Raw genomic sequence first — 144179 nt, forward strand, 5'->3', positions numbered from 1 at the left:
AGGGCGCTGTGGGTTGGCGCGCTGCCCCATCAACCCGCGACCCCAGTTCGAATCGCTGCCGCGGCGGACATCGGTGGCGGCGAGTGCCGCCTGAGCGAGTAGCCAACGTCCCCCCCCCCTCCCACGCACCCTTCACCGACCCAGCGCCAGCAACGACCGGCGTGGTGAAGTATGGTCAAACTACTCGCCGGCGACTGACGCGGCATGCGGGGAGAGGCCTTCATCTAGCAGTGGATTGGAGAGGAAGTGGAGGGGGGCTGTCGATTTGATTTGGACATCTGTGAACAAGAGCTTGAGAGCTTATCGGATTCCTCCAGTCTAAATGAATATTCAGATGTTGATGTCACGCTGTGTGAAGGGTTGGGGGGCCAGCATCACGAGGAAGGTGCCGTACCCCGGCTCGCCAGGAGAAGGCGGTACCGCAAGTGGACTAATCGTCAGCTGTGTCCATCTGTACGGGGATCGAGTGTTGCCCCCTCGCACAAGGCGCGGGTTTCCTCCGGGCCCTTCAGTTTCCTCCTGCCACGCGAATGATCACAAACACAACTCATCACTGAAAATAAAAACCCGACGCAGCAGCAGCAGCATGGCCCTCCTGAAAAGAGTAATTCGACTCAGTCGTGTGGTTGTCGTGGATAAATAAGTAAATAATTATAATAATTAAGTATTCGTGATTTTATTTGACAGTTAAAGTTCAAAGCCAGAGCTTCCTCCTCCACATCCTCCGCGCATCACCACCGTGGGAAGCGGCTTCGTCGGGAGCGGGGTGGGGGTTGGGAGTGGGTGGAGGGGCCTTAGGGGATCCAGGGTGTAGGGGGTAGGGGGGGTAGGGGGGTAGGGGTGGTAGGGGGGTAGGGTGTGGAGGATGCGGGATGTTGGGATGCGTTATAGCTATCAACCCATCGTCACGCACCCCCTCCCTGCTGTGCCACTCTGCCCCCCCTCACTGCTCGCCCCCCCCCCCCCTACTCGCTGCCCCCTCTCCCCGCTCCTCACCACTCACCACAATCAGACTCTACCCACCCCCCACCCCTCCCCCCTCCATCAACGTACCCCCCCCCCCCCACCTCCCCCACCACTTCCCTTGCACCAATTAACGAGCGAGAGAGCGCGCGCGCGAGCCCGGCGCTCAGCGTCCCGGGTTGCGCATGCGGCGTTGGGCGAGCGAGCGGAGAGGAGCAGGAGGAGGTTCAAGGAGAAGGGAGCTGGGGAAAGAGGAGAGAGAAAGAGAGGGTAGAGAGACAGAGAGAGGTTAGAGGGGACGAAAGAGAAAGCGAGCGAGAGAGAGACGGTCGGAGAGAGAAAGAGGCGAGTGTCCCGGAGAGAGAGATACGAGAGCAGAGAGCAGAGAGAGAGAGAGCGAGGAACGAGAGAAAGAGATCCTGTAACAAAGATGTTTAAGCTGAGTGAGCGAGCGCATCCGACTCACGGCTGCACCACGTAAATGCGCGCGCGCGCGTGTGTGTGTGTGTGTGCACGCGCGTGTGTGTGTGTATGTAGACACGTGTGTGCTGGTTTATCTCTGGACTTAGATGAGGAATGGGGGATTAGGCTGAGTTCATTGGGAGCCGGAGTGGAACTCAGAAGCTCGCGTCCGCCGGCTCAACTCCTGGGAGAAGACTCGTCTCCACGGGAGGCGCGAGCGATGCCGTGATAACCCTCGTGAGTTGACTGCCCCCACACCTCTCCACATCCTTGCCACCCTACGCCAATCTCTGTCCCCCTATCTTCATTTCCTGTCCCCCTATTCACATCCCTGTCCCCGTACCCCCATCCTTGTGCCCCCCATTCTCATCCCTGCACCCCCACTCGCTCCTTCCCTTCCACTGGGCACTCACTCAGCCTCCGTCACTAAGAACCACACTAATTTGTGGTACAATTCTCCATCAGGGAAGTCAGCCATCGAGAAATCAACATTCAGTCAAATAATCTACTGGTATAATTATTCATTAAAGAATCGACCATCGGGAAAATAAACCATCAGAACGAAATCATCAGAAAATAACCATCGATAAAATCAACAATTGGGAAAATCAATGATCAGGAAAACAGCTGTCGAGAAAATCAACCATCAGGAAAATCTACGATCGAGAAAAAATTTCCATCTGTAAAATCAACCATCGGGAAAATCAACCATCAAAAAAATCAACCATCGGGAAAATCAACCATTGGAAAAATCAAGCGTCATCAAAGTCATCCATCGGGAAAAGCAACCATCAGGAAAATCTACCATCTGGAAAATCAACCGTAAAAAATAAGCCATTGAGAAAATCAGCCTTCGGGAAAATCAACCATCAAGAAAATAAACATTGGAAATATCAATCATCAAGAAAATTAACCATCAGAAAAAACTGTCGGAAAATCAAGCATCGGGAAAATCAAGCATCAGAAAAATTCACTATCAGAAAAATTAACGATTGGTAAAATTTATTATCTGGAAAATTAACCATCAGAAAAAACTGTCGGAAAATCAACCATCGGAAAATCAATTATCAGCAACATCAACTATCAGAAAAATTTACCATTGGTAAAATTTATCATCTGAAAAATCAACCATCGGGAAAAATAACCATAAAAAACAACCATCGAGAAAATCAACCAACGGGAAAATCAACAATCAGAAAAAACAACCATCAGGACAATCAAGCATCAGAAAATCAACCATCGGGTAAAGCAAACTTGGTGAAAATCAGCAAATCAACCATCGGGAAAATCAAGCATTGTGAAAATATTTGAGAACGATGATGGGAGACACAAGAATTGCTAAATAGAGGCCTCGATTCGGCGTGCGCAGTGGGAAGGACGTGTTATATACACGTGCCATGTACACGAGTTTTGTATACGTGTTATGTACACGCGTTATATGACACGTGTCGTGTAGACGCGTTATGTACACGCGTTATGTAGGAATGTTGACCACCGGTCATCAGATAGACACCGATCTACTGCATCGCAGCAATCAGCCATCAGGACAACAACGTGAAACGATCAATCAGAACAATCAACCATCGGTAAAACTCCACACGTCCGTCATTAACGCTGTGCGGCCTGAAAAATAAATATATAATAGGCGACGTTTCAGGCGATGGCCCTTATTTAGAGCACACGAGGAAGGGTCATCGTACCTGACGTCGCCCATTATATATTTACTTTTAATTTGGAGACAACACACAAGTCGGGTGTTGTTGTTGACGAGTGGGTTGAGTTGTTGTTGTTGTTGTTGTTGTTTGTGCGCCACTGCCAACGCCGCCGGCAGCGCCACCCGTCAATCTGTGTCACCGGCAAGGGGGACGCTCGCACAAACTCCGGCACCAGGGAGAGTCACCCAGGAATAGTGCCGCTTCCTTTTCCTGCTCCATCACCGGATCGATGACCCCTCCATTCCCTGCCCACCCCCCTCTCCCCACACCACTCGCCGTGCCCCACTCCTCCTCTACCCCACAGAGTGTCTCCTGAGCCACTGAGCCACTGGGCCACGTGGTCACCAATCCCACCACGGGAACCCCACAACCACCGCGTGACGCCACCCCAACCCCCCGCCCCTTCTGCTGCCCCCCCCCCCCCCGCGTTCACTTCCCCCACTGACACCCTCGTTCCCACCCCTCCCCCCACCCAGTGATAACCGCTCCACCCCCCCCCCCCCACTTGACCCCTCGCTCCCCGCCCCCCGCCCCTCGTCTTCAAGGTGTCTCGCACCCCGAGTCAGGCGGTCCCAGAGTGCGCGCCGATGGCCGTGGTTCAAATCGACAGAAACCCACAGCGCCACTTCCAGCCTCCAGCGCCGCGCAGCCACCGGCCACGATTGGCCAACGTCTCAAATGTAGCGGCAGGACCCTCCTGCGAAGGCGTCTTCAGACTCGGCCACGTTCTCGTGCATGCCCACGGTACATTGCCCAGTTCCCCACGAGGGGAAGGCCTTCATCCAGCAGTGGATGGGCCACGGCGTACAATGTTAACGCTTCACGGTCTCCCTCCCCCCCCCACTGCTCGTCTCTCCTCTGTCCCGTGTCTTTCCCTTATCTCTCCATTTTCTCTCCATTGTCTCTCCTCCCTCCCTCCCTTGTCTCTGCACTCTCTCTTTCTCTCTCGTCTCTCCTCTCTGTCTCTCTCATTTGTCTCTCCCCCTATTTGACTTGTCTCTCCCCTCTCTCCACAGAGACGCACACAGAGCTGCTCTCACCAAAGATCACGCCAAAGACGAGGCCAGAAGGTGAGCGTCGTAGCCCGCTCTCTCTCTCTCTCTCTCACCACTCACCAGACACTGCAAATCAAAAGAAAAAGATCTCCCGTGTAGCCTTCACACACAGTTGAGGCAAGTGCTGTTAGCGAGCACCTTTGAAGGCCGTCAGGGCACACGAGGGGGTGGGTGGCCAGCACCACACCAGGTACTCATTTAAGGCTGAGTCGATCTAGTGGAGACCCAGAATCCGTTCAGATATTTGTCACTGGCGTTGGCCGTGAGCGGGTTCGTCACGCAGCGATCTAACCGCTACACCACCGTTCCTCATAACCCCTCACCACCACCATCACCACCACCGTCACCACCACCGTCATCATCACAGTCACCACCACCGTCATCACCACCACCGTCATGATGAAGCAGTCTCTGCCGTGCGGATCTCCGTATCCGCTCAGGACCACTCGCTCGCGTGTCGCTGGGGTTCACGAAGGAGACGCGGCCTCACGGCAAACCACGAGCACAGCGAGCAGGGCCATTCACGAGGCAAGACTCGGCACGTGCGCAAGCACCGCCAACAATGCCACCCGTAACAAGAGACTCCACGCGTTCGTTGATAACAGAACATCATCCACAGCCGGCCGACGCGCACGAATGGAGAATTAAAGACACCAGCCGCAGTCGTGCGCGATTGTGGCCATGCGACCCAAACGCATGGGCCATGTAGGACACACCTGAGGCACTGCACATGGAGATTACACAGAGACTCATAGAGATACATATAGACCCATACAGATACATAGAGACTCATAGAGATACATAGAGATACATACAGACGCATGGAGATACATACAGACCCATAGAGACACAACAACAACCGCCATTCGCCACTAAGTGGCGGTGACGTCACTATGACGCTTGTGCCAGGCCATGTGCACCTTGAGGCCACGTGAAGGGTCGAACGCCTGCTGGCAGGAGGTCACGGGGCAGACACAGGTGCCACGGGTCGACTGACTGAGATGACCGAGATGACTGGCTGATGCACCACATGTGCCCCCTACTGTGCCAATTTGCTGTGCTTTAGCCACCCGGCGCTCCGCTCGTTGTTGTGAGCGTCGCTCCTCCGCCCTCGGTTGTTGCTGGAGGGCGACTGCCTCCAACTGTCCAATAGCGTCCTTCACGAGCCTCCTCCACAGAGGCCGATCTTGACACCGCTGGTACCAGTCATCGGCAAGTCCACTCAGTTCCACGTCCTCCTGTACCACATCACACCATCTCTTCTCTAGCCCGTGCCGCGCCCGTTTAGCCGCCTCGATCCGGCCGAACAAAAGCTGTTTAGGCATGCGGTGGCTGGGCATGCGGGCTACATGACCCAGCCAACGCAGCCTTGCCTGCTGGAGGAGCTAACCGATGGGACTTTGCTCAGATCTTTCAAGGATTTGTGAGCTCCTCATACAATCCAACCTGGTTAAACCCAGGATGGATCGTAGGCAGGCCAGCCTAAATGTTTCCAACCGGCGAAGATGCTCCATTAGGGGGGGTCCACGTTTCGCAAGCGTAGAGAAAGGAGGGAATGACTGTGGCCGAGAAGACTTGAAGCTTCGTGCGGAGCGACAGACCAGGTAGCTTCCACACAGCGTTACGCAACCGATGAAAATATATTGCCGCTCGACTGATTCGGAGTGAGACCTCTGCTGTTAAACTGGAGCCGGTCATAAGCACACTGCCCAGGTATGGGAAACTCTCTACTCTCTCCACAACTGCCCCATCACCGATTGGGAGTTGTGGGGGTGGAGTGTCCGATGGTACAAAATACCCAGGCAGGTGCTCAGTTTTGGTGGGGCTGATGGTAAGGCCCCACCTCTTAGTGGCACCCTCCAGTCTCAGCATAGAGACACAGAGACTCATAGACATACATATAGAATTATAGACCCACAGAGACACATAGACTTATAGGGATACGTAGAGATACGTAGAAACTTATAGACTCATAGAGATATATAGAGACACATACAGACTCATAGAGATACATAAAGACACATACAGACTCATAGAAATACATTGAGATACATAGAGACGCATATAGATGCATATATATGGAGACTCATACATATATAGACACATATTGATACGTAGCGACTCATAGAGACCGTAGAGTAACCCCACTGTCGTCTGCGCTCCTTCGAAGGAAGAGGAACGGGGACATCGCGCTCATCGAAGGTGCGGAAAGAAGGTCCGTTGCCCGAAACGTCGCCTATTGTATATTACTGTTCCCCTTTGAATGCCGTGTTGTTATTCACGCGGCTGGACCTGTTGAGTTTGTCGTTGTTGTCGACTGTGGTTTGTGCACCGCTGCCAAAGTAGCAGCAGCAGCATCATCATCATCATCAGATGTACTTTGTGTATTTTAGCTCGGGTGGAGGAGGCAGCTCAAGGGCAGGGAGTTGAACCCGTCACAGACTCCTCTGTAGTTCGTCTTCGTCTTGTTGTCGCACGGCTGCTGATGTGGACGCAGAGCAAACAACTTACAGTTCCACATTCACGTGGTCGCGCCAGCAGGCAACCGCGTCAGGAGCCAAGCGGAGTAGTGAGTGCATCATCATCATCATCGTCGTCGCTGTGATGTATCCGTCTTCGTGTCTGTGGATCGGGGCATCGCTTCGGTCTCCGTCCGGGACGACCACAGTCGCACCGCCATACCACTGCAGAGGTTATTTATTTCGTTCACATTTGTGCTAGATCAAGAACTCTCCAGGATGCGACTGGAGAGTTATGTATAGTCACACACATTCATTTATTTTATCTCGATGAATGATGTGGCTACAGCTAGCTCACAAAGAGTTTAAATGTCTCACTTTGGTATTTTCCCGAACGCTGCTTAGGCTGGAATTGAGGCGGCATTATCGGTGTAAGGCACTACCACTAGAATGCAAGATACCCCTATCCAAAATAATAGTATTAATCCGATGTTATTGTACCCCATATTCCTACAATCCTATGAACCAGTATATATAAATAAAGTCTTTGTATTTACTCGCCGTTATGGAACGTGGCGTGGCTAAAATAAATCCGGGACAGTGTTCCGGAATAGTCCGGCTGCATTTATTTCGCGGATTTTCCTGTCGTGAGCTTCGACGATGATCATCTCTGTGGATAATCTCTCCGGCGGTTCATCGTTCCGAGTAGCCGTTTGTAAACTCAGCGACTATCACGCGCTCCAGGTCATCATTGCGCCCCAGTTGACCTCACCACCACTTCCACCACTTCCACCGTCATGCCAACTCACTCAATCGATTCCTTAGACGTCTTGATAATCGGTCATTTCTCGACGGATGATTTTCCCATTCGACTGATTTCCTGATGGTTGAAATACATTCCCCGATATATGTTATTCGTCTTGGTGCCTGCTTAACATCTCGGTGGTGAGATGTTTACTACCTCGCCTGATATGCAGGAGGTCATGGGTTCGATCTCGACTCTTAATCCTGTTGTATATTTGGGGTTTGCATTTCTCTCGCTCTCTCCGTGGTCGCGTGGATTTTTCTCCGGATCCTCCGGTTTTTCCCTCCACATTTAGAATCAACATCACGTTTTCAGAGTATATTTGGCTGCTGTAAATTTCCACACGTGATAATCCACTTTGTTGAGCTATCATTTGTGGCCAGGTCGCTTCTGAAAAATATCTGCATAGCTCAGTGGAGCCTTACCCGATCAAATAAAAATAGTAAAAAGTAAAATAGTAATACCCCGTGACAGCGTTTTCCTTATGATCAGTTGACTTATCTGCGATGATTTGTCCCGCTAGTTGGGATTCCGATGATGGATCGTTCATCGTCTGTAGGTGATTATTCTGATACGCGTCTGGCCGCGATTGGTGATATTCCAACCGGGTGATTTTGCCCCGAGGCGAAGATGAATCTCGTGATACGAGGGTGGAATTCTCAGCTGATGATGTTTTCCCATTGGAATATTTTTCCTAAAGGAAATCTGGCTGCGTGGATGCCCTGGTTAAATACGCTACTGGGTGAATGATTTTTGTTTTTCTCATTGTTAATATTCTTTAGGTGAGATGAATTATTATCTGGCGATGCTGCTGCTACGTTGACAGTGGTGCCCAAGCTCAATTAACAACAACAACAAATATAGAATAACTGACGTTTCGGGAAATAGCCCTTCTTCATGGCACATTTCATGCGCTCGATATATGATCCTTCGTAAGCACATGCTCCACAGCAGATTGTACGTGCTATGAAAAAGGCCCACTGCCCGTAACGTCGTATATCGTACACATGCATATATCGTTTGAGGCGACGGAGTTGTTGACTCTGAATGTGCCGAGATACAAGCAAAGAACATTGACGGACGAGTGGGCGAAACCCGACGTTGACCTTAGTCAAGGAGCTCCGAGTCTTGGAGTTGGAGGGTCACGGTAGGAGGGTAGAGGGGGCGCGGGGGAGCTGGAGGCGGGGGTGGGGGCGTGTGGGGGATGGTCCACGTGAGATGATTGAGGAATCCACGATGTTCGATCCCTTTGCGTGGGTGATAGCCAAGAGAGATCCGTGCCCCCCCCCTCTCTCCCGACAACAGCGAGGGGGTCGTATCGAGGTCCCGGTGGGGGTCTCACGTTCGTGATGATAAAAAAAAAACAGAGAGGGCACGGGGTGGATGTGGGGGTGGGGAGGTGGGTGGGTGGGGGTCCATTACCAGTTGCATCAAATTCCTGAAGTGAAACGCGCCATTGATTCACGCCGCCGATTTACATCTCAAACCAAGGCAGGCGAATGTCGCTTGAGATAGAGTTTGTCGTGTAACGCGACAGGGGGGGGGGGGGGGGTTGTGGGGTGGGGGGTCAGCGCCGTGACCCTCATGCGCGCGCGAGACGCGAGTGACCGGTCACGTGACGATTGTCACCTAAGCAGAGGCGATTCTATAAACATATCCCGTGTCGTGTTAGTTACACTATTTGATGTATTAATTTAATAACTAGCGAAAGATAATGCCCAACTATATTGTAAATACCTAGTATAGGTGCATATGTTTGGTTTATTATTATCATTAAACCTGTTTATTAAGACCGTTTAGTTTTTCCACGTGCGTATGAACAAAGACAAAGATCCCCCGCACAGCCTTAACAGACTGTTGGGGCAAGTGCGATTAGCGAGTAGCACCTATGGGGGCCGGCACGGCACACGAGGGGGTGGGTGGCCAGCCCCACGCCCGGACGCCTTCGTCTCCCCGGTGCTGATGTTTACACACCGAATAATGTACTCATTTTAGGCTGAGTCAACCTAAGTGAGGCCCAGAACTAGGTTCAGACATTCGTCATTTATATTGAACTGGGGTTTACGTGTTCGCACCGCAGTGTGCCAACTACTGCGCCACCGCTCCCCACCTGCATATTAACACACACACGCGCACAACTATAATGTCATTAACCTCATGGGTTGTTTGCAAGCAACTATTCATGAGGACATGTTCATCCCGTGCCGCTGCGCCGTACGTCATCCGCGCCCTCTCAGGGGTTTAGAGAGGGGACGACTCAGAAAGAGAACGAGGGGACGACTCAGAGCGAGAGAGGGAACGACTCAGAGAGAGAGAGGGGACCACTCAGAGAGAGAGAGAGGGGATGACTCAGAGCGAGAGAGGGGACGACTCAGAGAGAGGACGACTCAGAGAGAGAGAGAGGACGACTCAGAGCGAGAGAGGGAACGACTCAGAGAGAGGACGACTCAGAGAGAGAGAGGACGACTCAGAGCGAGGGAGGGGACGACGCACAGAGAGAGAGAGAGAGGGGACGACTCAGAGAGAGAGAGAGAGGGCGACTCCGAGGCGCCAGGAGGAGGCACCACAGACAATATGGGCAGCAGCGGCAGCCACGCCATCAGCCCTTGCCAAATTCCACCACCCCCAAGCTCTACGGTCCTCTATATATTACGATGTTATCAGCCAATGTATCTAGAATGTATGGGTGTTTAAACACGTGGGAGGAAACCGGAGCACCCAAAGAAAACCCACGCGTGCGTGCGAGGGGGCAACGCTGTATCCCACACAGCCGGAGTAGGTGGAGTCTCCTCGCCAGCCAGGAGTGCGGAAGCTCCTCGACGCCCACTGGAAGAAGCGAGTTCCACACAACATTCGTGCGGTGATCCACCAACACTCGCTGTTGCCTCCACAGTGCTGGGTCACAGGCAGCCACGAGAAAGCAGCGTAGCCACCACCACCACCACCACCACCGCCACCACCACCATCGCCATCACCACCGCCACCACCACCACCATCGCCACCACCACCGCCACCACCACCGCCACCACCACCACCATCACCACCACCGCTACCACCACCATCACCACCACCACCACCACCATCGCCACCACCACCGCCACCACCACCGCTACCACCACCGCCACCACCGCCGCCAACACCACCACCACCGCCACCACCGCCACCACCACCGCCACCACCGCCACCACCACCACCGCCACCACCGCCACCACCACCGCCAACACCACCAACACCACCGCCAACACCACCAACACCACCGCCACCACCACCACCGCCACCACCACCGCCACCACCACCACCGCCACCACCACCACCACCGCCACCACCACCGCCAACACCACCACCGCCACCACCACCACCGCCACCACCGCCACCACCACCACCACCGCCACCACCACCACCGCCACCACCACCGCCACCACCACCACCGCCACCACCACCACCACCACCGCCACCACCACCGCCACCACCACCGCCACCACCACCACCGCCACCACCACCACCGCCACCACCGCCACCACCGCCACCACCACCACCGCCACCACCACCGCCAACACCACCGCCACCACCGCCACCACCGCCACCACCACCGCCACCACCACCACCGCCACCACCACCACCGCCACCACCACCACCGCCACCACCGCCACCACCGCCACCACCACCACCACCGCCACCACCACCGCCAACACCACCGCCACCACCGCCACCACCGCCACCACCACCACCACCACCACCACCGCCACCACCACCGCCGCCACCACCACCACCACCGCCACCACCACCGCCACCACCACCACCACCACCACCACCACCGCCGCCACCACCACCACCACCGCCACCACCACCACCACCACCACCACCACCGCCACCACCGCCACCACCACCGCCACCACCACCGCCACCACCACCACCACCACCACCACCGCCACCACCACCGCCGCCACCACCACCACCACTACCCGGCGAGAAGGAAAGTAGCTGTCACCCTCTCGAAAGAAGTCTCATATTTAACAATATTTTTCAACATTATTAATACAGATGTTACGACGCCGCTGCTAATATCACTAAAGTTTAGTCATACCTCGATGTACGTGTTCCCCCTTCTACGTCGTTTCGCAAATGCGCCGTCACTTTATCATCAACACCGCTACCGAGTTTGCGGCGCCTCAACCCCACACTCACGTCGCTGACTGCAGCATCGTCCTCCCTTGTCTCGCTATCCGTCGCCTCTCAGCCATCGTCACCACCACCACCACCACCCACCCTGAACACGAACCGCTTTAAGTCGCACATTAAGAAATGTACTGTCGAGTACAATATATTATTTTGATGATTTTCATAGTGTACTGTCTTGTTGTGCCCTGTATAATTTGTGTTCAAGCTTACTGCTGTACACGAGTGCTGAGTGCAGTGCTCTTAGTAATGTAACGTAACGTTGCGGGTACGTCCAGAATGAAGATGCGCGCATTGACGCGGCGCGTCGCCGTTCAAGCTCCGCGGTCTCGGTTTTGCTGTCGCGGGGAGGAAACTAAACATCGCTTCGATTGACGTCGCTCCGATGTTCCTCGTCGCGCCTTTCCTTCAGGAACGCTATCCGCGACGTTAACCGGGGAGTGTGTCACTTGTGTAGGTGAGAGCGGAGAGGCAGATTTAACTCCATTGAAGGCAGGCGTTGGTGGGGGGGGGGGGGCTCCATCCAGCAGTGGAGTGACCCCGATGGTTGTGCCACCTCGCTGGCTCGTGAATGTCTCCGCACAGCGGGGGGCGCGCCTCAAGCGGGGCTCCTGGACAGCGCGGTCACGTGGCTCAATCCTCGACAGCGCGTGCACTCCCCTCCCACCCCCTACACCCCCAACCCCTACACCCCCTCCCCCTCCCCCCCTTCCACCCCCTCCACCACCACCCCCACCGCTTCCCCCTCCACCCCCTCTACCCCCACCCCCTGCACCCCCCCCCACACACTAACCCCGCCCTTTTGATCCCCCTCCACCCCCACTCTCACCCCGCCCCCACCCCCTCCTTATCAACCCCCTTACACCCCCGCCCCCCTAGCTGGGGTAGTAGTAGTATTAGTAGTAGTATTAATATTAGTAGTAGTATTATGAGTCGGCTACGTGGTTTCGAGGTCGCGACCACCAGGAGCAGGCTAGGGTTGGGGCGTGTCGGGAATTCAGGGGGTGGGGCGACAACAAAAGTGGATTCCAAAAGGGGGGCGGAGGTGGCGGTGGGGGGTGAGGATGCGGTGGGGGGGCGGTGGGGGCGGAGGTGGCGGTGGGGGTAGAGGGGGCGGTGGGGGGCGGTGGGGGGGCAGGAGGAGAGGGAGTGGGGGGGGGGTGAGAGGTGGGGTGATGGGGAGGATGCGAGGCCGTAACGTGGAGTGGGCGTTTAGGGATTTCATGGTTGGTCGAAGGTGGGGAGGAGTGACCGGAGAAAATCGAAGGGGGGGGGGCACGTGCGCAGGAAGATTGAGGGTGGAGAGGGGGGAGTGGGTGTCCTGAGGGTGGGGGGCTGCGGGGGAGGGGCGGGGTGGCGGTGGGGTCAGGGTGGGGGGGCGCTGCTGTGCTCATCGCCGTGCCCGCAGTCTCCGCGTGGCGGGCGGTGCAGCCATGGCTGAGCCGAGCATCTGGACATCAGAGACTCGCCCGCAGCCGAGTGTGCGTGCGTGTGTGCAGCGGTGGTGTGTAGAGCCGCGTGTGTGTAGAGCAGTGTGTGTGTGTGTAGAACGGTGTGTGTGTGTGTGTGTATAGTCGGTGTGTGTAAAGTCGGTGTGTGTACGTGTGTAGGGCAGTGTGTGTGTGTGGAGCGGTGTGCGTGTGTAGAGCCGCGTGTGTGTCGAACGGTGTGTGCGTGTAGAGCGGTGTGTGTATAGAACGATGTGTGTGTAGAGCGGTGTGTGTGTAGAGCGGTGTGTGTGTAGTGCCGTGCGTGTATAGTCGGTGTGTGTACGTGTGTAGGGCAGTGTGTGTGTGTGGAGCGGTGTGCGTGCGTGTGTAGAGTCGTGCGTGTGTAGAGCGGAGTGTGTGTATAGCGCGCTGCGCTACGAATCGGACCAACCGAGTTCGATTCCGGCTCACGGCTAATACCAGTGACAATTACTTGAACCGGTCCTGGGCCTCACCTAGTTCGACTCATTGGCAAATGAATACCTGGTGCAATGTGTAAACATCGCCACTGGGGAGACAAAGGCGGCCGGGCGTGGTTCTGGCCACCCACCCCCTCGTGCGCCATTTCTGCCCTCAAAGGGGCTCGCTAACAGCACTTGCCCCAACAGTCTGCTGAGGCTATACGGGGGCATCTTTATTTTTGTCTTTGTGTACCTGTGTTTGTCCCTCCACGTGCATCTGAATCTCTCTGTGTGCTAGACAGCTGCCTGCCGAGTGGCGCGCACAGCACACACACACAGTGACACACAGTGACACACACACAGACACACACACACACACCTGACACACACACACAGTGACACACACAGACACAGACACACACCACACACACACCTGACACACACACAGACACACACACGCGTACACACGCGTACACACCAACAGACACACACACACCTGACACACGCGTACACACACACAGTGACACACACAGTGACACACACAGACACACACACACACAGTGACACACACAGACACACACAGACACACACACATACACAGACACACACCTGACACACACACCTGACACACACACAGACACACACACACACCTGACACACGCGTACACACACACAGACACACACAGACACCTGACACACACACAGACACACACACACCTGACACACGCGTACACACACACACAACGCTGTCCCACGTCCGACCGCATATGAGTTAAATTAAAACGGCATAACAAGGCGACATTTGGGTAGAAATAGGTTACAGCCGCATACACATCGCGACTCCGCACCCACCCCCGCGTGTGCAGTGCAAGCCTTCACAGATGCTCGCAAGCAGCACTTGCCCCGACAGTTTGTTAAGGCTATCCGGGGGATCTTTGTCTTTGTATCTGTGTGTGTGTAGTGCGGGGTATGTGTGTTCGTGGGCAGAGCCGCGTGTGTGTGAGCGGAGCTGCGATTTGCCTGTGAGCGCGCTGCGAACCCGACCACGCGACTTATAGACTCCCGTTCACGATCAATATTCAGCGGCAAAATATTTGAACCGGTTCTGGACCTCCCCTAGGTCGACTCTGACTTAAATAAGTACCTGCGGCGGCGTGTAACCATCCGCACTTGGGAGACAAAGGCGGCCTTCAGTAAGTGTTCGCTAACCAGCGCTTGCCCTAACAGGCTGTCAAGGCTATACGGGGCATATTTGTACTGTGTGTGTTGGCGATGCTTGTCAAATTTGAGTGCGTGTGCGGGTATGTGAAGGACGCTTCGCCACGCTGGTGAGCACGAAGGAAGGTGGCGACTCTGGTGACGACGTCACTCTCGCCACTGCCGCGATCCGCTCGCCTCCGTCGGTCGGGAAATGTAACGCGAAGCTCGAACCACTGCGCCACCGCTCCCCCCCAGTTATCTCTCTCTCGCGCGCGCGCAATTCCGAATCCGCACGCAGCGCAAATATGAATTAGAACATTAAACAAACAAAACGTCTTGGCTGAGCGCTGAGAATAATTCATCCCGTGAATACGACTTTCCGGGTAAAGCAAATACACAGGAGAGGCGACAAGAGACGGAAGGGAGTAAGGATGTGAGAGTGTGGGGGGGTGTGGTGTGGTGGTGGTGGTGGGGGGGGGTCCGGGCTGTCGCGAGAGATAGGGAGAGACACAATGGAGATGATTGATGTGCCGGGTGGTATAATGAGCTGCTAACTGGGCAATCAACTCCCAGCGCTTTGTGTCGCGTAAGCGCGATTGCGAATAGCGCTGCGTGCACACGCTCACGCATACACACACACACCACACACACACATCACATACACACACACATCACATACACATCACATACAGACACATCAAATACACATCACATACAGACACATTACATACATCACATACACGCACACGCATACACACACACACACATCACATACACACATCACATACACATCACATACATACAGACACATCACATACACACATCACATACACACACATCACACACATCACATACACGCACACGCACACATACGCACACACGCTCACGCATACACACATCACATACACGCTCACGCATACACACACACATCACATACAGACACATCACATACACGCACACACGCACATGGACACACACGCACACATCACACACATCACATACACATCACATACACACACACATCACATACACATATCACATACACACACATCACATACACGCACACACGCACATGCACACACATCACACACACACATCACATACACGCACACACGTACACGCACACAAACTCACACACGCTCACGCATACACACACATCACGCACACGCACACACACACACATCACATACACACATCACATACACACGCACACACGCTCATGCATACATACACGCGCACACGCATACACACACACATCACATACACGCACACACGCACACACACGCACACACGCACACACGCACACATCACATACACGCACACAAACTCACACACGCTCACGCATACACACACACATCACATACACGCACACACGCACACACGCACACACACGCACACACGCACACATCACATACACGCACACAAACTCACACACGCTCACGCATACACACACACATCACATACACGCGCACACGCACACACACGCACACACGCTCACGCATACACACACACATCACATACACGCACACACAAACTCAAACACGCTCACGCCTATACATATACACACACGCACACACACACACGCACATCACACACACATTTGACACACGCGCACATACTCACACAAACGCACACACACACATACGTTCACCCACGGACTCGCGCAAGCACACACAAACAAGACAAAGATACCCCGTATAGCCTTAACGGACTTGGGGCAAGTGCAATTAGCGAGTAGCACCTATGGAGGCCGGCACGGCGCACGAGGGGGTGGGTGACCAGCACCACGCCCGACACACGCGGGGACACACACACACGCGGAAACACGCACGCCCACACACACACACACACGCTCACACACACACTCACACACGTGACAGTGTGTGAGCGTGCGTGTGAAGCGCCGTGACGGCCTTCAAGGGCGCTCGCTAACAGCACTTGCCCGTGCAGGCTCTGTTGGCTACACGGGGCGGGTAATCTTTGTTGTGTGTGGTGGGGATGTCGCGTGGCGTGGTTTGTGTGTGTTCGTCAGTTGGGTGTGTGTAGTGGGGAGCGGTGGTGCAGTGGTCCACCGGCTCGTCATCTGCGAGATGCGCCGACCAATACTGTTACCGTGGTGGCAATCACCCACCACGTGCCCCACTGTAGCCTGGTCTCGCCTTGCTGACGAAGGTTGCAAAAGCGGGAAATGTCATCGTCACGTGCGACTGGAGTTGACGTCGTCCTACCGCCCCCCATCCTCCTCCTGACGCCGAGGAGAAATGGGTGAGTTTCAAGACGGCGACTCGTGCAGCCGCTACGGCTGCATTGGGGACGCAATCCTCACCTGGCGAACGGAGGGGGTGTTCCAGCAAGCTGAAAGTCAGCGGCAGGCGCACTCGCACCGTCCACAACATCCCAGGTCCAAGAACGAGGAGGCTTACCGCTCGGGACCGCAAGGATGAGTGATGGTCGCGAGTTGCTAAGGAATGGAGTCCACGACCACCAATCACTCTTCAGATCCATCAAAAACGTAACTTGCGGGCGCCACACCTATTAGCGTCCTTAAGGAAAAGGAGGGGGATCCGATCCCCCGACCCCCCCAAGAAGAGGTTCCCACGTTTGCTGAGCATTCTTGTGAGGTCTTGGGGGAGGAGAAAGCCCTCAGCTCACACAACATCATCACAGGGCAAGGTGCGCTTGAACCCAGCTGGCTCTGCTGTGTCTCAAATATGTTAAGGGGGCAGCCGCTCCTTGTGAGTGGTTGGCTGATGTGCCATCTATTGTGGGAAGTGCGAAGGGCGATCCGGAGCGTGAAACCATGCGACGTGTCGGGGGTAGATGACCTCTCAATCGAACTGCTAAGGGAGGGTGGTGTTTGTGTACAGGCGGCCCGAAATAGCATCTCTACAACTCTCTGGTCGACATGACGGGTTCTGCAGGATTGGAATGATGGCCTGTGGTCCCCATCTTTAAAAGGATGGGATCGCACTCATTGCAACAACTTCCGGGGCATCTTCCTCCTCAGTGTGCCAAGAATGATTCACCAGCGCCTTGCAGGACATGCTGAAGAGAGGCTTGCGGGGCCCCAGTGTGGATTCAAACCGTGGCGGTCGTGCAGACGCCATTTTGTCTGTCCGTATGTTACAGCAGAGGTGTAGAGAATTTCAACATGACCTACATCTCTGCTTTATTGCCCTAGTCAAGGCCCATGATACCATTAATAGACCAGGGATCTGGCTTATTATTCGTGCTCTTTGGTCCAAAACCGTCTGCTCACAGTTGTAGGAGCCATTCCCTGTTCACCTTGGGGTGGTAAAGGGATGTCCTCTGTCCACTCCACTATTTAACATCTTCTTTGATCACGTACTTCTAGAAGTTTCCCATGGATGTATCTAGTATATACACATAATGCCCGGGTGCGGTCAATGGACAACGGTTGTTGTTGTGTATGCCCTGTGCTTATTCGTATGATGTGTGTCTCTGTGTGTGTTCTACATGTGTGTGGATGGTAGGAAGCTGTAGTGTAGCGGTTAGCACGCCGCTCTACGACACTGGCGATTCCCGCTCACAGCCAACACCAGTGACGATTATCTGAACCGGTCCTGGGCCTCCCCTAGGTCAACTCAGCCTCAAATTAGTACCTGGTGCGGTATGTAAACATCGCCACGAAGACGGCCGGGCGTGGTGCAGGCCACCCACCCCCTCGTGTGTCATGCCATGCCGGCCTTCGCTAACAACACTTGCCCCAGCAGTCTGGCAAGGCTATACGGGGGATCTTTGTCTTCGTATGAATGAGAGAGAGGGGGGAGAGAGAGGGGGGAGACCGGATAACAACATGACGGCCGCCTTGAGCGTGAGTGTCCGCTCAGATCAAACCTCCCTCCCTCGCTATCTCCCCCCCAACCCCCCTCGCAACCTCCCTGGCTTGACGCAAATTAATTTTGATGTGTGCAGTCCAGCGGTTGTGGGTGTGTTAATGAGCCTCCAGGCCTGTCTCTGGGGAGGGCAGGCATCACGGGGGGGGGGGGGGGGGGCACTGGGGTGGGGGTTAAAGGATGGAGGCGCGGGGTGGAGAGAGGACGAGAGCATTGTGGAGGTAGAGAGAGAGCGAGATGAGTCACGTGGCATGGGCTGCGGCAGGGGATACGTTAGCGGCAGGGGCCCAGTTCGGCGACGTTAATTATTGTACCGAACTGTCTATGCTCCAGCGTCTATTCGCTCGGATTTCCCCCAACCGTGGTGGTGAGGTATGATCAATAACCCACCACCGCCACCACCAAAACGATGCGCCCACCACGTGATCAACAATCCCCCGACACGACACCGCGACGGCGTCAGGGGGCACTCATCCAGCAGTGGAGCTTGTCAGATTTAGAATGCAGGTTTGTCCTCGCTTCATGCGGTAGTAGTAGCAGCAGATGCGTTCGGCAAAAGGCAAGGGCGAACAAAGAGAAATTGCACGGGGAGACAGCTGCCTGCCGAATAGCGCGCACAGTACACACACAGTACACACACAGAACACACACAGTACATAGACAGAACACACAGAGTACTAACACAGTACACCCACAGTACATACACAGCACACACGCAGTACATACACAGAACACACAGAGCACTAACACAGTACACCCACAGTTCATACACAGCACACACGCAGTACATACACAGAACACACAGAGTATTAACACAGTACACCCACAGTTCATACACAGAACACACACAGTACACGGTGCACACACAGTACACAGTACACCCACAGTACACACATAGTACACCCACAGTACAAAGTACACCCACAGTACATACACAGCACACACACAGTACATAGACAGAACACAGAGTACAAACACAGTACACATAGAACACACATAGTACATACACAGTACACACACAGTACACACACAGTACATACAGATTGTTGTATCTCTGTCTGTATCTCTGCGTATGTAGCGGTGTGTATGCATATATACGTGTGGATCTATGTGGGGATCGATTGGTGACCACCAGTAACGATTATCTGGCCCTCCGCTAGGCCGACTCAGCCTCAAATTAGTACCTGGTGCGGTGTGTAAATGTCATATCGACATTGGGATGACAAAGGCGGCCGGGCGTGGTTCTGGTGACCCCACCCCCTCATGCGCCGTATCAGCCTTTAAAGGTGCTGTCTAACAGCACTTGCCGCAACAGTCTGCTAAGGCTATACGGGGGACCTTTGTATTTGTACCTGTGTATATCTCTGTGTGCATAATCTGTGTGTGTGAGACAGCTGATTGCCGAGTAGCTCACGCAGTGCACCACTTCCGATCGCGTAGCCGCATGAGTTAAATTCAAACCGCATAATACAGGCGACATTTTCGGTAGAAATATGTTTTAGCCGCATACACCCCGCGAACCCGCGAATAGCGAGGGCGCGCTGTGTTATTCTCGATTATCGCGGTGTTCCTTGGTGTACACCAGCTCCCCTTTCAGATCAGGGGTGGGGAACGTCCGGCCCGCGGGCCGTACGAGGCCCGCAAAATCACTGGCCCTGCCAAGGCAACCGCAGGCGGGACTCGAAATTCAATAAATCTCGGAGCAAACCTGGAAAAGCAGTTTCGAGTAGCAACAACATCATCAATACCAGCTAACATCACACGCCTCGCCAAAGTGAAGCAGTTCCAGCCATCGCATTAGGGGCGAGTTAATTAAATGTTTGACCAAATATAACAAGGAGCAAATTTTTTAAGTTGATGATTTTGTATGGCCCTTAGCTGAAAAGAGGTTCCCCGCTCCTGTTTCAGATGCACGTCCAGTGCTGCCACCGATGCTGCCACTGATGCGTATGACAAATGCCGCATAGTAGGTGTGAGTGTGCGCTTGATTTATTTTTCGTAGTGCATTGAAAATTGCTGGACTCTCCGGGGAACGAACCAAATTAGCTTAAAATTGAGGGCCAATAGACTGATAGCCCCATTGATACGGAGCCAGCTTACCGCGAGCTCTAATCGCTGCTAATTGCCCGTGCCGGTAAAAGCACGTGGCCGTGATTCGTCTCACAATGCACATCAAATACAAAGATTCCCCCGGAAAGCTTAAACATACTTTATTGTTATTATTTTATTGGGGGCGGGGGGAGGGCAAGTGCTGTTAGCGAGCACCAGCTATTGAAGGCTGGCACGGCACACGCATTTCAGTTCCTCAATTAGTCCACCCTCGCGCGTCATCACCTGGTGACTGCAAAACCCGGGGTGGAGTTTGTCGACTCCCCAACCTGAAGCCACGAGGCGACACAGAAGCGTCTGGAAATCCACTCTCATCACAAAACCTCCACCAAAATACAAAGATCCACCTCCTCCCTCCCATCCCAAGTGGCCTTAACAGACTGTTGGGGCAAGTGCGGTGAGCAAGCACATATGAAGGCCGGCACGGTACGCGTGGGAGTGGGTGGCCAGCACCACGCCCCACCGCCTTTGTCTCCCGAGAAGCAGGCACTCATTTGGAGAAGTGAGTGTGCAAGGTTGACTCGATACGCGTAGGGGAGCGGTGGTGTAGTGGCGAGCGCACTACGATATGAACCCGGCGACCCGAGTTCATTTCCCGCTCACGGCCAACATCAGTGGCGAATATCCGAACTGGGCTTGGGCCTCTCTTAGGTCGACTCAGCATTAAATGAGTACTTGGTGCTGTGTCAAAACATGAGCACTCTGGAGACAAAGGCGGCCTGGCGTTTTTCTGGCCACCCACCCTCCCATGGGCCGTGCCGGATTTCAGGCACTCGCTTAACAGGCGCTTGTCCCGACAATCTGTTGAGGCTATTCGGGGGATCTTTGCGCATAAATATTCGAGCGTGTCACATATATGAGATCCTGCCTTGGGGCAAGATTGGCCCCAAGGAATTCCCTCGGAGCTCAGCGCAGGCTGAGAGACGCCGAGGGAAAAGCAACGCCGTCACGAGCCTAATCAGCAGCATCATCGGCAGCATCATCGGCAGCATCATCGGCGTCATCATCAGCAGCATCATCAGCAGCAGCATCATCGGCGTCATCATCAGTAGCATCATCATCAGCACCATCAGCAGCATCATCATCAGCAGCATCAGCAGCACCATCATCAGCAGCAGCATCAGCAGCATCATCGGCAGCATCATCGGCGTCATCATCAGCAGCATCATCAGCAGCATCATCAGCAGCATCATCAGCAGCATCATCGGCGTCATCATCAGTAGCATCATCATCAGCACCATCAGCAGCATCATCATCAGCAGCATCAGCAGCACCATCATCAGCAGCATCATCAGCAGCATCATTGGCGTCATCATCAGCAGCATTTGCAGGATCATGATTGTCATCAGTTATATGTAATATTTGTGGAGCGCCTTTGTTTAAAGGCGTGTCACGTGGTGTACGACGGTGTGGTTGCGGGTTATCGCCACGGTGGCGAGATGTTAACTACCTCGCCTGGTATACAGGAGGTCGTGGCTTTGATCCCGACCCCTTTATGTTGGGAGTTTTCCATGTGCTCCACATGTGTAAACATGTGTCGTGTGTAAACATGTCCTCCACATGTGTAAACATGCCTCGAGAGCGATTGGCTGCTGTAAATGTCCACGTGGTGAGAAGCCGCCGCTCCGTTGAGGAAACATTTGTGGCCGGGTCACTTCTGAAATAAGTAATATAAACAAAAAATGTAAACACGCTTTTTTGAAATGTACTCGTAATGGAAGAACTCCACGAATCCAGGAAGTGGCCCCCCGAAGCTTGCCATAACGCAAGGGACCGTGGCCAATAACAACCAACGTCAGTTTACCGAGAACAATTAGAGCCAAACCGAAACATAACATATAAAAAAGAATAATGTAATTTTTTTATGATAGAATATAGTATTATTATCAGTTTGACATAAGTTTACCAAGTTTGCAGTCGATACCACATTGGGAAGTGGGTTAAAATTGAGTTGCAAGATTTGAGGATACAAGGACAACAGACAGTGACAGAGTGAGTTAAATAAAAGTGTGTAATGAACCCATACAACTCAGTGGGTCTTACCTGGTAAATTTTGAAAGATTAGTTACATAGTTTTAAGAATTCCATCCTTAAAATGGTAACGGTTTTGCAGGGGAAAAAAACCGCCCAGCTTTCCATCGGCTTCAGCGTCACACTCCACAGGGGGTGGGGGCGGCAATTTACTCGGTTCACCAGTGGTGGTGGTGACGAGCTAATGGAATGGGTACGACTCTGATGCGGCCCATGGACTGACTTCACGCAGTCAAAACGCGCTGGGTCAACACAAAGACAACGCTACGCCCGTATAGCCTGAAGAGACTGTTGGGGCAAGTGCTGTTAGCGAGTAGCACCTATGAAGGCCGGCACGGAGAACGAGGGGGGTGAGTGGCCAACACCACGCACGACCGCCTTCGTATCCCCAGCGGCGATGTTTACACACCGCACCGGGTACTCATTTAAGACTGAGTCGACCTAGGAGAGGCCCAGAACCGGTTCACGCAGCCAACTCGTGTTGGCCGCGAGCGGGAATCGAACTCGGTCCGCCAGGTTCGTAGCGCAGCACGCTAACCACTGCGCCACCGCTCCCCACTTGTCAACACCCACAATTGACCGCGCGCAAACGGGTTCATAGGCGCGAGAGTAGACAATAATCCACGATCATCGTCATCGTACGCCATCGCGAATCATCATCATCATCATCACTTCATAGCAATGCAATTCGTAACGCGCAGAACATCTCAGATCAGTGTCACTTGAAATCCGGGATTAGGAAAGAATTGGAGCTGTTGAGGAAGAGGCTGGGCCTTTAATGACGAGGTGGGGCCTTGAACGAAAGGTGGCCACGGCTGTTAGAAGTCGCAGGAGACTGAACGGGGACGATAATGGGCGCCATTCACACGACGCAGGCTGCCGCGGAGAGAGCGCGGCACGCCAGTGGCCACAGAGAGTTATACGGTGAGTTGTAGTGCAGGGTGACAGGAGCTGTGGTGCAGGGTGACAGGAGCTGTAGTGCAGGGTGACAGGAGCTGTAGTGCAGGGTGACAGGAGCTGTGGTGCAGGGTGACAGGAGCTGTGGTGCAGGGTGACAGGAGCTGTGGTGCAGGGTGACAGAAGCTGTAGTGCAGGGTGACAGGAGCTGTAGTGCAGGGTGACAGGAGCTGTGGTGCAGGGTGACAGGGGCTGTGGTGCAGGGTGACAGGAGCTGTGGTGCAGGGTGACAGGAGCTGTAGTGACAGAAGCTGTAGTGCAGGGTGACAGGAGCTGTGGTGCAGGGTGACAGGAGCTGTGGTGCAGGGTGACAGGAGCTGTAGTGACAGAAGCTGTAGTGCAGGGTGACAGGAGCTGTAGTGCAGGGTGACAGGAGCTGTGGTGCAGGGTGACAGGAGCTGTAGTGCAGGGTGACAGGAGCTGTGGTGCAGGGTGACAGGGGCTGTGGTGCAGGGTGACAGGAGCTGTGGTGCAGGGTGACAGGAGCTGTAGTGACAGAAGCTGTAGTGCAGGGTGACAGGAGCTGTGGTGCAGGGTGACAGGAGCTGTAGTGACAGAAGCTGTAGTGCAGGGTGACAGGAGCTGTGGTGCAGGGTGACAGGAGCTGTGGTGCAGGGTGACAGGAGCTGTAGTGACAGAAGCTGTAGTGCAGGGTGACAGGGGCTGTGGTGCAGGGTGACAGGGGCTGTGGTGCAGGGTGACAGGAGCTGTGGTGCAGGGTGACAGGAGCTGTGGTGCAGGGTGACAGGAGCTGTGGTGCAGGGTGACAGGAGTTGTGGTGCAGGGTGACAGGAGCTGTGGTGCAGGGTGACAGGGGCTGTGGTGCAGGGTGACAGGAGCTGTGGTGCAGGGTGACAGGCGCTGTGGTGCAGGGTGACAGCAGCTGTGGTGCAGGGTGACAGGAGCTGTGGTGCAGGGTGACAGGAGCTGTAGTGCAGGGTGACAGGAGCTGTGGTGCAGGGTGACAGCAGCTGTAGTGCAGGGTGACAGGAGCTGTAGTGCAGGGTGACAGTGTGGTCGCATTGTTTTTGTATTTACATTCCGAAGTGTTCACGTGGGCGGGTTGGGTTGGGGGTCACAAGGGATCAAGAAAAATCGCCACCCCAGTCTCCGACCCAAACTCGCCCAGAGAATTAAAGGGACCCGGGATGACCCCCCCCGGCCCCCCCGTGTCCCCCTTCCTTCCCCGAGGAGTCGGCGCGCGCTCGCTCGCCCTCCCAGTTTCGGCTCCTCCTCCAAAACCCCGCGCCCCCCACTCCCCACCCCCCCTCGAGCGCGTCGCCTCGTGGAGGGAGCGCATCTGCCTGTCGAGTGTCGGGGCTCATCAATCACCGCGGCGGCGATAATTTAATTGTCAGCAGTCAGACGGCGCGCCAACACGCATCTATAAATACCACGCGGAGCGGCGACACGCGGCTCTCCTATCATCGCTCGCCACCACCAGCATCAACATCACCACCACCACCATCATCACCACCATCATCATCACCAACATCACCACCACCATCATCACCACCATCATCATCATCATCACCACCATCATCATCATCACCACCACCATCATTATCATCATTATCATCACCAGCACCACCATCAACATCACCACCACCACCATCATCACCACCATCATCATCACAGACAAATACAAAGATCACCCCTATAACCTGCACAGGGCAGTTGGGGTAAGTGCTGTTCGCGAGCACCTAAACTCTCAACTATTTTGGTTTGTGTCACCAGGTAGGGCCCACTGAGCTATGTAGCTCAGTGGCCATCACAAGTGAAAGGTCAGCGAAGTTCGTGGCTTGTCATCAGTGCGGGAATTCACAGCAGACAAATATTCTCAACGCGTGACCCGGAGAAAAATCGTCCACGCGACCACGGGGAGAGAAACACGCAAACGTCAAATATGCCGCAGTCAGGGTCGGGGTTGAACCCACGACCTCCTACATGCCAGGCGAGGGAGTTTACATCTCCTAGCCACCATGATGATGATGATCGAGAGACAATACGTAACACTCCAAATATACAGCAGGCGTCGTCAGGGTCGGGATTGAACCCACGACCTCCTCCTGCATGCCAGGCGAGGGAGTTAACATCTCCCAGCCACCGCGGGGCACAGGAGCCGCTGGCTGCGTGGGCAGCACCATGCCCCACCGACTCGCTAGAACACACCATCCCCACCACTGTTGATGATTGCACACCACAACATGCACTAGTTTAAGGCCGAGTCGATCTAGGGGAAGGGCCAGCGCCGGTTCGAGATATTCATCATCCCCCGTCGCGATGTTTACACATCGTACCAGGTACTTACTTATTTGAGGCTGAGTCGACCTAGGGGAGGCCCGGGACCGGTTCAGATAATCGTCACTGATGTTGGCCGTGAGTGGGAATCGAACTCGTGTCGCCAGGTTCACAGCGCAGCGCGCTAACCACTGCACTATCGCGAGTAACATGTGAGTAACACACACACGTGTGTATGTGTGTGTGAGTAACATGTGAGTAACACACACACGTGTGTATGTGTGTGCGTGAGTCACATGTGAGTAACACACACACGTGTGTATGTGTGTGTGTGTGTAACATGTGAGTAACACACACACGTGTGTATGTGTGTGTGTGTAACATGGGAGTAACACACACACGTGTGTATGTGCGTGCGTGAGTCACATGTGAGTAACACACACACGTGTGTATGTGTGTGTGTGTAACATGTGAGTAACACACACACGTGTGTATGTGTGTGTGTGTAACATGTGAGTAACACACACACGTGTGTATGTGTGTGTGTGTAACATGTGAGTAACACACACACGTGTGTATGTGTGTGCGTGCGTGAGTAACATGTGAGTAACACACACACGTGTGTATGTGTGTGTGTGAGTAACATGTGAGTAACACACACACGTGTGTATGTGTGTGCGTGAGTCACATGTGAGTAACACACACACGTGTGTATGTGTGTGTGTGTGTAACATGTGAGTAACACACACACGTGTGTATGTGTGTGCGTGAGTCACATGTGAGTAACACACACACGTGTGTATGTGTGTGTGTGTGTAACATGTGAGTAACACACACACGTGTGTATGTGCGTGCGTGAGTAACATGTGAGTAACACACACACGTGTGTATGTGCGTGCGTGAGTAACATGTGAGTAACACACACACGTGTGTATGTGTGTGCGTGAGTCACATGTGAGTAACACACACACGTGTGTATGTGTGTGTGTGTGTAACATGTGAGTAACACACACACGTGTGTATGTGTGTGTGAGTAACATGTGAGTAACACACACACGTGTGTATGTGTGTGTGTGTGTAACATGTGAGTAACACACACACGTGTGTATGTGTGTGTGTGTAACATGTGAGTAACACACACACGTGTGTATGTGTGTGCGTGAGTAACATGTGAGTAACACACACACGTGTGTATGTGTGTGTGAGTAACATGTGAGTAACACACACACGTGTGTATGTGTGTGCGTGAGTAACATGTGAATAACACACACACGTGTGTATGTGTGTGTGTAACATGTGAGTAACACACACACGTGTGTATGTGTGTGTGAGTAACATGTGAGTAACACACACACGTGTGTATGTGTGTGCGTGAGTCACATGTGAGTAACACACACACGTGTGTATGTGTGTGTGTGTAACATTTGAGTAACACACACACGTGTGTATGTGTGTGCGTGAGTAACATGTGAGTAACACACACACGTGTGTATGTGTGTGCGTGAGTAACATGTGAATAACACACACACGTGTGTATGTGTGTGTGTGTGTAACATGTGAGTAACACACACACGTGTGTATGTGCGTGCGTGAGTAACATGTGAGTAACACACACACGTGTGTATGTGTGTGCGTGAGTCACATGTGAGTAACACACACACGTGTGTATGTGTGTGTGTGTGTGTAACATGTGAGTAACACACACACGTGTGTATGTGTGTGTGTAACATGTGAGTAACACACACACGTGTGTATGTGCGTGCGTGAGTCACATGTGAGTAACACACACACGTGTGTATGTGTGTGTGTGAGTCACACGTGAGTAACACACACACGTGTGTATGTGTGTGTGTGTGTAACATGTGAGTAACACACACACGTGTGTATGTGTGTGTGTAACATGTGAGTAACACACACACGTGTGTATGTGCGTGCGTGAGTCACATGTGAGTAACACACACACGTGTGTATGTGTGTGTGTGAGTCACACGTGAGTAACACACACACGTGTGTATGTGTGTGTGTGTGTAACATGTGAGTAACACACACACGTGTGTATGTGTGTGTGTAACATGTGAGTAACACACACACGTGTGTATGTGTGTGTGTGTGTAACATGTGAGTAACACACACACGTGTGTATGTGTGTGCGTGAGTAACATGTGAGTAACACACACACGTGTGTATGTGTGTGCGTGAGTCACATGTGAGTAACACACACACGTGTGTATGTGTGTGCGTGAGTAACATGTGAGTAACACACACACGTGTGTATGTGTGTGCGTGAGTAACATGTGAGTAACACACACACGTGTGTATGTGTGTGTGTGAGTCACACGTGAGTTACTGCGGCAACCTGCGGCTCTTTTAGGACTGCCGCTTCGTGTCTTCATTCATTAAGAACCCCGCCACCGTCTCGTGTTGACCACGGTGCATTGCAGCTCTTGGAATATTGAGGGTTTTTTGTGTTTTAACCGAATTCTACGAAAAGTGTCTCTCCTTGTGAGTTGCGTTGCCGACCCATGGCCTGGGGCTGGTGGCGGAGTGGTTTGGACGCTGCGCTGTGAGCCCGGCCACCAGAGTTCGATTCCCGCTCACGGCCAACATCAGTGGCGATGATGTGAACCGGTCATGGGCCTCCCTTAGGTCGACTCAGCCTCAGATAAGTAAGCACCTGGTACGATGTGTAATCATCGCCACTGGGGAGGCAAAGGCGGCCGGGCGTGGTGCTGGAGAGCCCACACCCTTCAGAGGCGTTCACGAACAGCACTTGCCCCAACAGCCTGCGCAGGCTAACCGGGGGATCTTTGCACGTGACTGTGTGTATCCCGGGAAGAAGCTTCGATCCGAGTCTCAAGATTCGTTGGGCAGGAGCTGCTTGACCCGCTCGCTTTTGACCCCGCGCGAAGCCGACTTCGATCTCCGGTCCCGGCGCGGCACTCCGCTGGAGGGAGACGGCGGTGGCCGTGGGGAGGTCCACGGATGACGACGCCGTGGCAGGCGAGGAACGGAACGCGGCGTCCCAGAGGACGTCCACCACCTCCCCCTCCCTCCCTCCCCCCCTCGCTCCCCTCCTTCCCTCTCCCCCGGGAGATGGAGGCGACGAGTCGGCCTCGCGTGCGGGTGGCGAGGTGGACCCTTCACACCGCACGATCGTGAGAGACGGCGGGTGGTTGGATGTCTTCATCCAGCAGTGGATTGATTGTGGCTGATGATGATAACGATGATGATGGTGGTGTGTGTGTGTGCTCACCAAAGACACAAGACAAAGACCCCCCGTATAGTCTAATACGTGGTAGGCTCTTGCGACCAATATTTTTCGTATTAGAGGGTTTTGGGTTAGATCGCGATATTTAGCTCTCCGCCTGATGATGCTGGTTGTAAATACTGGCGAAACGTCGGACTCCAATTGCAACCGTTGTGGGTTTTCTCTCCAACACACCGCTCTGTTGAACTAGTAACGAATTGCCATGTTTTGTTTACGTGACAAACCTTACTGAAATTGGCTGTGTCGGGTGGTGGCGGGCTTGACGCCATCCCCCGTACAGCCCGAACACACTGTGTGGCAGCAAGTGCTGTTAGCGAGCACCTATTAAGGCCGGAACGGCACACACACACACACTACGACAACCACGCCAGCTGCTGCTGCTGCTGCTGATGATGATGATCAGCTCCAACCGCCAATGATTCGTCGGGGGTCGAATCGCGCGAGTCGCGACCCGAGACCCGGGATCTGGGATCTGGTCGAGCCGGGCTGATCTGGGATGCGACGCTGCAACTCGCCGTGTCACGCGCCATATCGGCCGGCATCTGGTTGGTCCCTGGGTCTCACATGATCTGTCTCGTGTGCTGTCACGCTCCGTCACTCACGCATCCCGAGCCCCCCCTCCCCGCCATCTGCACACGCGGCAGCCCCCCCACCCTCTACCCCTATACCCCCCCCCCCACCCTCTACCCCTATACCCCCCCTCCTCCTGCCGTCTTCCTCAACCCCGCCATGCACCCTTCCATCATTATATTCATTCCTCTCTCTCTTCCCTCCATTTCCTCATTCGGATCTTTCTCCCTTTATCCCTCTTCGTCCTCTTCGTCCTTCCTTCCATTCACCTCGTTCTCTCCCTCCCTTCGTTTCTCCTCCCTCCCCATCTCGCGCTCTCCTCCATCCAAGCCCCCTCTCTCTCATTCCATCGCTGCGACAGCCGTGACTCACGCACACCCCGCACACACACCCTTGATCAAAACCCCACACACACCCCACACACACCCCACACACACCCTGATCCACACTCTGCCCACCTCACCTGAACACGCACTCACACAGGAACAACAGCCGACATTTAGAATCAGAATATGTATTTATCCTGGAGGAATCCGATGAGCTATTAAGCTATTTTTCACAGATCTCCGGTAAGGGCGGGACAGACCGTCACAACAGCAAACAATGCGAAAACACGAAGTATAGGAAAGGTAAGCATAGGACTAAAAACAAATCCACGTCTATTTTACCAGCTAAGGCCCACTGAGCGATTCGCTTATTTTACAGAAGCGACCTGGCCACAAATGGCGTGAGGGTCGGGATGGAAAACTCGACCTCCGGCATACCAGGCGAGAGAGTTTACATCACGCCACCGATTGTGCCAGGCTACGTGCACTTCGAGGCCGTCAGTTGAAATGTGTAAGAGTCGCTGCTGGCAGGAGGTCACGGGATAGACTCAGGTGTTATGTGTTGACTGATGTCCCAGGCTAGGTGCAGGAGATTACGGGACAGACCCAGGTGTTATGGGTTGACTAGCTGAGATGACTGGCAGATGCACCACCTGTGCTCCCCACTGTGCCACGCTCGTTATTGCGTTCCCAATGACAAAGAGAAAGATCACCCGTGTAGCCTGAACAGACCGCTGGGGCAAGTGCTGTTAGCGAGCACCTATGACGGAGAGATCGGCCGCTTTTGTCTCCCGAGTGGCGATGTTTATACACCGCACCCGACTCACATACTCATGTGAGTCGGGAATCGAACTCTGGTGGTCGGGTTCGTAGCGCAGCGCGCAAACGACTACATTACCGCTCCCCACACACACGCACGTACACCTCATTCGAACGCAAACCCTGCAGTACACGCGCGCGAACGCCGCACCATTCAGACGAATACTCACACACGCACTCACCTGTACACGCGCATGAACGTACCCACATATACCAGCACATTCCCACAGAGCACACACAGCCACATATACCCACACGTACCCACACATACCCAGGGATACCAACGCGTACCCACAGAGCACGCACTCACATAGCGCACACGCCCACAGCTACCCACATACCCACATAAACCCACACATAGCCACAGAGCGAAGATAGTTACAGAATCCCACACACACCCACATATACCTACACATACCAACAGATTCCCACATACCCACACACACGCACCCAGCACACACAGACGCACACATTCACATCGCCACGCAAACTATTGCATCGCGCCCTCCACCCCTCACTCAACATCACCCCCCCATACACAAGCCCACAAGCCCCCCCCCCCCATACACACAAGCCCACAAGCCCCCCCCCCCATACACACAAGCCCCCCCCCATACACAAGCCCCCCCCCCGCCCGCACCCCGCCCCCTCCGCCAGCTGAGCTGTGACGCGTCGCTCATCATCAATCAACGCGGAGGCAGCGAGCGGCGTGCACACGGAGCCAGCGGTTTCAGCCGAGAGGAGCTGGCGGGGGGAGGGGTATGGGGGGGCGGGGGAGGCGGGGGGGCTCGGGGTAGCGGGCATGTGCGCGGTTTGCGGCAGTGGTTGACGTGGGTCCTGGGGGAGTCGCTGTCCAACTCTACCTCCTTATCGTTGCCTCGACGTCTCGGCGCAGTTACACCGCCTGCGCACTCGTACTGCGCGCCGTGGTGTCGGTGCGTGGGATGATGCGAAAGGTCGCTCCACTCGGGTTGCAGAGATTCGTGGAACGACTCGATCCCAAAGGCAATCCCGACCCTAAACTCGATTCGAAACACATCACCAAACCCAACCCTAAACTCAACCCCAATCACAACCCCAACCCTAAAGCGAACCCCAAACCCAATCCCAATCATCTCAAACCCAATCCCAATCCCATACAATCCGTGAAGAAGATATTTTTATAAATACAGATTCTGATACCCAACCGCAGAGCAATTGGAGCAATGGTCACGAATCAGGGTCAAGATTCGTTCGACGAATCGATCTCGTGTTGTTTCACCCGCACTCCCATCTCACTGGGGTTGGTGGGTCACGCAGTACGGCAGGGCGAGAACTCAATCTGTACCTTCTGCCACGCATGTGTCACGCATGTTCTGTCACGCGTGTTGTGTCACGTATGATCTGTTACACACGTTCTGTCACGCATGTTCTGTCACGCATGTTGTGTCACGTATGATCTGTCACGCATGGCCTGTCCCACGTTTCCCTCTCTCGCCCTTACCTTCTCTCGAGCGGTCGTCTCTCGGCTCGTTATAGTTTCCAGAGTTGGGTCAGAGCGGAAGTGACATTCGCACAATCATTTCTCACCTTCAACATTCCTGCGCGTGCGCTCCGAGTCGTAAGGCAGCGTGCTCCGATTAATCGACGCCGGCATCGATTAGTCGGCAACTCGCAACGGGAACCCCTCGGGTTGTTGGCCGGCACCAATCGTTACAAATCGGCAGCGTTGACAGGGAACGTTCATGCGTGGAATTAAATAAAAACTCAACACATTCGTCAACAACAACAACAACAAACACCTTGTGTGTGTGTGTAGACTTAAAATTTAACGTATCTAATGGTCGACGTTTCGGGCAATGCCCCTACTTTTTGTAGCAAACCAAATAATCTCACAAGCGCGTCGGAAACAATATACGGCGCCGAGTGGAAATGTTTGATGAGCTCACGCGGTGGACGTTGTTAAGAGGTATTATTGTTTAAAGTTGCGCATCTCAAACGATTTGAGCCCACGTGGGTCGAGCCGTGTGTGGGGTTGTTGTTCGTGCGAGAGATGACTTCCGTGTGCCGCACGGCGAGCAGTAGGGCCCGCAGTGCGCTTCCCCAAGAACTGGTGATGGGAGGTTGTTTAGTGCGGGTGTGCACGACGCGCAAAGGCTGTGTGTGTGTGACTGTTTTTACACATTTTCTGCGTGTGTGTTGTACGAAACTTACGGAGTTGCGTCTCCCCCCCCACCACTCCCACCGGCTCGCACCATTTGATTCACGTTGTGATGTGGAGTTGTTCTCGCCGTTGAGCCGCTTTGATGAGCGCGCAGTGGCACCCACTCACCCGCCCAGTGTGAGAGAAACACTGCGGAAAGGCGCATCACACAACTACTTCTGAATCACTTCGTTCGGCTGCTCATTTATCCACACCCGGAATGTTTAATGAGTTGTCAGAGCTGGATTAAAAGCGATGCAACTAACAGAATAATACTATTGTTTATTTTGTGCAGTCAACAGCGGTGATCAATCTAAGGCCATCACCTCTCTATACCCGTGAAATGTAGTTCAATACCTCGTTTCTGAAGTCTCAATTCGAGCCCGGGGCATCCGTGGGGCCAAACCCGCGTCTCTGACCCCTGGGGCAGCCGGCCTCCTCCGCGTGATGTTTACCGGGCAGCAGTGAGGGGGGGGGGGCTAAGGGGGGGGGGGGGGGCTACGCTGATGCACGTGACTGCTTGAGAGCCAGCGCTGGGGAGGCTGCGGCGAGGGTTGGTGGATCACGCACAGACGATGTGAGAACTCACGTCTTCCCGTGGGCACGAGGAGGAGCCGAACTCCCATCGCTCGCCACGAGAAGGCGGCGTAGCGAGAGTGGGGACCCCACGTGTTCCATCCCACGTGTTCCATCCCACGTGTTCCGTCTGTACGGGGATATAGTGTTCCCCCCTTTACAAAACAAGTGGAACCAAGCATGCGAATCTCGAGGAGGAGCCATATTCCTGGCTCGCCAGGAGAGGGCAAGTCCACTAATCGCCACCTGTTTCCATCTGTACGGGGATTGAGTATTGCTCCCTTTCGCGTGCGTGGTTTTTCTCCGGGTGCTCCGTTTCCTCCACACGTGTAATAATAAACAGAAATCATCATTAATTGGCTGAAAACGTCTTAAAGTATAATTTAAAGAGTCAAGTAGCAGCAGCAGGACCCTCCAAATCAAATATAATTTGACTCGGTAGTGTTGCCCTGCTGGATGGATAAATAAGTTGTTTTATTACGTGAGACGCGTACTCGCTGGCGACGTTCGCTGGAGGCCAAACTGCCCCGGTGCAACATCTGACTCGCGAAGGAAGATGACGATGATGCGATGGCTGCTGCTGATGATGACGACGCCGGCTCTCGTCTGCTCTGCCCTCGTCACGTCTCTCGCGCGGGCGTCAGTCCGTGACGAGGTCGGGTCACGGGTCGCTCGCCTCCGCGTGATTCCTGCACCCAACTCGCTGTGGGCCCCCACCCCTCCCCCCTACCCCACTACTCCAACCCTCACCCCTACCCCCACCTCCACCCCTACCCCCACCTCCACCCCTACCCCCACCCCTCCACCCTACCCCCACTCCTCCCCCCTACCCCCATCCCTACCTCCACCCCTACCCCCACCCTTCCCCCACATCTCCCCCTACCTTCTACCCCCACCCCACCCCACCCCTCCCCCCACCCCGACCCCCCGCCCCTCTCTCTACCCACACCCCTCCCCCCACCCCACCCCTCCCCCCACCCCTACCTTTACCCACACCCCTCCCACCATCCCCACCACTCCCCCCTACCCCCACCCCTCCCCCCTACCCCGCGAAATCACCCACACCGCCACCCCCACCCTTCCTCGTCCCCCGCTCTCCACCGCCATCTGCCGCACGAAGTCGCTGTGTGATTGACGCTGCGCTCGCGATAACAACCACAGTCAACCACAGTCCACCACAGTCAACCAGTCAACCACAGTCAACCAGTCAACCACAGTCAGCCACAGTCCACCAGTCAACCACAGTCCACCACAGTCAACCAGTCAACCAAAGTCAACCAGTCAACCACAGTCAACCACAGTCCACCACAGTCAACCAGTCAACTACAGTCAACCACAGTCAACCACAGTCAGACACAGTCAACCAAAGTCAACCAGTCCACCACAGTCAACCACAGTCAACCAGTCCACCACAGTCAACCACAGTCAACCAGTCAACCACAGTCAACCACAGTCAGACACAGTCAACCACAGTCAGACACAGTCAACCAAAGTCAACCAGTCCACCACAGTCAACCACAGTCAACCAGTCCACCACAGTTAACCACAGTCAACCAGTCCACCACAGTCAACCACAGTCAACCAGTCCACCACAGTCAACCACAGTCAACCAGTCCACCACAGTCAACCACAGTCAACCAGTCCACCACAGTCAACCACAGTCAACCAGTCCACCACAGTCAACCACAGTCAACCAGTCCACCACAGTCAACCACAGTCAACCAGTCCACCACAGTCAACCAAAGTCAACCAGTCCACCACAGTCAACCACAGTCCACCACAGTGAACCAGTCCACCACAGTCAACCGCAGTCCACCACAGTCAACCACAGTCAACCAAAGTCAACCAGTCCACCACAGTCAACCACAGTCCACCACAGTGAACCGCAATGCATCGCTGGTCTCGTCAAGGAGCGGAGACCACCACGTGATCTACGATCGACGTCGCAGCGGCTTCTGGCTGCTGCCATCGAACCAAGACGGCGGTCCCCGCATCGCGCGGCGCTTTCAGACACGCTTCTGTGGCCGTCTGGAACGCTCTTCCTTCCGATAATAGGAAGCCACTTGGAGCTATGCACTTTCAAATCATCATCGAGATTGACGAACGCATTTCTGTAGAACTGCTTTTTAGTGTTTAGTTTGTTGTCCTTCCCCCGCGCCGCCGATTTACATGGTCGGCTACGTACGGTGCGAAAGAAGTTCAACAAAGAGAAAGATCCCCCTCGTAGCCGAAACAGACTGTTGAGGCAAGTGCTGTTAGCAAGCAGCATCTCAAGTTCAAGTTCATTGATTAGGTATAGCCCTGTGAGCCATTCGGCTCTTGAATTGGGTGCAACCGCAACAAACAAAAAACAAAAACATGAACAAGAAAACATCTTCAAGTGACTATGTCACTATGTGAAACAGAAAATCCAAAGCTGACGTCACACAAGGGGGTGGGTGCCCTAACACCACGCCCGGCCGCCTTTGTCTTCCTAGTGGCGATGTTTATACATCGCACCAGGTACTCATTTGAGGCTGAGTCGACCTAGGGGAGGCCCAAGACCGCTTCAGATAATCGCCACTGGTGGGAATCGAACTCGGGGTCCAGGTTCGTGGCGCGGCGCTAACCGCCACACCACCGCTCCCCACTCACATAAATGTGACACCACCGATTAGCACCGTTGGCCTACGTACGGTGCGAAAGAAGTTCAGCACGTACATCCATACACGCACACATACGAGCCCCCCCCCCCCCTATCCCTAGCGCCATCGCCTCGACCTCACTTCCCCGCTGCGCTCCTCGCTCCCCCTCCACTGGGCTCCCCGCGCACGTTGCAGGCAGAGAGCCGCCGCGTCGGACCACCTCGCACCCCCCCCTCAACCCCCACCCACGGTGGTGTTCCTCTGACCCCCCACAATCCCCTGACCCCCACAATCCTCTGACCCCTACGATCGATCAACCGCCCGACCACCGTCCCACGCAGCCCGACACCGCCATCAAAGGGGACCCGCTCTGACGAAACATCGTCGTCGTCATCAACATCGTTGTCGCCGTCATCATCGTCGTCATCCTCGTCGTCGTCATCATCGTCATCATCATCATCGTCGTCATCATCATCGTTGTCATCATCATCGTCATCATCATCATCATCATCGTCGTCATCATCGTCGTCATGATCATCGTCATCATCATCGTCGTCATCATCGTCATCATCATCATCGTCGTCATCATCATCGTCGTCATCATCATCGTTGTCGTCATCATCGTTGTCGTCATCATCGTCGTCGTCTTCATTGTCGTCGTCATCATCATCGTCGTCATCATCGTCATCATCATCATCGTCGTCGTCATCATCATCGTCGTCATCATCATCATCGTTGTCGTCATCATCGTTGTCATCATCATCGTCATCATCATCATCATCATCGTCGTCATCATCATCGTTGTCATCATCATCGTCATCATCATCATCATCATCGTCGTCATCATCGTCGTCATGATCATCGTCATCATCATCGTCGTCATCATCGTCATCATCATCATCGTCGTCATCATCATCGTCGTCATCATCATCGTTGTCGTCATCATCGTCGTCGTCTTCATTGTCGTCGTCATCATCATCGTCGTCATCATCGTCATCATCATCATCGTCGTCGTCATCATCATCGTCGTCATCATCATCATCGTTGTCGTCATCATCATCGTCGTCATCATCGTCATCATCATCGTCGTCATTGAGGGTCTTCATCAGTGCGTCGCTAACAATGACATTCTGAAGATAACGCGTAGAAGGCTTTCACGACCAAATATTAATTCGTAATAAAGTGCAGCTTTTGTTGGGGTTAGATCGCGTAAATATAAATGTGTCGTTCACCCGCCACCACCCGACACAAAGGTTTACACGTGAACAAAACATGCCAATTAGCTACTGCTTAAGCATGCCGGTGCAATGGCAAGTACACCCAGAAGCTTTACAATTGAGTACGACGTTTCACTCGTGAATACAATTAGCAAATATCCTCACGGCGGTGACATCGCATTCGCAATTCTGGCAAATCGCCTGATGAAGCTGGTTGTAACCACCAGTGAAACGTCGTATTTTGTTGTAAATGTTGTGAATGTACTCGCCATCACAACGCTGGTGCTGAAGTCATCGTGTGATTGGCACGTTTTGTTCACGTGACAAACTTTTACCAATTGTCTGTGTCGGGTGGTGGTGAGTTAACGACATATTTATATTGACGTGATCTAACCCAAATATAAATGCCACTCTCAGTTGGGATGATCGTAGCATGAAACAAAAGTTAAAAGAGATTAATAGATGATGACGACTCCCCTTCCCCACATACCCCGACCAGCCCCGCCACCCTGCACCGCCGAACTCGTCGTCGTCGTCATCATCTATTCAACTCTTTTAACTTTTTTTTTTATTTTAACAGGTAAAGCCCCACTGAGCTGCACGGCTATTTTTCAGAGCCGACCTGAATATCACAAATTAAAGTTATACGAAGTGGCTGACGTCATCACCACCATCATCATCACCGCCACCACCACCGCCATCATCACCATCGCCATCACCACCACCGCCGCCCCGCCTGTGCGTTACGTAACGCACGATACGGCTCCAGACTAATTCCCTTCATCCAGATGAACCGTGACGTAGGCAGGAGCGAGTCTGGGCTGAGCTGAGTCGTGGCCGGTCAATGCCCCCTCTCCCCTACATCCCCACTCCCCCCACTCCCCCCACCCCCCCCCACACCCCCCCTCTCCCCCACACCCCCACTCCCCCACCTCCCCCACTCCCCCCACACCCCCTCTCCCCCACACCCCCACTCCCCCACCCCCCCACTTCCCCCACCCCCCCCCCACACCCCCCCCCCCACTCCCCCACAACGCCACACATCCCACACCCCCCACACCCCCCCCTCCCCCCCCCCCCACCCCCCCACCCCCCACACCCCCCCTCTCCCCCCACAACCCCCACTCCCCCACTCCCCCACACCCCCCACCCCCCCCCACTCCCCACACGCCCACACCCCCACTCCCCCACACATCCCACACCCCACACCCCCCTCCCCCACTCCCCCACACCCCCACCACACCCCCCCCTCCCCCCACACCACCCAGACACCCCACACCCCCACCCCGCACAAACCCCCCCACCCCCCAGCGTCGTCGCAGGAGTAGTGGGTGACGAGGGCGGGGGCTGGTTGATCCCCCACGGTGCAATACTCATACAGGGAGGGGGAGGAGGAGGAGCAGGGCAAGCCCCCCCCTGCACCACTGCCCCCCCCTCTGCACCCCCCCCCCCCTTCCAACATAAAGGGGGAAGAGAATTGGATTTTAATGAAAGGGGTTTCCAAGAGGAATGGACGATTTTCATTTCTTTGGACGTATCATGTTCCCTTTAAATATAAATGAGTTGATTTAGAAACGATACCGTTGTTTATGATTATTGAAGGCTGTGTTACTCAATAGCTACTTAATAGCGTTACTATCCATACGCCCACTTTTTAAAAAATGTGGTCATCAGAAAATATTTCTTGAATCCCGAATGAGGCCTCCGAGGTGTTAACGCGTGCAGCCTCCAACTCATATCATCCACTCTGCCTCTCCACGGGCTTTCGTGCTGCGAAGGGTACGAAGGGTAATTGCCCGAAACGTCGACTATGAGTTTGTTTTGGCGGGGTCTGTCCTGCTAAGTTGGGGAAGTTTGGCCTAAAATTCCGTTTCGCTGTTTGTATGACAGGAAGCCGAAACGAGGGGACAACGCTCCCGAATTCCGCACAGACGGGATCATGATCCCCCCCCCTCGCGGTGGCTAAGAGATGTTAACTTCCTCGCGAGGTATGCAGGAGGTCGTGGGTTCGATCCCGACTCTGATGCCCACTGTATATTTGGAGTTGGCGTGTCTCTTTCTCTCTCCACGTGGCCGCGTGTATTTTTCTCCGGTTCCTCCGGTCTTTCCTTCCACATCAGGCATTAAGAATAGTTGGTTGCTGCTATACATTTACACGTGATGGGTAAGCCACTTCGTTGAGCTATCACTTGTCATTGCCAGGTCGCTGTATACCAGGCGAGGTAGTCAACATCTCCTAGCCACCGTGATGATGATGAGAGACATCCAAACTCCAAATGTGCCGCAGGCGTCAGGGTCGGGACCGAACCCACGACCTCCTGTAAACCAGGCGAGGTAGTCAACATCTCCTAGCCACCGTGATGATGATGAGAGAGAGACATCCAAACTCCAAATGTGCCGCAGGCGTCAGGGTCGGGACCGAACCCACGACCTCCTGTGTACCAGGCGAGGTAGTCAACATCTCCTAGCCACCGTGATGATGAGAGAGACACCGCAAACTCCAAATGTACGGCAGGCGTCAAGGTCGGGATCGAACTCACGACCTCCTGTGTACCAGGCGAGGTAGTCAACATCTCCTAGCCACCGTGATGATGAGAGAGACACCGCAAACTCCAAATGTACGGCAGGCGTCAGGGTCGGGATCGAACTCACGACCTCCTGTGTACCAGGCGAGGTAGTCAACATCTCCTAGCCACCGTGATGATGAGAGAGACACCGCAAACTCCAAATGTACGGCAGGCGTCAGGGTCGGGATCGAACTCACGACCTCCTGTGTACCAGGCGAGGTAGTCAACATCTCCTAGCCACCGTGATGATGAGAGAGACACCGCAAACTCCAAATGTACGGCAGGCGTCAGGGTCGGGATCGAACTCACGACCTCCTGTGTACCAGGCGAGGTAGTCAACATCTCCTAGCCACCGTGATGATGAGAGAGACACCGCAAACTCCAAATGTACGGCAGGCGTCAGGGTCGGGATCGAACTCACGACCTCCTGTATACCAGGCACGACTTTACTCCGGTCGCTCGCCGCCGTTCAGTCACTTCCTCGTCACTCTCTGGCCGCTACTTGCCGCGGACAATTGATTTTCTCGTGAAATTTCGGCGCCTTTGTTTGACCAAACACCTCCGCCCACGAGGAGACGGGGCCGCCCTCTCTCGCTCCTCACACTCACGCCGCTCACAACGACCTCGCGCTGACTCCACCGTGGCATTCCCCTCCTCCCGTCGTCGTCTCTGTCCTTGCTTATCTCGTCAACGAACATAAACCATCTCACGCGAACTCCGATCGGCCTCTTCGCAGCGACGCATTTTGGCTGGACATCGAACGGCCGCTGCATCGCGTGGCGCTTTCAGATGCGCTTCTGCGGCCGTCTGGAACGCTCTTCCTTCCGATGTAAGGAAGCCACCGGGAGCTAAGCACTTTTAAATTAATATTGAAAACTCATTTCTAAAAAAAAAACTGCTTTTTGTGTTTAGTTTGTTGTCCTTCCGCCGCACATCCGATTAGCACGGTTGGCTACATAGGGTGCGTAAAACAATCAACATGATAGCCTCTTTCACCAAAGGTTCGGATCTCTCTCCCTGTCTTTCCATGAGCCGTGTCATTCTCATCGTGATCTTGACCTCCCTTCCACGTTGCTCTGTCCATGGTATTTACCCAGGAACTCTGCCTTCGATTCTCCTCCCAGTTGCATCCAGTTGTTCAAATCACTCATGCGACTTAAATCGCTGTCTCCCCCCCCCCCCCCCCTTTTGTACGTAGAATATCCCCAGTGAAACACACACTTATATTCAGCCTCTTGTTTTCTCATCACATGTCCAAGAATCCTAGCTTGGCCCTCTCCCTGACTCTCGTCGTACGCCCCCTGCGAGTCGTGATGCATCTTCCTATCACTCAGCATCTCCGTTTGTCCGTCAAATCGTTTTTTTGTTTCGTAAAAAATTCCCAAAAACCTCGTCACACGCACGAAACGCGTGAATTCCTGTCCGATGCACTATCAATAGAACGGTGCTGTTTGTCACGGGCCGCTCGGCGTCGATCGTCGTCTCAGGCCGTGTGCTCGCCAGCTGCGGTGGCACGCGAGGCCGCTGCCATCTCCCCCAACTTCTCGCCCTCTCGCTCCTCTCGCTTCTCTCCGGGAGCCGCGAGAATTCCCACGCGCGCCCCGCACTCGCAACACCGCCAGCCAATCCCGCCATCTCTCCTCCTCTCTCCCCCGCCACCCCCCCCCACACACCCTCCCCCCACACCCCCCCCCCACACACCCGCCCCCCTACGCCGGCACACACCCCGCGCGCTCACAGCTGCCGAGGTCTCACTCGGCGTCCCAGACTCTCGCGCTGCAGACGCGCGCAGATAACGCATTAGGCTCATTGCTCCCCTCCTCCTCCTCCCTCTCGCCTCCCTCTTCTCCACCCCCTACCCCCAACATCCCCACCTCCCCTCCCTCTCTCTCTCCCGATCGCACGCCTCTCTCTCCTTCCCCACCTCCCTCTCTCCGGAGCCCGCCCGCCCACCCACCCGCGCGCGCGCGTGTGTGTGTTTGCGCGCGTGCGTGTGTGTGTGTGGGTCTGCGCGCGTGCGTGTGTCTGCGCGCGTGTGTGTGTCTGCGCGCGTGCGTGTGTGTGTGTGTCTGCGCGCGTGCGTGTGTGTGTGTGTGTGTCTGCGCGCGTGCGTGTGTGTGTGTGTCTGCGCGCGCGTGTGTGTGTAAACCTCGCGAGTCCGGGGGAGGAGGAGAAGGAGGTGGTGGGAGGTGCGCTCAGGTGACCGATAGCGCGACTCGCATAGAGAGACTCAGTCTCGCTCCCTCCGTGCCCCTCGCTCCGTTCTTCTTCGTCTCCTCCCGCCTCTTCGGTCCCTGTCGCCCTTTCGGCGCGGACGTCACCTGCCGCTCTCGAGGAATATTTCGCGGCCCCCCGCTTTGCCAACGCTGGCAGCTCCGTCCGGGTGATTGGGAGGCGAGGGGGGGGGGGTCTGGGGAGGCCCGGGGACCCCGTCGCTACTCTCCCGGCCCGCTGCCGGAGCCCGCGAGCGAGGATCCCGCGTGGCGACTCCCGGAAGCTCTCGGCGGCTGCGGGGCTGAGATGAGCGGCGAGGAGACGCGAGGGGAGGCGACGCGGTGAGACGCGGGGTGAGACAGGGCGTGAGTGCGGTGTCTCTGTCTGCGTGTCTGTGGCTGTCTGCGTGTCTGTGGCTGTCTGCGTGTCTGTGGCTGTCTGCGTGTCTGTGTCTCTGTCTGCGTGTCTGTGTCTCTGTCTGCGTGTCTGTGGCTGTCTGCGTGTCTGTGGCTGTCTGCGTGTCTGTGTCTGTCTGCGTGTCTGTGGCTGTCTGCGTGTCTGTGGCTGTCTGCGTGTCTGTGTCTGTCTGCGTGTCTGTGTCTCTGTCTGCGTGTCTGTGGCTGTCTGCGTGTCTGTGTCTGTCTGCGTGTCTGTGTCTGTCTGGGTGTCTGTGTCTGTCTGCGTGTCTGTGTCTGTCTGCGTGTCTGTGGCTGTCTGGGTGTCTGTGTCTGTCTGCGTGTGTGTTGTGGGGGGTGTAGCGGTTCGCGCGCTGGCGCTACGAACCCGGCGATTTCCGCTAATGACCAATAACAGTGGCGAATATTTCAACCGGTCGTGGGCCTCCCCTAGGTCGACTCAGCCTCAAATGAGTACTTGGTGTGGTGTGTAGGCATCGCCACTCGGGAGATAAAGGCAGCCGGGTGTGGTGTTGGCTACCCACCCCCTCGTGTGCCGTGCCGGCCTTCATAGGAGCTCGATTACAGCCCTTGTCCTAACAGTATATTAATGGTTGACTTAAAGCTTTCCTGACTGCAGGAATTCATATTCTTCATGGTACATTAAAGGCTCTACGGAGAATCTTTGTTTCGTGGTAGAATGTGTTTGTTGATGTGTGTGCCTGCCATCGTGTGTGGCGTAGCGGTTCGCGTGCTGCGCTGCGAACCCGGCGACCCGCGTTCAGGCGCAGCTCGCAATCAACAACAGCGACGAACATTTGCATTAGCCCTGGGCTTCCACGTGTGTTGACTCAGCACTACATAAGTGCATGGCGCTGATGGGGAGACAAAGGCGGCCGGGCGTGGTGCTGTCCATCCACCTCCTCTTGTGCCGTGCCGGCTTTCATAGGTGTTCGCTCACAGCACTTGTCCCAAGAGTCTGTGAAGGCTGTACGGGGGATATTTGTCTTTGTATGTATGTGCGCCTGTTTTGTGCGTCTTCGGGCGTGAGCGTGTGGACCTGTGTCAATATGGTGGGGAGCTGCGCTACGAACCTGGCGACCAGAGTTCGATTCCCGCTCACGGCAAACACCAGTGACGATTATCTGAACTGGTCCTGGGCCTCCCCTAGGTCGATTCAGCCTCAAATGAGTACCTGGTGTGATGTGTAAACATCGCCACTAGGAATACAAAGGCGGCCGGGCGTTATGTTAGGCCACCCACCCCCTCGTGTGCCGTGCCGGCTTCTATAGGTGCTCGCTAATAGCACTTGCCCCTACAGTCTGTTAAGGCTATACGGGGGATTTTTGTCTTTTATCTTTGTATGTCAATATGGGTATGAATATATGGGTGAATATATGGCTGTAGGTGTGATTGGGGCTATGTGAGCGCGCGTGAGTGTGTGTGTGTGTTCGTGTGTGTGTGTGCTCGTGTGTGTGTGTGTTCGTGTGTGCGTGTGCTCGTGTGTGTGTGTGTCCGTGTGTGCGCTCAAGTGTTTGAGTATGCGTGTGTGCACGAGCGCGCGCGTTTGCGTGCGTCTGACCGTGTGTGTGTGTGTTCGTGTGTGCGTGTGCTCGTGTGTGCGTGTGTTCGTGTGTGCGTGTGCTCATGTGTGTGTGTTCGTGTGTGCGTGTGCTCGTGTGTGCGTGTGTTCGTGTGTGCGTGTGCACGTGTGTGCGTGTGCACGTGTGTGTGTGTGTTCGTGTGTGTGAGCATGTGTGTCTGTATTTGTGTGTGCGAGTGAGTGTGTCTCTGTGTGTAAATGTATGTGCGAGTGTGTATGTGCGAATCCGTGTGTGTGTCCGTTTTGAATTCGTGTGTCTGCGTCTCCGCGTCCGAGTGGGTCGCGGTAGCGCAGTGCTTCTCCGAATGAGCGACGGCACTAGCGGTGACCCGAGTTCGAGTCTTGCTCACGACCGGTATTGGTGACCGGTCCCGGGCCTCCAGTAGGTCGACTCAGCCGCAATGAGTATCTGTATCCATGCGTATGCGTCCGTCAATCCATCACTCCAAAGACAAATATAAAGATCTCCCATATAGCCTTTACACACTTTTGGGATAAGTGCTGTTAGCGAGCACCTATGGAAGCCGGAACGGCACACGAGGGGGTGGGTGGCCAACACCACGCCCGACCGCCTTTGTATCCCCAGTGGCGATGTCTACACACGATACCAGGTACTCATTTGAGGCCGGGTCGACCTAGGGGAGGCCCAGGACCGGTTGGTTCAGACAATCGTCACCGGTGTTGTTGGCCGTGAGCGACAATTGAACTCGGGTCGCCGGGTTCGTAGCGCAGCGCAGCGCTAACCGCTACACTACCGCTCCCCACAACCCATCACTGGCGAACCAACATCCCTCGCTGTGTCGGGCCGCGGGTCTCGGTTGTCCGTCTCACCTGCGCAGGTAAGACGCAGGTAAGACGCAGGCAGGACGCAGGTGAGACGCAGGTAAGACGCAGGTAAGACGCAGGCAGGACGCAGGTAAGACGCAGGTAAGACGCAGGTAAGACGCAGGCAGGACGCAGGTGAGACGCAGGTAAGACGCAGGTAAGACGCAGGTAAGACGCAGGCAGGACGCAGGTGAGACGCAGGTAAGACGCAGGTAAGACGCAGGTAAGACGCAGGCAGGACGCAGGTGTTTGTTCGTGCGCGTGACGCGGGGAGCGGTGGCGCAGTGCTACGCGCAACTGTGAGCAAAAAAACTGCCAGTTAGCACCTCCTACACTTGACCTTCCCGAGACCGACTCGGCGTGGAGTTGAGCGCCGTCCACGTCGTATGAACAGTGGGGAGGCAAAGACGGCCGGGAATTGATTGCGTTGTCTGTGCGTCCGTGTGTTCGGAGCGGTGGCGCAATGGTTAGCGCGTTGCGCTACAAACCCGGCGACCCGAGTTCAATTCCCGCTCACGGCCAACACCGGTGTCGATTATCTGAACCGGCCCTAGGCCTCCCCTAGGTCGACTCGGCCTCAACAGTTTAGCTGGTGCGGTGCGTAAACATCGCCACTGGGGAGACAGTGGCGGCCGGGGTGCGGTGTCAGCCACCCACTACCCTCATGTGCCGGGCTACTCGCTTGCAGCACTTTCCCCAACAGGCTGCGTGGGCTACTCGGGGGATCTTTGCCTTGGTTGTGTGCATGCTCCAGTCTGATGCTGAAGTCACTGCCATCGCATTCCAGTTCCTCAATGAATCCACCCGCGCGCGTCATCACCCGAGGACTGTAAACCCCGGGGTGGAGTTGTAGACTCCTCAGCCTGACGCCACGAGGCGACACAGAAGCGTCGGGAAATCTACCCTCGTCACAAAACCACCACCTCCATCATTACCATCAACTGCAACAACAGCAAACAACAACAATGACAACAGCCGCCAACAACAACAGCCGCTGAGTGGCGGGACGTCACCACGGCGCCTGTGCCAGGCTAGGTGCACTTTGAAGCCTTGTAAAGTGACAGGCGGTCACGGGACAGATCCAGGTGCCGGGGGTCGACTGAGATGACTGGCAGACGCACCACCTGTGCTCCTGTGCCAACAACTGCACCACTACCACCACCATATTCTCCACCACCAAAGTCACCATCACCATCACCACCACATTCTTCAACAACTTCCTCCACCACGACCAACAACAAAGTCAACAACATCGTGTTCCCGTGAGCGTCACGCAGAGGTCACGCGGAGGTCACCGCGAATGGCAGAGGTCACCGCGAGCAGAGAAGTGAGGACGTGGGGGGGGGTCGTAGAGGGGGGTCGTTCCTCGCCCCCACCCCATCCCCCAATTCCCCCCGTCTGTTCTACGGAGTGGGGGGGGGGGGCATACATTTAAATCCCCCCAACAAAAAGTAGTCCCTGCATGGTCCCCCCGTTGGCAACGCTTGACATGGGTCACGTAGCCGAACGCGTTCCTCTGACGTGACAATCACCAGCAGCGCGGTGAAGCGAGGTCAGACGAGCCCCTGCGACGCGCACGGACACCCCCGTCCCGGCCGGCAGCGGGTGGACTGTGAGTCGGACTGTGAGTCGGGCTGTGAGTCGGGCTGCGCGGGGCACGATGCGTCCATCGGGGCCACTCGCCTGGTTGGGTGAGAAGGCTCGCAGACGTATACGGAGGATAACGCACGCGATTACGCGGCGCCGCAGACTTTCGTTGTCACCGTGGAGGGATGATCGCGAGCGGACTTCGTTTTGTTCATTGTGTGGTGCACAACGCCGCTGACGACGGTTTCAGGGTGGTGCTCTTCACTCATTTTGGGAGTGGTGGGGGCGCACCCTTTGGCCGACAAGACATCAGCAGCGTGCGCGTGCCGCCACAGACATTTGAAGCCATCGTTGGGGTTTGGCAGCAGCACGATGATGGGGAACGCTGACACGAGCTGCGTGCTGAAGGCCGCCAGCGACTCGCGGGCCTTGCAATGAAGAAGACTGATTCGGGGTGATGCATCTGATCGTTTTGCGTCCAACGAGGAGCACTGCTGCTGCGTTGGCAGCGGTGCGCAAGCAACAACAAACATCAACAACAACAAACTGGACAGAGTCATTAATAACAACACCATGTGCGTTTGTGTGTGTGGCCTTAAAATAGAACAAAAAACCACGCATGTAGTAGGCGACGTTTCGGGTGCTGACCCTCCTTCGCTGCACGTAAACGGGTGTCTAACAGAGTGATTGACTCGTGACAACTGCCAGTCGGCCAGTGTTGGTTCAAGCAAAGCCTGACTCGGATTGCGTCGAATCGTCGCTGCCGAAATAATGCGGACCCAGAAGGCCGTGGTGGCTGATGGGATGTTACTTACGTTTATTTGCACATGTTAGGGACGAGTATGTGAAGGAGGGCGGATTGCTTGCTAATTTATTGTCCTTCCATTCCAATCCTCCCTCCCCCGCCCGCCGCTCCCCCGCGATGCCCACTCAGCCCCCCCCCACCTCATGCCTCGGCATTTATTTCAGCGGGAGATAGTGGGGGAGGAGGTAGCGGGCGTGTGGTGGAGGGGCGTGGGGGTGGTGGAGGCGGGTGGTGTGGTGGTGGTGGTGGCGAAGCAGTGCGTGCGTTTCGCGTGGTGAATGCAAAGCGGCCTTGGAATCGTCGTCATCATCATCAGCGCCGCCACAAACATCGCGGCGGCTGTGATGGTGCTGGCGCTCAGCGCCGGGACGCATTCCTTGCATATTAATGAGCGGGATTGGGGGGGGGGGGGTGCGAGGAGTGCCGGTGGGGGGGGGGGGGGGGTACGGCTCGTACAAAGACAAAGATCCCCCGTATAGCCATTAACAGATTGTTGGGGCAAGTGTTGCTAGCGAGCACCTGTGAAGGTTCGGCACGGCGTGCGCTGCATCACGCGTCGGCCGCCTTTGTCTCCCCAGTGGCGATGTTTACGCACCGCACCAGGTACTCATTTTGAGGCTGAGCCTACCTAGAGGAGGCCCAGGACCGAGTCTGATATACTCGCCACCGATGTTGGCTGCGAGCGGTAATGGAACTCGGGTCGCGGGCCTCGGAGTGCAGCGCGCCGCCCCGTGACACGTGGGGGGAGGGGGGAGGGAGGCAGGGGGGGTCCTGTGACGGAGTGGCAGCCAGAGCAGAGCACACGCGCCCGCCAGGACCCCCACCGGGGAGATGGAGCGGTGGTGGTGGGGGGCGGGGGGGGGGGCAGAGGGTGGACTTGGATCCAGCAGTGGACAGCCCGTGGCCCGTGCCCAGCTGGGCCAGCGCTGTGGCCCTGCTGGCGCCGCGCTGGAGATCTCAGGCGGGGTCAGCTGCCTCCTACCATCTACGGAATCCAAGAAGCCGGATTCAAGGGGGGGGGCGGTGTGGGGGGGGGCGATGAGAGTGAGATGGGTTGGACATGGAGTGCGAGTGGGGGTGAAGGAAGTTGTAGGGGGTGGGGGGGGGTGCTGATTTGTAGGGGAGGGTGGCGGAAGGAGTCGCGATGCGTCAGATTGTTTGCTTGGGGTGTGGGTGGGTGGGTGGTCGTGATGGGAGGTGAGGAGATGCGGGGATATCGAGGGGGTTGTGGAGGGTGGGGTCACGGGAGTCTATTGGGGGTGGGTGGGTGGTGTTGGTGATGGGGTTTAGATGGGGTGGAGTGGGGGGGGGGAATTGAGGGTGGGGGGTTTGTGGGGGAGGGGAGGGGTGGGTGGGGGTGTCCGTGGGAGCGCGGGGATCCGCGCCGCAGATGGTGCCCCCGCATCTGTGCGCGTTCACACGTGACGCACCGCGCGCGCGCGTCACGTGTTGTCGAGCGGTGCGTGACGATTCGTCGACGGTTTTATCATTCATCATCATCATTATTTAGCGTCATAATTTTTCATCATCATTCTTCATCATCATTCTTCATCATTATTTATGATCATATTTATCATCATTATTTGTCATCATTATTTATAAAAAATAATTCTTATTATTCCAATGGGTTGTCCAGGAAAGCCTCACTCTGACTCTCAATGGGGTCGTGCCAAGTTTCTCGCGGCAGGGAGCGATGCACGATCTTGGTGCGGCGTGGGGTCCCGTTCGAGCCGACTCTCGTCGAATTGTTCTTTCAAATCACCGTGATGCCGCCACACAATGGCTTACCCTCGCAACAACTCCACCCCCGTACAGATGGGAGCAGGTGCAGATTAGGTTCACATTTGATGGCGAGCCAGGGACCGGCTCCTCTTCGACATCCACCGACGGGAACGCAGTTGGAACAGATGGAGATTAGTCCACACACTTGGCTCTTCCGCCTTCTCCCGGCGAGCCAAGGCACGGCTCCTCCTCGCGGGGAGGGAGTTTCACAACACCGGCTCTCTGTGTGATCCACCAACCCTCGCTGCGCACTCCACGGTGCTGAGTTACAGGCCTCGCGCACTGCGTCCACTGCCACCGCCCGGGCTAAAGTTGATCCTCTGTCAAATTTGAAGTGGTCTCTTCATCTCCCCATTAAGCACTGGTTGCACTCCTACAATTGATACAGAATCAGAGTTTTTAGACTGCAGCAGCAGCAGCAACAGCAGCAGGAGGAGGAGGAATCAGATGAGCCGTGAAGCTCTTCTGTCACCGATCTCCAGTGCGTGCGGGTCACCGAGAAACGCGCTTCACTCTGAACTTAAATCGGACTTGCCGATCCAATTTCAATTAAGGGGTTCGTTTCCCAAGTCGGGCCTATTATCTGGCAAAGCACGAATTGCTTTATGTAAAGTACATGTTAATAATGTGCTAATTGTATGGTAATTATATGGTAATTTAAGTTGAGTGTATGTTCATTATTTGTGAATTCTTCAGCCGTTCATATCCTGGACGTGATTCAAACTTCTCAGTGTTCTCAAGGTACCGCGGTATGAAGTTTGGATGTCCTCTACCTTGCCGTAGATACTGCCAGTCTGCTGTGGGGTTCACAAAGGGGCCATCGACAAGACGCGGGCAAAGAAGGCGAGGGGATTGTCAGTCATCGGCATATGAGGAAAGGTCTCTGTGTGAGTCTATGGGTCTCTGTGTGAGTTTATGGGTCTCTGTGTGAGTCTGTGGGTCTCTGTGTGAGTCTATGGGTCTCTGTGTGAGTCTATGAGTCTCTGTGTGAGTGTATGGGTCTCTGTGTGAGTCTGTGGGTCTCTGTGTGAGTCTATGGGTATCTGTGCAAGTCTATGGGTCTATGTGTGAGTATATGCGTCTCTGTGTGAGTCTATGGGTCTCTGTGTGAGTCTATGGGTCTCTGTGTGAGTGTATGGGGCTCTGTGTGAGTCTATGAGTCTCTGTGTGAGTCTATGGGTCTCTGTGCGAGTCTATGGGTCTCTGTGTGAGTCTATGGGTCTCTGCGCGAGTCTATAGGTCTCTGTGTGAGTCTATGGGTCTCTATGTGAGTCTATGGGTCTCTGTGTGAGTCTATGGACCTCTATGTGAGTCTATGGGTCTCTGTGTGAGTCTATGGGTATCTGTTTGAGTATATTGGTCTTTGTGTGAGTATATTGGTCTCTGTATGAGTATGTGGGTCTCTGTGTGAGTCTGTGGGTCTCTGTGTGAGTCTATGGACCTCTGTGTGAGTCTGTGGGTCTCTGTGTGAGTCTATGGGCCTCTGTGTGAGTTTATGGATATTTGTGTGAGTCTGTGGGTCTCTGTGTGAGTCTATGCATCTCGGTGTGAGTCTATGTATCTCTGTGTGAATCTATGGGTCTCTGTGCAAGTCTATGGGTCTCTGTGTGAGTATATGAACCTCAATGTGAGTCTATGGGTCTCTGTGTGAGTCTGTGGGTATCTGTGTGAGTATATTGGTCTCTGTGGGAGTCTATGGGTCTCTGTGTGAGTGTATAGGTCTCTGTGTGAGTCTGTGGGTCTCTGTGTGAGTCTATGGGTCTCTGTGTGAGTCTGTGGGTCTCTTTGCGAGTCTATGAGTCTCTGTGCGAGTCCATGGTTCTCTGTGTGAGTCTGGGTCTCTGTGTGAATCTATGGGTCTCTGTGCAAGTCTATGGGTCTCTGTGTGAGTATATGAACCTCAATGTGAGTCTATGGGTCTCTGTGTGAGTCTGTGGGTATCTGTGTGAGTATATTGGTCTCTGTGGGAGTCTATGGGTCTCTGAGTGAGTGTATAGGTCTCTGTGTGAGTCTGTGGGTCTCTTTGCGAGTCTATGAGTCTATGTGCGAGTCCATGGGTCTCTCTGTGAGTCTATTGGTCTCTGTGTGAGTCTATGGGTCTCTGTGTAAGTCTATTGACCTCTGTGTGAGTATGTGGGTCTCTGTGTGAGTCTATGGGTCTCTTTGTGAGTCTATGGACCTCCCTGTGAGTCTGTGGGTCTCTATGTGAGTCTATGGACCTCTGTGTGCGTCTGTGGGTCTCTGTGTGAGTCTATGGGTCTCTGTGTGAGTCTATGGGTCTCTGTGCGAGTCTATGGGTCTCTGTGTGAGTCTATGGGTCTCTGCGCGAGTCTACGGGTCTCTGTGTAAGTCTATGGGTCTTCGTGTGAGTCTATGGGCCTCTGTGTGAGTATATTGGTTTTTGTGTGAGTATATGGGTCGCTTTGCGAGTCTATGAGTCTCTGTGTGAGTCTATGGGTCTCTGTGTGAGTCTATGGGTCTCTGTGTGAATTTATGGGTCTCTGTGTGAGTCTATGGGTCTCTCGTGTGCCATTCTGGCTTTAATGGGGTGCTCACTAACAGTACTTGCCACAAAAGGATCATATGGGGGATTTCTACGGCTCTGTGAGTCTATATGGAGTTCTGTATTAGCCGATGGCTCTCTGTGTGAGTCCCCGTGTGAGTATATGTGTTTCTCTGAGTATGTGGGTCTCTGTGTGAGTTTATGTGTTTCTCTGAGTTGGTGGGTCTCTGTGTGAGTGTACGAAATTGTTTGTGACTGCTTCCCTCATTGCCATCTCGACTCTGTTATTGGCGTCACGGTTATGAGGTAGAGAGGTCATTCGCATCTCTCTCATAGCACTACTTCTGAAATCTGGATCACACATTCAGAGAGAAATAGTCGTCATCTGACGATTCATTTTGCAGTCATTCGTGACCGAGCTGAGACGGCGAATAAGCACTCCACCAACTCACCACACCATCAACTCACCACACCATCAACTCACCACACCATCAACTCACAACACCATCAACTCACCACACCATCAACTCACCACACCACCAACTCACCACACCACCAACTCACCACACCACCAACTCATCACACCACCAACTCACCACACCACCAACTCATCACACCACCAACTCACCACACCATGAACTAACCACACCACAAACTCACCACACCACCAACTCACCACACCACCAACTCACCACACCACAAACTCACCACACCACCAACTCACCACACCACCAACTCACCACACCACCAACTCATCACACCACCAACTCACCACACCACCAACTCATCACACCACCAACTCATCACACCACCAACTCACCACACCACCAACTCATCACACCACCAACTCACCACACCACCAACTCATCACACCACCAACTCACCACACCATCAACTCACCACACCACCAACTCACCACACCACCAACTCACCACACCACAAACTCACCACACCACCAACTCACCACACCACCAACTCACCACACCACAAACTCACTGCACCGCTAACTCACCACACCACCAACTCACCACACCACCAACTCACCACACCACCAACTCACCACACCACAAACTCACTGCACCGCTAACTCACCACACCACCAACTCACCACACCACCAACTCACCACACCACCAACTCACCACACCGTGAACTCACCACACCACCAACTCACCACACCACCAACTCACCACACCGCTAACTCACCACACCACCAACTCACCACACCACCAACTCACCACACCACCAACTCACCACACCACCAACTCACCACACCACCAACTCACCACACCACCAACTCACCACACCACCAACTCACCACACCACCAACTCATCACACCACCAACTCACCACACTACCAACTCACCACACCACCAACTCACCACACCACCAACTCACCACACCACCAACTCACCACACCACCAACTCACCACACCACCAACTCACCACACCACCAACTCACCACACCACCAACTCACCACACCACCAACTCACCACACCACCAACTCACCACACCACCAACTCATCACACCACCAACTCACCACACTACCAACTCACCACACCACCAACTCACCACACCACCAACTCACCACACCACCAACTCACCACACCGTGAACTCACCACACCACCAACTCACCACACCACCAACTCACCACCCCAACAACTCATCACACCACCAACTCACCACACTACCAACTCACCACACCACCAACTCACCACACCATCAACTCACCACACCACCAACTCACCACACCACCAACTCACCACACCACCAACTCACCACACAGCGAACTCCCCAAACCACCAACTCACCACACCAACAACTAACCACACCACCAACTCACCACACTACCAACTCACCACACCACCAACTCACCACACCACCAACTCACCACACCACCAACTTACCACACCACTAACTCACCACCCCAACAACTCACTACAACACCAACTCCCCACACTACCAACTCACCACACCATCAACTCACCACACCACCAACTCACCACACCACCAACTCACCACACCACCAACTCACCACACCACCAACTCACCATACCACCAACTCACCACACCACCAACTCACCACACCACCAACTCACCACACTACCAACTCACCACACCACCAATTCACCACACCACCAACTCACCACACCACCAACTCACCACACCACCAACTCACCACACCACCAACTCACCACACATACCAACTCACCACACCACCAACTCACCACACTACCAACTCACCACACCATCAACTCACCACACCACCAACTCACCACACCACCAACTCACCACACCACCAACTCACCACACCACCAACTCACCACACCACCAACTCACCACACCACCAACTCACCACACTACCAACTCACCACACCACCAACTCACCACACCACCAACTCACCACGCCACCAACTCACCACACCACCAACTCACCACACCACCAACTCACCACACCACCAACTCACCACACTACCAACTCACCACACCATCAACTCACCAAACCACCAACTCACCACACCACCAACTCACCACACCACCAACTCACCACACCACCAACTCACCACAACACAAACTCACCACACCACGAACTCACTTCACCACCAACTCACCACACCACCAACTCACCACACCATCAACTCACCACACCACCAACTCACCACACCACCAACTCACCACACCACCAACTCACCACACCACCAACTCACCACACTACCAACTCACCACACCACCAACTCACCACACCACCAACTCACCACACCGCCAACTCACCACACCACCAACTCACCACACCACCAACTCACCACACCGCCAACTCACCACACCACCAACTCACCACACTACCAACTCACCACACCACCAACTCACCACACCACCAACTCACCACACCACCAACTCACCACAACACCAACTCACCACACTACCAACTCACCACACCATCAACTCACCACACCACCAACTCACCACACCACCAACTCACCACACCACCAACTCACCACACCGTGAACTCACCACACCACCAACTCACCACACCACCAACTCACCACCCCAACAACTCATCACACCACCAACTCACCACACTACCAACTCACCACACCACCAACTCACCACACCACCAACTTACCACACCACTAACTCACCACACCAACAACTCACCACACCACCAACTCCCCACACTACCAACTCACCACACCACCAACTCACCACACCACCAACTCACCACACCACCAACTCACCACACCACCAACTCACCATACCACCAACTCACCACACCACCAACTCACCACACCACCAACTCACCACACCACCAACTCACCACACTACCAACTCACCACACCACCAACTCACCACACCACCAAGTCACCACACCACCAACTCACCACACCACCAACTCACCACACCACCAACTCACCACACCACCAACTCACCACACATACCAACTCACCACACCACCAACTCACCACACTACCAACTCACCACACCATCAACTCACCACACCACCAACTCACCACACCACCAACTCCCCACACCATCAACTCACCACACCATCAACTCACCACACCACCAACTCACCACACCACCAACTCACCACACCACCAACTCACCACACTACCAACTCACCACACCACCAACTCACCACACCACCAACTCACCACACCGCCAACTCACCACACCACCAACTCACCACACCACCAACTCACCACACCGCCAACTCACCACACCACCAACTCACCACACTACCAACTCACCACACCACCAACTCACCACACCACCAACTCACCACACCATCAACTCACCACACCACCAAATCACCACCCCAACAACTCATCACACCACCAACTCACCACACCACCAACTCACCACACCACCAACTCACCACACCACCAACTCACCACCCCAACAACTCATCACACCACCAACTCACCACACTACCAACTCACCACACCACCAACTCACCACACCATCAACTCACCACACCACCAACTCACCACACCACCAACTCACCACACCACCAACTCACCACACAGCGAACTCCCCAAACCACCAACTCACCACACCAACAACTAACCACACCACCAACTCACCACACTACCAACTCACCAAACCACCAACTCACCACACCACCAACTCACCACACCACCAACTTACCACACCACTAACTCACCACACCAACAACTCACCACACCACCAACTCCCCACACTACCAACTCACCACACCACCAACTCACCACACCACCAACTCACCACACCACCAACTCACCACACCACCAACTCACCATACCACCAACTCACCACACCACCAACTCACCACACCACTAACTCACCACACCACCAACTCACCACACTACCAACTCACCACACCACCAACTCACCACACCACCAACTCACCACACCACCAACTCACCACACCACCAACTCACCACACCACCAACTCACCACACCACCAACTCACCACACATACCAACTCACCACACCACCAACTCACCACACTACCAACTCACCACACCATCAACTCACCACACCACCAACTCACCACACCACCAACTCACCACACCACCAACTCACCACACCACCAACTCACCACACCACCAACTCACCACACCACCAACTCACCACACTACCAACTCACCACACCATCAACTCACCACACCACCAACTCACCACACCACCAACTCACCACACCACCAACTCACCACACCACCAACTCACCACACCACAAACTCACCACACCACGAACTCACTTCACCACCAACTCACCACACCACCAACTCACCACACCATCAACTCACCACACCATCAACTCACCACACCACCAACTCACCACACCACCAACTCACCACACCACCAACTCACCACACCACCAACTCACCACACTACCAACTCACCACACCACCAACTCACCACACCACCAACTCACCACACCGCCAACTCACCACACCACCAACTCACCACACCACCAACTCACCACACCGCCAACTCACCACACCACCAACTCACCACACCGCCAACTCACCACACCACCAACTCACCACACCACCAACTCACCACACCACCAACTCACCACACCACCAACTCACCACACCACCAACTCACCACACCATCAACTCACCACACCACCAACTCACCACACCACCAACTCACCACACCACCAACTCACCACACCACCAACTCACCACACCATCAACTCACCACACCATCAACTCACCACACCACCAACTCACCACACCACCAACTCACCACACCACCAACTCACCACCCCAACAACTCATCACACCACCAACTCACCACACTACCAACTCACCACACCACCAACTCACCACACCATCAACTCACCACACCACCAACTCACCACACCACCAACTCACCACACCACCAACTCACCACACAGCGAACTCCCCAAACCACCAACTCACCACACCAACAACTAACCACACCACCAACTCACCACACTACCAACTCACCAAACCACCAACTCACCACACCACCAACTCACCACACCACCAACTTACCACACCACTAACTCACCACACCAACAACTCACCACACCACCAACTCCCCACACTACCAACTCACCACACCACCAACTCACCACACCACCAACTCACCACACCACCAACTCACCACACCACCAACTCACCATACCACCAACTCACCACACCACCAACTCACCACACCACCAACTCACCACACCACCAACTCACCACACTACCAACTCACCACACCACCAACTCACCACACCACCAACTCACCACACCACCAACTCACCACACCACCAACTCACCACACCACCAACTCACCACACCACTAACTCACCACACATACCAACTCACCACACCACCAACTCACCACACTACCAACTCACCACACCATCAACTCACCACACCACCAACTCACCACACCACCAACTCACCACACCACCAACTCACCACACCACCATCTCACCACACCACCAACTCACCACACCACCAACTCACCACACTACCAACTCACCACACCATCAACTCACCACACCACCAACTCACCACACCACCAACTCACCACACCACCAACTCACCACACCACCAACTCACCACACCACAAACTCACCACACCACGAACTCACTTCACCACCAACTCACCACACCACCAACTCACCACACCATCAACTCACCACACCATCAACTCACCACACCACCAACTCACCACACCACCAACTCACCACACCACCAACTCACCACACCACCAACTCACCACACTACCAACTCACCACACCACCAACTCACCACACCACCAACTCACCACACCGCCAACTCACCACACCACCAACTCACCACACCACCAACTCACCACACCGCCAACTCACCACACCACCAACTCACCACACCACCAACTCACCACACCACCAACTCACCACACCACCAACTCACCACACCACCAACTCACCACACCATCAACTCACCACACCACCAACTCACCACACCACCAACTCACCACACCACCAACTCACCACACCACCAACTCACCACACCATCAACTTACCACACCATCAACTCACCACACCACCAACTCACCACACCACCAACTCACCACACCACCAACTCACCACACCACCAACTCACCACACCACCAACTCACCACACCACCAACTTACCACACCACCAACTCACCACACCACCAACTCACCACACCATCAACTCACCACACCACCAACTCACCACACCACCAACTCACCACACCACCAACTCACCACACTACCAACTCACCACACCACCAACTCACCACACCACCAAGTCACCACACCACCAACTCACCACACCACCAACTCACCACACCACCAACTTACCACACCACCAACTCACCACACATACCAACTCACCACACCACCAACTCACCACACTACCAACTCACCACACCATCAACTCACCACACCACCAACTCACCACACCACCAACTCACCACACCATCAACTCACCACACCATCAACTCACCACACCACCAACTCACCACACCACCAACTCACCACACCACCAACTCACCACACTACCAACTCACCACACCACCAACTCACCACACCACCAACTCACCACACCATCAACTCACCACACCACCAACTCACCACCCCAACAACTCATCACACCACCAACTCACCACACCACCAACTCACCACACCATCAACTCACCACACCACCAACTCACCACCCCAACAATTCATCACACCACCAACTCACCACACCACCAACTCACCACACCACCAACTCACCACACCACCAACTCACCACCCCAACAACTCATCACACCACCAACTCACCACACTACCAACTCACCACACCACCAACTCACCACACCATCAACTCACCACACCACCAACTCACCACACCACCAACTCACCACACCACCAACTCACCACACAGCGAACTCCCCAAACCACCAACTCACCACACCAACAACTAACCACACCACCAACTCACCACACTACCAACTCACCACACCACCAACTCACCACACCACCAACTCACCACACCACCAACTTACCACACCACTAACTCACCACACCAACAACTCACCACACCACCAACTCCCCACACTACCAACTCACCACACCACCAACTCACCACACCACCAACTCACCACACCACCAACTCACCACACCACCAACTCACCATACCACCAACTCACCACACCACCAACTCACCACACCACCAACTCACCACACCACCAACTCACCACACTACCAACTCACCACACCACCAACTCACCACACCACCAACTCACCACACCACCAACTCACCACACCACCAACTCACCACACCACCAACTCACCACACCACCAACTCACCACACATACCAACTCACCACACCACCAACTCACCACACTACCAACTCACCACACCATCAACTCACCACACCACCAACTCACCACACCACCAACTCACCACACCACCAACTCACCACACCACCAACTCACCACACCACCAACTCACCACACCACCAACTCACCACACCACCAACTCACCACACCACCAACTCACCACACTACCAACTCACCACACCATCAACTCACCACACCACCAACTCACCACACCACCAACTCACCACACCACCAACTCACCACACCACCAACTCACCACACCACAACTCACCACACCACGAACTCACTTCACCACCAACTCACCACACCACCAACTCACCACACCATCAACTCACCACACCATCAACTCACCACACCACCAACTCACCACACCACCAACTCACCACACCACCAACTCACCACACCACCAACTCACCACACTACCAACTCACCACACCACCAACTCACCACACCACCAACTCACCACACCGCCAACTCACCACACCACCAACTCACCACACCACCAACTCACCACACCGCCAACTCACCACACCACCAACTCACCACACCACCAACTCACCACACCACCAACTCACCACACCACCAACTCACCACACCACCATCTCACCACACCATCAACTCACCACACCACCAACTCACCACACCACCAACTCACCACACCACCAACTCACCACACCACCAACTCACCACACCATCAACTCACCACACCATCAACTCACCACACCACCAACTCACCACACCACCAACTCACCACACCACCAACTCACCACACCACCAACTCACCACAACCACCAACTCACCACACCACCAACTCACCACACCACCAACTCACCACACCACCAACTCACCACACCACCAACTCACCAGACCACCAACTCACCACACCACCAACTTACCACACCACCAACTCACCACACCACCAACTCACCACACCGCCAACTCACCACACCACCAACTCACCACACCACCAACTCACCACACCACCAACTCACCACACCACCAACTTACCACACCACCAACTCACCACACCACCAACTCACCACACCACCAACTCACCACACCACCAACTCACCACACCACCAACTCACCACACCACCAACTCAGTGTCTCCGTGTCTCGGGTGTTCATCGTCTGCGTGTCTCAGGAGAGCAGCGTCTCAGTGGTTCACATTGTCGTGGCTGAGCGACTCGGGGGTTCACCGTCTCAGCTTCCCAGCGACCTCTTTACGCGTCTGGACTGGACACTCGTGCGCTGAGACTCTGAGAATTCGCCTTCCGTGTGTGTCTATATAGCAATACAAGGATGATTGCGTCTACTGTCTATTCGATTCTCCGAACCATCCACGTTTGTCATCGACGTACGTGTCCCCCTCCCCTCCCTCTGTGGGTCTGATGTCAGCCTTGTAAAGTGTCTGGGACACGCTGTTAGTCCATCAGTTCAGGTTATTGTGATGTCCGCTGTGTCTGAGACACGCTGTTAGTCCATCAGTTCAGTTTATTGTGATGTGCGCTGTGTCTGCCGCTGTTAGTCCATCAGTTCTGTTCAGTTTATTGTGATGTACGCTGTGGGTCAAGAAGCTCTTCAATCGAGGTTCATCGACAAAACAACACCACTCTTCCGCTCCACCACCACCACCACCACCACCTCCACACTCTCACATTGTCTCTGTGTAACACGAATAATATGCAGAGCCCTTTGCCAATCCACTGCTGGATGAAGACCTCCCCAAGTGGCGTGTCTGGCGGGGGCAGTTCGATCATACTTCACCACGCTGGTCGGTGTGGGTTGGTGTTCGACGAGTCGTGGGTGGTTGGGGTGGAGGTGGGGGGCGAGAAGCACCGGTGCAGGTACCCCTCGCCACTGACGTTAGTCGTGGCCCGGAATCACAGCCAGGTCGTGCGGTGCGCAGCGCAGTTCGGGACGTGGCCGACACCCCCAGAGGAGATGTCCGAATATCCACGGAGTCACCCCCTTGTCAGCCTCAGCCTGGAGTCACCCACGCTGCCAGCCAGTCACCCCCTTGTCAACCTGGCGTCACCCACGCTGCCAGCTAGTCACCCCCTTGTCAACCTGGCGTCACCAACGCTGCCAGCTAGTCACCCCCTTGTCAACCTGGCGTCACCCACCCTGCCAGCTAGTCACCGCCTCGTCAACCTCGTGATTTCCACCCGCGTTCTCTCGCCGAGTCCAGCTTCTCCGGGTGTGTGATCCAGTGCTTGGGGGGGTTGTTGGTGGGTTGGTGGATCACGTCGAGATGTGTTCAGTGTTCACGCACCTCAACTGCAGCTGAGAGCGTTGACGCTTGAGCTCTGTCTGTCTCTCTGCGGAAGCCTCGCGTGGACACGTCTTGAGACCCCGGGAGACTGCCCTTAATCCTGACTGCCCCTTACCTCGCTGCCCTTCACTTGAGTGTCCGTTACCATAATCTCCCTGACCTCTCAGTTCATAACCTCGCCACCGCCCCCCCCCCCCTCGTTACCTCCCTCTCCTCTCACCTCGCTACCCCCTTACCACGCTGCCCCTTACACCCCCCCTGCCACCCCCCCAACGCCCACGCGGCTCGCTCCGCGCGGCTCGCGTCGAGCAGCGAGTTCACGCGAAGGCGACCGAGGAAGAGCGAATTCCGTCGAGCGGCCGAGCGAGGGGAGGCGGCGCGCCGCAGCGACCCGCTAATCCGCGCCGCGTGCGCGCCGCAGATAGAGCCGCGGCGGCGGCGGCGCCCCACGCGCCCCACACGCGCTCCGCTCCTGCCGCTGCTGCCCCCCGCGAGGGGAGGGGGGAGGGGTTGGAGGTGCACGGGGGGAGGGCGCGCGCGCGGGGGGAGGGGAGGTTGCGCGCAGAGGCTGGCGGGGGCGATAAGACGCGCAGTGTCTGTTTGACGGACGGCGCGAGGCGGTGTGTGTGTAAGAGTATGTGTGTGTCTGTGTGTGTCTACGTGTGTGTGTGTCTGTGTGTGTAGACGCGTGTGTGTGTGTAAGAGTATGTGTCTACGTGTGTGTGTGTAAGAGTATGTGTCTACGTGTGTGTGTGTCTGTGTGTGTAGACGCGTGTGTGTGTGTAAGAGTATGTGTCTACGTGTGTGTGTGTAAGAGTATGTGTCTACGTGTGTGTGTGTCTGTGTGTGTAGACGCGTGTGTGTGTGTAAGAGTATGTGTCTACGTGTGTGTGTGTAAGAGTATGTGTCTACGTGTGTGTGTGTAAGAGTATGTGTCTACGTGTGTGTGTGTAAGAGTATGTGTCTACGTGTGTGTGTGTCTGTGTGTGTAGACGCGTGTGTGTGTGTAAGAGTATGTGTCTACGTGTGTGTGTGTAAGAGTATGTGTCTACGTGTGTGTGTGTCTGTGTGTGTAGACGCGTGTGTGTGTGTAAGAGTATGTGTCTACGTGTGTGTGTGTAAGAGTATGTGTCTACGTGTGTGTGTGTCTGTGTGTGTAGACGCGTGTGTGTGTGTAAGAGTATGTGTCTACGTGTGTGTGTGTAAGAGTATGTGTCTACGTGTGTGTGTGTCTGTGTGTGTAGACGCGTGTGTGTGTGTAAGAGTATGTGTCTACGTGTGTGTGTGTAAGAGTATGTGTCTACGTGTGTGTGTGTAAGAGTATGTGTCTACGTGTGTGTGTGTAAGAGTATGTGTCTACGTGTGTGTGTGTAAGAGTATGTGTCTACGTGTGTGTGTGTAAGAGTATGTGTCTACGTGTGTGTGTGTAAGAGTATGTGTCTACGTGTGTGTGTGTCTGTGTGTGTGGGCGCGTGTGTGTGTAAGAGTATGTGTCTACGTGTGTGTGTGTCTGTGTGTGTAGACGCGTGTGTGTGTGTAAGAGTATGTGTCTACGTGTGTGTGTCTGTGTGTGTAGACGCGTGTGTGTGTGTAAGAGTATGTGTCTACGTGTGTGTGTGTCTGTGTGTGTAGACGCGTGTGTGTGTGTAAGAGTATGTGTCTACGTGTGTGTGTGTCTGTGTGTGTAGACGCGTGTGTGTGTAAGAGTATGTGTCTACGTGTGTGTGTGTCTGTGTGTGTAGACGCGTGTGTGTGTGTAAGAGTATGTGTCTAAGTGTGTGTGTCTGTGTGTGTAGACGCGTGTGTGTGTAAGAGTATGTGTCTACGTGTGTGTGTGTCTGTGTGTGTAGACGCGTGTGTGTGTGTAAGAGTATGTGTCTAAGTGTGTGTGTCTGTGTGTGTAGACGCGTGTGTGTGTGTAAGAGTATGTGTCTACGTGTGTGTGTGTCTGTGTGTGTAGACGCGTGTGTGTGTGTAAGAGTATGTGTCTACGTGTGTGTGTGTCTGTGTGTGTAGACGCGTGTGTGTGTGTAAGAGTATGTGTCTACGTGTGTGTGTGGAGGTGTGTGGAAGCATTTGTGTGCGTTTGTGCATGTCTTTGGTAGTGTAGCGGTTAGCGCGCTGCGCTACGAACCTGGCTAACACTAGTGACGATTATCTCAACCCGGGTCTGGGCCTCCCCTAGGTCGACTCAGCCTCAAATGAGTACTTGGGACGGGGTGTAAATATCAGCGCTGGGGAGACAAAGGTGTCTGGGTCTGGTGCTGCCACACACTACCTCGCCGTGCAGACTCTGATAGGTGCTTGTCAATAGAACTTGCCCCAACACTCTTTAAAGGCTCCACGGGTGATCTTTGTCTTTGCGTCACAAAATAAATAAGCAGACAATGTCTCAATAAGACAAAGTTTCAATGTCTGCTCATCGAACATAAATCATAACTGACCCTGCTGATGAGACTGATCCAGAGTTGTGACTTGTCTTGAATGACTACCGCAGAAATGATGCATTCGAAGAAACTGGAAGTGGCCGTGCCACCGATGGAATTTGTAAATAAATAATTAGATTGTTTTTTTTTCCATTCACGTAGAGCCCATTTCGTAATCTAGAAACTATAGCAATGATCCCTGAAATAGACTTCTGGTTACGTATTCTGCTGTCGTCTATGTCGCTCTCGTTCACTCTGCGTGTGCCTTGAGTCGCGGCGAGATTCCAATTCGCGATTCCCGTCTTAAAGGTCGCAACTAGCTGCCACTCCTCCCACGGCAGCGATCTCGCAGGTCAACTCCGCGCCGAGCTCTCTGATCCGCGGACCGACCGCCCTCCGGCCAGACAGCAAAACTTGTCTTTGTTTTTCTCACGGAGTCATGACACGGAGTGCTTTTACAGATAGCAACGTCATTCATGCAAAGTTGCATCACACAACGCGCGGAGACTCGCACAGGCTGACGATGTGCTCGGCCAATCCATGGTGAGCGCTCTTGACACGTGTGGCAAGAAGCCGGAGCAGGCTGAGAATCCCCATGAGTGCTAGGGGGCAACGCTCTATCCCCGTACAGATGGAAACCGGTGGAAATGAGTCCATGCGGTCTGTATCGCCTTCTCCTGGCGAGCCAGGGTACGGCTCCTCCACCACCTTCAACGGGAAGAGGTTTTCACAGAATCATCTCTGTGTGGTCCACCAACCCTCTTAAGAAGCTCCCAATTCTGAAGAAGCTACCGGACAATCCACATTACGACCCGAGAGACGGAACGTGATTGCGAATGTCTTAAACTCTGCCGAGAGGTCGACTTGACGCCCACGTTGAGGCAGCTGCTCTGTTCGCGGCATGGCTGTGTTGAGAATTCGTCTTCCGCGTGGCTCTGTATATTAATACACGGATGATTACGTCAACTCTGTATTCAATTTTCCAATACATCCCCATCGAATATCGACACACGCGTTCTCCTCCCTCCCTCTATGGGTCCGATGACAGCCTATAGATTCCATTTAAAGGTGTTGGGTCATACTGTTAGTCAATAGAGCCTATGCATTTTATGGGTCATATGTAAGTTCATGTAAGTATACGGACCATATGCAAGTGTATGGATTTTTTATGTTATTTGTATGTCTATGTGTCCTGTGTAAATCTATGGGAATGTGCAAGTCTGTAGGTCCTATAAAGTCTATAGGTCCTGTGTAAGTCGTTGGTTCCAATATAAGTTAACTGTTAAATCTCCCTGTCCTCCTCCCTGCACCGTCATCCCAGCCGAGGCAACCTGCGGACAGGGCCAACTGAGAGTTGTTGAGCTAAGCCGGAAACAAGAAAAATAACGGTGACAGTACAGATGCAGTGGTGGTGATGGTACCGATGCATTTATTCGATCATTAATTGAAGGGATTCCCAAACTCCAGCCATCGCGACCCATCCTGCTTCGTCTTTCCACGTTTTACAAATTTACTTCCCGCCCCCCCCCCCTCCTATTCAAATACAAGTGAACTCGTCCCACGCTGCACGCGCCTGATGCTTGTTAAACACGTCCCACGTGACGTGCTAAGCAATCCACGCTGTCTGCGTCACGCGTATGCTCACGTGCGCCATGTGTGTAGACACACACACACGCTGAGCACGTGTGCATGTAGACGCGGAACACGTGTACATATACATCATGTACACAGACGTGCTCCATGTGTACACACGCACACTGAGATCTCATCGGCTCCATTGACGCGGACAGCGTCAATCTCTGACCGCGTGACACGTGACGTGTGTAACAATCATCGGGCGCGCGCAGCGCGGAACGAATGGGGGGTGGGGGAGGATTACATTGGTACACGCGGAAAGACGGAGCGTGGTAGTCGTGGTGATTGTAGTGGTGGTGATTGTAGTGGTGTGATTGCAGTGGTGGTGATGGTAGTGGTGGAGGTGGTGATTGCAGTGGTGGTGATGGTAGTGGTGGAGGTGGTGATGGTAGTGGTGGTGATGGTAGTGGTGGTGATTGTAGTGGTGGTGATTGTAGTGGTGGTGATGCTAGTGGTGGAGGTGGTGATGGTAGTGGTGGTGATGGTAGTGGTGGTGATTGTAGTGGTGGTGATGGTAGTGGTGGTGATGGTAGTGGTGGTGATGGTAGTGGTGGTGATTGTAGTGGTGGTGATGGTAGTGGTGGTGATGGTAGTGGTGGTGATGCTAGTGGTGGTGATGGTAGTGGTGGTGATGGTAGTGGTGGTGATGCTAGTGGTGGTGATGGTAATGGTGGTGATGCTAGTGGTGGTGATGGTAGTGGTGGTGATGGTAGTGGTGGTGATGCTAGTGGTGGTGATGGTAATGGTGGTGATTGTAGTGGTGGTGATGGTAGTGGTGGTGATGCTAGTGGTGGTGATTGTAGTGGTGGTGATGGTAGTGGTGGTGATGGTAGTGGTGGTGATTGTAGTGGTGGTGATTGTAGTGGTGGTGATGGCGGTGGGCCGCGAGGATTGGAGTTGGGGGAACTCTGCCTTCGTGTCTACAGCAGGCGTCGTGCGCTCACGCCGCCGCGCGTCGCGGGTGAGGCCACGAGCTGCTGCTGCTGCAGCTGCTGCTGCCGCTGCTGCCCGTGATGCCGCTGCTGCTGCTGCTGCTGCTCGCGGCCGAAGCAGCTGCGGGGCGAGCTGGAGGTGCCCCGCGCTGAGGCTGCCCAGCCCTCTCGGTGTCCGTGCGTCGAGGCGACGCGGGGGCGATGCGCGCCTCTTTGAGCCGAGCGGGGGCCACGGTGGCCATGCTGCTGCACGTGGCGGCCTGGACTCCGGCAATGTGGGAGGCAGCGGCCAGGGTTGGTGGATCACGCACGCTGTCGTGTGGGCGCGGAGGAGGTGCCGTGCCCCCCTAACTCGCCCACGTGTTCCGTCTCTACGGGGACTGAGTGTGTCCCCCGCTACAAGACGAGTGTATGCCGACGTGCTCGTCTGGCATCCCCGCATCGCTGCTTCAAGTCCTTCCAACTACCCCCACAGCTCCCCTCTGCCCCCCTTTTCAACCAAAACACCCCCCCCCCCTCTCTCTTTCCCACACTCCACCGCCCTCCCACCCCTGCGTGCCCTGCAGCTAGGCGGTCCCGGCGGCACGGAGCAGCATGCCCGACTCCCCGGCGGAGGTGAGGACGCCGGGCCGGGGCAGCCTCACGCCGCCCGCCATGCCCCCACCGGGAAGCCAGGGCAGCGCCCGGGCCGCCACCTTCACCCCCACGGCCAGTACGGGTCACACGCGCACACGCGCACACACACACACACGTGCACACACACGCACACACACACACACACGCACACACACGCACACACACACGCACACACACACACACACACGCACACACACACACACGCACACACACACACACACGCGCACACACACACACATACACGCGCGCACACACACACGCACACACACACACACACGCACACACACACACACACGCGCACACACACACACACGCACACACACGCACACACACGCACACACACACGCACACACACGCACACACACGCACACACACACACACACGCACACACACACACACACGCACACACACACACACACGCGCACACACACACACACACGCGCACATACACACACACACACACGCGCACACACACACACACACGCACACACACACACACACGCACACACGCGCACACACACACACACACGCGCACACACACACACGCACACACACACACACGCACACACACACACACGCGCACACACACACACACACACACGCGCACACACACACACACACGCGCACACACACACACACACGGGCACACACACACGCACACACACACACACGGGCACACACACACGGGCACACACACACGCGCACACACACACACACGCGCACACACACACGGGCACACACACACACGCGCACACACACACGCACACACACACACGGGCACACACACACACGCACACATACACGCACACACACTCGGGCACACACACGCACACACACGGGCACACACGCACACATACACGCACACACACTCGGGCACACACACACACACATGCGCGCGCGCACACATGCGCGCACACACACATGCACACACACACACACACACGCGCGCGCACACACGGGCACACACACACGCGCGCACACGCACACACACAGGCGCACACACACACGCACGGGCACACACACACGCGCGCACACACACGCACACACACACGCCCACACACGCGCACACACGCACACACATGCACACACACGCACACACACACACATACACGCGCGCACACGCACGCACACACGCGCACACACACGCATACGCACACACGAGCACACACGCACACCCACACAAGTACATATCTCCCTATAGCCTTCAAAAGACTGTTGGGGCAAGTGCTGTTAGCGAGCACCTATAAAAGCCGGCGCGGCACACGGGATGGGTGGGTGGCCAACACCACGCCCGGCCGCCTTTGCCTCCCCATCGGCGATGTTTACACACCACACCAAGTACTCATTTTACGCTGAGTTGACCTAAGGGAGGCCCATGACCGGTTCACATAATCGTCACTGGTGTTGGCCGTGAGCGGGAATCGAACTCGGTCGCCGGATTCGTAGCGCAGAGCGCTAACCGCTCCACCACCGCTCCTCAGTACGGTTCACCCACAAAGACATACGTACACACGCACACACACACACATATACGTACAAAGGCAAAGAACTCCTGTATAGCCTTTAACAGACTGTTTGGGGGCAAGTGCCGTTAGCGAGTAGCAGCTTATATGCAGGCCGATAGCGCGTGTGCACGTGCGCGCACACGTACGAACGTTTACGCGTCAGAATTGTGCTAACTTTACACGCAAAACACCCAAAGCAATGTTCGCACAAATTGTGCAATGATTTTATGCGGTAGGGAAAAGAACTCGTCATCGACAGTGCCTTCATTTCCTTTTAATACGCGAACGCACGACAACATTCACGCCGAGGTAATGATTCTCATACATAGTCGATGGCATTAATAACCGAGCCCTTTACGCATAACCGTGCGTTGATTTTCTTACGCATTAACGTAGTTGCGTGCGTGTTGTCTTTGAGCATTGGTACATAACCCCGTGTACATTGTATACCGCATATGTACATTGTACTCATGCAGGCGATGCGTTGGCTATAAATAACGCGATATTAACTTATGATTCGAAATGTTTTCTTTCGTATGTTTCGTGCAAATTGCGCATTAAATGTGTCGCATAAAACGATGGCGAGGCACGTAAATAACAAATTAAAATGTTAATGCATTAACGCCGCGAATGAATGTACTCATTAGGGCGTGTATTAAGCGTACCGCATAAAACACAACGCATTTATTTAACCTGGAACCATTTCATTAATTGTAGCAAATAAGCAGTGCTCTCGTATTTACGCATACACACAATATTCGAGTTTAATTCGTGCATTAATTATTGATTCTCCCTCTCTGTCTCTCTGAGAGCCGTCTCCTCTCTCAAACGCATTGGCCTCCTTCCCTCCACGCAGCTCATATTTACTCAATTATTTGTTAGTATATTGGGAAGTTTAGTGTATGGGCAATGTTAATCTTTGGGCAATGTTAATCCATGAGAAATGTTAGTTTACAAACAGTGTTAGTCTACCGGCAATATTAATATACGGGCAGTGTTAGTCAATGGGCAATGTTAGTCTACGGGCAGTGTTAGTCTTTGGGCAGTGTTAGTCTATGGCCAGTGTTAGGATATGGGCAGTGTTAGTCTATGGGCAGTGTTAGTCTATGGTCCGTGTTAGGACATGGGCAGTGTTAGTCCATGGGCAGTGTTAGTCTATGGGCAATGTTAGTCTATGTGCAGTGTTAGTCCATGGGCAGTGTTAGTCTATGGGCAGTGTTAGTCTATGGGCAGTGTTAGTCTATGGGCAGTGTTAGTCCATGGGCAGTGTTAGTCTATGGGCAGTGTTAGTCTATGGGCAGTGTTAGTCTATGGGCAGTGTTAGTCTATGGGCAGTGTTAGTCTATGGGCAGTTTTAGTCTATGGGCAGTGTTAGTCTATGGGCAGTTTTAGTCTATGGGCAGTGTTAGTCTATGGGCAGTGTTAGTCTATGAGCAGTGTTAGTCTATGGGCAGTGTTAGTCTATGGGCAATGTTAGTCTATGGGCAGTGTTAGTCCATGGGCATTGTTAGTCTATGGGCAGTGTTAGTCCATGGGCATTGTTAGTCTATGGGCAATGTTAGTCTATGTGCAGTGTTAGTCCATGGGCAGTGTTAGTCTATGGGTAGTGTTAGTCTATGGGCAGTGTTAGTCTATGGTCCGTGTTAGTCTATGGGCAGTGTTAGTCCATGGGCAGTGTTAGTCTATGGGCAGTGTTAGTCTATGGGCAGTGTTAGTCCATGGGCATTGTTAGTCTATGGGCAGTGTTAGTCTATGGGCAGTGTTAGTCTATGGGCAGTGTTAGTCTATGGGCAGTTTTAGTCTATGGGCAGTTTTAGTCTATGGGCAGTGTTAGTCTATGGGCAGTGTTAGTCTATGAGCAGTGTTAGTCTATGGGCAGTGTTAGTCTATGGGCAGTGTTAGTCTATGGGCAGTGTTAGTGTATGGGCAGTGTTAGTCTATGGGCAGTGTTAGTGTATGGGCAGTGTTAGTCTATGGGTAGTGTTAGTCTATGGGCAGTGTTAGTCTATGGGCAGTGTTAGTCTATGGGCAGTGTTAGTCTATGGGGAGTGTTAGTCTATGGGCAGTGTTAGTCTATGGTAAGTGTTAGTCTATGGGCAGTGTTAGTCTATGGGCAGTGTTAGTCTATGGGCAGTGTTAGTCTATGGGCAGTGTTAGTCCATGGGCAGTGTTAGTCTATGTGCAGTGTTAGTCTATGGGCAGTGTTAGTCTATGGGCAGTGTTAGTCTATGGGCAGTGTTAGTGTATGGGCAGTGTTAGTCTATGGGCAGTGTTAGTGTATGGGCAGTGTTAGTCTATGGGCAGTGTTAGTCTATGGGCAGTGTTAGTCCATGGGCAGTGTTAGTCTATGGGCAGTGTTAGTCTATGGGCAGTGTTAGTCTATTGGCAGTGTTAGTCTATGGGCAGTGTTAGTCTATGGGCAGTGTTAGTCTATGGGCAGTGTTAGTCTATGGGCAGTGTTAGTGTATGGGCAGTGTTAGTCTATGGGCAGTGTTAGTCTATGGGCAGTGTTAGTCTATGGGCAATGTTAGTCTATGGGCAGTGTTAGTCTATGGGCAATGTTAGTCTATGGGCAGTGTTAGTCTATGGGCAGTGTTAGTCCATGGGCATTGTTAGTCTATGGGCAGTGTTAGTCCATGGGCAGTGTTAGTCTATGGGCAATGTTAGTCTATGTGCAGTGTTAGTCCATGGGCAGTGTTAGTCTATGGGTAGTGTTAGTCTATGGGCAGTGTTAGTCTATGGTCCGTGTTAGTCCATGGGCAGTGTTAGTCTATGGGCAGTGTTAGTCTATGGGCAGTGTTAGTCCATGGGCATTGTTAGTCTATGGGCAGTGTTAGTCTATGGGCAGTGTTAGTCTATGGGCAGTGTTAGTCTATGGGCAGTTTTAGTCTATGGGCAGTTTTAGTCTATGGGCAGTGTTAGTCTATGAGCAGTGTTAGTCTATGAGCAGTGTTAGTCTATGGGCAGTGTTAGTCTATGGGCAGTGTTAGTCTACGGGCAGTGTTAGTCTATGGGCAGTGTTAGTGTATGGGCAGTGTTAGTCTATGGGCAGTGTTAGTCTATGGGCAGTGTTAGTCTATGGGCAGTGTTAGTCTATGGGCAGTGTTAGTCTATGGGCAGTGTTAGTTTATGGGCAGTGTTAGTCCATGGGCAGTGTTAGTCTATGTGCAGTGTTAGTCTATGGGCAGTGTTAGTCTATGGTAAGTGTTAGTCTATGGGCAGTGTTAGTCTATGGGCAGTGTTAGTCTATGGGCAGTGTTAGTCTATGGGCAGTGTTAGTCTATGGGCAGTGTTAGTCCATGGGCAGTGTTAGTCCATGGGCAGTGTTAGTCTATGTGCAGTGTTAGTCTATGGGCAGTGTTAGTCTATTGGCAGTGTTAGTCTATGGGCAGTGTTAGTCTATGGGCAGTGTTAGTCTATGGGCAGTGTTAGTGTATGGGCAGTGTTAGTATATGGGTAGTGTTAGTCTATGGGCAGTGTTAGTCTATGGGCAGTGTTAGTCTATGGGCAGTGTTAGTCCATGGGCAGTGTTAGTCTATGGGCAGTGTTAGTCTATGGGCAGTGTTAGTCTATGGGCAGTGTTAGTGTATGGGCAGTGTTAGTCTATGGGTAGTGTTAGTCTATGGGCAGTGTTAGTGTATGGGCAGTGTTAGTCTATGGGCAGTGTTAGTGTATGGGCAGTGTTAGTGTATGGGCAGTGTTAGTCTATGGGCAGTGTTAGTCTATGGGCAGTGTTAGTCTATGGGCAGTGTTAGTGTATGGGCAGTGTTAGTCTATGGGTAGTGTTAGTCTATGGGCAGTGTTAGTCTATGGGCAGTGTTAGTCTATGGGCAGTGTTAGTGTATCTCTCACTACGATCCACGTCCGTTTTCAAAGACGTTGTCGACAGTCGCCCTCCCTCCGTGAAGACCGATTGAATTCAAGATCTTTCCACGCGACCACTCCCAGTTGCACTGGACGTGCAGACTAGTGATGCACCTCACGTCTCCGTCTCGTGGTTATTGCTCCGGTGGTCGCTCCCGGTCGACCGGCACTCGCATTCAAGTGTCGAGTCGGCCGTGCATCGTCAATTCTCTGCGTTCACGCGTGTCACGTTGCATGCTAAAATGACGCACGACCACGACGCGTTGTACGTGCGTATGTCGAATTTCTTTCGCACCGCGCATGGCCAACGCTGCTAATCGCCGCGCTTCACACGAGGGTATTTGATGCGTCTCATTTTAAGCACAAGGAACGGTGCGTTTACGCGAAGCTCAGTCAAGTCATCTTTACGCGTATACATCTCATCCAATTGTGTGGCAACATTGCAATCAATATATAAAAAGAAAATCTACATGTTGTTTATTTTACCAGCTAAGGCCCACGAGGCTGTGTAGCTCTTTCACAGGAGCGACCTGGCCGCAGATGAGATGGCTCAACGAAGTAGTGGCGAATCGCGTGGACATTTATTGCAGCCAAATACTCGACACGCGTGGTGATGTTCATTCTAAACGTGGAGGGGAAAACCGGAGGACCCGGAGAAAAGTCCACGCGACCTCAGCGAGAGAGAGAGAGACACGCAAACTCCACATACACAGCAGCAGCAGCAGCAGGCGTCACGGGTCGGGATCGAACCCACGACCTCCTGCATACCAGGTGCTGGCGAACGCCGTTGGTAGATGGTGTGAAACAGCACCTCGGCCCGTGTGGGTGAACACTCGGCCTGTGTGGGTGAACACTCGGCCCGTGTGGGTGACGTGTGGGTGAACACTCGGCCCGTGTGGGTGAACACTCGGCCCGTGTGGGTGAACACTCGGCCCGTGTGGGTGAACACTCGGCCGCCACCGCTGCTGGAGCTGGTCACCGGCCCGGTCGCCCTTGAACAAGAGGCGCCCGTCGCTGCACACACCGATCGGGGGGGGGGGGGGTCTCTAACTCTCGCGCCTCCGAATCTGACTCTGCGTTAGCGTCCGTCACGCGTCGAGCCGCGACGCGTGAACAGCCCGATCACACTTTGTGCTCGTTAATTCTCGCCAAGGTCCGGTGCCGTTCACGCGCGAGGGTCCCCCTCGCCCCCCCCCGCAGCCCCCCCCCCCTCGCCCCCCCCCCCCACCGCAGCCCCCCCCGCAGCCCCCCCCCCCGCAGCCCCCCCCCCGCACTCGCGGTCTCACGTCGGACGACATCGGCACGAAGGCGCCGCGCTCCGCGTCCCCGCCACGGAGACGGACACAAGTGCGACTCGAAGTGGCCTCGGCCCGGCCTCCCGCTGTGCACACATCATGGTGTGTGCACACGCGGGGTGGGTGGGTGGGGGGTGAGGGATGGGGACGACCGATTTTGTGGGGGGGGGGGCGCGGGGGGGGGGTGGAGCGCTCCCCTGTCGCGCGCACCGGAGAGGAGCCGAGCTGCTGCCGAGTCGAGCGTGGGGCGCGAAGGGGCGGGGAAGTGTGGGGGGGGGGTCGCAGTACAGACGCGGCGCGGGTATAGAGGCATGTTGAACATTACACGCATTGTCTGTGAGCAGACACGAGCGAGCGAGAGAGCGAGAGGCAGGGAGAGGGGGGGTGTGCACGGGCAGGGAGAGATAGAGATCAGATCCATGCTGTAGATTAATCTCCCGGGACCAGCTGCTGACGTTTCCTCCCACGGCTGAGTTAAGCAGAGCCCCCCCCCATCTCCCCCGCCCCCCACTCTCCCCCCTCCCCCCAACTCCCACCTCCCCCTCCACCCCCAGACGTGCCGACGTAAATCCTCTCTGACAGCCCCATCTGGCTGCGCGCTCCGCGTTGGGATTATTCACCCCCCGCACCCCCCCCCACCCCCCCTACTCCCCCCCCCCGAATCCCTCCCACCCAACCCCTCGGCTTCCTCCCTCTCAATCCCCCCCCCCCCCGCTAATCCCGCGAGATCCACACCAACAGGTAAAGCTCCATTTAGCTCTCACTGGGGCGCGGGAGCCGTCGTCACGGCGCCTCTCAGCCCCGCCAGCCACCTCGGGTCGCGGTGGGGAGGAGGAGGCAGAGTGGGGAGGTGGGACAGGGGGACAGGGGGAGGAGGTGGATGGGGGGGACGTTGACTGGGGAAGAGGAGTGGGGACTGGTAGGTGGGAGGTAAGGGGGTGAGAAATGGAGAGGCCGGGGGGGGGGGGGCTGGGTTCTGTGTGGGGGGGGGGCACAGGCAGGTACACAGACTGACGCGTCATGGCGAGAGCGCGTCACAAATGTCAGCGGCACGTGATCCGCACGGCGTCATCCTCCTCCCCACGCCACTGGACGTGCCAACTCTGTCTGCCCACACCCCCCCCGCCTCCCCCCCGCCCGCCCCCCGCGGCCCCCCCCCTCCCCCCGCCTCGCCCCCCCCGCCTCCCCCCGCAGTGCTTAACGGCACCAGCAGCAGCCACTCCCCGTCTGCCGGCTCGCTTGGGGGGTCCCCCTCATCCCCACCGACCGGATACCATGGCAGCAGTGGAGGTGGCGGAGGAGGAGGAGGTGGGGGAGGAGGAAACGGAGGTGGAGGAGGAGGCGGCGGCGGTGGAGGAGGAAGTGGAGGAGGAGGCGGTGGGGGGAGCGGCGCGGGGGGCCCTGCCCCCCTGCTGGGACAGCCCCCCGCGCTCCCGGCGGCGTGCGGGGCGCGTCAGCTCAGCAAGTTGAAGCATTTCCTGGCCACGTTGCAGCAGTTCAGCTGCGACATCTCCCCGGAGATCGGCGAGCGCGTGCGCGTGCTCGTACTGGGGCTGGTGGTGAGATACCCCCCCCCGCCGCACCCCACCATCTCCACACTGCCGCCCCCCACACCCCCCCCACCCCCAATGATGCCCCCCACAATCGGCCACCCCTCCCCCACCGCTGCCGCCCCCACTGCTGCCCCCCACAATTCCCCCACCTGCCCACTGCCGCCTTTTCTTGTACTAACCCGGTCCTAGGCCTCCCCTAGCTGTCTCATCAACTGGGAACGCACGTGGTGGTATCTCGTCACCAGTGAGATGTAGTTCCTAGTTGGACACACGTGGTGAGTGACATCTCGTCATCAGTGAGATGCAGGGTCCCAGTTGGACACACGTGGTGAGTGACATCTCGTCACCAGTGAGATGTAGGTCCCAGTTGGACACACGTGGTGAGTGACATCTCGTCATCAGTGAGATGCAGGGTCCCAGTTGGACACACGTGGTGAGTGACATCTCGTCACCAGTGAGATGTAGGGTACAAGTTGGACGCATGCGGTCTTATCTCGTTGCTGGTCTTGGTGACATTTGGTGACCAGTCGTGGTGATGTCCGTGCAGAACTCCACGCTGAGTATCGAGGACTTCCACGGGAAGCTGCAGGAGGCCACCAACTTCCCGCTGCGCCCCTTCGTCATCCCCTTCCTCAAGGTGAGTGGGTGAGTGTGGGAGGGGGTGAGTGGGTGAGTGGGTGAGTGTGGGAGGGGGTGAGTGGGTGAGTGTGGGAGGGGGTGAGTGGGTGAGTGGGTGAGTGTGGGAGAGGGTGAGTGGGTGAGTGTGGGAGTGTGTGAGTGTGGGAGGGGGTGAGTGGGTGAGTGTGGGAGGGGGTGAGTGGGTGAGTGTGGGAGGGGGTGAGTGTGGGAGTGGGTGAGTGTGTGAGTGGGTGAGTGGGTGAGTGGGTGAGTAGGTGAGTGTGGGAGTGGGTGAGTCGGTGAGTGGGTGAGTGAGTGAGTGAGTGTGTGAGTGGGTGAGTGGGTGAGTGAGTGAGTGGGTGAGTGTGTGAGTGGGTGAGTGTGTGAGTGAGTGAGTGGGTGAGTGGGTGAGTGTGTGAGTGGGTGAGTGTGGGAGTGGGTGAGTGTGGGAGTGGGTGAGTGTGTGAGTGGGTGAGTGGGTGAATGGGTGAGATTGTGAGTGGGTGAGTGTGTGTGTGAGTGTGGGAGTGTGGGAGTGGGTGAGTGTGTGAGTGGGTGAGTGTGTGTGTGAGTGGGGGAGTGTGGGAGTGAGTGAGTGTGTGAGTCGGTGAGTGGGTGAGTGGGTGAGTAGGTAAGTGTGAGAGTGGGTGAGTAGGTGAGTGGGTGAGTGTGGGAGTGGGTGAGTGTGGGAGTGGGTGAGTGTGTAAGTGGGTGAGTGTGTGAGTGAGTGAGTGAGTGAGTGAGTGAGTGAGTGAGTGGGTGAGTGTGTGAGTGGGTGAGTGGGTGGGTGAATGTGGGAGTGGGTGAGTGTGGAAGTGGGTGAGTGTGTGAGTGGGCGAGTGGGTGAGTGGGTGTGTGAGTGTGGGAGTGGGTGAGTGTGTGAGTGATTGAGTGTGTGTGTGTGAGTGGGTGAGTGTGTGAGTGTGGGAGTGGGTGAGTGTGTGAGTGTGTGAGTGGGTGAGTGGGTGAGTAGGTAAGTGGGTGAGTGAGTGAGTGAGTGTGGGAGTGGGTGAGTGGGTGAGTGGGTGAGTGAGAGTGTGTGAGTGGGTGAGTGTGGGAGTGTGTGAGTGGGTGAGTATGTGAGTGGGTGAGTGTGTGAGTGGGTGAGCGGGTGAGTGTGAGAGTGGGTGAGTGTGGGAGTTTGTGAGTGGGTGAGTGTGTGAGTAGGTGAGTGTGGGTGAGTGTGGGAGTGGGTGAGTATGTGAGTGTGTGAGTGGGTGAGTGGGTGAGTGTGGAAGTGTGTGAGTTGTGAGTGTGGGAGTGGGTGAGTGTGTGAGTGGGTGAGTGGGTAAGTGTGGGAGTGGTTGAGTGTGTGAGTGTGTGAGTGTGGGAGTGGGTGAGTGGGTGAGTGTGTGAGTGGGTGAGTGTGTGAGTGGGTGAGTGTGTGAGTGAGTGAGTGGGTGAGTGAGTGAGTGAGTGGGTGAGTGTGTGAGTGGGTGAGTGGGTGAGTGTGTGAGTGTGTGAGTGGGTGAGTGTGTAAGTGAGTGAGTGAGTGGGTGAGTGTGTGAGTGGGTGAGTGGGTGAGTGTGTGAGTGGGTGAGTGAGTGAGTGGGTGAGTGTGTGAGTGGGTGAGTGGGTGAGTGTGTGAGTGGGTTAGTGTGTGAGTGGGTGAGTGTGTGAGTGGGTGAGTGGGTGAGTGGGTGAGTGAGTGAGTGAGTGGGTGAGTGAGTGGGTGAGTGTGTGAGTGGGTGAGTGTGTGAGTGGGTGAGTGTGTGAGTGGGTGAGTGTGGGAGTGAGTGAGTGGGTGAGTGAGTGAGTGAGTGGGTGAGTGTGTGAGTGGGTGAGTGTGTGAGTGGGTGAGTGGGTGAGTGAGTGAGTGGGTGAGTGAGTGGGTGAGTGTGTGAGTGGGTGAGTGTGTGAGTGGGTGAGTGTGGGAGTGAGTGAGTGGGTGAGTGAGTGAGTGAGTGGGTGAGTGTGTTAGTGGTTGAGTGTGGGAGTGAGTGAGTGGGTGAGTATGTGAGTGGGTGAGTGGGTGAGTGTGGGAGAGGGTGAGTGGGTGAGTGTGAGAGTGGGTGAGTGTGGGAGGGGGTGAGTGGGTGAGTGGGTGAGTGTGGGAGGGGGTGAGTGGGTGAGTGTGGGAGGGGGTGAGTGTGGGAGTGGGTGAGTGTGTGAGTGGGTGAGTGGGTGAGTGGGTGAGTAGGTGAGTGTGGGAGTGGGTGAGTCGGTGAGTGGGTGAGTGAGTGAGTGAGTGAGTGTGTGAGTGGGTGAGTGTGTGAGTGAGTGAGTGGGTGAGTGTGTGAGTGGGTGAGTGTGTGAGTGAGTGAGTGGGTGAGTGGGTGAGTGTGTGAGTGGGTGAGTGTGGGAGTGGGTGAGTGTGGGAGTGGGTGAGTGTGTGAGTGGGTGAGTGGGTGAATGGGTGAGATTGTGAGTGGGTGAGTGTGTGTGTGAGTGTGGGAGTGTGGGAGTGGGTGAGTGTGTGAGTGGGTGAGTGTGTGTGTGAGTGGGGGAGTGTGGGAGTGAGTGAGTGTGTGAGTCGGTGAGTGGGTGAGTGGGTGAGTAGGTAAGTGTGAGAGTGGGTGAGTAGGTGAGTGGGTGAGTGTGGGAGTGGGTGAGTGTGGGAGTGGGTGAGTGTGTAAGTGGGTGAGTGTGTGAGTGAGTGAGTGAGTGGGTGAGTGTGTGAGTGGGTGAGTGGGTGGGTGAATGTGGGAGTGGGTGAGTGTGGAAGTGGGTGAGTGTGTGAGTGGGCGAGTGGGTGAGTGGGTGTGTGAGTGTGGGAGTGGGTGAGTGTGTGAGTGATTGAGTGTGTGTGTGTGAGTGGGTGAGTGTGTGAGTGTGTGAGTGGGTGAGTGGGTGAGTAGGTAAGTGGGTGAGTGAGTGAGTGAGTGAGTGTGGGAGTGGGTGAGTGGGTGAGTGGGTGAGTGGGTGAGTGAGAGTGTGTGAGTGGGTGAGTGTGGGAGTGTGTGAGTGGGTGAGTATGTGAGTGGGTGAGTGAGTGAGTGTGGGAGTGGGTGAGTGAGTGAGTGGGTGAGTGTGTGAGTGGGTGAGTGGGTGAGTGTGTGAGTGGGTTAGTGTGTGAGTGGGTGAGTGTGTGAGTGGGTGAGTGGGTGAGTGGGTGAGTGAGTGAGTGAGTGGGTGAGTGAGTGGGTGAGTGTGTGAGTGAGTGGGTGAGTGAGTGAGTGAGTGGGTGAGTGTGTGAGTGGGTGAGTGTGTGAGTGGGTGAGTGGGTGAGTGAGTGAGTGGGTGAGTGAGTGGGTGAGTGTGTGAGTGGGTGAGTATGTGAGTGGGTGAGTGTGGGAGTGAGTGAGTGGGTGAGTGAGTGAGTGAGTGGGTGAGTGTGTTAGTGGTTGAGTGTGGGAGTGAGTGAGTGGGTGAGTATGTGAGTGGGTGAGTGTGGGAGAGGGTGAGTGGGTGAGTGTGAGAGTGGGTGAGTGTGGGAGGGGGTGAGTGGGTGAGTGTGGGAGGGGGTGAGTGGGTGAGTGTGGGAGGGGGTGAGTGTGGGAGTGGGTGAGTGTGTGAGTGGGTGAGTGGGTGAGTGGGTGAGTAGGTGAGTGTGGGAGTGGGTGAGTCGGTGAGTGGGTGAGTGAGTGAGTGAGTGAGTGTGTGAGTGGGTGAGTGTGTGAGTGAGTGAGTGGGTGAGTGTGTGAGTGGGTGAGTGTGTGAGTGAGTGAGTGGGTGAGTGGGTGAGTGTGTGAGTGGGTGAGTGTGGGAGTGGGTGATTGTGGGAGTGGGTGAGTGTGTGAGTGGGTGAGTGGGTGAATGGGTGAGATTGTGAGTGGGTGAGTGTGTGTGTGAGTGTGGGAGTGTGGGAGTGGGTGAGTGTGTGAGTGGGTGAGTGTGTGTGTGAGTGGGGGAGTGTGGGAGTGAGTGAGTGTGTGAGTCGGTGAGTGGGTGAGTGGGTGAGTAGGTAAGTGTGAGAGTGGGTGAGTAGGTGAGTGGGTGAGTGTGGGAGTGGGTGAGTGTGGGAGTGGGTGAGTGTGTAAGTGGGTGAGTGTGTGAGTGAGTGAGTGAGTGGGTGAGTGTGTGAGTGGGTGAGTGGGTGGGTGAATGTGGGAGTGGGTGAGTGTGGAAGTGGGTGAGTGTGTGAGTGGGCGAGTGGGTGAGTGGGTGTGTGAGTGTGGGAGTGGGTGAGTGTGTGAGTGATTGAGTGTGTGTGTGTGAGTGGGTGAGTGTGTGAGTGTGTGAGTGGGTGAGTGGGTGAGTAGGTAAGTGGGTGAGTGAGTGAGTGAGTGAGTGTGGGAGTGGGTGAGTGGGTGAGTGGGTGAGTGGGTGAGTGAGAGTGTGTGAGTGGGTGAGTGTGGGAGTGTGTGAGTGGGTGAGTATGTGAGTGGGTGAGTGAGTGAGTGTGGGAGTGGGTGAGTGAGTGAGTGGGTGAGTGAGTGTGGGAGTGTGTGAGTGTGAGAGTGGATGAGTGTGGGTGAGTGGGTGAGTGTGTGAGTGGGTGAGTGAGTGGGTGAGTGGGTGAGTGGGTGAGTGTGGGAGTGTGTGAGTGTGAGAGTGTGTGAGTGAGTGAGTGAGTGAGTGAGTGAGTGAGTGTGAGTGTGAGAGTGGGTGAGTGGGTGAGTGTGGGAGTGGGTGAGTGGGTGAGTGGGTGAGTGTGTGAGTGGGTGAGTGGGTGAGTGTGGGAGTGTGTGAGTGGGTGAGTGGGTGAGTGTGTGATTGGGTGAGTGAGTGTGATAGTGGGTGAGTGGGTGAGTGAGTGAGTGAGTGGGTGAGTGTGGATGAGTGAGTGAGTGTGTGAGTGGGTGAGTGTGTGAGTGGGTGAGTGAGTGAGTGAGTGAGTGGGTGAGTGGGTGAGTGTGGGAGTGTGTGAGTGGGTGAGTGGATGAGTGTGTGAGTGTGTGAGTGGGTGAGTGAGTGAGTGTGGGAGTGGGAGAGTGAGTGAGTGGGTGAGTGTGGGTGAATGAGTGAGTGGGTGAGTGTGTGTGTGAGTGAGTGAGTGAGTGTGGGAGGGGGTGAGTGGGTGAGTGTGAGTGGGTGAGTGTGTGAGTGGGTGAGCGGGTGAGTGTGAGAGTGGGTGAGTGTGGGAGTTTGTGAGTGGGTGAGTGTGTGAGTAGGTGAGTGTGGGTGAGTGTGGGAGTGGGTGAGTATGTGAGTGTGTGAGTGGGTGAGTGGGTGAGTGTGGAAGTGTGTGAGTTGTGAGTGTGGGAGTGGGTGAGTGTGTGAGTGGGTGAGTGGGTGAGTGTGGGAGTGGTTGAGTGTGTGAGTGTGTGAGTGTGGGAGTGGGTGAGTGGGTGAGTGTGTGAGTGTGTGAGTGTGTGAGTGGGTGAGTGTGGGAGTGGGTGAGTGGGTGAGTGTGTGAGTGGGTGAGTGTGTGAGTGGGTGAGTGTGTGAGTGAGTGGGTGAGTGAGTGAGTGAGTGGGTGAGTGTGTGAGTGGGTGAGTGGGTGAGTGTGTGAGTGTGTGAGTGGGTGAGTGTGTAAGTGAGTGAGTGAGTGAGTGGGTGAGTGTGTGAGTGGGTGAGTGGGTGAGTGTGTGAGTGGGTGAGTGAGTGGGTGAGTGTGTGAGTGGGTGAGTGGGTGAGTGTGTGAGTGGGTTAGTGTGTGAGTGGGTGAGTGGGTGAGTGAGTGAGTGAGTGGGTGAGTGAGTGGGTGAGTGTGTGAGTGGGTGAGTGTGTGAGTGGGTGAGTGTGTGAGTGGGTGAGTGTGGGAGTGAGTGAGTGGGTGAGTGAGTGAGTGAGTGAGTGGGTGAGTGTGTGAGTGGGTGAGTGTGTGAGTGGGTGAGTGGGTGAGTGGGTGAGTGAGTGAGTGGGTGAGTGAGTGGGTGAGTGTGTGAGTGGGTGAGTGTGTGAGTGGGTGAGTGTGTGAGTGGGTGAGTGTGGGAGTGAGTGAGTGGGTGAGTGAGTGAGTGAGTGGGTGAGTGTGTTAGTGGGTGAGTGTGGGAGTGATTGAGTGGGTGAGTATGTGAGTGGGTGAGTGGGTGAGTGTGTGAAAGGGTGAGTGTGTGAGTGTGGGAGTGGGTGAGTGGGTGAGTGTGTGAGTGTGTGAGTGTGTGAGTGGGTGAGTGTGGGAGTGGGTGAGTGGGTGAGTGTGTGAGTGTGTGAGTGGGTGAGTGTGTGAGTGAGTGGGTGAGTGAGTGAGTGAGTGGGTGAGTGTGTGAGTGGGTGAGTGTGTGAGTGGGTGAGTGAGTGAGTGGGTGAGTGTGTGCGTGGGTGAGTGGGTGAGTGTGTGAGTGGGTGAGTGTGTGAGTGGGTGAGTGTGTGAGTGGGTGAGTGGGTGAGTGAGTTAGTGGGTGAGTGAGTGAGTGGGTGAGTGTGTGCGTGGGTGAGTGGGTGAGTGTGTGAGTGGGTGAGTGTGTGAGTGGGTGAGTGTGTGAGTGGGTGAGTGGGTGAGTGAGTTAGTGGGTGAGTGAGTGGGTGAGTGTGTGAGTGGGTGAGTGTGTGAGTGGGTGAGTGTGGGAGTGAGTGAGTGGGTGAGTGAGTGAGTGGGTGAGTGTGTGTGTGAGTGGGTGAGTGTGTGAGTGGGTGAGTGGGTGAGCGGGTGAGTGGGTGAGTGAGTGAGTGGGTGAGTGAGTGCGTGAGTGGGTGAGTGTGTGAGTGGGTGAGTGTGTGAGTGGGTGAGTGTGGGAGTGAGTGAGTGGGTGAGTGAGTGAGTGAGTGGGTGAGTGTGTTAGTGGGTGAGTGTGGGAGTGAGTGAGTGGGTGAGTATGTGAGTGGGTGAGTGTGTGAGTGGGTGAGTGTGTGAGTGGGTGAGTGGGTGAGTGTGTGAGTGGGTGTGTGGGTTGAGTGTGTGAGTGGGTGAGTGTGTGAGTGGGTGAGTAGGTGAGTGTGGGAGTGTGTGAGTCGGTGAGTGTGTGAGTGGGTGAGTGTGGGAGTGGGTGAGTGTGTGAGTGTGGGTGAGTGTGGGAGTGGGTGAGTGTGTGAGTGGGTGAGTGGGTGAGTGTGGAAGTGTGTGAGTGTGTGAGTGTCGGAGTGGGTGAGTGGGTGAGTGGGTGAGTTTGGGAGTGGGTGAGTGGGTGAGTGGGTGAGTGTGTGAGTGGGTGAGTGTGGGAGTGAGTGAGTGAGTGAGTGGGCGAGTGTGTGAGTGGGTGAGTGTGTGAGTGGGTGAGTTTGGGAGTGGGTGAGTGGGTGAGTGGGTGAGTGTGTGAGTGGGTGAGTGTGGGAGTGAGTGAGTGAGTGAGTGGGCGAGTGTGTGAGTGGGTGAGTGTGTGAGTGGGTGAGTGTGGGAGTGGGTGAGTGGGTGTGTGGGTTGAGTGTACGTAGTCGGTGGGGAGTGGTAGTGTAGCGATTAGTGCGATGCACTACGAACCCGGCCACCCGAGTTGGATTCCTGTCCATGGCCAACATCGGTCACGATTTTCTGAACCGGTCCTGGGTCTCCCCTAGGTTGATTCAGCCTCAAATGATAACCTGGTACGTTGCATAAAAATAGCCACTAGGGAGACATTGGCCACCCACCCCCTGGCGTGCCATCCCGGCCTTCACGCCACTTGCCTCAAAAGTATGTTAAGGCTATACGGGAGATATTTGTCTTTGTGTCGCCGTACACGCACACATGCTGTGCGAATTTAACGTGAACTATTCTTTGGTTCTTTCGGTGAAGACAGAAAAATAATAAAAATTATGAATAAAAAATAAACATTAATGTAGACTGTAGCCTGGCTCTTAATCGGAGTGAGTGTACTGGCAGTCTATAGTGTAGACTGAAGCCTGGTTTTTAAGTTGGGTGAGCGTACTGGCATTCTATAATATAGACTGTCGCAATGGTTATTAAACTGAGTGAGTGTACTAGCAGTTTATAATGTAGACTTATTCTTGGTTATTTCAGGAATAAAAAATATAATTAAAAACATTATAGACTGCCAGTACACTCACCGAGGTTAAGAACCAGGCTAGAGTCTACATTAATGGTTTTTATTATTTATTTTATTTTAAACATTTCTACGCGACAATAACCGATTGAACCAAAGAATATGAATTCCTGCAGTCACGAAAGTTTTAACGTAAACTAATCAAGCCGTTGGAGGTCCGCGCATCGACCCAATTCCCCTTGCCTGTCTCACCCATGCCCACCCGTGCCAACCATGCCCACCCGTGCCAACCATGCCCACCCGTCCCCCCCCCCCCCCACGTGACCCCCCAGGCGAACCTGCCGCTCCTGCAGCGCGAACTGCTGCACTGCGCGCGCCTGGCCAAGCTGCCCCCCGCCCAGTACCTCTCCACTCACCAGCACCTCCTGCTCGAGCTGGGGGGCCTGGTCGGTGCCGGGGTGGGGGGCGCCCCCCAACTCCCGCCGATGCCGCCCGCTCACCCGACCCTGTCGTCCGTGGCGACCCCCAACGGGGGGCCCTGCACCCCGGCGGGGACTCCCTCGCTCGCCTCGCCCTTCGACTCCCCCGACCTCCTCCTGGAGCTCAACGAGAGCGGCAAGCGGAGGGGCGGCGAGCACAGGTGGGTGGGCGGCGAGAAACGCAGTATCGTTTGAGGCTGAGTCGACCTAGGGGAGGCTCAGGACCAATTTGCGTTAATCGCTACACCACTGCCCCCCCCCTTCCCGACATACACAGACACACGCTACAACTAAAATGGCAGTAAGGTCATCACATCGCTGGCAACCGGCACCCCTGAGGCCACGTGTGGAAGGCCTGTCGGCCAGTGGTCACGGGACAGACCCAGGTACCATGGGTCGACTGAATGAGATGACTGGCAGATGCTCCACCTGTGCTCCCTACTGTGCCAACTTGCTGTGCTTTAGCCGCACGGTACTCCGCTAATTGTTGTGAGCGTCGCTCCTCCGCCCTCCGTTGTTGTTGGAGGGCGACTGCCTCCAACTGCCCAGCAGCGGCCTTCACGAGCCTCCTCCACAGAGGCCGATCTTGACACCGCTGGTACCAGTCATCGGCAAGTCCATTCAGCTCCACGTCCTCCTGTACCACATCACTCCATCTCTTCTCTAGCCCGCGCCGCACCCGTTTAGCCCCCTCTACCCGGCTAAACAGAAGCTGTTTGGGCATGCGGTGGCTGGGCATCGGGCTACATGACCCAGCCAATGCAGCATCGCCTGCCGGAGGAGCTCGCCGATGGGACTGTGTCCAGATTTTTCAAGGATCCGTGAGCGTCTCACACAATTCAGTGTGGTTAAACCCAAGATTGGCCATAGGTAGGCTAGCCCAAATGTTTCAAACCAACGCAGATGTTCCTACAAAGCGGTACACGCGTTGCAAGGATAGAGAATGAAGGGCATAGCCGTGGCAGCGCAGACTCGGAGCTTTGTGTGGAGTGACAGACCAAGTATCTTACACACAGCAGCGTTGCGCAGTTGATGAAAATCGCGTGTATTGCCACTCTGGTCATGAGCACACTTCCCACGTACGTGAACGTCTACGCTCTCTCCAATACTGCCCCATCACTCACGGGGAGTGGAGGGGGTGGAGCATTCGATGACATAAAATACCGAGGCAGGTGCTTCGTTCTTTTGTGGCGCTGATGGTAAGGCCCCATCTCTTAGTGGCACGCTCCAGGATCAGGAGTAGCGTCTCTGATTCATTCTCAGAGTGAGCAGAAATCAATAGATCATCAGCACGTGTAACGCGCTCGGCCAACATGGAGCCATCCCTTGAACGCACCCGGGCACACAAGCAATTCAATATCTACACACACGCATGGGTCAATAGTTACATAGGTGCATAGGTTCATAGGTGCATAGGTGCATTCACCCATGCCGTTCGGATACTCGGTAGCCACGCCACCAAAAGGAGATACGCACTCCCCATGTACACACACACCGTGTACACACACACCGTGTACACACACACCGTGTACACACACACTCCACGTGTACACACACACCGTGTACACACACACTCCGTGTGTATACACACACACTCTCCCCGTGTACACACACACACCGTGTACACACACACCGTGTACACACACACCGTGTACACACACACTCCACGTGTACACACACTCCGTGTACACACACACTCCACGTGTACACACACTCTCCCCGTGTACACACACACACCGTGTACACACACACACACACACTCCCCATGTACACCCCCCCCCCACCCCGTGTACACACACACTCCGTGTGTATACACACACACTCTCCCCGTGTACACACACACTGTGTACACACACACACACCGTGTACACACACACACGGTGTACACACACTGTGTACACACACACACCGTGTACACACCGTGTACACACACACCGTGTACACACACACCGTGTACACACACACCGTGCGCTCGTCTCTGCGGACCGCACCCCCCCCTGCCCCGTGCCCCCCCCTCCCCCTCCCCCCAACACCTCCATCCCCGCCGCGTGCGCTCTTAATGGCGTGCAGTTTTAATGAGGCAGCTTTAATGACTTCACCAATCTGTGAAACGCGCCAGATGTGATCGCATTTTAATGTCTCGTGGCAAAGGCACTTTGAGCTTCAGATCCATCTTTCATGCAGCTTTGGGCGTCTCCCCTCCCCTCCCACCCCGGAGTGTGTGTGTGTGTGCAAGCGAAAGTGTGTGTCTGTGTGTGTGTGTAAGCGAAGGTGTGTGTCTTTGTGTGTGTCTATGTGTGTGTCTGTGTGTGTGTCTGTGTGTGTGCAAGTGAAGGTGTGTGTCTGTGTGTGTGTCTGTGTTTGTGTCTGAGGTGCTCGCTAACAGCACTTGCCCCTACATTATGTTAAGACTACACGGGGGGTCTTTGTCTTTATCTTTGTATCTGTGTGTGTGCAAGCGTAGGTGTGTGTCTGTGTGTGTCTGTGTGTGTGTGCAAGCGAAGGTGTGTGTCTGTGTGTGTGTCTGTGTGTGTGTGTGTGCAAGCGAAGGTGTGTGTCTGTGTGTGTGTCTGTGTGTGTGCGTGCAAGCGAAGGTATGTGTCTGTGTGTGTGTGTGTCTGTGTGTGTGTGCAAGCGAAGGGGTGTGTCTGTGTGTGTGTGCAAGCGAAGGTGTGTGTCTGTGTGTGTGTCTGTGTGTGTCTGTGTGTCTGTGTGTGTGTGCAAGCGAAGGTGTGTGTCTGTGTGTGTGTGTCTGTGTGTGTGTGCAAGCGAAGGTGTGTGTCTGTGTGTGTGTCTGTGTGTGTGTCTGTGTGTGTGTGCAAGCGAAGGTGTGTGTCTGTGTGTGTGTGTCTGTGTGTGTGCAAGCGAAGGTGTGTGTCTGTGTGTGTGTCTGTGTGTGTGCAAGCGAAGGTGTGTGTGTGCAAGCGAAGGTGTGTGTCTGTGTGTGTGTGTGTGTGCAAGCGAAGGTGTGTGTCTGTGTGTGTGTCTGTATGTGTGCAAGCGAAGGTGTGTGTATGCAAGCGAAGGTGTGTGTCTGTGTGTGTGTGTGTGTGCAAGCGAAGGTGTGTGTTTGTGTGTGTGTGTGCGCGCGAAGGTGTGTGTCTGTGTGTGTCTCTGTGTGTCTGTGTGTGTGTGTCTGTGTGTGTGTCTGTGTGTGTGTCTGTGTGTGTGTGTTGTATACGGGGAGCGGTAGTGTAGTGGTTAGCGCGCTGCGCTATGAACACAGCGTCCCCAGTTCTTTTCCCACTCACGGCCAAAACCGGTGACGATGATTTGAGCCGGTCCTGGACATCCACTAGGTCGACTCGGCCTCAAATGAGTACCTGGTGCGGTGCGTAAACATCGCCACTGGAGAGACAAAGGCTGCCGGGCATGGTGCTGGCCACCCACCCCCTCGTGTGTCGTGTCGGGGTTCATAGGTGCTCGCTAACAGCACTTGCCCCAACAGTCTAGTAGAGGCTATACGTTGCCTTTGAATGTGGGGAGCGGTGGCGCAGTGGTTAGCGCTGCACTGCGCTTGCGAAAAAATCCACCAATCCCCAAGTTTGATACCCGCCCACAGCCAATTTCGGTGACGAGTATCTGAACCGGTCCTGAGTCTCCCCAAGGTCGACTCAGCCTCAAATTAGTATGTGTGTTGAACTGCTGTCGCAACGTACGTGGGCTCCCGATGTGCGGGGGAAGGACGGCCTGGTGCGGTGTGTACACATCGCCACTGGGGAGACAAAGGCGGTCGGGCGTGGGGCTGGCCACCCACCCCCCTCGAATGCCGTTTCGGGCCCTCATATGTGCTCGCTAACAGCACTTGCCCCAACAGCCTGCGTAAGGCTACACGGGGCTCTTTGTCTTTTTTGTGTGTTTTGTTGTACACGTACGAATATCAACTTGTCCATCTCGCATTATTTAGTCCTCGTTTATAAACATGTTCACATCATGTTAGTAATATAGGTGTGCAATTATGCACGACTATAATTATTGTAATGGGAAGGCGCACTTTCTACTCCAGTTGGAGGTGCCTTACGCAGATAAATCCGACTGATCTCAAGCCAGCCGAGCAGCGTTTCGGGAAATATCGAGCGGGAAGTGAAAGCCCGCATGTGAGCGTGTGTACGTTTGGAGCGGTTAGCGCTGCGCTACGAACCCGGCGACCCGAGTTCGATTCCCCCTCACTGCCAACACCAGTGACGATTATCTGAACCGGTCCTGGGCCTCCCATACGCCTCCAATGAGCACCTGGTGCGGTGCGTAAACATCGCCACTGGGGAGACAAAGGCGGTCGGGCGTGGTGCTGGCCATCTACCCCCTCGTGTGCCGTTCCGGCCTTAATAGGTGCTCGCTAACAGCACTTGCCCCAATAGTCTGGTAAGGCAATACGGGGAATCTTTGTCTTTTGTGAGAGTTCACGTCGATTGAACTCCACATCCTTCTGTACCACGTCAGTCCGCCTCTTCTCTCGCCCGCGCCGAGCCCGTGTACCCCCATCTATCAAGGCGCTTCTGTTTGACCGGATGGATGAGGCTTAACGCGCGAAGCACAGACGAGAGACGCGACGGACTGATGTGGTTCAGAAGAACGTGGAGGTGGTTGGACTTGCCCGTGAATGGTACCAGCGGGGTCAACATCGGCTTCTGTGGAGGAGGTTCGTGAAGGACGCTGATGAGGAGTTGAGGCAATCGCCCTCCAGCAACAACGGAGGGCGGAGGGGCGATGTTCACAACAACGAGCAGAGCGCTGGGCGGATAAAACGCAGAAAGTTGGCAAAGTGGGGAGTACAGTTGGTGCATCTGCCAGTCATCTCAGTCAGTCACCCATGGCACCTGGGTCTGTTTCGTGACCTCCTGCAAGTAGGCCTTCGACACTTCACATGTGACCTCAAAGTGCACCTAGTCTGGCACAAACGCCTCGAGATAAGTGCTGTTCACGATCGCCTATGAAGGTCAACACAACACATTGGATAGGTGACCAAGACCACGCCCGGCCGCCTTTGTCTTCTCAGTGCCGAGTCGACCTATAGGTGGCACAGGAGCGATTCAGAAATTGGAACAAAAGCTGAAAAGTGCGTAAAACAAGCGTGGAGAGATGCACGCTGTGAATGCGCATGGAGAGGAAGAGAGAGAGAGGAACACGTGGGTGACAGAACCGATTCAGGTCACAGGCATCCAACGCCGAGGTTACTGGCATCCGAGCGGACGTACGGGGGTGTCGTGATGAGTGATGGTGTCGTGATGAGTGATGGTGTCGTGATGGGTGATGGTGTCGCGATGAGTGATGGTGTCGTGATGAGTGATGGTGTCGTGATGAGTGATGGTGTCGTGATGGGTGATGGTGTCGTGATGAGTGATGGGGTCGTAATGGGTGATGGTGTCGTGATGAGTGATGGTGTCGTGATGGGTGATGGTGTCGTGATGAGTGATGGGGTCGTGATGGGTGATGGTGTCGTGATGAGTGATGGGGTCGTGATGGGTGATGGTGTCGTGATGAGTGATGGTGTCGTGATGGGTGATGGTGTCGTGATGGGTGATGGTGTCGTGATGAGTGATGGTGTCGTGATGAGTGATGGTGTCGTGATGGGTGATGGTGTCGTGATGGGTGATGGTGTCGTGATGAGTGATGGGGTCGTGATGGGTGATGATGTCGTGATGGGTGATGGTGTCGTGATGAGTGATGGGGTCGTGATGGGTGATGGTGTCGTGATGAGTGATGGTGTCGTGATGGGTGATGGTGTCGTGATGGGTGATGGTGTCGTGATGAGTGATGGTGTCGTGATGAGTGATGGTGTCGTGATGGGTGATGGTGTCGTGATGGGTGATGGTGTCGTGATGGGTGATGGTGTCGTGATGAGTGATGGTGTCGTGATGGGTGATGGTGTCGTGATGAGTGATGGGGTCGTGATGGGTGATGGTGTCGTGATGAGTGATGGGGTCGTGATGGGTGATGGTGTCGTGATGAGTGATGGTGTCGTGATGGGTGATGGTGTCGTGATGGGTGATGGTGTCGTGATGAGTGATGGTGTCGTGATGAGTGATGGTGTCGTGATGGGTGATGGTATCGTGATGGGTGATGGTGTCGTGATGAGTGATGGGGTCGTGATGGGTGATGGTGTCGTGATGGGTGATGGTGTCGTGATGAGTGATGGGGTCGTGATGGGTGATGGTGTCGTGATGAGTGATGGTGTCGTGATGGGTGATGGTGTCGTGATGGGTGATGGCGTCGTGATGAGTGATGGTGTCGTGATGAGTGATGGTGTCGTGATGAGTGATGGTGTCGTGATAAGTGATGGTGTCGTGATGAGTGATGGTGTTGTGATGAGTGATGGTGTCGTGATGAGTGATGGTGTCGTGATGAGTGATGGTGTCGTGATGGGTGATGGTGTCGTGATGAGTGATGGTGTCGTGATGGGTGATGGAGTCGTGATGAGTGATGGTGTCGTGATGGGTGATGGTGTCGTGATGAGTGATGGTGTCGTGATGGGTGATGGTGTCGTGATGGGTGATGGTGTCGTGATGAGTGATGGTGTCGTGATGAGTGATGGTGTCATGATGGGTGATGGTGTCGTGATGGGTGATGGTGTCGTGATGGGTGATGGTGCCGTGATGAGTGATGGTGTCGTGATGGGTGATGGTGCCGTGATGAGTGATGGTGTCGTGATGAGTGATGGTGTCGTGATGAGTGATGGTGTCGTGATGGGTGATGGTGTCGTGATGGGTGATGGTGTCGTGATGAGTGATGGTGTCGTGATGGGTGATGGTGTCGTGATGGGTGATGGTGTCGTGATGAGTGATGGTGTCGTGATGGGTGATGGTGTCGCGATGAGTGATGGTGTCGTGATGAGTGATGGTGTCGTGATGAGTGATGGTGTCGTGATGGGTGATGGTGTCGTGATGAGTGATGGGGTCGTAATGGGTGATGGTGTCGTGATGAGTGATGGTGTCGTGATGGGTGATGGTGTCGTGATGAGTGATGGGGTCATGATGGGTGATGGTGTCGTGATGAGTGATGGGGTCGTGATGGGTGATGGTGTCGTGATGAGTGATGGTGTCGTGATGGGTGATGGTGTCGTGATGGGTGATGGTGTCGTGATGAGTGATGGTGTCGTGATGAGTGATGGTGTCGTGATGGGTGATGGTGTCGTGATGGGTGATGGTGTCGTGATGAGTGATGGGGTCGTGATGGGTGATGATGTCGTGATGGGTGATGGTGTCGTGATGAGTGATGGGGTCGTGATGGGTGATGGTGTCGTGATGAGTGATGGTGTCGTGATGGGTGATGGTGTCGTGATGGGTGATGGTGTCGTGATGAGTGATGGTGTCGTGATGAGTGATGGTGTCGTGATGGGTGATGGTGTCGTGATGGGTGATGGTGTCGTGATGGGTGATGGTGTCGTGATGAGTGATGGTGTCGTGATGGGTGATGGTGTCGTGATGAGTGATGGTGTCGTGATGGGTGATGGTGTCGTGATGGGTGATGGTGTCGTGATGAGTGATGGTGTCGTGATGGGTGATGGTGTCGCGATGAGTGATGGTGTCGTGATGAGTGATGGTGTCGTGATGAGTGATGGTGTCGTGATGGGTGATGGTGTCGTGATGAGTGATGGGGTCGTAATGGGTGATGGTGTCGTGATGAGTGATGGTGTCGTGATGGGTGATGGTGTCGTGATGAGTGATGGGGTCATGATGGGTGATGGTGTCGTGATGAGTGATGGGGTCGTGATGGGTGATGGTGTCGTGATGAGTGATGGTGTCGTGATGGGTGATGGTGTCGTGATGGGTGATGGTGTCGTGATGAGTGATGGTGTCGTGATGAGTGATGGTGTCGTGATGGGTGATGGTGTCGTGATGGGTGATGGTGTCGTGATGAGTGATGGGGTCGTGATGGGTGATGATGTCGTGATGGGTGATGGTGTCGTGATGAGTGATGGGGTCGTGATGGGTGATGGTGTCGTGATGAGTGATGGTGTCGTGATGGGTGATGGTGTCGTGATGGGTGATGGTGTCGTGATGAGTGATGGTGTCGTGATGAGTGATGGTGTCGTGATGGGTGATGGTGTCGTGATGGGTGATGGTGTCGTGATGGGTGATGGTGTCGTGATGAGTGATGGTGTCGTGATGGGTGATGGTGTCGTGATGAGTGATGGGGTCGTGATGGGTGATGGTGTCGTGATGAGTGATGGGGTCGTGATGGGTGATGGTGTCGTGATGAGTGATGGTGTCGTGATGGGTGATGGTGTCGTGATGGGTGATGGTGTCGTGATGAGTGATGGTGTCGTGATGAGTGATGGTGTCGTGATGGGTGATGGTATCGTGATGGGTGATGGTGTCGTGATGAGTGATGGGGTCGTGATGGGTGATGGTGTCGTGATGGGTGATGGTGTCGTGATGAGTGATGGGGTCGTGATGGGTGATGGTGTCGTGATGAGTGATGGTGTCGTGATGGGTGATGGTGTCGTGATGGGTGATGGCGTCGTGATGAGTGATGGTGTCGTGATGAGTGATGGTGTCGTGATGAGTGATGGTGTCGTGATGGGTGATGGTGTCGTGATGAGTGATGGGGTCGTGATGGGTGATGGTGTCGTAATGAGTGATGGTGTCGTGATGGGTGATGGTGTCGTGATGGGTGATGGTGTCGTGATGAGTGATGGTGTCGTGATGAGTGATGGTGTCGTGATGGGTGATGGTGTCGTGATGGGTGATGGTGTCGTGATGAGTGATGGGGTCGTGATGGGTGATGGTGTCGTGATGAGTGATGGGGTCGTAATGGGTGATGGTGTCGTGATGAGTGATGGTGTCATGATGGGTGATGGTGTCGTGATGAGTGATGGGGTCATGATGGGTGATGGTGTCGTGATGAGTGATGGGGTCGTGATGGGTGATGGTGTCGTGATGAGTGATGGTGTCGTGATGGGTGATGGTGTCGTGATGGGTGATGGTGTCGTGATGAGTGATGGTGTCGTGATGAGTGATGGTGTCGTGATGGGTGATGGTGTCGTGATGGGTGATGGTGTCGTGATGAGTGATGGGGTCGTGATGGGTGATGATGTCGTGATGGGTGATGGTGTCGTGATGAGTGATGGGGTCGTGATGGGTGATGGTGTCGTGATGAGTGATGGTGTCGTGATGGGTGATGGTGTCGTGATGGGTGATGGTGTCGTGATGAGTGATGGTGTCGTGATGAGTGATGGTGTCGTGATGGGTGATGGTGTCGTGATGGGTGATGGTGTCGTGATGGGTGATGGTGTCGTGATGAGTGATGGTGTCGTGATGGGTGATGGTGTCGTGATGAGTGATGGGGTCGTGATGGGTGATGGTGTCGTGATGAGTGATGGGGTCGTGATGGGTGATGGTGTCGTGATGAGTGATGGTGTCGTGATGGGTGATGGTGTCGTGATGGGTGATGGTGTCGTGATGAGTGATGGTGTCGTGATGAGTGATGGTGTCGTGATGGGTGATGGTATCGTGATGGGTGATGGTGTCGTGATGAGTGATGGGGTCGTGATGGGTGATGGTGTCGTGATGGGTGATGGTGTCGTGATGAGTGATGGGGTCGTGATGGGTGATGGTGTCGTGATGAGTGATGGTGTCGTGATGGGTGATGGTGTCGTGATGGGTGATGGCGTCGTGATGAGTGATGGTGTCGTGATTGGTGATGGTGTCGTGATGAGTGATGGTGTCGTGATGGGTGATGGTGTCGTAATGAGTGATGGTGTCGTGATGGGTGATGGTGTCGTGATGGGTGATGGTTTCGTGATGAGTGATGGTGTCGTGATGAGTGATGGTGTCGTGATGGGTGATGGTGTCGTGATGGGTGATGGTGTCGTGATGAGTGATGGGGTCGTGATGGGTGATGATGTCGTGATGGGTGATGGTGTCGTGATGAGTGATGGGGTCGTGATGGGTGATGGTGTCGTGATGAGTGATGGTGTCGTGATGGGTGATGGTGTCGTGATGAGTGATGGTGTCGTGATGAGTGATGGTGTCGTGATGGGTGATGGTGTCGTGATGGGTGATGGTGTCGTGATGGGTGATGGTGTCGTGATGGGTGATGGTGTCGTGATGGGTGATGGTGTCGTGATGAGTGATGGGGTCGTGATGGGTGATGGTGTCGTGATGAGTGATGGGGTCGTGATGGGTGATGGTGTCGTGATGAGTGATGGTGTCGTGATGGGTGATGGTGTCGTGATGGGTGATGGTGTCGTGATGAGTGATGGTGTCGTGATGAGTGATGGTGTCGTGATGGGTGATGGTATCGTTATGGGTGATGGTGTCGTGATGAGTGATGGGGTCGTGATGGGTGATGGTGTCGTGATGGGTGATGGTGTCGTGATGAGTGATGGGGTCGTGATGGGTGATGGTGTCGTGATGAGTGATGGTGTCGTGATGGGTGATGGTGTCGTGATGGGTGATGGCGTCGTGATGAGTGATGGTGTCGTGATGAGTGATGGTGTCGTGATGGGTGATGGTGTCGTGATGGGTGATGGTGTCGTGATGGGTGATGGTGTCGTGATGAGTGATGGTGTCGTGATGAGTGATGGTGTCGTGATAAGTGATGGTGTCGTGATGAGTGATGGTGTTGTGATGAGTGATGGTGTCGTGATGAGTGATGGTGTCGTGATGAGTGATGGTGTCGTGATGGGTGATGGTGTCGTGATGAGTGATGGTGTCGTGATGGGTGATGGTGTCGTGATGAGTGATGGTGTCGTGATGAGTGATGGTGTCGTGATGGGTGATGGTGTCGTGATGAGTGATGGTGTCGTGATGAGTGATGGTGTCGTGATGGGTGATGGTGTCGTGATGAGTGATGGTGTCGTGATGAGTGATGGTGTCGTGATGGGTGATGGTGTCGTGATGGGTGATGGTGTCGTGATGGGTGATGGTGCCGTGATGAGTGATGGTGTCGTGATGGTTGATGGTGCCGTGATGAGTGATGGTGTCGTGATGAGTGATGGTGTCGTGATGAGTGATGGTGTCGTGATGGGTGATGGTGTCGTGATGGGTGATGGTGTCGTGATGAGTGATGGTGTCGTGATGGGTGATGGTGTCGTGATGGGTGATGGTGTCGTGATGGGTGATGTTGTCGTGATAAGTGATGGTGTCGTGATGAGTGATGGTGTCGTGATGAGTGACGGTGTCGTGATGAGTGATGGTGTCGTGATGGGTGATGGTGTCGTGATGGGTGATGGTGTCGTGATGAGTGATGGTGTCGTGATGGGTGATGGTGTCGTGATGAGTGATGGTGTCGTGATGGGTGATGGTGTCGTGATGGGTGATGGTGTCGTGATGGGTGATGGTGCCGTGATGAGTGATGGTGTCGTGATGGGTGATGGTGCCGTGATGAGTGATGGTGTCGTGATGGGTGATGGTGTTGTGATGGGTGATGGTGTCGTGATGGGTGATGGTGTCGTGATGAGTGATGGTGTCGTGATGAGTGATGGTGTCGTGATGGGTGATGGTGCCGTGATGAGTGATGGTGTCGTGATGAGTGATGGTGTCGTGATGAGTGATGGTGCCGTGATGAGTGATGGTGCCGTGATGAGTGATGGTGTCGTGATGAGTGATGGTGTCGTGATGAGTGATGGTGTCGTGATGGGTGATGGTGTCGTGATGAGTGATGGTGCTGTGATGAGTGATGGTGTCGTGATGAGTGATGGTGTCGTGATGAGTGATGGTGCCGTGATGGGGGATGGTGTCGTGATGAGTGATGGTGTCGTGATGGGTGATGGTGTCGTGATGAGTGATGGTGTCGTGATGAGTGATGGTGTCGTGATGAGTGATGGTGTCGTGATGAGTGATGGTGTCATGATGAGTGATGGTGTCGTGATGAGTGATGGTGTCGTGATGAGTGATGGTGTCGTGATGAGTGATGGTGCCGTGATGGGTGATGGTGTCGTGATGAGTGATGGTGTTGTCATGGGTGATGGTGTCGTGATAGGTGATGGTGTCGTGATGAGTGATGGTGTCGTGATGAGTGATGGTGTCGTGATGAGTGATGGTGTCGTGATGAGTGATGGTGTCATGATGAGTGATGGTGTCGTGATGGGTGATGGTGTCGTGATGGGTGATGGTGTCGTGATGAGTGATGGTGTCGTGATGGGTGATGTTGTCGTGATGGGTGATGGTGTCGTGATGGGTGATGTTGTCGTGATGGGTGATGGTGTCGTGATGGGTGATGGTGTCGTGATGAGTGATGGTGTTGTGATGAGTGATGGTGTCGTGATGAGTGATGGTGTCGTGATGAGTGATGGTGTCGTGATGGGTGATGGTGTCGTGATGGGTGATGGTGTCGTGATGGGTGATGGTGCCGTGATGAGTGATGGTGTCGTGATGAGTGATGGTGTTGTGATGAGTGATGGTGTCGTGATGGGTGATGGTGTCGTGATGAGTGATGGTGTCGTGATGGGTGATGGTGTCGTGATGGGTGATGGTGTCGTGATGGGTGATGGTGCCGTGATGAGTGATGGTGTCGTGATGGGTGATGGTGCCGTGATGAGTGATGGTGTCGTGATGGGTGATGGTGTTGTGATGGGTGATGGTGTCGTGATGGGTGATGGTGTCGTGATGAGTGATGGTGTCGTGATGAGTGATGGTGTCGTGATGGGTGATGGTGCCGTGATGAGTGATGGTGTCGTGATGAGTGATGGTGTCGTGATGAGTGATGGTGCCGTGATGAGTGATGGTGTCGTGATGAGTGATGGTGTCGTGATGAGTGATGGTGTCGTGATGGGTGATGGTGTCGTGATGAGTGATGGTGCTGTGATGAGTGATGGTGTCGTGATGAGTGATGGTGTCGTGATGAGTGATGGTGCCGTGATGGGGGATGGTGTCGTGATGAGTGATGGTGTCGTGATGGGTGATGGTGTCGTGATGAGTGATGGTGTCGTGATGAGTGATGGTGTCGTGATGAGTGATGGTGTCGTGATGAGTGATGGTGTCATGATGAGTGATGGTGTCGTGATGAGTGATGGTGTCGTGATGAGTGATGGTGTCGTGATGAGTGATGGTGCCGTGATGGGTGATGGTGTCGTGATGAGTGATGGTGTTGTCATGGGTGATGGTGTCGTGATAGGTGATGGTGTCGTGATGAGTGATGGTGTCGTGATGAGTGATGGTGTCGTGATGAGTGATGGTGTCGTGATGAGTGATGGTGTCATGATGAGTGATGGTGTCGTGATGGGTGATGGTGTCGTGATGGGTGATGGTGTCGTGATGAGTGATGGTGTCGTGATGGGTGATGTTGTCGTGATGGGTGATGGTGTCGTGATGGGTGATGTTGTCGTGATGGGTGATGGTGTCGTGATGGGTGATGGTGTCGTGATGAGTGATGGTGTTGTGATGAGTGATGGTGTCGTGATGAGTGATGGTGTCGTGATGAGTGATGGTGTCGTGATGGGTGATGGTGTCGTGATGAGTGATGGTGTCGTGATGAGTGATGGTGTCGTGATGAGTGATGGTGTCGTGATGGGTGATGGTGTCGTGATGGGTGATGGTGTCGTGATGAGTGATGGTGTCGTGATGAGTGATGGTGTCGTGATGGGTGATGGTGTCGTGATGAGTGATGGTGTCGTGATGAGTGATGGTGTCGTGATGGGTCATGGTGTCGTGATGAGTGATGGTGTCGTGATGAGTGATGGTGTCGTGATGAGTGATGGTGTCGTGATGAGTGATGGTGTCGTGATGGGTGATGGTGTCGTGATGGGTGATGGTGTCGTGATGAGTGATGGTGTCGTGATGAGTGATGGTGTCGTGATGGGTGATGGTATCGTGATGGGTGATGGTGTCGTGATGAGTGATGGGGTCGTGATAAGTGATGGTGTCGTGATGGGTGATGGTGTCGTGATGAGTGATGGGGTCGTGATGGGTGATGGTGTCGTGATGAGTGATGGTGTCGTGATGGGTGATGGTGTCGTGATGGGTGATGGCGTCGTGATGAGTGATGGTGTCGTGATGAGTGATGGTGTCGTGATGAGTGATGGTGTCGTGATGGGTGATGGTGTCGTGATGAGTGATGGGGTCGTGATGGGTGATGGTGTCGTAATGAGTGATGGTGTCGTGATGGGTGATGGTGTCGTGATGGGTGATGGTTTCGTGATGAGTGATGGTGTCGTGATGAGTGATGGTGTCGTGATGGGTGATGGTGTCGTGATGGGTGATGGTGTCGTGATGAGTGATGGGGTCGTGATGGGTGATGATGTCGTGATGGGTGATGGTGTCGTGATGAGTGATGGGGTCGTGATGGGTGATGGTGTCGTGATGAGTGATGGTGTCGTGATGGGTGATGGTGTCGTGATGAGTGATGGTGTCGTGATGAGTGATGGTGTCGTGATGGGTGATGGTGTCGTGATGGGTGATGGTGTCGTGATGGGTGATGGTGTCGTGATGGGTGATGGTGTCGTGATGGGTGATGGTGTCGTGATGAGTGATGGGGTCGTGATGGGTGATGGTGTCGTGATGAGTGATGGGGTCGTGATGGGTGATGGTGTCGTGATGAGTGATGGTGTCGTGATGGGTGATGGTGTCGTGATGGGTGATGGTGTCGTGATGAGTGATGGTGTCGTGATGAGTGATGGTGTCGTGATGGGTGATGGTATCGTGATGGGTGATGGTGTCGTGATGAGTGATGGGGTCGTGATGGGTGATGGTGTCGTGATGGGTGATGGTGTCGTGATGAGTGATGGGGTCGTGATGGGTGATGGTGTCGTGATGAGTGATAGTGTCGTGATGGGTGATGGTGTCGTGATGGGTGATGGCGTCGTGATGAGTGATGGTGTCGTGATGAGTGATGGTGTCGTGATGGGTGATGGTGTCGTGATGGGTGATGGTGTCGTGATGGGTGATGGTGTCGTGATGAGTGATGGTGTCGTGATGAGTGATGGTGTCGTGATAAGTGATGGTGTCGTGATGAGTGATGGTGTTGTGATGAGTGATGGTGTCGTGATGAGTGATGGTGTCGTGATGAGTGATGGTGTCGTGATGGGTGATGGTGTCGTGATGAGTGATGGTGTCGTGATGGGTGATGGTGTCGTGATGAGTGATGGTGTCGTGATGGGTGATGGTGTCGTGATGAGTGATGGTGTCGTGATGGGTGATGGTGTCGTGATGAGTGATGGTGTCGTGATGAGTGATGGTGTCGTGATGGGTGATGGTGTCGTGATGAGTGATGGTGTCGTGATGAGTGATGGTGTCGTGATGGGTGATGGTGTCGTGATGGGTGATGGTGTCGTGATGGGTGATGGTGCCGTGATGAGTGATGGTGTCGTGATGGTTGATGGTGCCGTGATGAGTGATGGTGTCGTGATGAGTGATGGTGTCGTGATGAGTGATGGTGTCGTGATGGGTGATGGTGTCGTGATGGGTGATGGTGTCGTGATGAGTGATGGTGTCGTGATGGGTGATGGTGTCGTGATGGGTGATGGTGTCGTGATGGGTGATGTTGTCGTGATAAGTGATGGTGTCGTGATGAGTGATGGTGTCGTGATGAGTGACGGTGTCGTGATGAGTGATGGTGTCATGATGGGTGATGGTGTCGTGATGGGTGATGGTGTCGTGATGAGTGATGGTGTCGTGATGGGTGATGGTGTCGTGATGAGTGATGGTGTCGTGATGGGTGATGGTGTCGTGATGGGTGATGGTGTCGTGATGGGTGATGGTGCCGTGATGAGTGATGGTGTCGTGATGGGTGATGGTGCCGTGATGAGTGATGGTGTCGTGATGGGTGATGGTGTTGTGATGGGTGATGGTGTCGTGATGGGTGATGGTGTCGTGATGAGTGATGGTGTCGTGATGAGTGATGGTGTCGTGATGGGTGATGGTGTCGTGATGGGTGATGGTCTCGTGATGGGTGATGGTGCCGTGATGAGTGATGGTGTCGTGATGGGTGATGGTGCCGTGATGAGTGATGGTGTCGTGATGGGTGATGGTGTTGTGATGAGTGATGGTGCCGTGATGAGTGATGGTGTCCTGATGGGTGATGGTGCCGTGATGAGTGATGGTGTCGTGATGGGTGATGGTGTCGTGATGAGTGATGGTGTCGTGATGAGTGATGGTGTCGTGATGAGTGATGGTGCCGTGATGAGTGATGGTGTCGTGATGAGTGATGGTGTCGTGATGAGTGATGGTGTCGTGATGGGTGATGGTGTCGTGATGAGTGATGGTGCTGTGATGAGTGATGGTGTCGTGATGAGTGATGGTGTCGTGATGAGTGATGGTGCCGTGATGGGGGATGGTGTCGTGATGAGTGATGGTGTCGTGATGGGTGATGGTGTCGTGATGAGTGATGGTGTCGTGATGAGTGATGGTGTCGTGATGAGTGATGGTGTCGTGATGAGTGATGGTGTCATGATGAGTGATGGTGTCGTGATGAGTGATGGTGTCGTGATGAGCGATGGTGTCGTGATGAGTGATGGTGCCGTGATGGGTGATGGTGTCGTGATGAGTGATGGTGTCGTGATTGGTGATGGTGTCGTGATGAGTGATGGTGTCGTGATGAGTGATGGTGTCGTGATGGGTGATGGTGTCGTGATGGGTGATGGTGTCGTGATGGGTGATGGTGTCATGATGAGTGATGGTGTCGTGATGAGTGATGGTGTCGTGATGGGTGATGGTGTCGTGATGGGTGATGGTGTCGTGATGGGTGATGGTGTCGTGATGAGTGATGGTGTCGTGATGAGTGATGGTGTTGTGATGAGTGATGGTGTCGTGATGGGTGATGGTGTCGTGATGGGTGATGGTGTCGTGATGAGTGATGGTGTCGTGATGAGTGATGGTGTAGTGATGAGTGATGGTGTCGTGATGGGTGATGGTGTCGTGATGAGTGATGGTGTCGTGATGGGTGATGGTGTCGTGATGAGTGATGGTGTCGTGATGAGTGATGGTGTCGTGATGAGTGATGGTGTCGTGATGAGTGATGGTGTCGTGATGAGTGATGGTGTCGTGATGAGTGATGGTGTCTTGATGAGTGATGGTGTCGTGATGAGTGATGGTGTTGTCATGGGTGATGGTGTCGTGATAGGTGATGGTGTCGTGATGAGTGATGGTGTCGTGATGAGTGATGGTGTCGTGATGAGTGATGGTGTCGTGATGAGTGATGGTGTCATGATGAGTGATGGTGTCGTGATGGGTGATGGTGTCGTGATGGGTGATGGTGTCGTGATGAGTGATGGTGTCGTGATGGGTGATGTTGTCGTGATGGGTGATGGTGTCGTGATGGGTGATGTTGTCGTGATGGGTGATGGTGTCGTGATGGGTGATGGTGTCGTGATGAGTGATGGTGTTGTGATGAGTGATGGTGTCGTGATGAGTGATGGTGTCGTGATGAGTGATGGTGTCGTGATGGGTGATGGTGTCGTGATGAGTGATGGTGTCGTGATGAGTGATGGTGTCGTGATGAGTGATGGTGTCGTGATGGGTGATGGTGTCGTGATGGGTGATGGTGTCGTGATGAGTGATGGTGTCGTGATGAGTGATGGTGTCGTGATGGGTGATGGTGTCGTGATGAGTGATGGTGTCGTGATGAGTGATGGTGTCGTGATGGGTCATGGTGTCGTGATGAGTGATGGTGTCGTGATGAGTGATGGTGTCGTGATGAGTGATGGTGTCGTGATGGGTGATGGTGTCGTGATGAGTGATGGTGTCGTGATGAGTGATGGTGTCGTGATGAGTGATGGTGTCGTGATGAGTGATGGTGTCGTGATGAGTGATGGTGTAGTGATGAGTGATGGTGTCGTGATGGGTGATGGTGTCGTGATCGGTGATGGTGTCGTGATGGGTGATGGTGTCGTGATGGGTGATGGTGTCGTGATGGGTGATGGTGTCGTGATGGGTGATGGTGTCATGATGAGTGATGGTGTCGTGATGAGTGATGGTGTCGTGATGAGTGATGGTGTCGTGATGAGTGATGGTGTCGTGATGGGTGATGGTGTCGTGATGAGTGATGGTGTCGTGATCAGTGATGGTGTCCTGATGAGTGATGGTGTCGTGATGAGTGATGGTGTCGTGATGGGTGATGGTGTCGTGATGGGTGATGGTGTCGTGATGAGTGATGGTGTCCTGATGAGTGATGGTGTCGTGATGAGTGATGGTGTCGTGATGGGTGATGGTGTCGTGATGAGTGATGGTGTCGTGATGAGTGATGGTGTCGTGATGAGTGATGGTGTCGTGATGAGTGATGGTGTCGTGATGGGTGATGGTGTCGTGATGAGTGATGGTGTCGTGATGAGTGATGGTGTCGTGATGGGTGATGGTGTCGTGATGGGTGATGGTGTCGTGATGAGTGATGGTGTCGTGATAAGTGATGGTGTCGTGATGGGTGATGGTGTCGTGATGAGTAATGGTGTCGTGATGGGTGATGGTGTCGTCATGAGTGATGGTGTCGTGATGGGTGATGGTGTCGTGATGGGTGATGGTGTCGTGATGAGTGATGGTGTCGTGATGGGTGATGGTGTCGTGATGGGTGATGGTGTCGTGATGAGTGATGGTGTCGTAATGGGTGATGGTGTCGTGATGAGTGATGGTGTCGTGATGGGTGATGGTGTCGTGATGAGTGATGGTGTCGTGATGGGTGATGGGTGATGGTGTCGTGATGAGTGATGGTGTCGTGATGGGTGATGGGTGATGGTGTCGTGATGGGTGATGGTGTCGTGATGGGTGATGGTGTCGTGATGAGTGATGGTGTCGTGATGGGTGATGGTGTCGTGATGAGTGATGGTGTCGTGATGAGTGATGGTGTCGTGATGGGTGATGGTGTCGTGATGAGTGATGGTGTCGTGATGAGTGATGGTGTCGTGATGGGTGATGGTGTCGTGATGAGTGATGGTGTCGTGATGAGTGATGGTGTCGTGATGGGTGATGGTGTCGTGATGAGTGATGGTGTCGTGATGGGTGATGGTGTCGTGATGGGTGATGGTGTCGTGATGGGTCATGGTGTCGTGATGGGTGATGGTGTCGTGATGAGTGATGGTGTCGTGATGGGTGATGGTGTCGTGATGTGTGATGGTGTCGTGATGGGTGATGGTGTCGTGATGAGTGATGGTGTCGTGATGGGTGATGGGTGATGGTGTCGTGATGAGTGATGGGTGATGGTGTCGTGATGAGTTATGGTGTCGTGATGGGTGATGGGTGATGGTGTCGTGATGGGTGATGGTGTCGTGATGGGTGATGGGTGATGGTGTCGTGATGGGTGATGGTGTCGTGATGAGTGATGGTGTCGTGATGAGTGATGGTGTCGTGATGAGTGATGGTGTCGTGATGAGTGATGGTGTCGTGATGAGTGATGGTGTCGTGATGGGTGATGGTGTCGTGATGAGTGATGGTGTCGTGATGAGTGATGGTGTCGTGATGAGTGATGGTGTCGTGATGAGTGATGGTGTCGTGATGAGTGATGGTGTCGTGATGGGTGATGGTGTCGTGATGGGTGATGGTGTCTCACCCGAGTTCGATTCCCGGCCGCGGCTAATGTCAGTGGCAGAACATCTGAACGGGTCGCCGGGTCTCCCCCGACGTCGACTCAGAGCTCAATGAGTGACCTGGTGTTGGGGGGAGACAAAGGCGGCCAGGCGCGGTGATGGCCAATACCGCCAGTCGTGTACCGGGCTTGCCTTCATAGATGCTCGCCATTGGCATTTGTCCTAATGGTTTGTTGAAGGCTACCTGGGGGATCTTTGTACTTGTGTGTGTACCTCGTCTCTGTAATATGTGCAGGGCTGAATGGACACGCATGCTCTGCTTGAGGAGCGGCGGTGTTGCGCTTTGAACCCACTTCGATTCCCGCTCGCGACCACCAACACCGGTGACGATTATCTGAACCGATCCTGGGCCTCCCCTAGGTCGACTCGGCCTCAAATGAGTACCTGGTGCGGTGTGTAAACATCGCCATCATCGTAGGCGCTCGCTAACAGAGCTTGCCCCCAACAACAGCCCCGCTAAAGGTTTGTGTACGGGGGATCTTTGCTCTTGTTTGATCGTCCTTGTGTGCACGCGTGAGTATTGGCGTCGCTCTCCATGCATTCGAGCAACATTCCTGAGCCACAGAGGCGCCAGGGCCTGCACACGTCATGGCGGCCAGCAACGAGCAGCACTAACGCGTGTGCGCTAGCTCGGCAGCACTACGACACGTTCCGTTGCTTTGAGCGAGGAGGAAGCTCTGCGTATTTACACCGTGGGGGATTGCGGTCGAGAAGTGGACGGGCAGGCAATCCCAACGTGCATGCGTTGTGTATCTGCGTATGCAGTCGATGAGAGTGGGGTGTATGTGTGTGTAGTAGTGGGGAGCGGTGGTGTAGCGGATAGCGCGCTCCGCTATGAAAATGGCGATCCGAGTTCGATTACCGCTTACGGGCAACACCAGTGACGAATAGCAGAACCGGTCCTTGGCCCTCCCCTAGGTCGACTCAGCCTAAAACGAGTACCTGGTGCGGTGTGTTAACATCATTAGGCAGAGAAAGGCGGCCCGGGCGTGATGCTAGCCACCCACCCCCTCGTGTGCCGTGCCCTGCCTTCAGAGGTGCTCGCTAACAGCGCTTGCTCCAAAATTCTGTTAAGGCTATACGGGGGATCTTTGTCTTTGCCTTTTTTGTAGTAGTAGGTGTGTGTGTATATAGTAGGTGTGTGAGTGTGTGTAGTATAATAGTGTAGTAGGTGTGTGTGTAGTAGTAGGAGTGTGTGTATGTGTGCAGTAGGTGTGTGTGTGTGGTTGTAGGATTGTGTGTGTGCAGTAGGTGTGTGTGTAGTAGTAGGAGTGTGTGTATGTGTGCAGTAGGTGTGTGTGTGTGGTTGTAGGATTGTGTGTGTGCAGTAGGTGTGTGTGTAGTAGTAGGAGTGTGTGTATGTGTGCAGTAGGTGTGTGTGTGTGGTTGTAGGATTGTGTGTGTGCAGTAGGTGTGTGTGTAGTAGTAGGAGTGTGTGTATGTGTGAAGTAGGTATTCATGTGTGTGGTAGTAGGATTGTGTGCGTGTAGTAGTAGGTGTGTGTGTGTAGTAGTAGGAGTGTTTGTATGTGTGCAGTAGGTGTGTGTGTGTGTGGTAGTAGGATTGTGTGTGTGTGTGTGTGTAGCAGTAGGATTGTGTGTATGTGTGTAGTAGGTGTGTGTGTGTGTGGTATTAGGATTGTGTGTGTGTGTGCAGTAGGTGTGTGTGTGTGTGGTAGTAGGATTGTGTGTATGTGTGCAGTAGGTGTGTGTGTGTGCAGTAGGTGAGTGTGAGTAGGTGTGTGTGTGTAGCAGTAGGAGTGTGAGTAGGTGTATGTGTGGTAGTAGGATTGTGTGTGTGTGTAGTAGGTGTGTGTATGCGTGTAGTAGGTGTGTGTGTGTGTGGTAGTAGGATTGTGTGTGTGTGTGCAGTAGGTGTGTGTGTGTGTGGTAGTAGGATTGTGTGTGTGTGTGCAGTAGGTGTGTGTGTGTGCAGTAGGTGAGTGTGAGTAGGTGTGTGTGTAGCAGTAGGAGTGTGAGTAGGTGTATGTGTGGTAGTAGGATTGTGTGTGTGTAGTAGGTGTGTGTGTGTATGTGTGTAGTAGGTGTGTGTGTGTGGTAGTAGGATTGTGTGTGTGTGTCGCGTCCCACTGAGAGCCATTAGCTGGCAGCAGAGCCAAATTGAGATCGCCGAGGTGGAACCACGCCAACTGTGCCGCGCTCTCAAACCTCCCCCTCCCGCCGCCGCGCGCCCCGCACTAAACAGCAATTCCTGCGGAGCAATCTGTGAAATACGGGACTCCCGGGGCGCGGGGAAGGCGGGGAGGAGAGATGGAGGGGAGAGAGAGAGGGGGGGGGTAGAACGAGAGGCTGACTACGCGCGCAACTTTTCCAGGGCGTCGAGCTGAGTGGCATCGCGGTTGGCACCGAGGGGGTGGGGGGAGCGGTTCATTATTTCCGGGACGGAGTTGCCGCCTTGCGCGTGTCGTGTGTGAAGCCCTCCTCCACCCGACCGCAGCCGATGGGTGAGGGTTGGCCCGGGATCGAGCGTGCCGATCTGTTTGTACTGCGGCGCTCCACTTGGCGTGCAAGTGGAGCGCGATCCACAAACGACAGACATCGCCGTGGTGTGTAGCGATTCGGTTGGAGCGTTGTAAACTCAGCTGCGCCGTACGCATTGATTGCTTGAAACGTCTGAGTCCGGGCGAGGGGGTGGAGGAGTGGGTGGGGGGGGTCACAGGGTAGTCACGTGGGGTACACGGTGGGGGGGGGGGGCAGCAGAGGGCAGCGCAGAAGTAGAATAGAGCACGGGGTCCTCGACTTACGAACATAACTAGTTCCCGGGGAGCGTTCGTAAGTCGAACTGTTCGTAAGTCGGAGCACAGTAAGATACCGCGCGTTGCTGGACTGTGCTTCTATGCTCCTCCGCGCGCAGTCTGTGCCGCCCACCTTGGCCGATGCCCGCTTGGTGGTGTGCGGTCGAACGACATCTGTAATGTGTTTTTAGAAGTATTTAATGATGTACCTGTCTATCTATCTCGGAGAGCCACACTGAGACCTCGGACTATTATTCACGATAGTCCTGCTGCTACATTGGGTTTTTATTTGTAAGATGTGTTCAGCTCATTAATCCTGAGCTATGTGTATTATTATTATACAAGTAGGAAGGAAACCAGAACAGCCAGAGAAAACCCACGCGTGCGAGGTGACAACGCTCTATCCCCGCACAAATGGAGACGGGTGGCGATTAGTCCACCTGCTGTGTTGATTTCTTCTGGCGAGCATTGCACTCCCTGATCGCCCACGGGAAGGGAGTTTCACAACATCTTTGTGTGATCCACCAACCTTCCTCGCTGCTGCCTCCACAGCGCTGGCTCACAGACCACGTGCACCGGGGTTGCCACCACTACCCGGCTGGAAACCTTGGGACACTCTGACCTGGTGACCTTTGGACTCTGACCTGGTGATTCTGACCTGGTGACCTTGACGAAGCCAACTCGCTTGAAAATCACGGCGTTGCTGTGAAATATCCGCTTATGCTGGGCGTGACTGGGTGTCTTGATAAAGTGCTGGGTGTCTTGATGAAGTGCTGGGTGTCTTGATGAAGTGCAGGGTGTCGTGATGAGTGCCAATTGTCATACGTGCTGGGTGTCGTGATGAGCGCTGGGTGTCCTCGGTGCAGGGTGCCGCGTGAGCGAGCGCCGGCCTTTTTTTCCTGCGGGGTTGTCGGAACAAATGTTCTGGATGTCGTGACCTGCGGCTGTCACGAGCGAGTGCCGGGGCGCTGCCCGCCCGCAGGGTCACCGCTGGGCACTCTATCCGCCGTCCCTTCCTTCCACGCTGCCATCCTTCCTGCAGGGTGCGAGAGAACGGCTCTCTCGACCGGGACTCGCTGGGACCCCCCGCGAAGCGCGGGTGCACGGCGAGCCCCGCGCAGCGCTACAGCCCCGGACAGCAGCAGCAGCAGCAGGCCATCAACGGACTCCCTCCTCCATCGCTGCCCCACGGGGGGCCCATGTCCCTGGGCCCTCAGGCCACGCCGCCTCCGGCCCCTCCCCCGGCGACCACCGCGGTGGGCGGGTCCCACTACGCGCACGGCGGCGGCGGCGGCGGAGCAGCCTCCGGGTCGCACCCCCCTCCGCCGCGCCTGCTGGAGGGGGTCCACGGCGTCTCGTCGCACCTCTACCGGGAGGGGGCCCCCCCCTCCTCCTACCGGGGGGACGTGCACGACCTCCGCGACAGACACCGGTCACTCGGTACGCGTGGCGCACGCATTCGTGGGTGGGCGGGCGGGTTGACGGATGGACAGAGAGATGGATGGACACGTGGATGGTTGGACACGTGGATGGTTGGGTGGACAGAGAGATGGATGGACACGTGGATGGTTGGACACGTGGATGGTTGGGTGGACAGAGAGATGGATGGACACGTGGATGGTTGGACAAATATATGGACGGGTGGATAGATGGATGAACAGGTGGATGGACAAATCTATGAATTGGATGGAAGGACATATGAATGGATGTATGGACGGGGAGAAGCGTGGATGGGCAGATGAATGCATGTATGTTGAACTTCTTTTGCACGGTACGTAGACAACCCTGGTAATCGTTGGTGCAGGGAAGGACAACAAACTAAACACAAAAAGCAGTTCTTAAGAAATGAGTTGTCAATGTAGATTTGAATTTGCTGACACATAGCTGGATGGATGTATAGATTACTGCACGAATATCTGGACATGCAGAGGGATGTGCATCTACTGTATGTGGATGGATGAGCGGACGAGTAGATGGATGGATGGGTAGACAGACGAAGAGACCCCAATCCAAAAATCCAATACATTTTTGAAAAATGTGTCGTCTGTGTGTGATTTATAGTGTCTGATGTAAGGTGTGGTTCACGGTGTGGTGTATGCTGTGGTGTATGTGTGGGGTGTGATGTGGTGTATATGTGTGGTGTAACGCGTGGTGTATGGTGTGGTGTATGTGGTATACGTGCGGTGTGTGATGTGGGGAGCGGTAGTGTAGCGGTTTGCACGCTGCGCTATGAACCCAGCGACCGGAGTTAGATTCCCGCTCGCGACCAACACGAGTGACGATTATGTGAACCGGTCTTGGGTCTCCCCTAGGTTGACTCAACCTTAAATGAGTACCTGGTGCGATGGGTTAACGTCACCACGCATTCGGCGCTACTCGCTGACCGCACACTTGCTCCGACAGTCTGTTACAGGCTACGCGGGGGGGGGGTTCTTTGTCTTTGTGTGCTCGATGCGGTGTGGGTGACTGCACAGGACTGGGAGCCCCGAGGCAGGAAGAGGTCATCGACCATCGCCTCACTGACCGCGAGTGGGCCGAGGAGTGGAAACACCTGGACCAGGTGAGGCCCCCGCGCGTGTCCCCGGGGAAGCTCCCGCACGCGGAGCGAATCGTCGTTGTTGTCCCGACGTTTCGCAAGTCGATCCCTGAGGAGTCATCCGGCCTGTTGATTCGGCACGATGTCCGACGTTTCGTTCCACGAGCTTTGTAGCTTCTTCGGAGCAACCCGATAGGCCATCATGGAACGGTAAGATGGTTCATTGGCGCGAGGTGACCGGTGAACTCCGGCACCGCTGAGGGTTGGGGGTTCCAGTCCGGGTTAGGCTCCAAGTCGTACAGAGAACAGCTGTTGGTTGTGGACCCCGGATGACATTTGATGGTGCAGGGGGCCCCCCACTGCACCCCAGCCCCCCGAGCCGCTCTCGACCTGCGCCCCCCCCTCACCCCCACGCAGCTGCTCGCGTGCATCCTGGAGATGGTGGAGAGGACGCGGCGCGCGCTCTCCGTGCTGCGCCGCTGCCAGGAGAGCGACCGCGTGGAGATCGCGCGCCTCGTGCGCCGCTGCGGGGACGTGGCGGCCGCCGCCCACGACGCCAAGAAGGGGCCGGGACCCCTCGGCGGGGTCCTGGGAGCGGGGCTCTCGGCGGGACTCGGAGGCGGCGGGGGCGGGGGTGGGGGAGGGGGTGGGCTGGGGGGAGCGGGGATGGCTTCGGCGGCGGGGCTCGGCTCGGGGGTCGTGGGGGTCTCGCCCAAGCTTGCCGGGGTCACGGCGGCGGCGGCTCCGATTGGTGCGTGGCGCGGGGGTCGAACTCTGACCTGTGCCGTCCCTACCTCCCCCCCCATCTATCGTTCTCTCCCTCGCATCATTATAACGAGCCGTGTTCTATCTACTGCTGGGTGACGACCTCCATCTCCTATTCTCTGTTTTCTCTCAATCGCGCATCTCCACTTAGCCTCTCTCTTTTCTCATCTCTCTCTGCGCAAATTTCGTTTTGTCTCTCCCCCTCTCCCCCTTCCTCTGTGCTTTCTTTACTTCTCTCGCTGTCTCTCTCTCTCTCCTTCTCTCTCTCTCCTTCTCTTTCTCTCTGTGTCTCCTTCCCTCTGGCTCTCCCTCCTCCCCACCCCACTCCCCCTTTGCGTCTCTCTCCTTTCTTCCTCTCTCCATCTCTTCTCCTCTCTTTTCTCTACATCTGTCTCTCGCTTTCTCTCGCTCTTCCCCCGTGGGTCTCTCCACGCTCCGTGTCTTCCGATCAATGCTTTTTACTCTGACAGGCGCGAGATGAGCGTGCGTGTCTGTACACGTGTCTGTATGCGTGTCTGTAGGCGTGCGTGTCTGTACACGCGTCTGTACACGTGTCTGTAGGCGTGCGTCCGTGCGTGCGGTGGTGCAGTGGTTAGCGCACTGCGCGACGAACCCGGCTACCCGAGTTCAACTCCCGCTTACGACCAATAACAGCGGCGAATATTTATAACCGGTCCTTGGCCACCCCCTACCCCCCCTAGGTCGACTCAGCCTTAAGTGAGTACCTCGTGCGGTGTGCAAACACAGCACCGGGGAGACAAAGGCGGCCGCGGGTAGTGTTGGTCACCCTCCCCCTCGTGTGCCGTGCTCGCTAACAGCGCTCGCCCCAACAGTCTGTTGTCAAGGCTGCACAGGGGATCTGCGCCTGTTTTATTACTGCACGCGTTTTATTAACTCACTCTGTCTGTTGTTGTCGTCGTTGTATCCTCAAATCTTGTAACAAAATTTTAACCCACTTCCCAATGTGGTATTGACTGCAAATTTGGTATACTTATGTCATACTGATGACAACACTATATTCTATCATAAAAAATAAAAAAATATTTTTAAACATTCTTATTTATATGTTATGTTTCGGCTTGGCTCTAATTGTCCACGCTCAACTGACGTTGGCTGTAATTGGCCACGGCCCCTGACGTTATGGCAAGCTTCGGGGCCACTTCCTGGAGTCGTGGAGTTCTGCCATTACGAGTACATTTAAAAAAAGCGTGGTTTTTATAAAGTGTTTTTATATGTTACTTATTATTGGGCGTGTGAGTGAATGGGTGGGTGGGTGTGCTGGTGGGATCTTCAGGGTTGGTGGTGGTTGTGCACGCTGTGTGAGAGACGACACACAGGCAGTCTGTTAGGCCGAGTCCTGGAAGTGGGTGGAGGAGTGAATGAGGTCGTTCCACGGGAACAGGAACCAGGATCGTGGCTGAACGCCACCTGCGGTGAATCATCGCATGCTCGATTATCAATCAACCTCAGTGCTTTAGATTGATTCTTGTCTCTCCTTGTCTCTGTGTCTCCGCGTGTCTCTGTATGAGTCTCTGTGCGTGTCTCTGTGCGTGTGTCTGTGCGTGTCTCTGTCTATGTCTCTGTGTGTGTCTCTGTGTGTGTCTCTGTGTGTCTCTGTGTCTCTCTCTGTGTGTCTCTGTGTGCGTCTCTGTGTCTCTGTGTCTCCGCGTGTCTCTGTATGAGTCTCTGTGCGTGTCTCTGTGCGTGTGTCTGTGCGTGTCTCTGTCTGTGTCTCTGTGTGTGTCTCTGTGCGTGTGTCTGTGTGTGTCTCTGTGCGTGTCTCTGTGTGTGTCTCTGTGCGTGTCTCTGTGCGTGTCTCTGTCTGTGTCTCTGTGCGTGTCTCTGTGCGTGTCTCTGTCTGTGTTTCTGTGTGTGTCTCTGTGCGTGTCTCTGTGCGTGTCTTTGTCTGTGTCTCCGCGTGTCTCTGTCTGTGTCTCCGCGTGTCGCTGTGCGAGTCCCTCTGCGTGTGTCTGTGCGTGTCTCTGTTTCTCTCTGTGTGTCTGTGTGTCTCTGTGTGTGTCTTTGTACGTGTCTCTGTATCTCTGTGCGTGTGTCTGTGTCTCTGTGTGTGTCTCTGTTCGTGTCTCTGTGCGTGTGTCTGTGCGTGTCTCTGTGTGTCTCTGTGCGTGTGTCTTTGTCTCTGTGTGTGTCTCTGTGCGTGTCTCTGTGCGTGTGTCTGTGCGTGTCTCTGTGTGTGTCTCTGTGCGTGTCTGTGTCTGTGTGTGTGTCTGTGTCTGTGTGTGTGTCTCTGTGCGTGTCTCCACGTGTCTCTGTGCGTGTCTCTGTGCGTGTGTCTGTGTCTGTGCGTGTCTCCGCGTGTCTCTCTGCCTCAGACGCAGTGCGGGATCCTCCGATCAGACACGGCATGAGCTACATGCCCGAGGAGATCTGGAGAAAAGCCGGTTCGGCACTCACCAAACACTCACCAACACTCACCAACACTCCCCTCACCAACACTCACCAACACGCCCCCTCACCAACACTCACCCTCACCAACACTCACCAACACCCCCCTCCCCCCCGCCCCCCCCCCCCCCCTGGCCGCTCAGAGGAGGCGGTGAACGAGGTGAAGCGCCAGGCGCTGGCCGAGCTGCACCGCGCCGTCGGCGAGGCGGAGCGGCACGCGCGCGGCGCCGTGGCGAGCGAGCGCGCGCGCATGGAACGCGCCCTCGCCGAGGCGAAGCGGCAGGCGGCACGCGAGTCGCTCGCCTCGGCCGGCAGGCAGGACGACTCGAGCGAGGTGAGGAGAGGGAGGAGGAGGGGGAGGAGGTGGAGGAGGAGGAGATCCCAACGTGGGATGGGCAGGGGTTGTTTGGCAGAGGTTTTTAGCGGTTGTGTTGGCTCTGCCGGCAGAGTCGCCCTATGATGTGTTAAAAACAAACGTGACTTTACCGAAAGAACCAAGAAGAACAATGAGCTTCTTTAGGCTCAGTGGGATATTTACTCGATGTGGGTGTTAAAGAGTGGGCCACCGGGGAGATTGGGTGGGTGGGTGAGTGAGTGGGCGAGTGGGTGAGTGAGTGAGTGAGTGGGCGAGTGTGTGAGTGAGTGAGTGGGCGAGTGTGTGATTAAGTCAACCCATCGTACCCGGATCCGTCCCGTGACCTCTTGCCAGCGCGCGTTCGACACTTCACGTGGCCTTAAAGTGCACGTAGCCTGGCACAGGCGCCGTGGCGTCGTCGCCACCACTTGGTGGCGAATGGCGGTGATTGTTGTTGTTGTAATAATTGTGGAATGCTTCGGTGTGTGTCTGCCGGCAGAGTCGCCCAAGACAAAGAGCTTCTTAGCTTAAGGGGCTTTACTCGATGGGGAAAAACTAAATATAGAGTTGTCAACTAGGGAGAGTGGGTATGTGAGTGAGTAGGTGGCTGAGCGAGTGAGTGTGTGAGTGAGTAGGTGGCTGAGTGAGTGAGTGTGAGTGCGTGTGTGAGTGAGTAGGTGGCTGAGTGTGTGAGTGAGTAGGTGGCTGAGCGAGTGAGTGTGTGAGTGCGTGTGTGAGTGAGTAGGTGGCTGAGTGAGTGAGTGTGAGTGCGTGTGTGAGTGAGTAGGTGGCTGAGTGAGTGAGTGTGAGTGCGTGTGTGAGTGAGTAGGTGGCTGAGTGAGTGTGTGAGTGAGTAGGTGGCTGAGCGAGTGAGTGTGTGAGTGCGTGTGTGAGTGAGTAGGTGGCTGAGTGAGTGAGTGTGAGTGCGTGTGTGAGTGAGTAGGTGGCTGAGTGAGTGAGTGTGAGTGCGTGTGTGAGTGAGTAGGTGGCTGAGTGAGTGTGTGAGTGAGTAGGTGGCTGAGTGAGTGCGTGTGTGAGTGAGTGGGCCAGTGAGTGTCTTGAGTGTGGGGGCGGTGGTGCAGCGGTTAGCGCGCTGCGTAAGAACCCGGCGAACCGAGTTCGATTCCCGCGCACGGGGAACCCCAGTGACGATTATCTGAACCAGTCATGGGCCTCCCCCAGGTCAACTCAGCCTTAAATGAGTACCCGGTGCGGTGTGTAGACATCGCCGCTGGGGAGATAAAGGCGGCCGGTCGTGGTGCTGGCCACCCACTCCCTCGTGTGCCGTGCCGGCCTTCATAGGTGCTACCCGCTAACAGCACTTGCCCCTACAGTCTGTGAAGGCTACACGGGGGATCTTTGTCTCTTTGTCGGCACGCCAGAGCTGCTGGAACTGCGGCCGCAAGGCGAGCGAGACGTGCAGCGGCTGCAACGCGGCGCGCTACTGCGGCTCCTTCTGCCAGCACCGCGACTGGGAGCGCCACCACCACGTGTGCGGGCAGGGCCACGGGCAGGGCCAGGGGCAAGGCCAGGGGCAAGGCCAGGGGCAAGGCCAGTCTCAGGGCACGCAGCAGCAGCAGCCTCAGCAGCAGCAGCAGCAGATGAAACCGGAGCCTCCGTCCCAGGTCGAGGGGTCCCCAGGCGCCGCGCCGGGACCCCCGGGGGGCCGCACGGCGAGGCCCCCCAATCCGCCGGCCGCCACCTCGGGGCTGGAGGAAGACGACGAGGAGGCGGCGTCGTCATCGTCGCCGCCGGGAGACGCGGCCGAGCCCAACACCTCGCGCTAGGGTCGACGCGCCGCCGCCGTCGGATGATGAAGATCGGATCCAGCGGCGCGGGGTCACGGGGAGGGGGTGTGGGGGCCTGGCTGGGTCGGTGGGGGGGGGAGTTAAATAGTTGCCTCCTCTTCATCGTGGGCCTGAACCTAGGCCACCCCCTCCCCCCACACCGCCCCCCCCCCCAACTCCGAGCCCCGGTGCAGTTGTAGCGCCTGCACACCCGACGGCTACGAACGCTGGCCCTGATCTGACCGACACGATGCGCCCCACCACCTCCACCTCCTCCTCCTCTTCCCTTCCCCTCCTCCTGGGAAGGGGGAGGGGGGGGGGCACCGATGCTTTAATGGTGAAGGCCGCACCTCACGCGACCGTCGCGACCTTCGCTCGTGGAGGGCCCGGGGCCCGCGTCGCCACGGGGTCAGGCTTCCACCTCGACCACCTCGACTCGACGCTCTTCTTCTTCTTGTTGTTGTTTGTTACATCGGCGTCACGTGACGTCTACTCTGCCCGCGTGCAGACGTCCTCGTGGGCTCTCCGAGCCGGACCACGCTTAGCGCGCTCAGCGCGTCGCGAGAGGGGTCAGAGCCTCGGAGGGGGTGGGCGAGCCGGGGGGGGGGGCGCTCACTGTGAGTGGAGCTGCGGGGACGGAGTGGGGGGGGGCAGGGGGCTCAGGAACGCGGGGTCACGGGGATATCTCGTGACCTTAACGCGGGGCGGGGTGGTTGACGGTGAGTCACGTGAGGCGATGAGTTTACTGGGGATGCTTGCGCGGATGGGTTCGCAAAACTCGGGGCCGTTCAGGCACTTGATAGGCAGCTGTGGAGATCAGGCGGAAATGGCATAATTCACGCACACACAATCACACACACACAATCACACACAATCACACACACACAATCACGCACACACAATCACACACACACAATCACACACACACAATCACACACACACAATCACACACACACGCACGTTTATACACGTGTACACACACGCTCACACACGCTCACACTAATTAACACACACCACCTCTCACACATTCACTACCGCTCTAACACACACACACTCTCACACACTCGCTCACACTCTCTCACACTCACACACTCTGTCACACACTCTGTCACACACTCTGTCACACACTCACACTCTCACACGCTCGCTCACACTCTCTCACCCTCTCACACGCTCGCTCACATTCTCACAAACCCGATCGTGTCCCGGCCTCGCATCACAACGCACACGGCAGGGACGCCTTGATCCGAACCTCTTAAGGTTCCTCTAAGGTCCCCAGTGAGGTCCCTCGGGGGTCCCCAGTGAGGTCCCTCGGGGGTTCGGAACCAGTGCGCGAGGCCACGCCCCCGCTCCCCGCCGGAGACGTGACCCCACGCAGCCTCACGTGACCCCGCCGAGATCTCACCGTGACCTCGCGACCTCGAGGCCGGGAGAGAGCCCCCTGCCCTATCCGCCCAGCCCCCACAACCCCTCCCCCGTGGCCTGCCCCCCCCCCCCTCCCACCCCTCCCCCAGGTCTCTGTATGTCGGCAGCGGCCACGGGGTTCGGCCAAAGGAAGGCCCGAGTCCTTCACCTCCTCATCTTCCTGACCTCCTGCCGCCGCCTCGGGCGCACGACCTCTCGCCCGCGAGCAGCATCGGCCGCCGCCACCTCCTCCTCGTCCTCCTTGTCGCTTTAAAGAATAAAAACCAACTCCAGGCACTTCTCAGATGAAACCAGTTGGCTTTAACAGATGTATACACGGTAGACACACACACAAAGAAATGAACAAACAAACGAAAGAATAACGTCGGCGACAATTTTAACGCCGTCGATGACAGATGATCAAAGTGAGAAGAGAAGCAGCGTGTTCAGTGTTTATGTCGCGAGTTCGCGCGCGACTCAAGCTTGTCGACCCTCTCCCAAAGACACTCGAAGACTCCTCATAAGACGCCCAAAGGTTCTCGCCACCGCGTCTCGCGCCGCCGCGTCTCGCGCCACCGCGTTCTCCTCGGAGCGGTGCACAGAGCGTGGCACGCGGGTGGTGGTTGTGTTTGGTGGTGGTGGTCGTGGTGGCGGTGGTCGTGGTGGAGCGCACACACAGCACAAAGATGGCAACTCACGCTGCCAAACAGCCACCCACCCCACCGATCGACCACTGAAATACAAAAAAAAAAACCTAAAAATATATATATATGTGTGTGTGTGAGTATATAACTTCAAAGAAACAAAAAAAAACATGAGAAATCAAAGCCACGTGCCCCGGGCTCCTGCGCCGCGGCTGGGAGGCTGGAGGGGCGTGTGCATCGTGACTCTAGAATCTGGCTTCACGGAGTAAATAGATACATAATACAAGGATGACCTCAACAGCTGCTGCGTGAGCGACGAGCATTGTGTGATGGAGACGGGAACAAGGGCAGAGGCGGGGCTCCTCTGACGCCTCTTCTACTCAAAGCTACATTCAGGGAAACGGAAGAAGCGACCGGCAGCTCATTCTGACGACCCGCGGAGGTCGTGAGCTCGAACCCCACCAGCGACCTCTTAGGAGCTCCTCAAGACCGAACTTGACTCTCCCCCACTACGCCCCCCCCCCTCCAGGACCCCTATGCGGCGGTCCCGGAGAAGAAGACCGCGTGGAAGCGACTCGGCTGGGCACGGGAGGGGGGGGGACAGGGGGCACGACAACTTCGTAAGGGGCGCGAGGCGGGAGATGCGTCCTCCCGCTGGATCTTCTTGCTACTCTTCACATTCCTCCCCCTGCTCCTCCTCCTCCTCGCGTCTTCTGCGATGTCGTCTTCTCCTCGTCGGCGATGGAAGCAGCAGCCGCGGCACAATGCGGGGCGCGTGCGCGCGTGGCTCCACGCGGTGGCGCTGACCTTGTGACGCCACCGTGACCTCTGCGAGATGTTGACCTCACGTGTACAGCCTCGCGGGGAGAGGGGGGGGGGTGCAGGAGGAGGGAGGATAAAGAGGTAGGTGGTGGGGTTGGGTGCTTCGGGTTACTTTTGCAACTATTGGGATAAAGTGTTCCTCCCTCTTCAAACGCTCACCTCCGTTCGGCGACCCTGCGCCAGTGGTGGAAATCCCACATTATTTAGTCGGTGGCCAGTCCGGTTTGCATATGAAACGACCGCTATTGACTTCCCAAAAAGTTGTCCACGACTTATCGACCCAGGAGGGGGGGGGGGTGGTCGGTCGGCGGAATCTAACTCTGGTGAGGCAGAGTGGGAGTTGTCATCTCGCAATATTCACATTGTTGAGTCGAGCGCTTTAGCCACCGCGCGGCCCGGCGGAGTGGTGGCGCAGGCGGTTGACGCCTCGCACGGAGCGTGACACAGAATCGTCACGAACTTCGGCGGCCACGTGGGCCCAGGGGTCGGCGGACCGAGCCAGCATCGCTGGCAGCCTGGGTTCGAATCCGGGGAAGTGGAACATCGCTGAATGTGCGCAATAACAGAGCTCGCTTGAAGGGATGTCACGGAAGCAGTTCTGTGACATACCCTTCCGCGGACCGTTCAGTAATAGGTGGTGGAGCGCTGCTCGATGACAGTTCCGAATGAGAACCGCGTCTCGTGGCAACGCGATACCGATAGCACAATCGGTGAGAAATGAACAGAATCGGTTCAGTTGATTTCGACTGAACACCACCTTGATATCACGCCTCCTCCTGCACCCCTCTTCCTGCTTCTGCACCCCTCCGCTTGCACCCCTCCTGCTCCCCTCCTCCTGCACGCCTCCCCCCGCTCCCCTCCCGCACTGCTCACCCACTGCGGGGCGCCGCGCCCTGCCCCGCCGCCTCCCCACGTCCTCCCCCGGACCCTGGGGACCAACAGCGACCGCGGGGGGTTCGGAGAGGAGTCGCGCAAGCTCGGACCTCCGCAGGGTCCTGCTGCAGGGGGTCGGGGTGGAGGCTGCGGGACACCTGATTGAGAGCCCTCCCTTGCCACACGCGTTCACTCAGGGGCTCGCAGGATCGGTCCGCGCGATTGCTTCTTCCTCGCAGCAGCAGCAGCAGCACCCGAGTTTGGGTTCCGCGTTTCCGCCGCCAAAACCTCGTGGACTCGACGCGCGCGCCGCTCGCGCAGTGACTCGAGACCCCTGCGGGGAGACCCCCGTGGGGAGTCGGTGGGGGGGGGGGACCCCGTGTGGGGCACCGCGCTCCTCCCAGGCCCCGCGGAGAGACACTGGCGGGAAGAGCGCCCGCGGAAGGGTGCGAGTCAAGAGGAACGGCTTTCAAAGTCTCGAGAACGCAGCTCTGAGCGCAGCGACCGGGCGACGCGCAAGCGGCGAAACTTTTTGGTGAACTCGTCCGGAGCGGCCGTAATTGACACGGTTATTTATTTATTTATTTCGCGCATTTGTGTGTTTATTTATTTATGTATTTGCTCGGTGCGGAGTGTTGGGGGCGGGGAGGCAGGGTCTGGACTCGCCCCCTTCACCACTTCCTCTGATTGTCGTCCCCTTTGCTGGAGGCGACCACCGTGCGCCAAAGTGAGCGTCGCTCGCAGACCTTCAACAACAACAACACAACAACAACAACAACAAAAACACAAAACTCAACGCGTTCCCCTTCCTCTTCGGGAACAAATCCCAAATGTCTGAAGAACCTCCAAATCAAAGCGTGGGGTTGTGGGGGGGGCTGGGGTGGGGGGGTCAAGGGGTCACCGCGTGCGCGTGTTGTGACGGACGCGCGCGCTGAGCACGCCGCAATGCATGCCGGGCCCCGTGCCGTGTCCGTCCCTAGCAGAGGTCCTTGCCGTAGAGTCAGTAGCTCGCCGTCGTCGCTGTTCGCAGCCCGTGTCGTCGTCGTCGTCGATGTTAGTCGATGTTAGTCGATGTTTGTGGTCGATGTGGTCGCGTCTACTGCCGCGTCCGGTGCTCACGACGGAGTGGGGGGGGGGTTATATGGGGGGGGGGGGGGTAGATGGGGGGGGTTACTCATCCCCCTACCCCGCCGTGTCCTCCCCACCCCCCCCCCCTCTAAAATCCCTTGACGCCTCCCCACACAGCCCCTCCCCTCAAGTAGGGATAAACAAACCTCAATGTAGTCGCGAAGGGCGATGAGGGGGGGGGGGGCTAGAACCCCCCCCTCCTTCAACCCCTCCCCTCGTTTGGAGTCGCGAGGGCGATGGAGCGTTCGGGCCTCTGCCGAGCTCCGAGACACGGGGGGGGGGGGGGGGGGGCAGCTCGGCTGCGTCAACCCGCGTCACTCGAGTGGTGATGGTGGTGGTGGTGGTGATGATGGTGGTGATGATGATGATGGTGGTGATGGTGGTTATCGTTCTCGTTTCTGTTGTTCTCTCGTGTGAGCGTCCCGCCCGGGCTGTCCCACACCGCGAGCTTCGAGCTCAGCCAACAAGAAACGATCGTCACGTGACCGCAATTTGGATGCCGCCGGTACCTATAAACGTAATTATAATTTGCGTACGTGTGTTTAACTTCTTTCGCACCGTACGTAGCCGACCGTGCTAATCTAATGTCCGGGGGAAAGACAACAAACTTAACGCAAAAAGCAGATCTGAAGAAATTAGTGTGTCAATCTAGATTATTTCAAAGTGGATATCTCCAGTGGCTTCCTAATATTGGAAGAGCGTTCCAGACGGCCGCAGAAGCGCATCTGAAAGCGCGCGATGCAGTCACGCGGTCCCCTTGCCAATCCATGAGGCGGGGATGGGGGAGGCGGTGTTCAACCAAACTTCACTGCGCTGGTCAGTGCGACGTTTGTGAAGGGTTGGTGGAGGATCGGTGGGTAATGGCTGAGGACCAGTTCAGCTATCGCCATTCGCTGCTGCTGATGATGATGATGATGTTAACCGTGGTCGGGAATCGAACTCAGGTGGTCCGCTAACCACAGCCCCCCCCCCCGCCGTGACTTCGTGTAACACTTCACTGCAATGGCATCGCTAGCGGGTGCGGCGCCCTACTGCTGAGAAGCCACTTTAAAGCAGTCGCCGTTTTGTTTTTAATCCAATTAGCAAACGTTCAGGCTCGCGTGGAACAGACAGCCCCGGGGGCACACGGCTTAGCTCGGTATATCGGTGTGTAGCTACAAGATAAGAGCTGTCTGTGTTACCTACTGGGGTCGCGTGTCCGTCGGAGCGTTGGAAGTCGCCACGTGGTGATGGCGGCGCGCGTGCGCGTGTGCGCGCTCTCGAGTCTTCGTCGCCGTAAGCGGTCGTGTCGCGTCGGGAATTATCGTAGTGCGTCTCATGTCTGTGTGGACTACCTCCGAAGGCTAACCAATTAACCAATTAACAAGTTTAAAATAAAATAAAAATATCTCTAATTAAAGAAAAAAAACCGGAACCGCTTCACCTTGGACCTCGGAGCTTTAATAACCAAAACCTCTCACAGAAAGCAAAGAAACCAAATCTTCGCCTCTGCTATAGCTGCTGCGCGTGTCTGAGTTTCAAAGGGACCTCCTCTTCCTCCTACTCCCCCCCCCCCTCCTTAATTCGTTTTGTAAAATCTTCGTCGACCGATAAAGAAACCTCGATAAAATAATATAATAATAGGGAACTCGGGTCATTGAAGTCTCATTTGCGGTCCGCTGCTTTCGTGGACACACCTCAAGCACGCGCATCACTTGTGTCGTGATAACGACCAGCTCTGCTACGTCGACTTACATGCGTAATACAATAGCGGTGCTCGCTATCGAATAGGATGACGCAAGGTCAAATACCGAGAGCTTTATGATTTAGAGATTTTGTCAAATCGGCGAGCTGTGTGGTCGGATGTTGATGGTTGTCTCGTCACGTTTCGCCGTAGAATCTTCCTCCTCACCCCTATCCCGCCTCGCTTCCTCCCCCCTTCTCTCCCCTCGCCAAAAATACCCCCCAACAAACCACAAAGTCATGGGGGGTGGGGGAGGGGATAAGGGTTTGAGTCCGGTAACCGGTCTTATTATTCTTCGTATCGCCGTGATTCTCGCTAAATCAGAAAAACGTCACCAGTGAGTAATCCATGACCTGAGACCAAGATGCTTGCTTGTCTCCTGCCCGTACCGCACAAGGTGCCCATCTCCTCCCATCTCCTCCTGGCGTGGCCAATAACGGTGCATTTTGTGTGGCAGCCGCGTTCGCGACGAGCGGAGTCGTCATCGGATCATTCACCCAATTCCGCTTGGCCATAGACAAGCAGCGGATAGCACTCCAGAGTGTTAGGACGCTCCACTTAGCGCCCTGGCCCAAGGGACTATTGCTGCGCGTTGCAGCCCCCCACGCGGGCGCTGCGCTACGAGAGAGGCCCCCCTCTCGCCCTCTGCAGAATGCATCAAGGCACTGCACAGAGACGCAGAGCGTTCCCGACGGTGGAGGAGAGATTCGTGCCGTGTCCTGCGAGACGGCAGCAGCAGCAGCAGGAGTTGGCGCCGTGTGGTCGAATTTCCGTCGAAAGTCCAAACAAATATTTGCTTTAAGAGCAACTGAAACTTACGAATGATCGGCTGATGTTACTACAGATGCCTTCTGGCAGTGGTGCAAAAGCACAGCCGACGACAACCACGACAAGTGGAACACGCTCATCAGTGGCATCGCCTTACAAGGGCGACATTAAAAGAGGCGACATTTGTGGCAATGGCCTTCCCTCGTCATCCGAAACGTGATAGGCACGTCAAGATCATGGCCATGATCTTGAGTGAGCATCAATAGTTTTACTGTCAGCATTCATCCACTGCTGCACGAGGCCTCCCGAAGTCGCCGCCGCCTCTCTCGCGATTTCTGCGATGTCAGAATCAAAATCAGAATCTGTATTCATCCTAGAGGAATCCGATAAGCTGTAAAGCTTTTTTTTCACAGATGTCCACTAGGGGGCGGGTAAGAACGTTACAACAACAAACGATTTAAAAACACGATACTTGTGCAAAGTACAAGAAAGGTAAACAAATCACCCAAAACAGAGGAACTAAACTATCCCCATCCCACCAGGCAAAGCCCACTGAGGTATTCATTCATTGTTCAGAAGCGACCTGGCCACAAATGAAAGCTGAACAAAGTGGCTCGTCATGTCACGAGCCCGCCCTGCACACGAGGAGCTCATCCTGTGGCTCCGGGTGGAGCACCTTGACAGACGGTCATGGAGTTCTGCTGCTCCTGCTGCTGCTGCTGCTGCAACTCCTGCTGCATTGGCAGTGGTGCACGAACGCAAACAACAACAAACTCAACGCACGCTCGTCAACATCACCACCACCACTGTGTGTGGCCTGGAAAGACACGGGTACAATAGGCGACGTTTCGGGGCAATGCCTCCTCCTCAGAGCACCGACAGAGGCGTTGCCTACGTCACCGCGTAAAGATTCATGAATCGGCCGATAACACCGCACTATAAGAGAGAACCGCAGAGCTTGCGGGCCAATTTGGCGGCGGATTCTCACCACCGCGTGGCTGCAGCTGCCTTCCCGCTTCTCGTCTGTGGTCCCCCCTCTCTCTCTCCGAGTCGTCCTCCTCTCTCTCTGAGTCGTCCTCTCTCTCCGAGTCGTCCCCCCTCTCTCTCTCTCTGAGTCGTCCTCCTCTCTCTCTGAGTCGTCCTCTCTCTCCGAGTCGTCCCCCCTCTCTCTCTCTCTGAGTCGTCCTCCTCTCTCTCTGACTCGTCCTCTCTCTCCGAGTCGTCCCCCCTTTCTCTCTCTCTGAGTCGTCCTCCTCTCTCTCCGAGTCGTCCCCCCTCTCCCTCTCTGAGTCGTCCCCTCTTTCTCTCGTTCTCTGAGTCGTCCTCTCTATTTTGAGTCGTCCCCTCTCTCTGAGTCTCTCTCTCTACGAGATCAAATGAACCCCGTGCAGGGGCGGTGCTGAGTTACAAAGTTGAATTTATTGCAATCATTATTGCGCAATGAAGGAGCATTGCCCGAAACGTCGCCTATTCTATTTTTTTCCTACTCAATGCCCCACAGTGTTATTTACGAATGGTGTTGAGTTGTTTTATAGGCAAGTTTAATTCACTTTATCGATTATTTTGGACTGATGGCACATGCTCAATGACTGGCTGTCACACGGAAACCAAGATACGTTCTAAAGGTGATGCGAACGAGGCGTCTGACTTGAGGATCATTTTGAAGCGAGCCTCTCTGTTGCTGTATAACTGATCTTAACATAACGTGAATTATCGTATTTAAAGAAAAGAGCAATTCCATACTGTGAGTGTGCGTACGTTTAATTTAATAAGCAATTCGCCTGTAAATATTCACACCGGCTCGTCTCATCAAAGTCAAACCCCCCCCCCCCCCAAAAAAAATAATGAAAAATATCAATGAAAAAAAATAAATCGATTGTCTCATTTCGCGATCGCGTTGCGTCATCAGCGGCGTCTGACCCATGAGGAAGCGCGCGCGACATCACGCGCCCACTGCTACAATGATCTTACATCCTCGACATTGGAAGGAAGAAAAAGAAAACGCTTCAAAGTCCCTTCAAACTGTGCGTGTGGTTTCATTGTTTTGTAAACGGTCAAATCTGCATAATGTTGGTGGTGGCGGGCGGTGGCGGGGGGTTGGGTGGTGGGGGACCACGTGGACCCGGGTGGTCGTAGCAACACGATGAGAGCTGCCGGCGTCTTACATTACAATCGTCACCAACACTCGCCACGACCCGTTCATCCACTGCTGGATGGATAAGATCGCGGGTTGCGAGCTTTGAAGTTGGGGGGAGCAAAGAAGGCATGGGGGTGCACGTCGAATAAGCCAATGGGGGGGGGGAGGGCACAGCGCACGGTGCCACAGTAGCGAATTTATATCGGGTGGTACTAAGGGGGGGTCCATGCCGCCCCCCTCCCCCCCTAATAAACAACAATAGTCACCTGGACCCCCCCCCCTTCCCTCCACCAACCTGCTCGGGTTGGGTAGAGAGACGCTCCAAGCTGCATCGCGGCCAAGGCCCTTGACGACACCGCCATGACCACCGCACCTCGCCATCGCGTCCTTCCCCCTGCCAGGTCTCTCGCTGGGCGCGCAGTCGCGACGCTCCACCACGATTCCGCTCAAAGTCTCGACTGCCGTGTTTACTTCGGGCCTAGAGTCAGACGCTTCACCCCCCCCCCCCCCCCCCCCCCCCCCGAAAGAAACGAACAGCTCTCATCGTGTAGCTACACCGAGGCTACGCGTCCCGGGATTGCTCCACACGAGTTTGACTCGAGGCTTTCCTGCTGAGCGAGGAAAATGAATGTTTGAATCGGAATCAGAAAATGTATTTAGACTGGAGGAGGAATCCGATGAGCTATGAAGCTCTTTTTCCCAGACGCCCAGTAAATTGGACTTCTCCCCAACGAGTGCTCCAGTCACGTGGCTGCCGCGTTGTATTGAAGTGCACGGGAAATCGTAAGGCTACGGCTTTAGTGACATCAACAACTCTTGTTGTTGTTGTTGTTAAATCGGTTTCTAATTCTATGAGGAAGCCGCTAAGGGCATCGAAGTGACGGCGCTTCGCTGTCCCGTCGACCCGGTTCAGCGGGACGTCGGTGCGGTGACGTCACTGGAGTGCAATAGGGTTGCGGATTTAAACAGTCTCGTTCAATATCCCATGGACCTTTTATGTTTGCCACTATCAAATTTTTTTTAAAGAATAGGCTTTATACTTTGGGGCAATAAACCAGGAAGTGTGAAGATGTCCCAAACACCAAATCGATACATTTGGCAAGGCATGAAGTCTGCGTTCACCACACACGCGACTTGTGGCAAAAGTGCTTCTGTTTCCGACCTTTTGTTGGACAGCCCAGGGACTCGAGCGTGGTCGGCATGGACCCTCGTGAAGTGAATTAAATGCCCCCCGCCCCCTCCAACCCCTCACGCCCCCACCAGGCTCCCTCCTCTCCTATACCCCTGTCCCCCCCCCCCCCCGGACGCCTGGGTCCCCCCACTTTGGCACGTGGGCTCCCAGTGCAGTTGCACCGCCTGCGCACTCGGTCGTAGAGCTGCCACTCCACTTCGCGGCGACAAGATACGAGCCGATGTTGCCGGTTTAGGATCGCGTCGGGAATGACTTAACGAACCAGAACGCTGGGTTCTCTCTAGCCCATCCAGCTGGGTTACCCTGCCCCTAACAGTAATGCGACTTGAATCATGATCGTTGAGTTCAATTGCCCAGGGCGAGTGCTGCGTAATACGCTAAGCAACAGCATCAGCCACACGCGCGTCTTCATCGTCAACTCTGCGGGGTTGCGCTCGTGTGCTGCTGATGATGTGCAACTGTCCCGCTTGGTATCGGGTTCAGCCGCAGTGGCTTGTTCAGCGCGATGTCCGACGTTTCGCTCCACGTTGGCAGGAGCTTCTTCGGTTGCTGGTTGAAGAGCGAACGCCAGGCGATGAGCACCGTGGAGATGTGGGGGGGGTTAGGAGTGTTCGTGTTAGGGACGGACGTGTTCGTGTTAGGATCGGTGTCAGGGACTGGTTACTGGCAGATTCTTCGGGTTCGTACATGCACGAAGGAGCTGCCCGTACCTGGAGCGAAACGTCGGACATCGTGGCGAACAACCCGAATCCAAGTCGGAAAGCTCGGACGACAACAGCAACCACCCGCGAAGTTCGGAAGCGCTGCGTTAAACTGGAGTGAGACTTTGTTGTTGTTATTTATTTTCTAAATGACGATTGTTGTTGTCAACAACGACGATGGGCGTCTCGCGGGGTGTCTCGAGCCCCGTGCAAGGTGCGGCTACTCGCGGGCACCCAAGTCCACTCCACGTCAACGTCCGTAGGGCCCCCTAGGCGTGGCGTCACTGTCTGTGTTGAAAGCCGAATAAATGAACCATCAGCCGTGCGCGTGAGTCTGTTTCCACGATCACCACCACAACCAAAGATAAAGATGCCTCCTATAGCCTTAACAGCAAGTGCTGTTATCGAGCACCTATGAAGGCCAGAACGGCACACGAGGGGGTGGGTGGCCAGCACCACGCCAAGCTGCCTTTGTCTCTCTAGTGGCGACGTTTTTACGCACCGCACCAGGTGCTCATTTGAGGCTGAGTCGACCTAAGGGTGGCCCAGAACGACAACAAACTCCACCTTCATCACGACCACCACAACCTCCATCACGACCACCACCACCACAATCTCCATCACGACCACCACAACCTCCACCTTCATCACGACCACCCACCACAACCAACACAATACCCGCCATTCGCCACCAAGTGACGGTGACATCACCACGGCGCCTGTGCCAGGCTAGGTGCACTTTGAGGCCACGTAAAGTGTCGAAGGCTCGCTGACAGGTCCCGGGACAGACCCAAGTGCCATGAGCTGGCTGACTGAGATGACTGGGAACCAGCTGTACCCACCACTGTGCCAACTTGCTGAATGTTATCCGCACGGCCCTCCGCTCGTTGTTGTGAGCGTCGCTCCTCTGCCCTCAGTTGTTGTTGGAGGGCGACTGCCTCCGACAGCCCAGTAGCATCCTTCACAAGCCTCCTCCACCTTCACCGCCAATACCACCACCACATCCACCATCATCACCACCCTCCGCTCCCATGCACCACTCCATCCAATCCCCCCCCACCCAAACCCCCGACCCCCACCACCTCCACCTCTCCACCCCGGGCCCCCGGTCCCTAATCTTCTGCGCGCAGGTGCGCTCTGGGTAATGGAACGGGGCGCTTGGTCCGGGCCGTGATAATCGGGCCTCGGCAGAAGCTTCGAACCGGGGTGGGGGGGGGGAGTTGTGGGGGCGGGGTGCCGAGGGGGGAGCTGGAGGGCCTTTCTGAGGCTGCAAGATAAAGTCACGGGGACTTAGCGCAGCCGAACGAGACGGCCCAACCCGCGTGTTTATTTGCGATGCGGAGTGCCTGTGTGTCTGTGTGTGTGTCTGTATCTGTGTGTGTGTCGGTGTGTGTCTGTGTGTGTCTGTGTGTGTCTGTGTGTGTGTGTCTGTGTGTGTCTGTGTGTGTGTGTGTCTGTGTGTGTGTCGGTGTGTGTCTGTGTGTGTCTGTGTGTGTGTCTGTTTGTCTGTGTGTGTGTGTGTCGGTGTGTGTCTGTGTGTGTGTCGGTGTGTGTGCCGGTGTGTGTGTATTTCTGGGGAGCGGTGGTGCAGCGGTTAGCGCGCTGCGCTACGAATCTGGAGACCCGAGATCGATTCCCGCTCATGGCCAACACCAGTGACGAATATCTGAACCGGTTCTGGGCCTCACCTAGGTCGACTCAGCCTCAAATGAGTACCTGGTGCGACGTGTAAAGATCACCACTGTGGAGACAAAGCCGGTCGGACGTGTGCCGTGGTGGCCTTCATAGGTGCTACTCGCTAATAGCACTTGCCAAAACAGTACGTGAAACCTATACGGGGGACCTTTATATTTGTCTTGTGTGTTTCTGTGTGTGTGTCTGCGTGCGTGTATGTGTCTGTCTAAGGATACAATGGCGACATGGTATTGGCCACACCACCCGTCCCCCCTGTCCCGTACCGGCCTTAATAGGTGCTCGCTAAAATAATTTGCCCCAACAGTCACTTAATACTACACGGGGCATTTTCCTCCTTGTATATGTGGGGAGCGGTGGTGCAGCGTTTAGCGCGCTGCGAATAGAACCCGGCCACCAGAGTTTGATCAGCGAATACGGCTGACATCTGTGGCGAATTTCTGAATCGGTCCCGGTCTTGGTCCTAAAGGGAGCAATCCAGCGTGCGGTGTGTTAAAACATCATCGCTGGGAAGACAAAGACGACCAGGCGTGGTGCTGGCCACCCACCCCCTCGTGTGCCGTGCCGCCTGACATAGGCGCTCGCGAACAGCACTTGTCAGAACAGTCTATTAAGGCTATACGGGTGATCATTATCTTTGTGAATGCGTGTGCGCGCGATGTGTGTGTGTGCATTGTCGCGTTTGGGTGAGCCTGTGCGTACGAGTGTGTGTACCTGTGTGTATGCATGTGGGTCTACAAGTGTGTGCGTGAGTGTGTGTGTGTGTATCTGGTTCTGGGCCTCCCCTAGGTCGACTCAGCCTAAGGTGAGCATCCAGCGTACGGTATATTTAGACATCAGCACTGGGAGAGACAAAGGCGGCCGGGCGTGGTGCTGGCCACCCAACCCTTCGTGCGCCGTGCAGGCCTTCATATGTGCTACTCGCTAACCACACTTGCCCCAACAGTCTGGCGAAGGCTATACGGGGAATCTTTGTCTTTGTTTCCGTGTGTGTGAGATTGAGAATGTGTGTGTGAGTGTGTGTGTGAGAGTGTGTGACTGTGTGTGTGAGAGTTTGTGTGTGTGAGAGTGTGTGAGTGTGTGTGAGTGTGTGTGTGAGAGTGTGTGTGAGAGTGTGTGAGTGTGTGTGTGAGAGTGTGTGTGTGTGAGAGTGTGTGTGAGTGTGTGTGTGAGTGTGTGTCTGTGTGAGAGTGTGTGTGAGAGTGCGTGTGTGAGAGAGTGTGTTTGAGAGTGAGTGTGTGTGAGTGTGCGTGGGTGTGTGTGAGAGAGTGTGTGTGAGTGTGTGTGAGAGTGTTTGTGTGAGTGTGCGTGTGTGTGTGTGAGAGAGTGTGAGAGTGTGTGTGTGTGTGAGTGCGTGTGTGAGAGTGTGTGAGTGAGAGTGCGTGTGAGTGAGAGTGTGTGTGAGAGTGTGTGAACGTGTGTGAGTGAGAGTGCGTGTGTGTGTGAGAGTGTGTGAGAGAGTGTGCGTGTGAGAGTGCGTGTGTGTGTGTGTGTGAGTGCGTGTGTGAGAGTGTGTGTGAGAGTGTGTGAGTGTGTGTGTGAGAGAGTGTGTGAGAGAGTGTGTGTGTGAGAGTGTGTGTGAGAGTGCGTGTGTGTGTGTGTGAGAGAGTGTGTGAGAGAGTGTGTGTGTGAGAGTGCGTGTGTGTGTGTGTGCGAGTGTGTGAGTGCGTGTGTCTCTGCGTGTTATTAATTGTTCTCTTTGATCGCCATTGAGCCGCGTGACAGTGAGTGGTGTGCGGGAAGGCGGGGATAGTGGAGGCGAAGCTGCGTGCAGCTGATAAACTCTGGAGACGGGGGGTGGCGGGGGGGGGGTCTGGTGGGTTGTGGGGGGGGGGGCTCGGAGGGGGGGCGACTGGGAGAGTGGGGGAGGTGGGGGGGAAGTCGCCGGTGCGGACATTCACGCGGCGTAGCGCACGCAGATACACGGCGCGTACAGACGCGGTGTGCGGTGGTCGGTGGCCACGCGACGCAACAACGACTGTCGCTCGCCACTCGGTCGTGGTGACGCTTGTGCCAGGCTGGGTGCACGGGCCTGACTGAGATGATTGGCAGATGCGCCGCCTGTGCCACCTCGCTGCGTCTTCGCCCGCACGGCGCTTTCGAGCGTCGCTCCTCTGCATATAAACAAAAGATCCCCCCGGATAGCCTCAACGGACTGTTGGGTCAAGTGCTGTTTAGGAACACTTATGAAGGCCGGGACAGCACACGAGGGGGTGGGTGGCCAGCACCACGCCCGGCCGCCTTTGTCTCCGCAGTGCTCCTGATTAAGGCTGGATTAAGGCAATACGAACATACATATACAATTTAACACGGGCACACACTCAAAAAATACACCAGCATAACACACACGTGCACACTCTACGCACGTACATACACACACGTTCTAATACACGCACACACGCACACTCCAACACACGCATACTGCAACACACACACACAATAACACACGCACACACTAAGACACGCACACACTAAGACACGCACACACTAACACACGCACACACTAACACACGCACACACTAAGACACGCACACACTAACACACGCACACACTAAGACACGCACACACTAAGACACGCACACACTAACACACGCACACACTAACACACGCACACACTAACACACCCACTAACACACGCACACACTAACACACGCACACGCTAACACACGCACACGCTAAGACACGCACACGCTAAGACACGCACACGCTAACACACGCACACGCTAACACACGCACACGCACACACTAACACACGCACACGCTAACACACGCACACACTAACACACGCACACACTAACACACGCACACACTAAGACACGCACACACTAAGACACGCACACGCTAACACACGCACACGCTAACACACGCACACGCTAACACACGCACACACTAACACACGCACACACTAAGACACGCACACACGCACACGCACATACTAACACACGCACACACTAACACACCCACTAACACACGCACACACTAACACACGCACACATTAACACACGCACACACTAACACACCCACTAACACACGCACACACTAACACACGCACACACTAACACACGCACACACTAAGACACGCACACGCTAACACACGCACACGCTAACACACGCACACGCTAACACACGCACACACTAACACACGCACACGCTAACACACGCACACGCTAACACACGCACACACTAACACACGCACACACTAACACACGCACACACTAACACACGCACACACTAAGACACGCACACGCTAACACACGCACACGCTAACACACGCACACGCTAACACACGCACACGCTAACACACGCACACGCTAACACACGCACACACTAACACACGCACACACTAAGACACGCACACACTAACACACGCACACGCTAACACACGCACACACTAACACACGCACACACTAACACACGCACACACTAAGACACGCACACGCTAACACACGCACACGCTAACACACGCACACACTAACACACGCACACACTAACACACGCACACACTAAGACACGCACACACTAACACACGCACACGCTAACACACGCACACACTAACACACGCACACGCTAACACACGCACACGCTAACACACGCACACGCTAACACACGCACACACTAACACACGCACACACTAACACACGCACACACTAAGACACGCACACGCTAACACACGCACACGCTAACACACGCACACGCTAACACACGCACACGCTAACACACGCACACGCTAACACACGCACACGCTAACACACGCACACGCTAACACACGCACACACTAAGACACGCACACACTAACACACGCACACGCTAACACACGCACACGCTAACACACGCACACGCTAACACACGCACACACTAACACACGCACACACTAACACACGCACACACTAACACACGCACACGCTAAGACACGCACACGCTAACACACGCACACGCTAACACACGCACACGCTAACACACGCACACGCTAACACACGCACACGCTAACACACGCACACGCTAACACACGCACACGCTAACACACGCACACGCTAACACACGCACACGCTAACACACGCACACGCTAACACACGCACACGCTAACACACGCACACGCTAACACACGCACACGCTAACACACGCACACGCTAACACACGCACACGCTAACACACGCACACACTAACACACGCACACGCTAACACACGCACACGCTAACACACGCACACACTAAGACACGCACACGCTAACACACGCACACGCTAACACACGCACACGCTAACACACGCACACGCTAACACACGCACACGCTAACACACGCACACACTAACACACGCACACACTAACACACGCACACGCTAACACACGCACACGCTAACACACGCACACACTAAGACACGCACACGCTAACACACGCACACGCTAACACACGCACACGCTAACACACGCACACGCTAACACACGCACACACTAACACACGCACACGCTAACACACGCACACGCTAACACACGCACACGCTAACACACGCACACACTAACACACGCACACGCTAACACACGCACACGCTAACACACGCACACGCTAACACACGCACACACTAAGACACGCACACGCTAACACACGCACACGCTAACACACGCACACGCTAACACACGCACACGCTAACACACGCACACACTAAGACACGCACACGCTAACACACGCACACGCTAACACACGCACACGCTAACACACGCACACGCTAACACACGCACACGCTAACACACGCACACACTAACACACGCACACGCTATACTGTTTATACTGTACTCTATACTGTTTATAGATGTGGTTTATAGTGGAGAGCAGTGGTGCAGTGGTTAGCGCACTGCGCTACGAACGCGGCGAGCCGAATTAGATTCCCACAACCAATTACAAGTGGCGAATATGTATTTATTTGAGCCGGTGCTCGTCCTGCCCTAGTTCGACTCAGCCTTAAAAATGTGTTTCTGGCTCGGCGTGTAAACGTCAGCACTTGGGAGACAAAGGCGGCCGGGCGTGGTGCTGGTCACCCCATGCCCTCGTGTGCCGTGCCGGCCTTCATGGGTGCTAACAGCGCTTGCCCCTGCTAATGCTTTTCGTGGGATCGTTGTGTTGTGTGAGCCTGCGTGAGTATGTGTGAGTGTGTGAGAGAATGTGAGGGTGTGTGAGTCTGGAGGGTCGGTTGTGGTGGTGGTGGTGGTGGCGGGGGCTGTGAAGGCTGGGGCTGGTGGTTGACAATGTGGGGGGAGGGCTGGAGGCGAATAATGGGGTGAGATTCCTCGTTATCGTCTCCTCCAAATTCATTAGCGGTCTGAGCTCTTGAGCCCCCTTGGTGCTACGCGTGTGCGTGTGTTAGCGTGTGCGTGTGTTAGTGTGTGCGTGTGTTAGCGTGTGCGTGTGCGTGTGTGCGTGTGTTAGTGTGTGCGTGTGTTAGCGTGTGCGTGTGTTAGTGTGTGCGTGTGTTAGCGTGTGCGTGTGCGTGTGTGCGTGTCTTAGTGTGTGCGTGTGTTAGCGTGTGCGTGTGTTAGTGTGTGCGTGTGTTAGCGTGTGCGTGTGCGTGTGTGCGTGTCTTAGTGTGTGCGTGTGTTAGCGTGTGCGTGTGTTAGTGTGTGCGTGTGTTAGCGTGTGCGTGTGCGTGTGTGCGTGTGCGTGTGTGCGTGTGTTAGTGTGTGCGTGTGTTAGCGTGTGCGTGTGTTAGTGTGTGCGTGTGTTAGCGTGTGCGTGTGTTAGTGTGTGCGTGTGTTAGTGTGTGCGTGTGTTAGTGTGTGCGTGTGCGTGTGTGCGTGTGTTAGTGTGTGCGTGTGTTAGTGTGTGCGTGTGTTAGCGTGTGCGTGTGTTAGTGTGTGCGTGTGTTAGTGTGTGCGTGTGTTAGTGTGTGCGTGTGCGTGTGTGCGTGTGTTAGTGTGTGCGTGTGTTAGTGTGTGCGTGTGTTAGCGTGTGCGTGTGTTAGTGTGTGCGTGTGTTAGTGTGTGCGTGTGTTAGCGTGTGCGTGTGTTAGTGTGTGCGTGTGCGTGTGTGCGTGTGTTAGTGTGTGCGTGTGTTAGCGTGTGCGTGTGTTAGTGTGTGCGTGTGTTAGTGTGTGCGTGTGTTAGTGTGTGCGTGTCTTAGTGTGTGCGTGTGTTAGCGTGTGCGTGTGTTAGTGTGTGCGTGTGTTAGTGTGTGCGTGTCTTAGTGTGTGCGTGTCTTAGTGTGTGCGTGTGTTAGCGTGTGCGTGTGCGTGTGCGTGTCTTAGTGTGTGCGTGTGTTAGCGTGTGCGTGTGTTAGCGTGTGCGTGTGTTAGCGTGTGCGTGTGTTAGCGTGTGCGTGTGTTAGTGTGTGCGTGTGTTAGTGTGTGCGTGTCTTAGTGTGTGCGTGTGTTAGCGTGTGCGTGTGTTAGTGTGTGCGTGTGTTAGTGTGTGCGTGTCTTAGTGTGTGCGTGTCTTAGTGTGTGCGTGTGTTAGCGTGTGCGTGTGTTAGTGTGTGCGTGTGTTAGCGTGTGCGTGTGTTAGCGTGTGCGTGTGTTAGTGTGTGCGTGTGTTAGTGTGTGCGTGTGTTAGCGTGTGCGTGTGTTAGCGTGTGCGTGTGTTAGTGTGTGCGTGTGTTAGTGTGTGCGTGTGTTAGCGTGTGCGTGTGTTAGCGTGTGCGTGTGTTGTTGTTACGCATACTCATACACCCACACAAGATCTCCCATGCACGCAACAAAGATCCACCGTATAGCCTTACCAGACTGTTGGGGCAAGTTCTGTTTGCAAGCACCTATGAAGGCCGGAACGGCACACGAGGGTGGCCAGCACCACGCCCGGACACCTTTGTCTCCCTAGTGGCGATACAGTATTTACACATCGCACCAGATACTCATTTAGGCTGAGTCGACCTAGGGGAGGCCCAGCGTGCGATGTTTACACACCGCTTCCCCACACACACAGACTGCTGGGGCAATTGCTGATAGCGAGTAGCACCTATTCAGGCCGGAACGGCACACGATGGGATGGGTGGCAATCACCCCGCCCGACCGCCTTTGTCTCCCCAGTAACGATGTTTACACACCCACCAGGTACTAATTTGAGGCTGAGTCGACCTAGGGAAGGCCCAGGACCGGTTCAGATAATCGTCACTGGTGTTGGCCGTGAGCGGGAGTCGAACTCGGGGCCCAGATTCGTAGCGCAGCATAGCGCTAACCGCTCCACTACCGCTCCCCACACACTCACCCATAAATAGACACAGCATCTCTCACATGCACGTACTCACGCAGTCACACTCTCAACAATCACCAACAGAGCCACCACCGCGTCGATCGTCACCACCAGGGCTGGACTGTACATGTACAAATTGCGCTGCTAATATTGAGTCTTCTCTTCCAAGAGGTTTGGGCAGCGTGAAAGAATAGGCCAAAGTATACTTTAGACGGTGTCTCTATCGTGCAGGATATTCCGGCAGCAATGGCATGAGCGAGCAATTGCAGCGCTGCACCTTCACCTTGGATTGTCGGTATGACAATTGGCGGCTTGGGAGTTAAAAACTAAACTATAGCTGTTATAATCATTATTATACCAGATAAGATTCACTGTGCTGTATAGCTCTTTTTCAGAAAAAAATCTGGCCACAAAATGACAGCTGGGCTTATCGCGCAAGTTGTTTCTAAATGTGGCGAGAAAACCCAGAGGGCCACACGACCACGGGACGAGTAGCATGCACACTCCAAATATACAGAAGGGGTCAGGGGTCGGGATCGAACCCACGACCTCTTGCATAGCAGGCGAAGGAGTTCACATCTCACCAGCGCGGCGCCTCTGTCACCTGTGTCATGGATCCAGCAATCCCTCTGGATGTGGCCGTCACGCATTCAATCCCTCAAATTTGGCACGGGACTCCTCTGAGTTCGCGGTTCGACTCGTGTTGCGGGTGAATATTTCATGAGAGCTGAATAATGGATGGGATGGATGTTGCTTGCTTGTCAGTTTCGTGGCCACGGCCACTCGGGCGAGCGTCTTGGCGCACTTCACCGTGGGACGATGCCGCCACCTGGCGGGGAGATTTCATATGAGGCCGATGATCGTGATCGGAATATTTACTTATTCTGCGAATTAAAATGGATGGAAAAAAATAACCCGTAAACACTGAGTCTTAAAATCATACAAAATCCGTTCAAAACTAACTTTTTTAAATACAAAAACAAAAAAAATTCGGATCTTTAAAAAATAAAAAAATTCGTAAAAAATGTAGGATCTTAAAACATACAACCGTTAAGTGTTAGACTAAAGATAATAGGTTAAATAACAAACATATTTACACAAACCCACGCATACATTAACACTTTAACTTAAGAAGGGAGTATATGTTGTACAATTATAGCAAATGTATAACAAATACGAACTAAATAACTTAGCTTGGAGGCCGATCTTGACACTGCTGGTACCGGTCTTCAGCAAGTCCACTCAGCTGTGTTTGTTGTTGTTGTTGATGATGAGTCGCACTATTAAACGAAAGGATCATAGAAAGGAGACTGATTAAGCTAATGGATATTGGCGAGACTCAGTTTGGCTTCAGACGGGGAAGGGAAACAATGGATGCGATCTTTGCACTGAGAGTATTCATAGTGAAGTTCAGAGAGAAGACACGGGGCCTGCGTGTGGTGTTTATTGATCTCGAGAAAGCGTAACCACAGGGTGTCTAGCGAGCCCACCTGGTGGTGCATGAGAAGAAGAGGAATCTCTGAGGTGTACATCCGGCTGATCCAGGATCAGCGTGAACAAGGGAGAGTGCACGTGCGAAGCGGCTGTGGGGTGTCGGGGGCTTTCAAGTGAAAGCGGGAGCGAAGCGAGGTTCCGTCCTGAGCCCCTTCCTGTTCATCCTGGTGCTGGACACACTCACGAGAGACATTCAGAGGGAGCCCCCCTGGTGGATGCTGTTTGCAGACGACATTGTGGCGATGCGGTGGAAGCAGAGGGGTAGTGGAAGAGGATTTGAAGATCTGGGTGCAAAAGATTGAAGGGAATGGGTTGAGGAGCAGTCGAGCGAAGACGGAGTACATGGTGGCAAGTTTCAGTGGAAATAATGCAGGAGATTGCTAATTGGAATTGACCAGTTCATGAAGACAAGCGAGTTTAAGTTTACCGGGGTGCCACGATGTGTTGCTGTTGGATCACTATGATGGATGAGAACAATAACAAGGGCTGGATGGCTGAAATGGCGAGAGATGACTGGTGTGGTGTGCGATAAGAGGGTACCAGTTTGGTTGAAGGGTAAAGTGTGTAGTGTATAGTGTAGTGTATAGTGTAGTGTATAGTGTAGTGTATTGTACAAGACGGTGGTGAGGCCGGTGCTGGTGTATTGGGGCCGAGTGATGGGGTACAAGAAAGAGGAAGGGCCAAGCTACGACAGTCACAGAGATGAGGGTGTTGGGTTTAACAAGGAAGGACACGGTGAGAAATGAAGACATGACAGGAAGACTCAAGGTGGTAAAATTCACGGAGAAAATGAGCGAGAAAAGGCTGGTGTCGTGCGGTCATGTGGAGAGACAACAGGATAATTACGTGGGTCAGAAGGTGCAAGTGGAGGGAAAGAGATGAAGAGGAAGGCAGAAGAAGAGGTGGAGGGGGGGGGCGATCGGACACGGTGGCCCGAGGAGCGTAAAGAGAGATGGCGCAGGACGTGGCAGCGTGGAGAAGGTTGGCAAGGGCAGCGGACACCCCCACGTGAGTGGGACAAACGCGTGGAAGAAGAAGTTGTTGCTGGTGGTCATATTGTTGTTGGTATTGGTGTGGTGTTGTTTTGAAGGCGCTGCCACCGTCTTTGTAGAGTAATCAGCAGTCATACTTGCTTCAACCAATACTATTGCCCTGCCAGGTGTTCAAAGGCAAGGCCCCCTCTCGACTGCTGAAATTGTGCACTCCCAGAAAGCAGGCCGGTGTGGCTGATGAGATGTGTAAAATCATTGTATTTTCAAAGTGGCGGGACAGATTGCCTCGTTGTTTCCTCGACTATTGTTGTATTCTCTCCATCAGTCTCCATGTTTTATACCCGAATGTCAAAGAAGAAGCTGTTACAGCACCACCGCGAAAGCCGTCCGCTCAGTGCGGTCGATGCATCTCGTTGTTTTCACGGATTTCTTTCCGAATCCCAGTGTTGGCCAGAAACACCGCGAAAACAATTGTGGCAAATTTACGGACCCAGTGTTTTTTGTCCCGAATCACCGAGTGATACCGGTGATACTTCTGCTGCTGCTGTTGCGTTGGCAAGTAGCGCACATGCAACAACACCAACACTCTCAACACAATGGGCTTAAAGTGAAAATATATATATTAAATAGGCGACGTTTCGGGGAATGGCCTTTCTTCATAGCACACGTGCTATTACGGCCACACACAGTGGTATTGGCTCATGAGTTAGACCTCTAAACAGAATGGATCACCGTGTTGTCCTAAAACTAAACTAATAACAAGGATCCGTGTTGTCCTTGATTGGGTTTCCAAATCTCTCGGTTTTTTTGTATTGTTTGTTGCGGTAACGATCTGACGCGGCCCTACTGGACATCTGTGAAAATAGCTTAATAGCTCATCGGATTCCTCCAGTGTAAGTAAACAGTCTGATTCTGATAATTGCTCGAATACGCGCTGTGTTAATTCGAGTGAAAAGCTTGGAGATTCGTATGATGGATGGAGGAATAAAGAACATGCTTTAAGATTGTGAACGTCCGTAATATTTTGTTCACATTGAATGGATTTCGGACGCAGTGATTGGGAACACGTTATAGCATTGTATTACACTTTGTGGCCAGGAGACGGCAGTCCCGCACATATACTGGACTATAATTGTTGTACGACACTGCTGTGCTTCCCACCTTCACGAACCCCAGTGTGGTGTCAAATAACCCCCACGACTCAGCACGGCGTGGCGGGGTGAGGGCGTGCATCCAGCAGTGGATTTACAATTCACTGTTTGTCTCACCCATCACAACTGTGTTCAACAACCACACGTGTGCAGATCACAACAACGCACTCACAGACTCACCCACTCACTCATTCACCCACTCACCACACTATAAATCACAACAACACAATCATAGACTCACCCACTGACTCACCCACCCACTCACCACTGCATGTCACAACAACACACTCACAGACTCACTCACCACTGCAGGTCACAACAACACTCACAAACTCACCCACCCACTTACCCCACTACAGATCACAACAACACATTCACTCACCCACTCACTCACCACTGCAGGTCACAGCAACAAACACACTCATGGACTGACCCACTTACTAACCCACCCACTCACCACACTGCAGGTCACAACAAGCACACTAACAAACTCACTCACCCATCCACTCACCACACTGCAGGTCACCTGTCTTCTTCTTGTTGCCTCCTCCCTTCGTCTCTCTTCTACACAAGCTCTTGTGATAAATAACCTTGCTGAATCCAGGAAGTGCGTGTCACCCTTATCTATTGCAACTTAGTTAGTGCGCATGTTGCTGGCTGCTAGATGTTTTTGGTATTTTGCTCAGCAACTGTGTTCAAATAAAAACGTTCCACCCCAGGTACTACTGCTTTCTGCAGTGACCCATGGCTCCTACCATCTGGGAATTGCCCAGTAAGATTGGAACGTTGGGAGGTTGGGCCAACATCGGTCCAACCAAAATGCCAACGTTGACCCAACATTGCATGTTCACCGAGAGAAGACTTGTGTTTAGTATTTGCCCCAGGGCTCTGTTGTATATATAAGAGCCTTCTGATCTCAATGTCTCTCACCTCAGGAGGATTCAGGTTAATGTTGCGGAGCTCTCGGGCATACAGGCGGTGCAACTCTGCGAGGACTTCAACAGCCAGATGAGGCCCGGGCTCGGGGCGACTAAAGAATCGGGTACATTGGAGATAGGAATCCCAATTAAAATGCCTTGCACCAGGGCCCGTGCCAAAACTTTCTCGCTGCAGAATAGATCATATAAAAACACCGAAAGTATTTCTTACACATTCCATCAGCTCCACAGCCTTCTGGGAGCGCATACTCTCAGCAGCATGGGCTCAGTCGAAGCAAACCTCTCGACCAGTTTCGGTATTCAGTGTCTCACCAGCAGGGTCAGCCTCGCTTGAATCGATGCTGACCCACGTCTCCTGAAGACATGGGTCCCAGTTCGATGCAACATTATAAAATAAGCAACTCAACATATCACGCTGCCGAGGTCTCCATCGACACACAAACCAGCCCTCGGAGACAGGGTTGATGGGGGGACAGGTGGGGAATGGAGGAGTGAGGATGGAGTGGATTATCGGGAAATTGTGGGTAAGACGTGATTTGGAGGATGGGAGAGAGATGGTGGAGGAGGAGGGTGATGACAGAGAGCCGTGGTGAATGGGAATGACGGAGTGGGTGACGATTGAAGATAAAACATAAATACAACGTAAGGCCCACTGAGCAAGGTAGCACTTTTTTAGAAGCGACCTGGCCACAAATGATATCTCAGCGAAGTGAGTTATCATGTGGCAATTTATAGCAGCCAGACACTCTAAACGCGTGATGTTGATTCTAAACGCGGTGGGAAAACCCGGAGGACCCGGAAAAAATCCCATGCGACCACGGGGAGAGATACAAGCAAATTCCAAACATACAGCAGGCGTCAGGGTCGGGATGGAGCCCACGACCTCCTGCGCACCAGGCGAGGTAGTTAACGTCTCGCCACCGCGGCACCGCAGGCAAGCGATGGAGGCGGTGTGATCATGCTGCTGATGAGGGCATCTGACAGAGGGAGACTGTGGAGGGGAACTTGAGGTGGGGGGGATGAAGGACAACAGCGAGATAGCTGGCAAGTGTTTAATACCTCCCCTGATATACAGGAGGTCGTAGGTTTGATCCTGATCCTGACCCTGACGCCTGTGTGGTTTGGAGTTTGCGTGTCTCTCTCCCCTTGGTCGCGTGGATTTGTCTCCGAGTCCACATTGAGAATTAACATCACGAGTTCACAGAGTGTTTGGCCGCTATAAATGTCCACGTGATAAGTCCCCAACTTCGTTGAGTTCTCATTTGTGATGGCCAAGTCACTTCACCAAATAACGATCTCTAGAGCTCAGTGGGGCCTCACGTGGTCAAATTAAAACAAAGTTGACGTCGTGAGTTTGTCTTCTGTCATGCCGTGTGGGTCGTGAGCGTTGTTTGACCACTCGTCGAGCTGATACACCAGTGGGGCTTTGCCTGGTAGGATGGGGATGGTTCAGTTGTATTTGTTTGCGTGATTTGTTTACCTTTCTTGTTCTTTGCACTACTCTCGTGTTTGTGTACTGTGTGTTGTTGTGACGTTCTTACCCCCGTATAAATATTGTGATTCTGACCAGTGCGGGTTGTTGAACGTGTGGAGCGCAGACGCGGCAGCGTAGAAGTGCATTACAACAACGGGGTTTTGTGGGCCCGTTGTTCAGGAGTATTTGGCTGCTGTACACGTCCACACGATAAGCAGTTGTTGAGCTTTCATTCGCGATGCCCAGGTCGCTTCTGAAAAAGAGCTGCGTAGCTCAGTTGGGGCCTTACCTGGTAAGCTTTAAAACTATATCTATAGTTCATAGTTTATTATTTATAGTTCACAGGATGTTGCAGGATGATGTTGGAGGAGGAGGAGGATGATGGAGGATGGGGACGTCGCGAGGTCGTTGGGGCGGAGGAGTCTCCCCAGGCCCCCGCGTCGCCCCCCCCCCCCGCGCCCGTCGCCATGGAGATTCGCGTGACGCGCCCCGCAGATCCGGGCTCGGGGCTCCCAGCCCCGGGAGCGAGGAGGTTGGGGGAGAGGTGGAGACACGGAGACACCGCAGGGAGACACCGCGGGGAGACACCGCAGGGAGACACCGCAGGGAGACACGGGGAGACACGGGGAGACACAGGGACACCGCAGGGAGACACCGCAGGGAGACACGGGGAGAGACCGCAGGGAGACACAGGGAGACACGGGGACATCACAGGGAGACACGGGGAGACACAGGGACACCGCAGGGAGACACCGCAGGGAGACACGGGGAGAGACCGCAGGGAGACACCGCGGGGAGACACCGCAGGGAGACACGGGGAGACACGGGGAGACACAGGGACACCGCAGGGAGACACCGCAGGGAGACACGGGAAGAGACCGCAGGGAGACACAGGGAGACACGGGGACATCACAGGGAGACACGGGGAGACACAGGGACACCGCAGGGAGACACCACGGGGAGACACGGGGACACCGCAGGGCGACATCGCAGGGAGACACGGGGACACCGCAGGGAGACACCACGGGGTGGAGCAGGAGGTGACTTTGCGCTCCTGGCATCACCCTAAACTCCTCATCCTCCTCCATCATCACCACCTGCACCTGCAGGGATCTCCCACTCGCGAGGAACTGGCGGGTGGGAGAAGGCAGCCCGCTGGGACGAGGCTGAGGAGGGCTGAGGTTGAGCAAGCTCCAGGAGCCGTGCGACAGGGAGGTCGAGGAGGTTGATGAGGAGTTGGAGTGAGTTGAGGAGAAGGAGGTAGGGAGGAGGGGGTGCTTGAGGAGGTTGCGAACGCGAAACGTTGAGCAAGCTCAGGAGGTCGCGGGAGAAGGAGGGAGATTGACGAGGGGAGTGGGGGGATTGAGGAGCAGCCCCGGGGGGGTTGGTGAGGAGGGTTGAGACGACGGCAAGAGGCTGATGTAGCCGAGCAGCTGGAGTCAACGTCTTGAGACGTTGGAGGTTGAGGAAGCTGAGGGAGGAGGAGGTTGAGGAGGAGGAGGAGGCCGCTGGGCATGGAGGGCCGTGCGGGCTGGTGTGGCCGTGCCCGTGGCTGCTGCTCAGCGAGCCCCGAGGCGGCCGAGAGGCGCAGCGTGGAGGCCCTCCTCGCCTGCAGCGCGGGGGCCGCGGGCGACGAGGACGAGGAGGACGACGAGGAGGCGGCGGCAAGGGGAGCCTGGGCTGAAGAGGTGGGAGAGCTGCTTGTGCCGTCAACGCACCGCGCACCGACTGAGCGTGAGCCAAGATGACGACGTGGAGCAGTGCCGGGTTATCCTCGTAGCAAAAGTAGCTGCTACACGTGTAGTATCTACTACACGTGTAGTATCTACTACACGTGTAGTATCTACTACACGTGTAGTAGCTAATACACCACGTGTAGTAGCTACTACACGTGGTGTATTAGTTACTACACATGTATCTACTACACGTTGAGTAGCTACACCACGTGTAGTAGCTACTACACGTGGTGTAGTAGCTACTACAAATGTAGCTACTACACCACGTGTAGCTACTACACGTGTAGCTACTACACGTGTATCTACTATACATGTATCTACTACACGTGTAGTAGCTACTACACATGTATCTACAAGTAGCTACTACAAGTAGCTACTACACACGTGTAGCGGTGTCCCCGTGTCTCCCTAGTAGCTACTACACATGTATCTACTACACATGTATCTGCTACACAAGTATCTACTACATGTGTAGTTGCTACGGGCCCCGCGCTAAATGCTTTCAAGCTATCAATTCCGGTTCAGTGATTCTGCACTTGCTCTATTACTATAGTACTGTAGCGCCTTCGACTTTTACGAACGACCGGGTGTTTAAGGTTAGCGATTTGTCGTATTATCTGGCTGTGTAGCAAATGAAAAAATACAATTACTTTACTGTGCAAGTAAAAAATTGTGTTTTAATATTAGTTTTGTAGGGCCCCTTTATAACACATGCGACCAGCACCGCGTAGGGGTTGGGCACTGGCTGCCAGTATGGAGTGCGCGACCGTGTGTACGAGTTTATTGAGCGGTAACTGTGGAGAGATTCGGGGGTTGTTGGATGTGGGTGCCCGTAGAGATTTGTAACCGGAGATCTGGGTCATCGTGCATGGGCACCCAGAAGGGATGGAATTTGAATGATGGTGCCATCACTGTCATTGCTGTTCCGTGTGTTGATCGAGGCGGGGGAGCATAGACGTGGGGGCATAGTGTAGTACAATGGAGTTCGCTGCACTGCCCACAAGTTATGCCGCACAAGGCAATTAGCCAGCCAGCTTTTCGTGCCTTAGAAGCAGCGCACTCAGAGCAATTGTTTGAGTCCATCATCCATGCGTCCGGTGATATTTGCGGCCGTTCGTCAGCATTGATTCAACCAAGCCTGACTGCTCCGTCGAAACCGGTCCAGTGTCGCTTGTCTTGAGATCAGTGCTGCTGAAATGACGCACTTCCAGCAGAACGCGTGCGGTGCCTGATGGGTTGTATAAGAAATTATTTTACAGCAAGTCGTCATGCGGAGAGGTGGACCGGTGAAGGAAACGTTTGTGGTGCTTATTTAAATCATCATCAAACGTGGATCGACATAATAGGTATCACTTTGTGGGAGGCCAAACAGCGATTAAAACTAATCAAATGTTTGTTATTTTACTAATAAATTTTTTAAAAGAGCTATAGAACTCAATGGACCTTACTTGGTATAATAAAAAGAAATAGTTTCAATAGTTTAGTTTTCCCTCTTCCATGCCGTGTGGGTCGTGAGTGTTGTTTGACCAATGGTCGAGTTGATCA

General features: G+C 54.8%; 2 protein-coding genes and 1 long non-coding RNA gene across 3 annotated transcripts in view; all 3 read left to right on the top strand.

Moving 5' to 3' along the window:
• The first annotated feature begins 1456 nt into the window (after window positions 1-1456).
• On the top strand, window positions 1457-75481 carry LOC144942216 (uncharacterized). The gene is made up of 4 exons (XR_013639335.1): window positions 1457-1662; window positions 4157-4210; window positions 67469-67614; window positions 75397-75481. It is a non-coding gene; the product is annotated as an uncharacterized LOC144942216 (long non-coding RNA).
• Window positions 75482-75590: 109 nt separating this feature from the next.
• LOC144942150 (protein CBFA2T1-like) lies at window positions 75591-114631 on the top strand (the record flags this gene model as incomplete). Its single annotated transcript, XM_078868910.1, has 9 exons — window positions 75591-75761; window positions 76303-76392; window positions 84391-84698; window positions 107728-108185; window positions 109220-109305; window positions 109699-110007; window positions 112313-112448; window positions 112596-112786; window positions 114190-114631. Coding segments are annotated over 9 exons (2154 nt in total), but the record flags the coding sequence as incomplete, so codon positions are not given.
• A 26764-nt stretch (window positions 114632-141395) lies between these two features.
• The window catches only part of LOC144942151 (uncharacterized), a 6115-nt gene continuing 3331 nt past the window's right edge, over window positions 141396-144179 (top strand). Inside the window, exon 1 of the mRNA XM_078868912.1 lies at window positions 141396-142586. Within this exon, the coding sequence (XP_078725038.1) occupies window positions 142413-142586 (174 nt within the window). The 5' untranslated portion in view covers window positions 141396-142412. The remainder of the gene's footprint in view (window positions 142587-144179) is intronic.

The sequence above is a fragment of the Lampetra fluviatilis genome, chromosome 26 (genome assembly GCF_964198595.1).
Source record: "Lampetra fluviatilis chromosome 26, kcLamFluv1.1, whole genome shotgun sequence".
NCBI classification, from domain to species: domain Eukaryota; kingdom Metazoa; phylum Chordata; class Hyperoartia; order Petromyzontiformes; family Petromyzontidae; genus Lampetra; species Lampetra fluviatilis.